The 122941-nt window shown below is 35.4% G+C and overlaps 3 protein-coding genes and 1 pseudogene across 7 annotated transcripts; all 4 read left to right on the top strand.

Annotated features, from left to right (window-relative positions):
• The first annotated feature begins 19637 nt into the window (after nucleotides 1–19637).
• Nucleotides 19638–68396, top strand: LOC145684115 (uncharacterized). 3 transcript variants are annotated; one of them, XM_081756037.1, is made up of 12 exons: nucleotides 19638–19763; nucleotides 23143–23284; nucleotides 25051–25255; nucleotides 29179–29787; nucleotides 30709–30850; nucleotides 39179–39446; nucleotides 41134–41279; nucleotides 43683–44029; nucleotides 46970–47104; nucleotides 50470–50660; nucleotides 53403–53752; nucleotides 59507–68396. In XM_081756037.1, exons 2-12 carry the CDS (start codon nucleotides 23209–23211, stop codon nucleotides 60128–60130), a joined length of 3093 nt encoding a protein of 1030 aa, XP_081612163.1. In that variant the 5' UTR covers nucleotides 19638–19763; nucleotides 23143–23208; the 3' UTR covers nucleotides 60131–68396. The 3 variants fall into 3 exon arrangements, with proteins under 3 accessions (XP_081612163.1, XP_081612165.1, XP_081612164.1); XM_081756039.1 differs by having other exon boundaries at nucleotides 59529–59738; XM_081756038.1 differs by lacking the exon at nucleotides 19638–19763 and adding an exon at nucleotides 19785–19867.
• A 6072-nt stretch (nucleotides 68397–74468) lies between these two features.
• LOC145684116 (cytosolic iron-sulfur assembly component 2A pseudogene) lies at nucleotides 74469–75831 on the top strand (annotated as a pseudogene).
• Nucleotides 75832–78204: 2373 nt separating this feature from the next.
• On the top strand, nucleotides 78205–121684 carry Uqcc1 (Ubiquinol-cytochrome c reductase complex assembly factor 1). 3 transcript variants are annotated; one of them, XM_081756040.1, is made up of 6 exons: nucleotides 78205–78346; nucleotides 81068–81265; nucleotides 86451–86523; nucleotides 110980–111146; nucleotides 116912–117106; nucleotides 121485–121684. In XM_081756040.1, the coding sequence occupies exons 1-6, from the start codon at nucleotides 78314–78316 to the stop codon at nucleotides 121563–121565; spliced, it is 747 nt and encodes a 248-aa protein (XP_081612166.1). In that variant the 5' UTR covers nucleotides 78205–78313; the 3' UTR covers nucleotides 121566–121684. The 3 variants fall into 3 exon arrangements, with proteins under 3 accessions (XP_081612166.1, XP_081612167.1, XP_081612168.1); XM_081756041.1 differs by having other exon boundaries at nucleotides 78300–78440; XM_081756042.1 differs by lacking the exon at nucleotides 78205–78346 and adding an exon at nucleotides 78753–78771.
• LOC145683527 (uncharacterized protein F54H12.2-like) lies at nucleotides 103012–106490 on the top strand. Its single transcript, XM_081754871.1, has 2 exons — nucleotides 103012–105559; nucleotides 106251–106490. The coding sequence occupies exon 1, from the start codon at nucleotides 104249–104251 to the stop codon at nucleotides 105341–105343; it is 1095 nt and encodes a 364-aa protein (XP_081610997.1). The 5' UTR covers nucleotides 103012–104248; the 3' UTR covers nucleotides 105344–105559; nucleotides 106251–106490.
• Nucleotides 121685–122941: the final 1257 nt, after the last annotated feature.

Below are 122941 nucleotides of genomic sequence, written 5' to 3' on the forward strand. Positions count from 1 at the left end.
TTTAGCTGTAGTGCGACATCTTCAAATTCGAATTTTAAGTAGCTTAGAATTTTGTCCAATTTTTGTCCATTTTTGTCCACCCAAGAAAAAATTTTGTACCATTAAAATAAACAAGGTAGGGCCATTTCAAAATTTGGGGCACTTCGATCACCTGTAGTGCGACATCTTCAAATTCGAATTTTAAGTAGCTCAGAATTTTGTCCAATTTTTGTCCATTTTTGTCCACCCAAGAAAAAATTTTGTACCATTAAAATAAACGAGGGAGGGCCATTTCAAAATTTGGCCGAACCATTTAGCTGTAGTGCGACATCTTCAAATTCGAATTTTAAGTAGCTCAGAATTTTGTCCAATTTTTGTCCATTTTTGTCCACCCAAGAAAAAAATTTGAACCATTAAAATAAACTAGGGTGGGCCATTTCAAAATTTTGGGGCACTTGACAACTCGTTTCGAAGAATTAACAATATCAGTGTCATCTACGAGTTTTGCACCCTCACAAAATGTCGATATTTCATTTTGTACCCTCACAGTTAATGAGAAATCTAAAATTCAAAACGTCGAATTACCATTAACTTGGAACACCACCAATTCGTATTAAAGAATTAAGAACATCAGCGTTTTCTACGAGTTTTGCACCCTCAGAAAATACCAATATTTCATTTTATACCCTTACAGTTAATGAGAAATTCCGAATTCAAAATTCCGAATTACCATTAACTTGGAACGCCACCAGCTCGTTTCAAAAAATTAAGAACACCAGCGTCTTCTACGAGTTTTGCACCTGCAGAAAATGTCGATATTTCATTTTGTACCCTCACAGTTAATGAAAAATTCCGAATTCAAAATGCAGAATTACCATTAACTTGGAACGCTACTATTTCGTACTGAAGAATTAAGAACACCAGCGTCTTCCACGAGTTTTGCACCCTCCGAAGATGTCTATATTTCATTTTGAACCCTCCCTGTAAATGAGAAAATTAAAATTCAAAATGCCGAATTACCATTAAATGGAAAGCCACCAATTTGTATTGAAGAATAAAGAACACCAATGTCTTCTACGAGTTTTGCACCAGCAGAAAATGTCGATATGTAGTTTTGTATCTGACAGTTAATGAGAAATTCCGAATTCTAAATGCCGAATTACAATTAACTTGGAATGCCACCAATTCGTATTAAAGAATTAAGAACAACAGCGTCTTCTACGAGTTTTTCAGCCTCAGAAAATTTCGATATTTCGTTTTGTACCCCGATAGTTAATGAGAAATTCCGTATTCAAAATGCCGAATTACCATTATTTTGGAACGCCATTAATTTGTACTGAAGAATTAAAAACACCAGCGTCTTCTACAAGTTTTGCACCCTTAGGAAATGTCGATAATTTATTTTGTACTCTCACAGTTAATGAGAAATTCAAAATTCAAAATGCCGAATTACCATTAACATGGAACGCCACCAACTCATTTTGAAGAATTAAGAACACCAGCTTATTCTACGAGTTTTGCACATCGAAATAACTTCGAGCAAACAATTGGGTGTAAAAGTGAAGGGGAACGTAAGTGGACGCCGTTACCCCGCTTCCAAAAACTATTCTTTACTTCCTAAAAAAAAAAAAATCAATTGACAAAGATAGGCAAAGGGAACAGCGAGACCTCATGTGTCCTCTTCCTTTTCAGATCCACTTTCACCTATGCTAATAATAAAATAATGTACTTTATCAGTATACTTAGTCATATTTTAACGTAATTAATTGAACTATCTTGTAACATAATATCTACGTATTAGTACAGTTTAATTAATTATTTATTACTAAACTATCCTTTTGCTAAAATATGTTGTTTTACTGTAGACAAAATGTGATTTGTGACATGTTGAATTTGAATTCCTCGTTAACTGACAAGACAAAAAACGAATTATCGGCAATTTCTGACGGAGCAGGACCCATAGGAAACGCTTATCTTATTTCTTCAAAATGAGTTCGTGCTGTTTCAAGTTAATGATAATTAGGCACTTTAAATTGAAAATTTCTCATTAACTGTAAAGGTACAAAATAAAATATTGACAGTTTCAGAGAATATAAAACTCGTAGAAGACGTAGAAGTGTTCTTAGTTCTGCAATACGAATTGGTGACATTCCAAATTAATGATTATTCGGCATTTTGAACTTTAAATTTCTCATTATCCACATTTTCTGAAAATGCTAAAACGGCAGAAGACTCTAATGTTGTTATTTCTTCGAAATGTTTTGTTGGCTTTCCAGGTTAATGTTATTTCGGCATTTTGAGTTTGGAATTTCTCATTAACTGTGAGGTTACAAAATGAAATATCGGCATTTTCTGTGCGTGCAAAACTTGTAGAAAACGCTGGTATTCTTGGTTCTTCAATACGAATTGGTGGCGTTCCAAGCTAATGGAAATTCGGCATTTTGAATTAGGAATTCTCATTAACAGCGAGGGTACATAATGAAATATCGACATTTTCGGAGGTTGCAAAACTCGTCGAAGACGCTGGTGTCCTTAATTCTTCAGTACCAAATAGTGGCGTTCCAAGTTAATAGTAATTCGGCATTTGGAATTAGGAATTTATCATTAGCAGTGAGGGTACAAAATGAAATAGCGACATTTTCTGAGGGTGCAAAACTTGTAGAAGACGCTGGTGTTCTTAATTCTTCAGTATAAAATAGTGGCGTTCCAAGTTAATGGTAATTCGGAATTTCTCATTAACGGCGAGGGTACAAAATGAAATATCGACATTTTCGGAGGGTGCAAAACTCGTAGAAGACGCCGGTGGTGTTCCAAGTTAATGGTAATTCCGCATTTTTAATTAGGAATTTCTCATTAACGGCGAGGGTACAAAATAAAATATCTACATTTTCTGAAGGTGCAAAACTCGTAGAGGACGCTGTTGTTCTTAATTCTTTAATACGAATTGGTGGCATTCCAATTTAATGGTAATTCGGCATTTTGAATTCAGAATTTGAAGATGGTCACACTACAGGTGATCTAATTGGCCAAATTTGAAATGACTCTTCCACGTTTATTTGAATTTTACAAAAGTTTTGTTGATAGTAAAAATTCACTAAGTTCTGAGCTACATAACATTCGAATATGATAGTGTTGTCAACGGCTCGAGCGGCTCGGCTCACGGCTAAGTCACTATCGAACCGAACCGAGAATTGAGCCGAGCCAACAGATCTCGAAACCGAGCCGGTCCGAGCCGATGCCTCACATGAGCTGAGCCGAGCCGAGAAAAAGAGAGATGATGGCTCACCTGAGCCGAGCCGAACTGAGCCGGTGGCTTGTCGCAACTGAGCCGGTTCGAGCTGATGACTCAATTCCGCCGAATCAAACCGAGCCCATGGCTCACGTGAGCCGAACCGACCCAAGCCGTGGCTAACCTGAGTCGAGCCGATGGGTCGCCTGAGCTGAGCCGATGGCTTATCGCAACCGAGATGGCTCCTGCCAAGCCGAACAGGTTGACATCACTATGAAGATGTCACACTACAGGTGTTCGAATAGGCCAAACTTTGAAATGACCCCTTGATGCTTATCTAAATTGTAGAAAATCTTTTACTGGTGATAGAAGAAAGCACAAAATTTAGACAAAATTGTAAGCTTGTTAAAAGCTTTAATTTAAAGATGTTGCACTACAAATAATCCATGTGGCTAAAATTTAAAAATGTCCCTAATTCGTTCTTTTAAATATTACAAAATTGTTTTTGGTTCTACAACAACGTACACGCATCGGATAAAATTATGAGTTAATTAAAATTAGGATTTAAATATTGTCGCACTACAAGACATCTACTTCGCCAAATCTTGAAATGACCCTCCGTCGTTTATTTGAATGGTACAAAGTTCTTTGTGGTAAAAGAAATGTACTTAGTTCTCACTTGTCAGTTAGTCAAAATTCGAATAAAAAGATATCGCACTACAGGTGATCGAACTGGCCACTATTTGTAATTGTCCTCCATTGTTAAATTGAATGGTACAACATTTTTTCATGGTGTTACAAAAATGAACAAAAGCTAGACTAAATTTTGAATAATTAAAATTAGAATTTGAACTTTATCACTACAAGTGATATAAGTGGAAAAAAATTTGAAACGGCACTAGAGACAAAAATTGGACAAAATTCTAAGTTAGTTAAAATTCCAATTCGAAGATGTCGCACTACAGGTGATCGAAGTGTCCCAAGTTTTGAAATGGCCCTCGCTCGTTTATTTTAATGGTACAAAATTTTTTCTTGGGTGGACAAAAATGGACAAAAATTGACAAAATTCTGAGCTACTTAAAATTCGAATTTGAAGATGTCGCACTACAGCTAAATGGTTCAGCCAAATTTTGAAATGGCCCTCCCTTGTTTATTTTAATGGTACAATTTTTTTTTCTTGGGTGGACAAAAATGGACAAAAATTGGACAAAATCCTGAGCTATTTAAAATTCGAATTTGAAGATGTCGCACTACAGCTAAATGGTTCGGCCAAATTTTGAAATGGCCCTCTCTCGTTTATTTTAATGGTACAAAATTTTTTCTTGGGTGGACAAAAATGAACAAAAATTGGACAAAATTCTGAGCTACTTAAAATTCGAATTTGAAGATGTCGCACTACAGCTAAATGGTTCGGCCAAATTTTGAAATGGCCCTCCCTCGTTTATTTTAATGGTACAAAATTTTTTCTTGGGTGGACAAAAATGGACAAAAATTGGACAAAATTCTGAGCTACTTAAAATTCGAATTTGAAGATGTCGCACTACAGGTGATCGAAGTGCCCCAAATTTTGAAATGGCCCTCCCTTGTTTATTTTAATGGTACAAAATTTTTTCTTGGGTGGACAAAAATGGACAAAAATTGGACAAAATTCTGAGCTACTTAAAATTCGAATTTGAAGATGTCGCACTACAGCTAAATGGTTCGGCCAAATTTTGAAATGGCCCTCCCTCGTTTATTTTAATGGTACAAAATTTTTTCTTGGGTGGACAAAAATGGACAAAAATTGGACAAAATTCTGAGCTACTTAAAATTCGAATTTGAAGATGTCGCACTACAGCTAAATGGTTCGGCCAAATTTTGAAATGGCCCTCCCTCGTTTATTTTAATGGTACAAAATTTTTTCTTGGGTGGACAAAAATGGACAAAAATTGGACAAAATTCTGAACTACTTAAAATTCGAATTTGAAGATGTCGCACTACAGCTAAATGGTTCGGCCAAATTTTGAAATGGCCCTTCCTCGTTTATTTTAATGGTACAAAATTTTTTCATGGGGGGACAAAAATGGACAAAATTCTGAGCTACTTAAAATTCGAATTTGAAGATGTCAAATATCGAAAATACATTTGTTGCTATGTTTTACCATTTTTGGTCCATGGAGATCGAAACTGAAGCCGGAAATGGTAATAAGTTTTTATTCTTTTTGATGTAATATAGGAATAAAGATACAGAACATATTCATACGGTATGGAATTCATAAGTTTTTAAAAAAATCTCGCTATCTATTTTCATTTTATTATTACGTGATCAGTGATGAAACCGAAAATCAGAGATTTCGGATACTTCCGTTTCGAATAGCGGAATAAAGGCCCAGACTAAACTTATTCTTGAAACACTGAATCCATATCTAAATGCCACCTATCCCTATCTCTCACGGTTTTTACTCTTTGAGAATCCATATTGAAACCCGAAGTTGCAGTTAATTCCTTCCACTTCTGGTTTTAGCAAAGAGACAAGGATGGAGGCTGAATATATCCCTAGGATACTTAATCGATTAGAGAAAACCGTATTTAGGTATTTAATATCGTTCTTCTTGTATAGTAATCAACATTAAATTCGGAAACGGTTATTCTTTATCTGTACATTATTTTTATCACTTACGTTTGAGTAGTGGATAGATAAAGGGGATAGAATCTGTTCTTGGGACTCTGAATCGATTTTCCTATCTCTAACCGTTTTCCACTCTGATATCTGTCTGACAGATAGACGAACGAATGGATTCATCCGGTCTGTAACACTTCACTTAACCCTTTCACTGTGGAAGGCGACGGAAAAAAATTTCCCTAACCTGCGAATGTCGATTATAGTCGACGTGTTAAAATTTGTCTGTATCTTGGTTTTGTCGATTGTAGTCGCCAAAGGTTTTCTGTGTGATTTCTATTGTTTATCGAAAACAATAGAACACAAACAAAAATGAACGGTACAACTTTGGCGACTACTCTCGACAAAGCCAAGATACGGACAAACAAATTTTAACACGCCGACTATAGTCGACATTCGCATGTTAAGGAAATTTGGTTCTGTCGACAAAAGTCGACTTCCTCTGTGAAAGGGTTAATTATGCATAAGCGTGTATATTTGGAGTCTAAGAGGAAAGAAAAAAAAGAGCAGCCTATGCATACCATGCACATAAAATACGTATTTAAAAGTTGCAAGTCATACATTATGATTTGAAATTGCCTAATTGAGTAATGCATGAGGCTGGACACACTAAATGATTGAAATTAAGTAATTAGCTATTCTGAAGGTCACATACTGTAGTGCATACAGACAGTCGCTCTGAAATGAATAATGTACGGTACAGTAGTAGGGGTCCCGTTATATGCAACTGAGTCAGCAAAAATTTTTGTGACGTCATAGGTCAAAGGTCAATGACCTTGGCCCGGGGTCAATGACCTAGGGGTACCTAGGACCACCCCCTCTAAATTTTGGCAGGGGTACCTTGGCCCACCCCCTAAATTTTGGCAGGGGTACATAGGACCACCACCCTTAAATTTTGGAAATTGCCAAATCTAAAAATTTGGTGTGGTAGCCTAGGACCATAGTATGTACCTCTATCAGTATTGGGTGTCTATGTCGTTCCCTTTCATGGGTAAAACATTGCCAAAAATTCAAATTTCGGGGGTTTTTGACCTAATTTATCCCCTTGGATGAGGTGTTATTACCTTATATAGTTATATGGGCGTATACAGGGGTCCATTACCTTTCATAACATATGGGTATATTAATGCACCCCTTGAAAAATTTGGGAGGGGTACCTTGGCCCACCACTTAAATTTTGGAAATTGACCAATTTAAACATTGGGTATTATAGTACAGGACCCTAATATCTATTATGATAAATTTGGGTGGTCCACCTCATTTCCTTCTAGGGGTACAAAATTGCCAAAAATATAAACGTAAGCAATACGTTATACCACGTGTTTGGTTTTTGGCTCAATTTATCCCCTTTGATGAGGTGTTATTACCTTATATGGTTATATGGTCATGTGTAGGGGTCCATTCCCTTTCATAAGATATGGGTATATTTGTGCACCCCTTGAAAAATTTGGGAGGGGGTACCTTGGCCCACCCCTTAAATTTTGGAAATTGACCAATTTAAACATTGGGTATTATAGTACAGGACCCTAATATGTATCATGATAAATTTGGGTGGTCCACCTCGTCCCCTTTTAGGGGTACAAAATTGCCAAAAATATATACGTAAGCAATACGTTATACCACGTGTTTGGTTTTCGGCCTAATTTATCTCCTTGGATGAGGTCCTATTACCTTATATAGTTATATGGGCGTATACAGGGGTCCATTCCCTTTCATAAGACATAGGTATATTAATGCACCCCTTGAAAAATTTGGGAGGGGTACCTTGACCCACCCCTTAAATTTTGGAAATTGCCAAATCTAAAAATTGGGTGTGGTAGCCTAGGACCATAGTATGTACATCTATCAGTATTGGGGGTCTATGTTGTTCCCTTTCATGGGTAAAAAATTGCCAAAAATTCAAATTTCGGGGGTTTTTGACCTAATTTATCCCCTTTGATGAGGTGTTATTACCTTATATGGTTATATGGGCGTATACAGGGGTCCATTCCCTTTCATAAGACATGGGTATATTAATGCACCCCTTGAAAAATTTGGGAGGGGTACCTTGGCCCACCCCTTAAATTTTGGAAATTGCCCATTTTCAACATTGGGTATTATAGTACAGGACTCTAATATGTATCATGATAAATTTGGGTGCTCCACCTCGTTCCCTTCTAGGGGTACAAAATTGCCAAAATATAAACGTAAGCAATACGTTATACCACGTGTTTGGTTTTTGGTCGATTTTATCCCCTTTGATGAGGTGTTATTATTCTATATAGTTATATGGTCATGTATAGGGGTCCATTCCCTTTCATAAGATATGGGTATATTTGTGCACCCCGGGAGGGGTACCTTGGCCCACCCCTTAAATTTTGGAAATTGCCTAATTTAAAACATTTGGTATTATAGTACCGGACCCTAACATGTATTATGATAAATTTGGGTGATCCACCTCGTTCCCTTTTAGGGGTACAAAATTGTCAAAATATAAACGTAAGCAATACGTTGTACCACGTGTTTGGTCTTTTGGCCCAATTTATCCTCTTGGATGAGGTTCTATTACCTTATATGGTTATATGGTTATGTATAGGGGTCTATTCCCTATTATAAGACATAGGTACATTTGTGCACCCCTTTAAAAATTTGGGAGGGGTACTTTGGCCCACCCCTTAAATTTTAGAAATTGCTCATTTTATATATTTGGTATTATAGTACTGGACCCTAACATGTATTATTATGATAAATTTGAGTGGTTCACCTCGTTCCCTTTTAGGGGTACGAAATTGCCAAATTTTACTACAACCACGTGTTTGGTATTTTGGTTCAATTTATCCCCTTGGATGAGGTCCTATTACCTTATATGATTATATGGTTATGTATATTGGACCATTCCCTATTATAAGACATGGGTATATTGATGCACCCCGGGAGGGGTACCTTGGCCCACCTCTTTATTTTGGAAATTGCCCAATTTAAACATTTGGTATAATAGTATAAGACCCTAATATATATTACTATAAATTTGGGTGGTCCATCTTGTTCCCTTTCATGGGTACGAAATTGCCAAATTTTAGTACAACCACATGTTTCGTTTTTGACCTAATTTATTCCCTTGGATGATGTCCTATTACCTAATATGATTATATGGTCTTGTATAGGGTCCATTTTCTATCATAAGACATAGGTACATTGATGCACCCCGGGAGGTGTACCACAGCCAATCCCTTAAATTTTGGAAATTTTTCAATTTAAGCATTCGCTATCATAGTGCATGACCTTAATATGTATCATGATAAATTTGGGTGGTCCACCTTGTTCCCTTTCATGAGTAAAAAAAAAATTGCCAAAATATAAAGATAAGCAATATGTTGTATCACGTGTTTGGTTTTTTGGCCCAATTTATCCCGTTTGATGCGGTCTTATTACCGTATATGTTTATATGGTCATGTATATAGGTTCATTTCATAAGACATGAGTACATTGATGCACCCTTTAAAAATTTGGGAGGGGTATCTTGACTCATCCACTCAGTTTTAGAAATTGTTTAATATAAGCATTTGGTATCTTCGTACAGGTCTTCAATATGTACCACTATAAATTTGGATGGTCCACATCGTTCTCTTTCATGGGTAAAGAACTACCAAAAATCAAATTTCGGAGGTTATTGACCCCTATTTAATACGTTATATGGTTTATTACCTCTATATGTTTATGTTCTCTTTTAAATTTGGGAATTATCAAATAACAAAATTCGGTAAACGTTTTCTAGGACCCATTGGTATTCCTCTTATGACCAAATATTCAAAATTTAAAGGTTATTGACCGGCTTTATTATTGAATAAGTACAGGATTTATTACTTTTTTCATAAGACACAGGTGTATTTGTGTACCAATCTTAAATTTTGGGAGGGGTACATTTCTTATTGTCATATCAATAATTGGTAATTGTTCTTTGGGTAAATCATTATGATCACGTGATCAGTTATTGACCTATGATGGGATTAGGAGTCCAGGACATTGGTACATTTAAACTTTGTAGGATAATTTGAGAATGCGTCATTGGTATTGATTATTACAGCCAAATATAAACGTAAGCAATACGATGTACCACGTGATTGACCTTGATGAGGTAGTGTACAGGGATACATAGCTAACCTTATTGAATCTTATGACTCATAGTCTTAAGGGAATATATGCTACAACACTGGCAAAGTTATTGTTGATGCAATTTGATTGGTTGATCACTATCTTTCGTGCAAATTGATTGGCTGATCACTATCTTTCGTGCAATCTGATTGGTTGGTGATTTTCAAATCTTTGCTGCATTCAGTTTTAAGTTTTGTTTAACATTTAAAAATCTTGGTTTCGTTCAACATTTTGCACTCACTGATAAATATGATCAAAACCGTTTATTTGTTAATCGAATAGTTAAAAACCGGATAAAGTTTGACGGTTAACCGTGAAACGTGAAATTTTTTTTAGTTTGACATTTTTTGTTTGAATTTTTTTTTAGAATTTTGTTTGAAATTTGTTTCAAAATTTTTTGTTTGAAAATTTTTTTGTTTGAAATTTTTTGTTGCAAAATTTTGTTTGAAATTTTTTTGTTTAAAATTTTTTGTTCGAAATTTTTGTTTTGAAATTTTTCGTTTCCAAAATTTTTTGTTTAAAATTTTTTTGTTTTGAATTTTTTTCGTTTCAAAATTTTGTTTGAATTTTTCGTTTCCAAATTTTTTCGTTTCAAAAATTTTGTTTCAAAGTTTGGTTTGACATTTTTAAAAGTTTGTGCACTCATTAGTAAAGAACCTGAACTGTTTAGAGCAAAAAACCTCTGGCAACATTGTGGTGCAATAGTACACGTCAGAACATGATAATGCAACGTCATCAGTTTTTCATCATATATAAGTATCGTTCGAGTTAGTATTCATGATAACATCATCATGGCTACTTGTCTGCAGTTTCTAAACACGCGTGATGTGATGAAATCATTTACCAAGATTACTGATTTACAACAGAATGTACCTTATAGAATCTTAGCTAGCCAAATGATCCCTACAAAGTTTGGATTAAGAATCGTAGTGAAGCTTGAAAATGATAAGAATATAATTTTACCAGCAAGATATTTACCCATGGAAGCATCAAAACAAGAAGAAGTGCTGCGTTTCTTAAATACTGGATCTGTATCTTTATGTTACAAAAGACTCTTCGGTCGAAGTCATCAATTTGAATTTAGTACACAGCCAGATTCGTCAGCAATTGTGATGAAATCATGAATTCAAACGTCAGCACATTCCTTTGACGTCAGACATAGTTGTATGAATTTGGTTGGTCAGCATGACGTCAGCAACTGTGATGAAATCATGAATTCAAACGTCAGCACATTCCTTACCAATGACGTCAACAATAACTATAAACCAGCAAATACAGTGTCATCCCACGAAATCATTTGAGCAAGTGCTTTTCAGGAGGAAAGATGTGTACTTCTAACGATAAAGAGTTCATCTTCGCAAGCCATTATCCAATAAATATATTTCAAACAAAACATGTGATGATTGGTATCAGTGCTAGAACATTTGAACCAGTAATTCGATTGGGCAAAGCAGAACAATTTGGTGTACAACTGACCTGTGAAGAATGGCAAATATTATGTTCACGAATCGACCAAATGAATGATTATTTTCATGATGAGCTAAATGTGACCATAGTCAAATCATTAGGCTCAAATCATGAAGTGGTGCTGCGTACAGTCCTCGAAGAGAAGATGGTGCTGTTACGTAAAAAGAGTACATTCCATGACCCTCGCAACATGGTGTATCTAACGCAAACGGAATGGAACAAATTTATAAACGTATTTCAGTGTGTTAAACGTGCAGTGGAAGTGTGCAACAAAACAAGTATATTCCTGAAAAAGTACTATTTTGAAAAATGTGTTATGTATATTGTACAACATGTATCTAGATATTGTGATGGTTGTCAACATCGTTCGTGGGTGCATACCTCTATTGATAAACAGTTTATTTGTGATCAAATGGACATTGAGTTTCCACCAATTGATATTGCAATAGACCTTAAAAGACTTCAATTGGAATTAAAATTATATGCTAAAGACAAACTAGTGCAGGAAGTTCAAAATACATTGTATCGACAATATCCAGATCATATATCTGGTATGGATGTATGTGGAGTGTAATAAAATGATCCATTTGAATGAATTGTGTTTTTTCATTTCAAGTACAACCCCAGGTTCTGACGTGTACTATTGCACCACAATGTTGCCAGAGGTTTTTTGCTCTAAACAGTTCCGGTTCTTTACTAATGAGTGCACAAACTTTTAAAAATGTCAAACCAAACTTTGAAACAAAATTTTTGAAACGAAAAAATTTGGAAACGAAAAATTCAAACAAAATTTTGAAACGAAAAAAATTCAAAACAAAAAAATTTTAAACAAAAAATTTTGGAAACGAAAAATTTCAAAACAAAAATTTCGAACAAAAAATTTTAAACAAAAAAATTTCAAACAAAATTTTGCAACAAAAAATTTCAAACAAAAAAATTTTCAAACAAAAAATTTTGAAACAAATTTCAAACAAAATTCTGAAACAAAAAAAATTCAAACAAAAAATGTCAAACTAAAAAAAATTTCACGTTTCACGGTTAACCGTCAAACTTTATCCGGTTTTTAACTATTCGATTAACAAATAAACGGTTTTGATCATATTTATCAGTGAGTGCAAAATGTTGAACGAAACCAAGATTTTTAAATGTTAAACAAAACTTAAAACTGAATGCAGCAAAGATTTGAAAATCACCAACCAATCAGATTGCACGAAAGATAGTGATCAGCCAATCAATTTGCACGAAAGATAGTGATCAACCAATCAAATTGCATCAACAATAACTTTGCCAGTGTTGTAGCATATATTCCCTTAAGACTATGAGTCATAAGATTCAATAAGGTTAGCTATGTATCCCTGTACACTACCTCATCAAGGTCAATCACGTGGTACATCGTATTGCTTACGTTTATATTTGGCTGTAATAATCAATACCAATGACGCATTCTCAAATTATCCTACAAGTTTAAATGTACCAATGTCCTGGACTCCTAATCCCATCATAGGTCAATAACTGATCACGTGATCATAATGATTTACCCAAAGAACAATTACCAATTATTGATATGACAATAAGAAATGTACCCCTCCCAAAATTTAAGATTGGTACACAAATACACCTGTGTCTTATGAAAAAAGTAATAAATCCTGTACTTATTCAATAATAAAGCCGGTCAATAACCTTTAAATTTTGAATATTTGGTCATAAGAGGAATACCAATGGGTCCTAGAAAACGTTTACCGAATTTTGTTATTTGATAATTCCCAAATTTAAAAGAGAACATAAACATATAGAGGTAATAAACCATATAACGTATTAAATAGGGGTCAATAACCTCCGAAATTTGATTTTTGGTAGTTCTTTACCCATGAAAGGGAACGATGTGGACCATCCAAATTTATAGTGGTACATATTGAAGACCTGTACGAAGATACCAAATGCTTATATTAAACAATTTCTAAAACTGAGTGGATGAGTCAAGATACCCCTCCCAAATTTTTAAAGGGTGCATCAATGTACTCATGTCTTATGAAATGAACCTATATACATGACCATATAAACATATACGGTAATAAGACCGCATCAAACGGGATAAATTGGGCCAAAAAACCAAACACGTGATACAACATATTGCTTATCTTTATATTTTGGCAATTTTTTTTTACTCATGAAAGGGAACAAGGTGGACCACCCAAATTTATCATGATACATATTAAGGTCATGCACTATGATAGCGAATGCTTAAATTGAAAAATTTCCAAAATTTAAGGGATTGGCTGTGGTACACCTCCCGGGGTGCATCAATGTACCTATGTCTTATGATAGAAAATGGACCCTATACAAGACCATATAATCATATTAGGTAATAGGACATCATCCAAGGGAATAAATTAGGTCAAAAACGAAACATGTGGTTGTACTAAAATTTGGCAATTTCGTACCCATGAAAGGGAACAAGATGGACCACCCAAATTTATAGTAATATATATTAGGGTCTTATACTATTATACCAAATGTTTAAATTGGGCAATTTCCAAAATAAAGAGGTGGGCCAAGGTACCCCTCCCGGGGTGCATCAATATACCCATGTCTTATAATAGGGAATGGTCCAATATACATAACCATATAATCATATAAGGTAATAGGACCTCATCCAAGGGGATAAATTGAACCAAAATACCAAACACGTGGTTGTAGTAAAATTTGGCAATTTCGTACCCCTAAAAGGGAACGAGGTGAACCACTCAAATTTATCATAATAATACATGTTAGGGTCCAGTACTATAATACCAAATATATAAAATGAGCAATTTCTAAAATTTAAGGGGTGGGCCAAAGTACCCCTCCCAAATTTTTAAAGGGGTGCACAAATGTACCTATGTCTTATAATAGGGAATAGACCCCTATACATAACCATATAACCATATAAGGTAATAGAACCTCATCCAAGAGGATAAATTGGGCCAAAAGACCAAACACGTGGTACAACGTATTGCTTACGTTTATATTTTGACAATTTTGTACCCCTAAAAGGGAACGAGGTGGACCACCCAAATTTATCATAATACATGTTAGGGTCCGGTACTATAATACCCAATGTTTAAATTGGTCAATTTCCAAAATTTAAGGGGTGGGCCAAGGTACCCCTCCCGGGGTGCACAAATATACCCATATCTTATGAAAGGGAATGGACCCCTATACATGACCATATAACTATATAGAATAATAACACCTCATCAAAGGGGATAAAATCGACCAAAAACCAAACACGTGGTATAACGTATTGCTTACGTTTATATTTTGGCAATTTTGTACCCCTAGAAGGGAACGAGGTGGAGCACCCAAATTTATCATGATACATATTAGAGTCCTGTACTATAATACCCAATGTTGAAAATGGGCAATTTCCAAAATTTAAGGGGTGGGCCAAGGTACCCCTCCCAAATTTTTCAAGGGGTGCATTAATATACCCATGTCTTATGAAAGGGAATGGACCCCTGTATACGCCCATATAACCATATAAGGTAATAACACCTCATCAAAGAGGATAAATTAGGTCAAAAACCCCCGAAATTTGAATTTTTGGCAATTTTTTACCCATGAAAGGGAACGACATAGACCCCCAATACTGATAGATGTACATACTATGGTCCTAGGCTACCACACCCAATTTTTAGATTTGGCAATTTCCAAAATTTAAGGGGTGGGTCAAGGTACCCCTCCCAAATTTTTCAAGGGGTGCATTAATATACCTATGTCTTATGAAAGGGAATGGACCCCTGTATACGCCCATATAACTATATAAGGTAATAGGACCTCATCCAAGGAGATAAATTAGGCCGAAAACCAAACACGTGGTATAACGTATTGCTTACGTATATATTTTTGGCAATTTTGTACCCCTAAAAGGGGACGAGGTGGACCACCCAAATTTATCATGATACATATTAGGGTCCTGTACTATAATACCTAATGTTTAAATTGGGCAATTTCCAAAATTTAAGGGGTGGGCCAAGGTACCCCCTCCCAAATTTTTCAAGGGGTGCACAAATATACCCATATCTTATGAAAGGGAATGGACCCCTACACATGACCATATAACCATATAAGGTAATAACACCTCATCAAAGGGGATAAATTGAGCCAAAAACCAAACACGTGGTATAACGTATTGCTTACGTTTATATTTTTGGCAATTTTGTACCCCTAGAAGGAAATGAGGTGGACCACCCAAATTTATCATAATAGATATTAGGGTCCTGTACTATAATACCCAATGTTTAAATTGGTCAATTTCCAAAATTTAAGTGGTGGGCCAAGGTACCCCTCCCAAATTTTTCAAGGGGTGCTTTCCAAAATTTAAGGGGGGGTGGTCCTATGTACCCCTGCCAAAATTTAGGGGGTGGGCCATCCAAAAATTTAAAGGGGTGCACAAATGTACCTATGTCTTATGAAAGGAATGGACCCCTATACATGACCATATAATCATATAAGGTAATAGGACCTCATCCAAGGAGATAAATTAGGTCGAAAACCAAACACGTGGTACAACGTATTGCTTACGTTTATATTTTGGCAATTTTGTACCCCTAGAAGGGAATGAGGTGGACCACCCAAATTTATCATGATACATATTAGGGTCCTGTACTATAATACCCAATGTTGAAATTGGTCAATTTCCAAAATTTAAGGGGTGGGCCATGGTACCCCTCCCAAATTTTTCAAGGGGTGCATTAATATACCCATGTCTTATGAAAGGTAATGAACCCCTGTATACGCCCATATAACTATATAAGGTAATAACACCTCATCCAAGGGGATAAATTAGGTCAAAAACCCCCGAAATTTGACTTTTTGGCAATTTTTTACCCATTAAAGGGAACGACATAGACCCCCAATACTGATAGAGGTACATACTATGGTCCTAGGCTACCACACCAAATTTTTAGATTTGGCAATTTCCAAAAATTAAGGGTGGGTGGTCCTATGTACCCCTGCCAAAATTTAGGGGGTGGGCCATGGTACCCCTGCCAAAATATAGAGGGGGTGGTCGTAGGTCCCCCCAGGTCATTGACCCCGGGCCAAGGTCATTGACCTTTGACCTATGACGTCACAAAAATTTTTGCTGACTCAGTTGCATATAACGGGACCCCTACTACTGGTACTGAAGTCATTTTCACTAGAATGGAATGTGTGGATATCAGAAGAGAGAGAGAGAGAGAGAGAGAGGATATTTTGAAGAAGAAAAAATAACACATAATTTTCTACGAGTCTGTTCTCTTAACATATGATGATAACGATGGATTACAGATTTTGCGGCTTTTGTTTTTCTTCTCTGTGTTAATAATTCGAATCAAGTTTTTATTTGTAATTAACAACATTACAAATTTATTTTTATATATGTATATATATCAGTTGATATAGGAAGCAAAAATAATAGAGATTCTGGTAAATTTTGCCTGTTTATTTATTAATGGACTTCGATAGGTTTATAAATTCAAGGTAACACTTACTCTTTGTTCATTCATTCTTCACGGAGGAAGAATTAGGTTTAATGACTGGTATTACATCAGTGGCGTACCCACGTGGAGGGATCATTGGATCCAGAGCCCACCAAAATTTGGTACACTTTCTTTTAAGAAAACTATACTTGTGTCACAGAGAAATTATTGGTGTAGCCTAAAGATTTTGATCTTATACTTTATTTGTACTCTTTCTTTTCTTATAAAAACAAATTCTATATTTTTTTCTCTGGGAATATAAGAAGTATTGAACAATTAATTATCGTCATTCCGGTGTAAAATAACATCCCACCCCAAACTTTGGACCCTTTCCAAGAAAGAATTCTGGGTGCTCGCCTGTTTTACATTGAAACCCTCACGTGTATGACTGGTCTTAGCACACTTCATGCATTATCGGCAAACTTCTGCCAGACATACTCTTTTCTTCTCTTTTAGGTCAAATATCAAAAAACGCTGGGTGACGTATTTAATTATTTTTAATAAAAAGTTCAAATAAAAATTTTCGTGTATATAATCTTAAGGGATTCCGAGAAATGGTCATCTTATTGTAATAATTGAACCCCATTTCTAGAATTTTCAAAGCGTCTTTCTTAATGATAGATTACATCACAGATCTTATGTACTGTCTATCTTCCAAGTAACTAGCTTAAACAGTTAGGACTAAGTGTTGATCAGTTAATCAGTATTTATTTTACATAGATATAAATTTCTCATATAGCCCACAGCTGCGAGGCCAAGGCATATTTGAACTAATAAACAACAAAAACAGAATGAGGACTGAAAGAAAGTCTATTAGAGCTTATATTTAAAGGTAATATTCCAGCATTTGCCCAGTAAAACTGAAAGAAAACTTTTAATGGACGGCCGATTCAGAATGCCATATTTTCAGATCTATATTTTCTACTTATTTAAGCTTTTTTCTTAATCAATTATGGACTATCAAGTCTTATATTGTTTCCTACCCTACTTCGTGAATTTTGCCAGCAACTTCCGTGTCTTTGAATACGTCAGCGTAAAATGTGCCTCAAAATTTATTAAATTTCAATATTTGTATCTTCAATTCTCACAACTGACACATGAAGTTAATGTCAATCAGCACTGATTATGAAAATAAGCAATAACTTACGATATAAGATTGTATATTGTTTACATTAATATCGGTATACGGTAACACAGTGGTCAGTAGTAAAACGCTTATAATTAAAATGAATGAGGACCCGTTTCCAGCTTTCACCAAGTGAATTTTGTGGAGGGACAAACTTCGTGCAAGTGAATTTTCTCGCCGTTTCTTCCCACTTCTTTCACCCCACCATTTCGCTTATTATCATTGTCACTGTCTCTCTTAACCGTGGAGCATAATTGTTAGATGTTGAAGCTTTTTTTATATATATATAAAAAGAAGAAAAAAACATCTTTATGTAATAGGTTTGATATACAGACATGTTCAAAACCAAAAGCAATTTTACTACATAAATCTACCATTTTAAAGCAGTATCAGTTTACCACACAAAATCACATAGGCTAAATCTGATGGAAATTTTAAAATTTGGATAGCAAAGTGCGATACATCTGTGATTATAATGTATTACCAAAGTAACCTTTTTTATTTTTTAAAAAAAGGATATCATCTCTTTCCATGACAGAATGATTCTTCAATGGTAAACGTTTTTCCTGTAGGTGCCCCTTAGGTTCTCAATAATGGGGCTTTTACACTTGGTCGATTTAGTCGCACGACTAAATCGACTCGCTGCATTTCCCACTAAATCGAAGCAACTAGGCCGAATCAGATCGATTGATGTGTTCAATTATTTCAACCACAGAAAATAGAACGTCTTTCAATTCAGTTGCCAGTCGATTAGTCGCCTTCGATCAACAAGCGATTAAGTTGAAGTCCCGTTTACACCGTCGATTAAGTTGAAAGTGACGTCAATTCAACTGAATCGAACGCAAATCGACTAAGTGTAAACGCCCCATAACACAAACCAATCCTCTACGGACTATATTACTGGAGATTGGCTGTAGCACTAATATAAGGACAAAGAAAAACCACGTGGAGTTCAAATATACAGCATCTGGAAATAAAGTGTCTCAATAGGCTTTACTTTGAAATTCAAGACCTCAGTTTATTTCTCAGAAGCCAGATCACTACCAAAATCGTTGTATTTAAATGTATGCGCAATCATTGGCTGCAATATTACTTGGAATACGAACATTTAAGTGAAATTAAGTTTGTGTGTGTGTATGTGTATGTGTGTGTGTGTGTGTGTGTGTCGAAAAGTTAGATTCACTTTGTGGACTAGATGATTCAATTTCCTTCTTCCTTGACTGCATTACAGTCGGCAATCCAACCATATTTTATTTTTTTAATTTTTTTTTTTAAAGTATTACTGTTGCGTTGCGATGCAATGCGCAAATTTTCCGAGATCTATTGCAAAATGTGGCCTCCATGTGTCATTTCCTACCAGCCTTCACAAAACTTTTGTTTTCAGCAACACAACGGAAAGATCGTAAAATTGTATTATAATTTCTATTCCGAATAATGCAAACTAAATCCCAAATTTTGCATGGCGTTGACAGAAACTTTACGTAAAGCTCTCATTTCATTCTTTTTCTCCTTCAATGTACTTTCATTAAAAAAAAAAACTTAGAGAATTTTATGATACAGACATTCCAATCTGGCAACATTATCAACTGAAAAAGAAGAAGATGGTTGCGAGTGATACAGGAATGGGATGTGTCTATTCATCCCTTATTAATTAGTTAAATAAATTAGTTGGTGAGTAATTTGTAAAGGGCATAATTTGTATCGACAACCCTAGGAAGATATTGTTAAATCATTGACTATTACGTAGTTTTTGAGTAGAATGTTTAAGAAAAGTGGTAAGTGATGCTGGAGAGTGTATTCATCAAATGAGCCCTTTTGTTGCAACATACATTTATTATCAGAATTTAAGTAAGAGTGGGTAGAAATCTGTATTTGCTGTACCTACACAAATTTGAAATGAAAGAGGAATACGGAAGACAGTTTCTATTTACAGTTTGAAGCGTAAAATGTTTCTGCGCAGATGAAAGTGAAATTAATGTACGTGAAAACAAAAGCAGTTTAGTTTATAATGTATTTAATGATAAAATGCGTGGTAGGGTGTTCCTTGTTATTAAGAATGGGTCTAGTTCATTAGTTGCTATCCAGAGGAGGATTGTTACGGAACTAGTTCGGTGGCGTGTAGTTAAATATTTATAATAGCAATGTTATTCAGTTCGTGTTAGAGGTTAGGGAGCTTGCACCCTCAACGTCTAAACTTTACCGTAGGCTACATTTAAGGGCATTACTGCTGTATCGCCGGATCAATTTGAGAATCGAAAAAAGTACCAAAATGTACTGCATTCGGTTATATTTGGTTGGATTACATTACGTTACGTTAGATTATGTGGCCTATGTTTAGCAGAAGGGGTCCAGCTCTTTTCTCTAAAAAATGTTACAATTTTGGTCATTTCTGTTCACATTCGGTTAGTTTAGGGTAGGGTTGGTTAGTTTAAGTTAGGTTAGGCTAGTTTAGGTTACGATAGGTTAGTTTAGTTTATGTTATATTAGTGTAGGAGTCCCGCATAATTTTCCAAAAAATGATAGAATTTCGGTTATTTCTACTAATATTACGTTAGTTTAGGTTAGTTCAGGTTAGCTTACATTAGTTTATGTTAGGTTAGCTTGGATTTGGTTACGTTATGTTACGTCTAAGTACTTGCATCACTCATTTCTCCTGTAAATTTTGTGTTTTTTACGTGCTTCTGGACCCCTTGTACTAAACATACTCCGATTATGTTATTAGGCATGCAGTTTTACTATACGGATCCATAATATAAGTAGTAGTAGTAGGAACGGGTTAGAAGTCCCGCAGGGGTAGTTGGGTTGGGTTCTGTTCTCGACATGAAATGAGCAAATTAAAGACTTACCCAAATTTTTCTTTTTTTTTCTGTGCATTTTACAGTCTATGGATCCATATAATAAAATAAGTGTACTTCTGCGAAATAGTCCATCTGCCTCCACATACAGTGCTGCTTACATCAAAAACAACCAGCAAATACGACTACTTTCTTAACTTTTACTATTCCCCTTACCTGACTTTCACTCATTCTTCCTCACAAACTTAAATCATCTCTCCAATTGTCCCGGTAAATTTCCTAAAACTGGTCCGGCGATACAGTAGTTAACCCTATTTAAGTCTTGTCTTATGTTGTCATTGATGTCTATATTGTTTCACTGGCTTCTACGTTTTGTATGTGTTTTGTTGTTTTTGAGTAAGTACACAAACATTTTAGTAAGGTCGTTCGTTAACTACTTCATGTTCAAAAAAAAAAAAGTTCTGGTGTATATTAATTGATTGTATTGTTTTGCCACACTTCACTCAGAATGTTTTTATCCCAAGATAACAGATACCGCGAGATAGTTGTTGCTGCCGTAGTTAATGATGGTTTGCTGGTGGTTGCACTCCTCTGTGATGATTCATGGTCCTGAAGCATTGTAATTGGTTGGTGTCATAATGTTCGTAATGCTATTATCCGATGCGCTTGTGCTGTTTGTGAGTGTCGTGGTGACTGGCGGTCAGGGGATACGGTTTTTCTTTTATTAGCTACTTGTCGGATATCGATGTTAGTCTGTAATTTTGTAAATCATTTTTGGGGCCGCGATGGCTCAGTGGTAGAGCGTTCACCTCTGGTGCTTGGGGTCCCGGGTTCGATCCCAGCCCCCGCCAAGTGAACTTTGTGGTGGACAAACACCGTGTGTGTGGGTTTTCTCGGGGTTCTCCCGTTTCCTCCCACTTTCTTCATTCCGTCATTTCATTCATTTCTCATCATCACCGTCTCCTTGAGCCTAACCGGCATAACAGTGGGACGTAAAACTCAAAAAATTCATTTTTGTAAATCATTTTTAATGTTTTTGTTGTTTTATTCGTAAGTGCATGAGTTAAAATTGGTTGTATGGATATTGAAATGCGATTACTCGAGCAGACGATTCTACCAAATTTTGACACATTTCTTACATTTTCATGTTAGGTTAGAGCCATGGTTGGCAAAAATCATGGTTTTATTGAAAAAAAAAAAAAACTTTTTTTTGTTTAAATAATTTGCTCTACTATGTATTCATATCATATATGGACAAAAATAGGTTTGTTTCGCCTTGGTGTTACTATGCAACAACCGGGTTATGCTGGAAGGGTCACATAAGCTTAAAGCGGAATCCAAACCGCTTCTCAGCTTACATCCGAGAGAAATTGTTCTCCATTTGAACTCGGAACTAGGACTAATTGGCTACAAATACGATACGTCCGCCTACTCACTCACGAAGGACTCCTGATAAAAATACGTTGTACTGATCTTTACATACTTGTTAATATAATTGTCAAGAGTAATTTCAGAAGGACAAAAAGATAAACAGTTGCACAAGTGAAACCATTATACAGAATTACATATGGACAATTTCAAAGTACTATAGAGTACAGAGGAACTAATTTAGTCCAAGTTAAAGAAATTCAATGTCTGTTTTTGCATATCAGTAAGAAAAGTGAATAAAGATACGAATTATTTGAGTCCACTTTGGCTCAGACTCATTTATACATAAATAGATATCAAAGGTACTTCTCATTTCACTAAATGCCTCTTGTAGGGTTTTATGACCTCCCCCCCCCACACACACACACAAAGTACGGCATTTCGATGTATTTTATCAATAGTAAATATTATTGAAACGGCACAATATTTAGAATTTTTCTCTGATTGCAATTACATAACAATAATAACAAACTATAAAAAAATCACTAAACAAACATTCATAAACTTATTAAAAAAAAGTTGCTTTTGTAGTAGTATCTTTTTGAGTAATGAATGGAGAATTTAGGTCTGACGGGAGTGAAACGTGATAACCCACAAATGTGTGTCCATCAAGATTAATCAAGAAATTTTGTTTTCTCAGTAAAGTTTACAGCAATAAACGCGAAAAATAAAACGACAACGCAACAAAAAGATAAAATACCTTTGTGTAGTTATAACGTAATTGCCTAAAACATTAAATTTTGGATATACTGCATACTGTATTATAGTGTCATAGTAATCCTTATAGTGTAGTGCTTACTAATTTCTTATTTATTTATTTCTTTAAGGTTGAGAATGAACTGAAGTCCATATGAGCAGTGACCGAACTGTTCTCCATATTTTGAGTGTTATGAATGAATATGGAGTCACAGCCACAGCAGACTCGCTTTAGATCTTTCTCAAGTAGTGCGCAGCGTGTTCAGACTCAAGGTATGTTCTTTTCTTTCGTTCATTTATTTCCATACTTAAGTGAGAGATGAGACACATTTTAAGGATGGTGTAAAGGGCCAATTTTTGCCAATAGATGTCACTACAATCTTCGTATCTCTCACATGTATTTTTTACCCTTCACGAAAATTTACAATTTCTCTTACAAATTTCAACCTAGAGACTTCAAATTTTTAGAGAAGAAACTTCATAACCTATAGAAGGCAACAATCCGTGCAAATTTTTTATTTAGAATTTTCTTCATTGTTGAAACAGTTCTGTTGTTAGAGGTTTGAATATTAATTTCAACAATCAAGCCATTTCAACAATGAAGAAAATTCTAAATAAAAAATCGGCACGGATTGTTGCCTTCGACAGGTTATGAAGTTCCTTCTCTAAAAATTTGAAGTCTGTAGGTTGAAATTTATAAGAGAAATTGTGAATTTTCGTGAAAGGTAAAAAAATACATGAGAGAGATACGGCGACTGTAGTGAAATCTATTGGCAAAACTTGTCCCTTTAAACTAACCTTAGAGAATATACGGTGGAGCGAGCAAATGCTTATTCTTTAAAATGCTCTTCACTAATCTCTAATTCCACTCTTTCGTTGCCAGTTAGCTCTAGAGCAGGAGTTCATCAATCTTTTCCTTGGCATACTACCATAGGACCCAGCAGCAGCTTGCATGCCATGGGCTGAGAAACTATGCTCTGGAACAGGCATGTGCAAGCTAAAACAGTGGATGGACCGACTACGGCAGACTTACTGGCGTCAAGAGCCATATGAAAATTGTATAACATTTCCACAAGAACTGAATAGCCATATTTAATAGAGAAACTGGTTCATTGTCCATTAACGTCACAGGAACCCAAAATTCTTTATAACGGTAACCAAAATATTTACTTACTAAAGAAAAGTAGAAAACATTGTTTACTTTGCATTTTAGTCGGGAACTTGACCCTTCATGTTCTGAACTAGTTAGTCTCAATGTTCAGTGGTACATTAGATGTTCCAACGCGAAGGATATTTTCGAGGTTGACATCCAGGAAATATTTTCAATTTAGTTTAAGAGATTACTAAGAAATACATTTTCAATAACGGGTCAGGCGGACCGGATAAAGGGATTCAATAGACTGGGACCGACCCGGAGGCCGGCTGTTGCATATGGCTGCTCTAGAAGATGGAGCTTACATTTATCATACACCTTGCTATACTTCATGGACGATAATAATTGTAGCTTACGATTTGCTGAACATTTGGTTTTTGTTCCACATCGATAGAACAACTTGGGGCTGAACTACCGATTCGGTAACCCTGTATAACACCACAAAATGGCGCATGTTCGAAAACAAATATGGCTACCACCCGAAACCTAATCACTAAAATTAAAATAATGTTTGTTTTGAACTAATAACATGTAATTAAAATTATAACATATCAAAAATCAGATTTTTTAAACAATTGTCAAGCAAGGATTTATTTCCTTCCTGGACCATTTGACATTGGTTTACCCATAGGTAACAATATGCACTGATTTATAACTATTCTTTAGTAGTTTAGAAGCTAAAATATAAGGTTGCGTTTTAGTTTGGTGTCTGATTCTTAGTGAGAACTATTTGCATTTGCTTACAGAATAGAAACGTCCATTAATGGGGTAAATTATATACGAAATAACATTTCATCAGTCAGAGAATAATGATAATAATACGGCTGTGATACATTTTCCTGCTGTTGACTTATATATTCTAATATTCCCCTCTTTTCTATTGCAGTTGGTTTCCCTCAAAGCCCAAGCGGGAGTGAGACTGACGTATCGACGTCGACTGAAAACCTTAGCAACGAGGAGAGGTTTGTTATTCACCACACGGCAAGACAAGAGCCTCAGGGTCAGGAGACTCTTAACTCAGACTGCACTGTCGAGTGTAGTTCCTATAATACACTCATTATCCACGGGAGTGATGACCAAAGAACTTCCAGGTAGCTTATCTTTTGTATTATTATTCAGTAACGTTCATAAGTGATATTCATTATGTTGAGTTTCTTTTTTTGGTGTATATATATATATATATATGTGTGTGTGTGTGTGTCAGTCAGTCAGTCAGTCATGAATGAATTGGTCACCTAAAGTACAATTTGTAAGGATATGGATTTAGCTAAACTATTTTCTATATTTACGCTGTCCGTCCGTCCAGAAGACAAAAGATATGTGTCCGTGTGGAAGGCAGAAAAATCTCAAGAACCACACAGTGGATCACCATTAAGTTTGGCCAAGATGAAGAGGGTCGGGAATAAAGTTCGATCATGAAGGTGAAAATAGCAGAAATCAAGCAGTTCCGGTTTTAATGTTAATCCCTATAAAACAAAACGATAATAGATAGCGAGTAGTGGTTTCCTACAATTAATTAAGTGTCCTAGAGATTGCTTCATTTCCACTCTAGTTTTTCTACTAAAACCGGAAGTAGTGGAAATTTCCATTTCCGGTTTCAATATTAATTTAGGAAATACTTCTATCACGCTATACAAACTAACTTCTAGTGCTCTTCGAATACAGAGCTATCGTACATAACACAGTTTCGAACAGCGCGGATTTTACTATAATGCGTTATCATTATTACATATACGAGGAAGGATCAGAAACTAAGGTTTTACTTGCCACGTTCAAATCGTCCCCAGCTGACTTCCTTTGTACTCAAGCAGAAAATTTATCCGAGTTTCATTCATAAATAGTATTCCAAACAAGCCATGAAGGGCACGAATGTGGTGTCGACGGGACGCTTTGTTGCCATCACTGAACTTATGTTAAAATTGATACATTTTGCTAATATGTATCAATAATACTAATAGTTATCACTAGTATAAAAACATTAAAGTAGTCATTTTAAAGTAAACAAACACACTAAATATCAAAATATGGAACTATAAAAAGCAAACAACGTGTTGAGCAAGCTTGTACATCGTTGTACGAGAGGGTAAAGAATGCAACACTGCTTTCGTTTTCAGTAGGTCAATAGAAAGACTATCGTCGACTAGAAGAACTTGCTGGAATATTCCTCTCGTGTAACAAAGAAACGTGTGATTACTTCAGTGGTGTTCTGCTTCGTTTGAAGCCGCCTAAGGATTGATTCGACTGCGTCGACTTTAGAAGGCAAATATTTCTGGAGTTTCCTTTGTTATGGAGGAATGAACGGTGTGCAGTAATTTTAATACATGGAGCTTGCCACTGTGCATTGTTTTAGCTATCCGCCATGTACGGCGCTAGTTGCAGGTAAACACAAGTTGCGACTCATGTGGAAAACTGGTCTCGCGAAGAAGTCTGCTCAGTTATTTGATTTCTGTGGGCGAAACATGTAACCACGGCTGAAATTCACCGGCAGCTCGTAGAGGTTTACGGGGAGACTAATGTCTTGTCAGCATGTCGCAAAATGGTGTCGAAAATTTGCAGCAGGGAGAGAAAAATGTCGGCCGAGAAGCGCAGTGGCCGATCCAGCACCGCATCAACAGATTTGAACACAGCTTGCGTGGAGGAGCTGATTCACAACAACAGGAGGATCACATTACGCTCCAAGTGACTTTCACCTGTTCCCGCACTTGGAAGGAGCACCTAGGAGGCCGTCGTGTCGCTTCAGATGACGTGCCACTTCACGACAACGTGGCTGAACACGCAAGGACAGAATTTTAAGCAGGAGGGAATCTTCAAACTCATCCCACGGTGCAAAAACTGCCTCAACCGATATGGAGAATACACCCTCCATTCCAAAAGAAACCGAACGTTTTAAAAAAACAAAAAAGCAATGTACATTTTGGAACAAATCATTTTTATTAATCAATGTATTCCCCTTCTGCATCGATACACATATTTGCACGCTCCAACAAGTTGTCAAACGACTTCTCCATGTCCTTTATTGGAATGGTCTTTAGGACGGCGGTCGTCGCCTTCTCAATGGCATCAATCGATGCGTGCCACTTTCCTTTCATCGCCAGATGCAGTTTCGGGAACATATTCGGGCCGAATACGACGAATTCTTGCCAGCAAACGCTTCATGACGCCCAAATAAAACTCTCCAGTGACTGTCTGGCCGGGCTGAACAAATTCTTTGTGGATAATTCCTTTTGAATCGTAAAAAACAAATCAGCATCACCTTAACTTTTGACTTCACCAAGCGACTTTTTTTGGGTGTTCCTTCATCCGGCGCTCTCCATTCAGCACTTTGCCGCTTTGTTTCGGGCTCATATTCAAAACACCACGTCTCGTCACCAGTTACAATCGATTTCAAGAAGTTTCGATCCTGCCGAGCACTTTTAACGATGTCTTTGCAATGCGCAATTCGATCAACTTTTTGGTCTTCGGTGAGTTTGTGTGGTACAATCCGCGGCAAAAAACCTGCAACATGAAGATGTAAGTTTATTGTGAAACTACGCCAAACAGCACAGGAAATGACATAACGTCTAAGTGGAACGAATCACGCCAGGATAAACCTCGGCCTCCTCCCGTGCACACTTATTTTGGAGCAAAGGACTTCGTCATTTCACAATAAACTTATATACTCATGTTGCAGGTTTTTTGCCGCGGATTGTACAAACCGTGAATTAACCTTCTTAAGGCCCAAAACTTCGGTCAAAATGCGGTATGCGGTTGTTTGAGGAATGCCTAATTCCATTTCAATAACTTTCACCGACGATTTTTTGTTATGTTTGATGAATTCACGCACTTTTTCGATGTTTTCTTCCGATAATCCGGTTCTGGGACGGCCTGATCTTTCGTCATCATCCAGCGTCTCTCTACCCGATTTGAATCGCCTGAACCACTCGTAAACTTGCGTACGGGATAGACACTCATCACCATATGCATTTTGTAGCATTTGGTGCGTTTCACTAAAAGTTTTACCAAGTTTAACACAAAACTCAATTGCAGCTCGTTGTTTGAAACTCATTTTCCGACCGATGTACACAACACACTGACAGTTGAAACGCAATAACTTTGTTGCCGTGCATCCAAATGTCATGACATTTATACCAGTTGTCAATGAGGGACTACGCCATCTACCGGTAAAATATTACAACAGATGGCACTAGTGGTACTATTTGTTTTCAAAAGTTCGGTTTCTTTTGGAATGGAGGGTGTATGTCAAAAAAATAACCTAATGTATGTATTATCTGTTGGCTGTATTGGTTGTATGAAATAATATATACACGTTTCACTGCAGGCGTTGTAACCTTACTTTCTGATCACTCCTCATATTTATGATATGCTATAAAGTTTGCCAGTTCATATAATTACAAATAATGTAATAAAAGCAGTAAATGCAAATACTACGTAAACGATGTTGAGTATTAGCTTGTGATATAACAGTTCATACTGACTATGAAATTCAGGGAAATTAAAATAGCGAGGGAGATACTTTAAACAATACCGGAAGTCATGGAAATTACTATACTCCACAAAGAGTCAGAGATTTTTTTTTCTAGATGGCCACAGAAGATATGAAGAACGCCTCAAAGAATCAATAAAGACTCAGAAAGAATAGGGGCTGAAAAGAGAAAATTATAATTAGAAATAAGGAAGTTTGAGGAGCACCGAAAGGTGTTGAAACTTAGCTTGTGAAAGAACAGTGGTATAATGTTATAGAAAAATAGCTTTTCTTAAACGAAGGTACTATTCGCATAAATACACAGTAGTGTTCTAAGTCCACATATGGTTCTATGCATGTTTGCCAACCACTTTGGGATTTTTCATTTGCCATTAATTTCGGACTCGAGTTAAAATCCTCGTGTACGGGGTGTAAGTTAGACAAATGTTTTCTAATGCTAAATATATATCCAATACCTTCCATACGAAAATACCTGTTTACTATATCAATTCTCTTGTATTGTATACTAATTTTGGCTATTGATTGTTGCAGGTTGTCTGGAGTAGGTGTTCATGATGCACTGGAGACTAGTCCGTCCACTTACTCAGGCGTGCATGCAGGAACAGGACTCTTTTCTTCAGGGCATAGTGGCGATGGGAAAATGTCTTCCACATGGGCGCCGCAATCTCAAAGGACTGTCAAAGACTCAGGAACACTTCGGCCTTCGTCAGAAGGTGCCGCCATAGGAGGGAAATTCGATCACAGTGATTTGAAAATCACAGATATTCCAGCTGATTATTTGGATCAGTCTCAAGTTCTGAAGCACTTGGCCAAAGAGGTGAAAGGAGGTCCTGCTGGTGATGATAATATTTCTTCCGTGTTGAGGGTTTGCGAAGATACCACTAGTCCCAATAAACTTTGTCGCAAAGACTTGCAGATTCCGGTTGGCAAGGAGAGCTCTGCAAGCAGTGTAGCGCAAAGACTAGCCTTTGAGGAACCTGTATCACCACCCGTATCCGAATATCGGAAGTGGGTGATACGACAATCGTTTGTGCCACCACTCGATAAGCATAGCTTATCTCGCTCGCAACCAGATCTGTCACGGTTAGAAGTTGGAAGAGAAGGAGAGACAACATTTAAAAAGAACGTTCTTTGTCAGAGGTAAGTATAGTGTGATTTGTGCTTTGTGTTTTTTATAATCCTATATATAAATTTTGAAACTAGTATGGATTTTGAAGCCGTACTGTTATCTTGCCACTTTGATTAAAGTAAAGGGATGGGATTCAATATTATCTAAAAAATAATGTCTTTCTCAGGAGTCCCTCAAGTTAGGGAGACGAAACTTAGTATATAAAAGTCCTCATTAAAAATAATTACACAAGTGCCCATCGTTTTCTAAAATTCCGCTTCTAGAGGAGAAAGGGGTGCATTTCAGTAATATTTTGATTTCTCATTTTGTATTCATAAAATGCCAGAAATAAGGAAATGCTTGAGCCGTTTATTTTATTTATTTATCATTTTTAAATAGTTGTCACTTGGGTCGACCTGCATTTCACCAATACAGTTTTATTGAAATGCGTTTCGTAAGGCGCAGTAGCGAGGGTTTAAATTTTTCACAAAGAATAACGGTTGCATCGTTTGAAATGAGCTTGAATATTTTCAGCACTTTAGTGGCTTTTATAATTTTATTTCATTTCGATTTAAACACGCATTGTAAGGACAGAGAGCGAAGTTGAAATATATTTTCCATAAACCTACTCATCCTGTGCTATACCGAGTACGTGAGCTAGTTTCATGTAAAGTTATATGTATGTCCATATTTTAACAAAGATAATGAGATAATATAGATAGATTAATGTAGGAAAATACACGATATAACCCATTACTAATAATGATGTGCAAATTGTAGAAACGAGTAAGTTCGTCTTTCCTTCCACTGATATAAACATCAAACTATACGAGTAAGTCTGTAATCCGGAACAAAACACACATTATGGTTTATAAAAATTGGACTATTTTTAGAGAAGGTTAGAGAAGACGATTGTTCAGTATTTTGTATATATGCTATTTTCTATTCCGCAGACCAAAAACGAAAGGACGAGAAGATTTAGAGAAGCTGAGTGAAGCATGGCCATCGGAAACAGTTCAAATGTTAATACAAGAAAACAATGCATTGAAGGAGGAATTAGAAGCCTACTACAAAAAAGTATCAAAAGCTCAGAAAGTAAGTATGCTTTTCTCAATAGTTCTTTTGTTATAATTGCTAACGGTATGATTTGATGCATATTTGTGTAATTGAAAAAGAAAGAAAAAAAAGAAAAAAAACTTACTACGTCCAAGTGTACTGTAATTGCACTAAATTATTTCAGCAGTTTCTGTCATCTGATGATTATAAATAATTATTTCGGCGTAAATAAAAGTGATGTAAAATAGGTCACGTTGTCTGTTGGGAAGTAAGTTAACTCAGTTGAGTAAGTGCAGACATGATGGTCTTTGTAGACAGTGTGTGTCTGAAGTAATTGGACTATTTGTGCATCGGGAAAATAACACTGTTCAACAACGAAAATGTAAATTGAACAAAATCAGCTAATTCTTATTGATTTTGTGGTGCTGATCACGAATTTGAAAGTTATTTTCGAATATTAGCTCTACTTATCGTTTTACAGGCATGTCTAATAATAACGCTTTAAAAATAAATATATTCACTTCGTTTGGGGAAAAATGTTACACTGATCCGGTAACACTGGAGAAACTATATGAACGCTTGGTTTCATTGTGTTCCTTATCTCAGTAGTGTTCTGCTATTGTTAGAAAAGACAGGTTTAGTGCAGTTATCAGCGTTTTGGGTGTGACGTTTGTGTAGTGCAGGACATAAAAATACAACTAAGTACGCAAAAATACTGGTATTTCGAATGTATATTTTTAAATAGTAGTCGGAACTATTTCAAGTGACATTTTGAGGATTTCAATAAACAAAAATGCCGCGAAATTGTGTAAACAGTGCGGATAGCTTCTGCTACGTGTGTGGGGAAGTGATATTTTCCTCACAAAAGCAGACTATATCACCACTAATAAGAAAAGCCTATCAATATTACTTTGGTTGTAAAATTGGAGACCAAGATAAATCTTGGGCACCCCACATTGTGTGTAACACTTGTGCCAGCAATCTAAGAAATTGGATTAATGGGAAGGGGCGCTCAATGCCTTTTGCAGTGCCCATGATTTGGAGGGAGCCAAGCGACCACATCAGAGACTGTTATTTTTGTATGGTTCCTTCCGTCAAGAAGGGAATTTCCACGAAGAAGAAGCGGGCCTTGATCTATCCTAACATTCCTTCTGCAATGCGTCCTGTTCCACATGGAGAAGGACTACCTGTTCCTGACCCACCTAAAGAATACGATCTTTTTTCTGATGATGATCAAGAAGTTGAAGCTCCTGAATCAAGTACTTCGAAGGACCCTACGTTTGTTGTAGAAGAACCTCCATGCGAACCACATAGACTTACTCAAGAGGAACTAAGTGATCTAATCATAGACTTGGACCTCTCGAAAAGCAAAGCCGAAATTTTAGCGTCACGCTTAAAGCAATGGAATTTATTGCAGGAAAAAGTAAATATTTCAGTGTATCGGAATAGGGAGAAGATGTTCACTTCATTTTTTACTATGGAAGACACACTTGTGGCATGTACAGATGTAAATGGTCTCATGAGGGCACTTAAAATTAATTACGAACCTACGGAGTGGAGGCTCTTTATAGATTCGTCCAAGGTTAGTTTAAAGGCAGTGCTTTTACATATTGGAAATGAACTTCCTTCAATTCCTGTAGGTTACGCAGTTCATAGGAAGGAATCTTATGAAAACTTGAAACGTTTACTTCAAGCCATTAAATATTACGATTTTCAGTGGCTCATTTGTGGTGACCTTAAAGTAATAGCACTGTTGCTAGGTATGCAGTTAGAGTATACAAGATATTGTTGCTTTATATGTGAATGGGACAGTAGAGATCGTGGATCTCATTACCGCAAAAGTGATTGGAGTACCAGAGAAACTCTTCAGCCGGGAGTGAAAAATGTGCAGCATGAACCACTGGTAGATCGTAACCGAATTTTGCTTCCCCCTCTACATATTAAATTAGGTCTTATGAAAAGTTTTGTTAAGAGTATGAACCAAGAGGATGAGGCCTATAAGTACCTAAGAGGACAATTCCCTCGATTAAGTGATGCCAAAATTAAAGATGGTGTTTTCATAGGGCCACAGATTAGGCAACTATTCAAAGATCACAAGTTCGACGAAATTCTCCAAGGTGAGGAGAAAGCTGCGTGGGAAAGCTTGAAGAGTGTTTGTTCACAGTTCTTGGAAAGACACCGAGCAACAAATTACAAACAACTGGTAGCAAAGTTGTTATTGTGCTACGAAAATCTTGGTTGCAATATGTCTCTGAAACTCCACTTTCTTCATTCACATCTAGACTTCTTTCCCGAAGATTGTGGAGCAGTAAGTGACGAACATGGTGAGCGTTTCCATCAAGATATTGGCCATGCAGCCATGGAGAAAAGATATGAGGGAAAGTGGAGTTCTAACATATTGGCCGACTACTGTTGGACTATTGCAAGGGATGCTCCAGACAAAAGGCAAGCCAAGCGAAGACGCTCAAAATAAAATAAACATAATCCTGTACAAGGGATCACTTGAAACTTTTGTCTACATTGCAGTGTAGTTCTTGCACAAAAAGGTATTTGTACATATTTTTCATGTTTTGATGTTAATACTGATTTTTATTACGGAATTGTTAATGTTTAAGTTGTCCACGGTTACTTTATTTTCTGTATCGCTGTGAAACTGGTATTTGCGCAATTTTGAAAAAGGAAGTACAAGGGTATAGAAAGCTATAGGTTAGGGTACTTCTTAACTCCCCAGCTTATCACATCACAGTGAAATAGATAAAAAAAAAAAAGTGAAATGTAGGTTTTTACAAGGATTTTGCTTAAATGTTCTATAAATATTAATACATTTGTATATATATACAGCTACTGTTGTACAAGGGCGTTTTTTTTCACAACCTGAGCTAAGAAAATTATTCTATTATCATTTCCTTTCATATTATGCTAAAATGAATGTAAAAATCGCAATTTCAAAGAATTTACATACTTTCGATCAAAATTTGTTGAACAGTGTAACAGTTCACGTTTACCGAATATTGTATCGAGATGTTTGTATATGTCGTTAATGAAGTTCAGTGCGTGAGATAATAAATATTACGTTGATTAACATTTTTGATTGGACTTACAAAGTCCAGTGTAGGTGATACGATCTAATATGGATTGTTTTATATTGCATCGGTGATAGCCAAATGGCGGCTCGCAAATTCTTTTAACTCTATGCGTAATAAGAAGAGTGTGGTTAACCAAACGGTATTATCTTTAATCGTTTCTTTACCAAACTAATCTTCTAATATAAGATGTGTAGGTTCAGTTTTCAGAAAAATGCAGATTTCGTAGAGCTTAGGTCCTAATTAGCCGAAACACTAAAACAAGAAGTAAGAAACGCAGAATAGAACGAAGATTCAGAAAATGTATGACTTCTACACATTCAATGAACCTGTGCCACAGAGAGCAGACAGAAGTGTATCCTGGGCTCCAAGTATAGTTCTTTCTTTGCCCTGGCACGCAGAGCATTACAAACTAGCCATCACTAGCATAATATATAGTATCGACGGTTTACTGTATAATATACATTCCCAAACTATTAAAGAGCAATCTAAACGCGTGAGACTTAACCGAAAACCCCATATAATGCAGCTGCTTCAAAGTTACACATTGTTCATCGATAGCTTCGAAACTTATATGAAAGTCTAGTCACTTCTCAGAATGTTGTTTTGCACTTTATTCGTGTGCTCAGTTGAAAAATAATGAAGCTTTAAAATACTGTTAATATAAATCCTTTGTCCTTCAACAACTCTTCTTTTGAACATCCTGCATATTGCAAACGATTTGCGTTACGGAGTATTGTATCAAGATGTTCGTATATGTCGTTAATTAAGTTCGGTGCATGAGATAATAAGTATTATGTTGATTAACTTCTTTATGTTGTATTAGGCTTACAAAGTTCGGTATAGGGACGGCGACGATGACGTACATATGTTGAAATAGTTTTGTAGAACTGTTACTTGATTTGGAATTTAATGTCCCATTAAGTACCGAGGCTATATAAGACGAGGACCTACAGCTTAACGTGTGATCCGAATCACATGAGCATCCACTCACTGGTCGCGTACGCTAATCATAACCATATAGCCATAAGAGAGTTCTTTTGGTAGAATTGTGTTAGCTATAGAAAAGCACTTGTAAAGATACTGTATCATTTTGAAGTTATCGCCCGATTATTATTATTTTTTGAATTTATTATTTTATTTTATTTTATTTTTTATTTATTTATTTATTTATTTATTTGAGAATCAGTTGTATACCGTTGTGAATATTTCGAATGTAATGTAAATTTGTACTGACTTCAGAAACAGTTTCACTGCTGAAAACATAAATATAGTTCAATGTTATTTAATTTATTTTATACACCACAAACTGTTCAATAACTTTTTGATGTGCACAAGCGTCTAATCGCTATAATAATAATAATAATAATAATAATAATAATAATAATAATAATAATAATAATAATAATAATTATTATTATTATTATTATTATTATTATTATTATTATTATTATTATTATTATTATTATTATTATTATTATTATTAGAGCTATTGGCGAAGGCAGGGCATTCATGAAACAGTTTTGTATAATAAAATTAAACTGACAGAGTAATGTTTTTTTTTTTTTTTTTCGGAAATTTATGATGATTAAATAGGAGTGATTACCTAAAATACTGTCTGTTTGAAATAAATTTTTGATTATTGTGTGTAACGTTGTTAATAATGCAGTGATAGACAAATGTAAAGTAATGTACTGTATTTTTCCATGCATAAGGTACACTCATATATAAAGTTAAGCCATATCTGCATAGAAACATAAAATTGCAGTAATATTTATGTTAATACCCAATAAAAAGATACAGGTTTCATCAGTTGCACAGGAAGTGCATATGAGAAAGAGAAATTATAACGCTATTTACCATGCACTTAATTCCGCCATGCACAGTCATGGAAAAAAGATGGTCATCCATCTCTTTGTGAAATACATTGTGTTCTCATAAAATGAATTTTCTCTGATCACTTTACTTTTCTTTATCAAGCCAATATTTTAAAATTTCTTGCATGCATTTTCGAGAATATGGCCTTGTTAGCCAGTTTTTACTTTTCTTTTTCTCTTAATCATCGTAAAATCTTTCATATGATAAAATTTTATTAAATGTACTATTTGAGCAGTTTGGGCTGTTGATTGCAGAGCGGTCGTAGGTTGGTGGGATGTCCCAAGTACAAATTTTGTAGCAAACTATCCTGACTAAAGTTTATTCATCTCCATCCCCACTCCTCATTCCATCGTGCAGTGCTGTGATAGCACTTTTGAACATAGTCCTTAACCGATTTATTCAGTTTCAGTTATCTCCCTTTCGGAAGATTTATAAAGTAAGTCCCAGCCGTAGAGCCTAGTGGACTATTTCACTAAATTTGTTTTAAAGCAAATTTGTTTGAAGTAAACATATGTATTAAAATGGCACGAGCCAAAATGGCCGAATTTGCCTGTTTGAAATATAATTGTTTTTCACACTGTTAATGTAATAATAAAGGATAAACGGCACATGAATATATTAAAATTGAAAACCAGTGTAATAAGATTGTCACTAATAGTAAAATTGTCAAAAGTAATGAATTATAAATAATAAAAATTGAGAGCAAAGCTCCTCAATACTTATTGTTTACAGCGCCATCTCTTATCCCTCCCAGCCGATTTTCATTTCATTTCGGCTTCCAATTGGACACCTTCTTCATAGGCACGACCGTTTAGATCCAGTTGCCTTCTTCCTAATTATGTGATAAATATAACTAGTAAAAATGATAGAATTAGATTTAGAGCTTCACATGAACCTTTGTACTTTAGAATTGGCGGGAATCAATGGGTTAGGTTCTGTAGATCTGACAAATTGTATTAAATAAAATTGTTAAGAGCACTAAATTGAAACAATAAATTTGATTTAGTGTAAATAGTAATTTCCCAGCTATTCTTTTTTTTCTATTTTCTTTCTCATTGTTGTTGCTTGGTAATGATTGCATTGGAAATTGTCCTGATTTCTACTTCAGTGTCCATTGTGGTTTACCTGAACAATAGGAAAGAACAATTATCACCTAAAATTTCATCATCATATTGCAAATAATAAAAATATTTTTACCTGTCTGTGCAAAATTTATTGAACATCCTTTGTAAGAAACCTTTAATTAAGTGGTTGCAGATACAGCACTGTAAAATAAGACGTAATTTAAAAAAAAAAAAATACTACAATATTATTAGCTCACAACGAGAAAATTAATGTTCGAAGAGGAGACATAACCCATCTATAGGTCTGATGAAGCTGAACAAAATGAGTGAATGTACATCTTTATCTGTAGTTGTTTCCGAGAAAATTAAGAAAACTTTTTTTTTTTTTTTTTTTTAAATTTAAAAGCTGATGCTGTACGATAATCACGTCACCTGTTAAGTTGGAACTGAAACTGAGGGGTACCCTCATCATTAACAGTAGGATTAATGAAATATAGCCTACAATTATGATTAACTTTTAAACTGTTAATTTTTGTTGAACTATAATGTCTAATTTATGAATCGACAGATTACATTAAACTCAACAAAATGACGTGCTTGAGGTTAAATCTCATGCGCAGTTTTTGAGAAAATAATTTTAGGGCGCTAAAATGTATATCGTGTCATCCATATTAACTGATAGTTTTTGCTCTGCTAGAACGGATTGTTTATCTGTGTAGTTTTTGCTGTGCTGGAACGGATTGTTTATCTGTGTGTGTAAAAAAAAAAAATGTTAACTAGCAGATTATGTTTTCTAACGGTGTCACATACTCCTACTCCTAACAGTGAGTCCTGAGTTCGATTCCCGGTGGGGACGCTCGGTCGAAAAAGTGTTTAAAGTTTTTTCAGGCCAGCCATTCTGCGGGAGGTTTTCCTGGGTTTTTCTCATTTTATTTTATGCAATAAACTTTTTTTTTTTTAAATGCTACGTTACAATGAACTCTTTATTCATGTTTAAACCTCATCCGTGAAAATTACTGCAATAACATACTCTCTTAAATCTTGCTTATACGTCAAAATAATGCTCCAGCCAAAGAAAGTACATGTACAAACGAAATAAATGAAAATTATTTTAAAATGAAGATTCCGAAATTATATTTTACGCCTGGGTTTTAGACCCGTGGGCGGGGTTTCGTCAGGGAAGGAAAAAACAACAGCATTTTGCAAGATTAAAAATAGTAAATAGCCCTGCGTTGTGCTAGTTGTTAAATTCTTCTGTTATTTTAATTTTTTTATTTTTTTTATTTTTTGCTAACCTACATTAAATAAAGTAAGTACGTAGCTGTTATAGACATCTTAAATACAATCAGTTAAACTGAAAATGCATTTAATTTAATGATTTCCTCGTTTATGTGCATAGTCCAACTAGTATAAGTTTCTTTATACTATGTTCTTAATAATAAAATCAAATTGCAAAAATGGGACCGCGGTGGCTCATTGGTAGAGCGTTCACCTCTGGTGCTTGGGGTTCCGGGTTCGATCCCAGCCCCCGCCAAGTGAACTTTGTGGTGGACAAACACCATGTGCGTGGGTTTCCTCGGGGTTCTCCCGTTTCCTTCCACTTTCTTCATTCCACCATTTCATTCATAACTCATCATCACCGTCTCCTTTAGCCTCACCGGCATATCCGTGGGACGTAAAACTCAGATTTCATTTCATTTTCAAATTGCAAAAATATATTGCTTTCAGTATAACTCCTATGGTAACAGCGTTTGTGTGCGAATAGCTTTGTATGTATTCTGGTTGTTATTAGCGAAGCTGTCAATGCATGGGCGCTGGAAGGATTCCAGGTTCCATTCCCGGGCTTGGTTATAATGTTGGTACCCTTTACCATGCGCAGTAATCATAATAATAATCCAAGATCGCTTCCTTCCTTCCTTCCTTTCCCATTCCTTTTACCTCCGTAATTCCTTGGGCAGTGCGATCGCCGAGGGATGTCATCCCTCATACATGACGGGTTAACATGGCCATAGATGCCGAAAACCAAAATATCTAATTCCTAAACCTATCCGAAAACCCAAAAATCTAATTCTTAATTCCTAAACCTAACCGAAAACCCAAAAATCTAATCCCTAATCATAGCTGAAAACTCGAATATTAATTTCTAATCCCTAAACATAGCTGAAACCCCAAAAATCTAATTCCTAAGCCTAACAGTAGCATACATACTACTTGTGAAGCTTAGTGTGAAGTATACTTGCTGCACTCTTATGCACGATCTTTTAAATATTGTAATAATGCTTTCCTCTTTCGTCAAAGGTATTTGTGATTTTAATTCGCTTTCTTTTGTGTCTTTAAAACAGTTGGAGGAAGAAATCTCGGAGGTACATCGAGCACATGAGGAGCTTGTAAAGTCTTCGGAACGAAGAGAGAAACTCGAACAAGCTGCTCGATTGAGGCTTCAGAATGAAACTCGCCGATTGCAGGAGAGAAACCGTGCGCTTCACGAACAAGTTGATCTCCTCTCATCTCAGCTTCTCTGTCGACCAGTTCAAGAGTTACCAGAAGGGGAAAGTCTACGCAAAGAACTGAATAAACGAGAAATCCTTATTGCTCAACTAATTTCCCAAAGTGAGTAATTATAGAAGAAACAATTATTGTTAGTTTCGTAAAGTGGCGATTATTTTGTATCGGTCATAAAAAGGTGAAGGATTTTATAACGTCTAATATTCCATTATAATGCTGATCGTTTGAAGAGAAATTTTATTAATAAATGCTAAAGGTACCATAATAATTTGGAAGATCAAAGTGATTAGGTTTTCAGTTTATTAAATTACTATTCTCTATTTGTGATGAGAAAATAAACCAGATTATATATGAAAATACAATTCACAAGGTTTAGGAACGATAAAGAGAATTTTTAAATTCATTGTGTAATATCATATTTAATTTAACAGTAATGAACAAATAAATCCGTTGAAAACTCATGGTGTTAAAAAATCAGTCGAAAAGGCCTTTATATTGTAATGTAATATTACACAGTTTGAAATGTACTCTTCAGAAAATCATTCTTCCAGCTTGAGTTCAATCTATAAATGTTTATAATTCCCTCTTGAAGTATGCATTTGATATTCCACATCGTGAATTATTTACAAGAATTTATCTGAAAAAAAAAAAAAAAAAAAAAACTTTCATTTTTACTCATGAACGTGGATATCACGTTCCAAAATTATAGTTACTAGTGTATCTATTCTGGAAAATAACAGTTTTAGGATCAAAATAGTAGTTTTCTGATATTCAGAGAAAGAAGAGAGAGAGAGACGACTATTCGGCAAGATTACTTAATTACTGATATTCTAATTAAAGTCCGTTTTCACTTCAGTGGATTTTTCAATAAATAGAAGTGGAGAATATGAGAAAACGAAAATCCTCTAATAATCTAGAATGGTGAAATCTATCCGCTGACAACGAATGTGTGGTTTGAGATTTGTGTAGATGGAGTGTTTGGAGTGTCATTTTTTGCAATGATGAAGGGACTATAGTTATTGTTAACGGAGAATGTTATCATCACATGATATCCAGTTGGTTGTGTTCTACCCTCGGAAATATGGAAATGATAATGCCTAGTTTCAGCAGGATGAATCGACCTACCACACTCCGAATGAGACTCTTGCTTTACTCCACGAAAAATTCTCACAAGTAATTTCTGTACAGTGACTAGGAACGGCTGACAAGGTCATGTGATCTCACACCTTTTGATTTCTTTTTAATTGTGGGTTTGTGAAATCACAGGTATATGCCAACAAACCACATACTCTTTTGAAACTGAAGGCGGAACTTACACGCGGGATTAAAGACATCAGGATAAGCATCTCCAAGATGGTTATAAATAATTTTTTGAAGCGCATAAATGCATGGAGACTCGACATATGCCTGACATTGTCTTTCATAAGTAAATCGGAGAACCATTTTCATGAAGATTGCTGTTTTATTATTGTTTTATAATTCGGAATCCTATATAGAACACCCTATATTATAGTTAACGTCATAACAAAGATTCAGACTAATAACCATAAAGAGTAGTAACGCATTTTCTTAACCATGTATTATAATCTTGTAGCATTTTCTTTAAATGCATATATAATTAATATTTCACTTTTATTTTAATATATCATCAATTCACTGTTACTTGTCCGTAGCATTAGTCATTTCTTATTTTAATGTAGAATAGCTGAGACAACTCTATTAGTTTCAAAACTGATGTATAATCTTCAGACGGTAATATTTATCTCTCTTCTTTCTTTCCTTCTTGGTGCAGATAAAGAATTAGTCGCAGCAAAAGAGAGACAGGAAATAGAATTAGCAGCACAAAGAGCAACTCTACAGGAGCAGCGAACGCATATTGACATATTGGATACAGCTTTGACTAACGCTCAAGGAAACGTTGTTCGACTGGAAGAAGAGGTAACTATGTAACAAACATTTTAAGAAATATTGATAAAATTGTAAAAGACTAGGTTGTAGGCTGAAGTTTTTCCATGTGTCCTTTGAGATAACCGGATGTTTACCAAAGACAAACTTTTCAATGCTGCAGTTCTATGTAGGTGCTGCTAGAAGTTCCTGGTTCGACCCCGTGCTATGTGAGTTTGTGATGAATAACATTGCCTACGTGAGTTCCTCGAAATCGACCCGTTTCCTCTCACATCTTCATTACACCAGTTACTTGATATTTATTTACTTTCATTAATATCCACCTGCTTTGGCCTGGGAGCTAGCTAGTTAAGAGATAGTGAACTCCAATCTAAAATGTTAAAAAATTTGATTACGGGAGATGGTATGTTGTAGACATATCAAGTAAATAATACAAGATGGAGCCTCTTCTTGGCCGACTGGCTAACGCTTAGGTTCCTATGCTCGATTCCTCATAGGAATATTTGCCTTGGATGCAAACCTGAGTCGTATCTTATTTGAACAATGTATCCCATTTCATACAACCTTGTCACTGAAAAGAGACAGTTTGACAGGTGGTTATATACGAGTAATTATGAAGTTGGGATGATGTTATATTCGTGTGGTTGGCTTTAAATGTATGTATTTAAGGAGTTAATTTATACCGATGTTAGTACGTAGTCCCGAATTGGGTTCCCGGTGAGAGTACATAATTTTCTGTTGACGCAGCTTCATAAAGCATTTCGAGAAATGCTAAAATAAGAAAATAATTAACTTCGTTGTAAAAATGTGGGTGCAAATGTACTGACCACACATCAGCCAGTGAAAAGTCGTCTAATCAAGCCATATCCCGCAACAGGCTGTAACACCAGGGAGTTCTATTATATATATATATATATATATAGTCGATAACATTGCGGTCGTATTTATAAATACGCACAGGGTATAATGAGTTGGAGTGTTTGGGGAAAGGGATTTTAGAAAGATCAATCAGATTGGAAAGATACTATAGTATGAAACTGGAGCTTCAATATATTGAATTCGGAAGTATAGGATAGCAATGCCAAGTGGATTTTTTGTTTCTGCATTGATTTCTTTTTTCTTTAAGTTGTAGAGTTAGTTTCGTTGTAAAAGAGTCGTGTTGGACGTTTTTATATCCTGTCTATGTGGGAATATATTAAAAGTGTGTCATTGATTTACTAATATGTAGTTGTTAGTTAAATATAACATGTTACTTTGTGTGCGTATATTATTTTTTTTTTCTTTCCCGATAATTTTGGCTTCTAGCGATTGAAGTCCTTCTTCAGGGTATAGATATAATAAAAAATGGTTATCTTGAACTGCTAGCTTTAGTGCGGGCGGTCCCGGCGGGGACATTCGATCTAGATAGTGTAAAAAGCTCTTTGAAGCCAGCCATCCTGAGTGAGTTTTTAAAAACAGTTTTTCTCATTGACGCCAGGCAAATGCCGGGATAGTACTTAACGTAATAATCCCGAGCCACTTCCTTTCTTCCTCCCCAATTCCCCGGGTAGTGCGATCACTAAGGCACGTCATATCTCATTCATGACGGGCTAACATGGGCATAAGTGCCAAAAGCTCAGAAATTTAATTCCTAATTTTAATCCTTGAACTGCTAATTGCACTCCCCCCCCCCCCCTTAAGCTACATATAGATGCCCTATTCTGTTGGATATTAAGGAACACCATAATGAAAACTGTTTAAATTTATAGACATCTTCTCATATTTTCACATTAGTCATCCATATTGGAATCTGATTAATATGAAGAGTTGTTAATAGTAGTCTTATAAATTTAAACAGTTTAAGTACATAAGGTAACATAACATGTTCTATTTATTTTACCGAGTATATCCAGAGTCCATAGATCACTTCGTTATGACTGAAGATACGAACCAATCGAAATACGAAGAAATTGTTGAAAATAAGTAGTTTTCAATCAATAATGGTGGAATCAACGTTTCCAGTTAAACAGGCTGATCGAACGGAACGTGCACATTGTTGGGTAAGGGCACGCAAAAGATGTCACTGGCAACGTGCACATGGTTGCATAAGGGAACCTAAAACCCCTCGAATCTGTTTATCTACAGTGCTGTATTGTTGGTATGGTGAGGTCCCAAGTAAACTGACAGCGTTACGTTTTCATTTAACAGGACACCTTATTAGTGCAGAACTCAAACGGTTGGTACGATTGGAAAAATTCTATCATTTTGGGTTGAAAATCACATATTTCCAACAACTTTTTCTTTTCTTTTTTTATCTTTACTTATAATGAAGTTAACCTATGACCCCGGACATTTGATATACTCTGTATATAAATATGCCATGTGTCTGTACAATCTAAATAAAAATATTGTCGCTGTTAATTAGGCATTCTAATCGTATTGCACTTACTCTTTCAGTGCCGAAAGAAACAGATGTACGTAGAACGAGCAGCGCAATTGCAGCGAGCGTTGTCATCATTGCAACTGGCTAGCGACCGCCGAGAACAGTCTGAGCGGAAACTTCGGCTACAATTGGAACGAGAGATCAAAGACTTGCGAGAACAAGGGAGAGGAATGGATCGACTGAATAAAGAAGGCTCTGCTACGTCTGTGGGTCGTGAAGAGCTGGCTGATCTCAAGCGAAGGCTTCGAGACCGGGAGGAGAAGATAATGACTCTGGAGGGAGAGTTAGCCAAATGGGAGCAGAAGTATTTGGAGGAGAGTGCTCTAAGGCAAGCAGCCATTGATGCAGCCAGCATTCCAAAGTAAGTGAAATGGTTTGTAAAGACTTACAAACTATGCTATGCCCAAGTGTCGATACATAAAATTCTTCCAGAGCAGCTGTATCTGTCTGTGTCTATAGACAGGTATAAGAGCAGAAACAGATATAGCGAGAAGCGTCTTTTTGGTAAAGATTCAGTGTCCTAAGAACAGGTTTCATCTCCGTTCATGATGATATATAGCTAGCGTACGCGACTTTGGCACGAAATGACCCGGATTCAAGAGTTGGTGGGAGTTCATGTGGTTCGGGTCCCACATTAAGCTGTAGGTTCACGTCTCATAACCTCGCTGCTGAAAGGGACACTGAATCCAAATCCCATCAACCAATCAAATTGAAAATGCTAGAAATATATCATTTCCGGTTTCAACATTAATCAAAATAGAGCAGAAATAGTAATAGGTAGAAAGATGCTTTTTTATGTATTTATTTATTTACTGGCAGAATACCCGTTCATCACACGGGGAGAATAAGTTTCATTTTGGACATAGAGGGGTGAATGTGGATTTGAACGGCATCGGAAGTGTCACTGTTCGTCTCAGCGACCACGAAAAGTATGGATTCAACACTAATATTGGTCAGTTTCGATTATATATATATTCCCCTCCCCCTCTTTCAAGTGGCGAGGCTGAATTTAGATTTAAACTCATCGGAAGTGTCAGTGTTCGTCTCAACGATCCTAAAAAGTATGGATTCGACACCAATGTCCGTCATTTTCGATCATTTATATATATATATCCCCCTCCCTCAAGTTGCGAGGCTCAATTTGGTGTTAAACGGCATTCGAAGTGTCACTGTTCATCTCAGTACCCCTTCCCCCTCCCCTCAGTGCCCCCTCCCCAACCGTCCCAGGACCGAACCTCATCTGTGTTGAAAATTTGGTCGAGATCGGTCGGGTGGTTCAAGAGTTACTAAGTCAAAAACACAGTGACTTTCAGTTTTATTTATATAGATTTATTTATTTATTTTATTAATGAATTCAGTGTCCCAATAATAGTTTTATCTGTGCTCTTATGTCTAATAAAAACAAGTGGTAGAAATAACTTGAACTTCCGATATGAATATTGATTTTCATAGAGCGAAAACAGTAAGAGATTGCGGGAAGTTTATTTCTGATACAGATTCATTGTCCCTAGAGCAGGTTCAGTCACCGACCTTGTCCCTCTGATATTATGTGAACAATATTGAGTCCGCATAATTTGGAAGTTTACCATAATCCGTAATGTGAAACGAAAGTAACTTGTTCATATTTTCAGAACGCATCCTTATGTTTATTTTTTAGTTTATTGCAAATTATTATCTGCTGTATTTCACAGAAAACTCGTTCCTCTCCATTGGACAGCTGCAGTTGCGTATCCCTATATTGTGTCTTTACTAATCCTTCGAAGTATATACTAAAGAAAAGTCAATTAACTTTAAAGAAACGAAACTGGTAGCGTGTAAAGTAATCAAACCAATAAACTGGCTTATTTATTGCAAATTAGTACTATTTAGGTGCATTCAGTAGCATGCACATAAACAGAAAATTTCGGGTTTTTTATATCCCTCTTAACAAAATATGAAAAAATAAACATTTACCGTTTTAAGATATGTATACAAAAACCGTGCATGTTCTGAAATATCAGCTTGGAATCTTGAACCCCATTTCATAAAATAATGTGTACGCCACTGGGTGCAGAGACGCGGGTTCGATTTCAGACGGGAGCTCGCGTCTTTCTGACCCCGCTTTAAACTGTAGGTTTACGTCTCATACAACCTTGCTGCTGAAAGAGACGCTACCAAACAGTTGTACATATAAAAAACTCATTAGTTGATCCACTACGAATTTTTATTGAATTAAATCCAATACCTGAATTTAGACAGGAATGAATATGTGAATATATGATGCTCCATTTGTTTTAATTTAACTATAAGTTACACAGTATTCAACAGTTTTAACGTTGATAAAAGTTGGCCCAATAAAGGTTGGATTAATAAACAACTTCGAGTTGGTTATCCTATATTTCCAATAATTATCGTCTACCTAGGAGATTTTCTAGTGGACTTGAATACTGAAGCGTCAAAATCACTAATAATTGTCGAGAAAAGTGGTTCAGATTTTAAAGATTGCTGTTTTGGCTCAAATAAAAAAAATGATGTTACAAAATTATAATCTTGTTAAAAATAATAAATTTTAACTATATATATATACCAGATAGTTTTGAATGTAAAACGACACCCATTTATTAACAAAGATTATAACAAAAAATCTCCAGTACATACGAAGTGTATTTTCAGATAAAACTTACACTAAAAATCAAATCAGATACAGTTTGCCTTAGTCTTCCTCATTGAAGAAGTCACACTGAATCCGCAAACGTTCAAAGCTAAAGCGGTAGACGAGGAAGAAAATTAGAGCTTAATGGAATATCGTGGTTCTGTTTAGTATAGAACTCTGCTGTGTGTGACGTGAAAGCAAGACGATTCCATATTTGTGGTCATGAAACAGCAACAGAAAACATCGTCTTGGATTCAGAAACATACGATATATATATATATATATATTTGAAAAAAAAAGTGTTTAACAACCAATAACGCAAGTAAAAGAGAATTATAAATTAATAATGCTCACTGTTTCGATTAATCTCCGTCTTGTCTTATCAATTTCGTATATGAAATGAATTATTTGCAAGAAAATAGTTAAAACATTATCACACATCACAAAAAAAAAAAAAAAAAAAAAAAATGTTTTCTGCTAATCGTTTCGTCATATAGAATGGAAAAGTAGCAAGAAAATAAGTAAAATAAGAGGGAGACGAAAATAACCCTAAAGCGTCCAGTAGCCAGCATTCAGTCTTTTTTGTATTTTCGGTAAAAATCGGTTTGGTGTTCGATTTCCGTATATAGTGTCGCAATGTTTTTCATTATGTCCGCATTGTTATTTCAGGGATGCCAAAATCGCGGCCTTGGAGAAGACTAGTCAGGAGACTGAGAAGTTAATAGCAGAAGCTCGCACAGAAAAAATTCGCCACATGGATGAACTGCATGCGGCTCAGAAGAAGGTAGCTGATCTGGAATCAAGGTAAGTTCTTAAATTTTTTTTTTTTTTTTTAAAAAGTGCGCAAAATAGAAGTAAAAAGGAGATAAGAAATTTCATTGTTATTTTGAAAAGTGAATAGATATGATTCTATACAAAACGTAATATTTTCTCTATGAATTAAGAAAGTAAACTGACGCGTGATTACATATATTCACTTGCACTAATCTTGATGTGCAGGTTCACCATTCCCAAAAGTTTTGAGTAGAGTTTCAGAATTGTTCTGTACTAGAAAGAAGGAAAGGAAGGAAGAAAAACTGCAGTTTTCTGGTACTGATAATAACGAGTTATCTGTATATACAGTAGACTCCGGACTATTCGGCTTGCGATTATCCGGGCTTTTTAATGAAACGATCTACTCGACTTGTAACGCCTTCATAAGAACGCAACTTCGACTAGGAAAAACAGTTATCTATTAAGGACTTCTCTTAAAAATAGGGCCACGGTGGCTCAGTGGTAGAGCGTTCACCTGTGGTGCATGCGGTCCTTGGTTCGATCCCAGATCGTGTGAGGTAAACTTTGTGGTTACAAACATCCTGTGCGTGTAATTTCTGGGCGTTCTCTCGTTTCCTCCCACTTTCTTCATTCTACCATTTCTTTCATTTCTCATCATTACCGTCTCCTTTAGCCTAGCCGGCATAACCATGGGAAGTAAAACTTCAAGATTTCATTTCATTTTATTTTTTCTAAAAAATAATGCTTGTAAGTTTTTGACTCTTTTAGGCCTCCTTTTCATATTTGTGTAATCATGTATTAAGGAACAGTAAATAAAGTTTTGTATTAAGGAACAGTAAATAAAGTTTAAATCATTTATTAAAGAAGTAGACCTACGTGTTACTTTTTTAAAATTGTACGTATATTCAATGTACATCATTTTATTTTTCTCTGCAATTAAGTAAGACATTATGAAATTTATCTTAAAAGTTATACAGTATTTTTATTCTTCCGTTCTCTGTAATAAATTTTTAAAACGTTCACCATTGTCCAAGCTTTGTTCTTGTAGACTTAAATTTAATTTCAACTACTCGCTAAGCAAAATATATGTTTATTATAAAAATTATTAACGAGTAAAATATTAAAATATTAACATATATTTTTTCGCTGTCTCATATATTAAATCTGTCACTACCTGTGTCTTTATAGTGGCTGATGAAACCAAAGTGGGTAGTTGACGAAACTGTTACACGTTAAAGATATACCACATTGACTTGACACCTAGTCTTCCCTTCCAAGCGCTGCTATCGGCTGAAGGAGTTCCACTCCCTTTCGCTAAGGCTCTCTCACTTAGCAACAGCCGAACCCTTATTGGCTCAACGCGTGGGTGTGTCGAGAATGTGAGCTTTAGTTCGCATTTTTGCCACACCTCAAGACATTTTGGCAGCACTATAATAATTTTTACAATAAACGTATTGTTTTGCTCAGCGAGTAGTTTAAATCAATTTTTTTAAAAATAAATAAATAAATAATAATAATAATAATAATAATAATAAACGTTCAGTACAGTATAACAAACATCAAGAATTGACCTGTACTAAGTGGTCGGAAAATATGAGTAAGAGCGAGTTTCCGTTTCCGTTTTTAGTGACATAAATAGACAAAAAGCGAGTAACTATAGAACTATGGCCTATCAGGCCTTTTCTTATCTTAGTGCCCTACCAGCACATCAGGCCGGATGGTCGAGAAAGTACTGTGTTTTTATTACCCGAAGAAATCTGAGTTGTCATTAAAAATTTCGTTAGTTACTAAATAACATTCATAAATACCAAGACAATTCGTAGTGAATTTCAGTTTTTCACCTCTTAAAAGATCTACTTGTGTTTGGGGCAGTATGTCATGAAAACTCCTTTACGTTTACTAAAATTCAGTTTCAATAACTAGGCTTGGAGAGACGAATTACTTTGTCTTCCCTGGCTACCTAGTGCTGCAAAGGAGTAACCTTATTTTTACTGAACTGTGACTTTTCCAATTTGTCACAACCATTATTCTACTCTTCTACTTGCAAGCCCTTAAGCTATTAACATCGTGGCTGTCTTGAAATATAAGACCTACAGCTTAACGTGAGATCCGAACCTTCTTGGTTATACCGGTAATCGAACCCGGGGCTGCCGCATTATGAGCACTGTTGGAGGCATGTAACACGCATAGTACGTAAAGTAATCCCTCTCTATCTTTTCTCTGTGGAAAATGTTGACGTCCCTTACACGAAGCAGTTTTCCTTAATGGCCAATCTTTCCATACATTATAATATGAATCTACCTTTCCTTCACCGAATTTCCAAGATTTCCCCATTTACTTTGGGGAATCTCATGCACAGTTCTCTCGTTGGGGGGTCCCATTTTTGAATGAGTTATTTTTGAAAACTACGGGTGACATTTTGTGTAAATTTCAAGTCACCACATTAGACATTCACATCATTATTAGTTTTTGTTCCAGAGTTTGGTTTTCCAAAATTTCTAGCGCTCGTAACTCTGAAAAGAAGCCGCTTTCGGCATTTGTGCATATAGTTTTTTGTGCATCTATTTTCCGCATCGAACATTATGATTAGGAATATCAAAACACTTTGTCTATATGGCTTAGATATAGAATATATGTAACGTCTACCTTTGGCATGGGAGACCCGGGTTCGAATCCCGGCGGGAGCTCATTTAGTTCGAATTCCACGTTAATCAGTAGGTCCCGTCTTATATAGCCTCGCTGCTAAAAGGAACGTTAAACTCAAATCAACTTAATATGTAACGTCTGGAGTAAACCTAATTAGACAAGCCTATTACAGAATAAAACATCACAAAGTTAGTCTACCTACATATTCTTCATACAAAACTCACAGTGAACTTTCTTTATTACCATCGATACGTTTCTTGGTTAGTTGTCCATTTTTCTGTAGAATGCGTGCTGTACTTGTTGTTTCTCTTCCCCCCCCCCCCTCCATTTAATAAAATTCGTATTTGTTTGTTTGTGCACTTTTCTTTCATCTTGTTTATTTTTTTTTATATGCCGTCATTGTTTACTAATCAAATGTGCCCCTCGAACTCGTGGTTATGCGCTATCGAGGCGGGAGACGTAAATTCGGTTTCCGGTAGTTCATATGATTTGGGTCCCACGTTAAGCTGTATGTAGCTCCGCGTCACATATAGCTTCGGTGGTAAAAGGGGCGATTAACGAAATCAATCAACCAACCAATTGTTTTTACTAAAAGTCCTCTTTCTTTTTTGTTACTAATGTAGTGTTACCACACTTTTTTAACATGTGTAATTATTATTATTATTATTACAGGTGAGAAATACCTTATTCTTTCTTACACACACAATTTCAGTTACCATTGTAAATAATGTTTCTTACTTTTTTCACAGAGTAAAAGATCTGGAATCGAAATTGGCGGAACGTGATGCCATGATCCGAGTGCTGCAGAAACATGCGTATGACAAAAATGTATCCTACCCAAGTTTATTAATGCGTTCGCCTCACCATACACCACATCCAAGTATGCATGGAAATTCGGATCTTGGCTTAGTGCTAGGCTCATCAAGTCATGAGGACCATAGTAAGTCATTTACTTTGTTCTTCCGTTTTTATTTGCAAGCCTAATTAATAATAGTACTACTACTAATAATAGTGATCATAAATTTACCTTTTTTCGAACATTGTTACATATACAACCTCTGTCCAGAAAAGTAGATGAATGTGTGTATATTTCGAATAGATTGTCGTCTTATCGGAAACAGCAGTCAGTTTCCTTCGACTGACTAATCCCCGTTAATGGTAATGCTCTTCTGGGAACGATTGTGCAATTCTAGAAACTTCTGGCGTACTTGTGTGTTTTGCGATGGCTTTCTGCTGGGTCATAACATTACGTTGGCTATCCGAAATGTCTGAAAATCTCTGCCCATTCAGGGATGATTTCAATTTGGGGGAAAAACAAGCCTGGGAAGTAAGATGCGTGATTGAATGACACAACTCCCCTGTTGATCAGGAATTGCTGCACCAGATAGGCACTGTGTGAACATACCCGCTTGATCCTTTGTAGCAGACATTTCAGTACTTCCATGTACATAGTGACATTTAACGTGATGCCCTCAAGGAGGAGTTCTTTATGGATGAGACCCGAAGAACACCACGAGCATTGTCTTGATGCTGAATATCTCACTTCGCATTTTCTTGAGCAGTATGATGTCATTCACCGAAGTTTCTGGACAAATGTATAATCTTTTTTGGCTGACGACAAACTTTACTGAAAGACCCAAGACCGCGACGCACTTGCTTGATTTTTTTATTAATAATAATAATATAAAATATAATAGTGAAGATTATAAACGTCTATAACGTAGTGACTACGTAGTACTGGACATTGTTGCTGCCCGTACCGTTGACTGGTACAATCTATCTCAAAATTGATTTTAACTAATTATTACAGGGTTTCTACTGGTCAGGCAAGTCAGGGAAGATCAGGAAAAAAGACTGGAAATCAGGGAATTATTTTAAAATATATTTTTTCTAACATTAATTGTCCATCAATTTCAGCTTAGCCAACCATTATGTGAGATGATGTTCAGATTTTTTATGGGAGGTAAGTGGAATGTACACTCATGTCCAAAATTATTGTCGCATATCTATAAATATGTTGTTCTAGGATTATAATTTGATAACGAATTCGCCCGGTATTTCTTATAATAATGTTAATATGTGTATAATCGGCCAACACATGTATGTGAAAAATTTCATGTCAAAAGAGTGAGAACAATAAAACGAAAATAAAATTTTGTTGTCTATTTAGCAACAGTTTGTTTTACTCATTCTAATTTTCGTATTTATACTTCTTTTCCTATGAAATTTACCACAAATATACATTTCCCGATTATACACATAGTATCAGTATTAAAAGTACCCTGCAAAATCATTATGAAATTATATTCTTACAAGAAGGCAGTTATAGATATGCGACAATAATTTTGGACATGAGTGTACGTATGAGCAATTGATTACCATTTGTCTCTATAGAATAAATGTTCTCATATATAAATATTCACCGTTATTTATTCCTTATTTATATGTCAACGCCATCTGACACCTGTAATGAAAGTCAGGGAATTTCCTGGCAAAGGTCAGGGAAATAGATTTCTGCAGATCGGTAGAAACTATATTAAAGCCTTCAAAGTCTAGAATTTCGCGGTGTGTCACGATCCACTAGTTGGAAACCACTGACTTAAAGAATTAAACTGACACATTATTACAAATGTTATCTTAATCTTTGGTATACGTTAATGTATTTATTAATTATCAGCTTTTATCCATATTGTATATTTTAAATCAATTTATTATGTGGAACGATTTGCAGATGATGTGGCGCTTATTGCAGAATCTGAAGAGAAAATGAATAAGATGTTAGAAAACTTGAGGAAGGGCTGTGAAGAATATGGGATGAAAATAAATGTTAGAAAGACAAAAGCCATGGTGATTGGAACGAAGGTATCAGTGTCAAATATAGAACTAGGTGGGAAGAAAATAGAACAAATAACCAGTTTTCAATACCTAGCTAATATTATTAGTAATTATATGAGAGTGAACGTGAAATAAAAGCAAGGATAGGAATGGCGAAAGAAGTCTTTAGAGGAAAGAGAAGACTATTTTATGGGACCTTGAATAAACAGTTGAAAAAAAGACTCATAAAATGTTTTGTATGAACTATTGAACTGTATGTATCAGAAACATGGACATTACTCAAAAATGATGAGAAACGACTCGATGCTTTTGAAATGTGGGTGTGAGAAGAAGACGCGAATTTGCTGGGTCGAGGTTGTTAGAAATGGTAGGGGAGAAAAGAATAATTTTAGATATTATTAAGAAGAGGAAAAGAAACTGGTTGGGACATTGGGTAAGAAGGAACTGTATCATGAGGGATGTGCTAGAGGCTATGGTATCAGGAAAGAGAGGGAGGGGGCGAAGGAGACTACAATTAATGGACGATATTAAAACAGAAAAATCGTACGTGAAGACGAAGAGGATAACAGAAGACCGTGGAGCATGGAAATTTCTCAGTTGCGGCAAGTGACCTGCCAATCATGGCAGAATACCTATAATGATGATGATATCATGTCGAACTTGTGGGGAAATTTCTGTACGAAAATGTCTCTTCGTCTCGTACATGTTATTTTTTAAAGTGTAATCTCCATTATAAGTGTCATTGGCATAAGATAAATCGATTGACTCCACCTCTTTGCCTATATAACAACCTCTAGAAGATCCGCTGTAAACTTTGTTACAAAACCTTTTCCTTTCTTCTTTACAGGTCCTGTAACAACGACTAGTGTGTTCTCAACGGTGAGCAGTGTTTTAAGTTCCTGTTCGTTGACGACGAGTGGTCTGTCATCGTCCACGTTCACAAGTAGTTCTTTACCAAGTTCTGCGAGTAGCAGCACAGCGCTTGGATCCTGTTCGTATACAAGCAGTGAAACGTCGAAGTCTGTTTATCCATCCGGCTCCCTGGGACTCTCCAGTAGCACTCTCGTTTCTTCGATAAAATATACCGGTGCTGGTGCAGGGAGATCCACCAACAAAAGCTTCGACGACACACAGAAGTCTTTAGATGATCAACTGAAAGAGTTGGATTCCCAGCTTGACTCTCAGTTGCTTAGTAAGGTGGGAAGATTTTCCGTCGCTCAAATTCTGTTAATTTAATTATACATACGCATATATACACATACATACATACATATTATGGTTTGTACATGTTACGAATTTTCTTTTCTTTTGAGTAAATGGTTGTTGATTTGACATGGAAATCAATGCATGCGAGAGTAGATTTTTGATACGCATGGGCGATTCAATACATAATAGTGTTTTGTAGTATTAAAGAGGATTGATATTTACGATGTAGTCATGGAAAAAGAACCATACTTGTATTGTAAGCTCAGCGAAGTTACTACCGCAAATCGGTAAGTAGACTTGCTGTAAAGATTCGTCGAAGATACCCATTTATATCTTGATTCTATGTATGGTACGCATTTGTTTTTAAATATTAAGATTGTGTTTTTACTGTGAACAAATGAAATGTTCGTGTGTATGTTGAGAAAATCAAGAACCACGATTGTTCATATTTGGCCTACGCATTTTAAGATGAATAACGAACGAATAACTTCAAATATTATTTGTGTAATCATCTTGACACATGAGCTCCTTCGTGGGTAAGCGGTTAGCGTGGGAGACCCAGGTTCGATTCCCGGCGGGAGCTCATGTGGTTGGGATTCCACGTTAAATCAGTAGGTCCCGTCTCATATAGCCTCGCTGCTGAAAGGGACGTTAAACTCTAAATCAACTCAACTCATCTTGACACATCTCTCTCGCTCTTTTTTCCCCACCATTTCATTCATTCATTCAGTTTCATTACTCCACCGATGCGCGTGAAATACGTTAGTAATAGAAATGAAGTTAATAGTACGGGTTGGTATTCAATGCATGTACATTTTAAATTTTCATAGCTTTTAATTCCGTAATGCCGGCTCCTTTAAATTTAATTGATAAGCGTGCGTGTGATTGCGAGTTCATGGAGGCATAGATTGGGAGCTCCGTGATTTAGGAGTTACCGAACTTCGGTCTAAAAAATCAAAAATAATGGTATTTGGGAACTAAAGTATTCATCCCATATCATGCAGTTTGGCAAAATGTGTAGTAATATTTGTCGTATACGTGTATTTAACGCTTTTTGTATTTACGTTGTTCTATTCTAAATGTGCTTGTCAGATAACTTGTTGACATTTGAGAAGTGATCCCAGCTTCTGCATGTATCAGGAAGATTTTATCTAGCACAATTACACGGGGATACGGTGTGTCAGTGGTAGTCACTTCTCTTCGAGGGGTCCTTGGTTCGAGCCCAGAACCATGTGAGATTGTGGTGGACAGCATCGATTTGCTGTTAGTTTTTTCATGATTTTTCCGTTTCATCTCACATTCTCACTCTATCACTCTGCCATTTCTTTCATAATCATTCGTCACTTTCAAGGTTGGGCCGTTAAATTAAAGATTTCAATTTTTGTCTAGTAGTATTACTGCGATGGTTTCTTGAAAAAGTCGATTCAGTTCTTTTTCACCAGTACTTTCCCTTATGCGTTTGTAAGTCTAGATGACATATCCTAAGTGAGATGTAACTTTTGCTACCTGTTATTACAACGAAATAAGTATATGCAAGAGCCTTCTGTGATACAGCGTGGGAAGCACAGTGGCTGACTTCGTTATCTAAGTTGCAACAATGAAAAAATCGCATCCATAGTATTTAGCGATTGCAAAAACAGTACTTTATATTGAGGTCGTACTTAATTTGTTTTCGGGAGCGATGTTTACATAGTGACAATGTTTGAATCATACAGCTTACATGTCTAATAAAAAATTCAACTCGCTCCTTCCGTAGTGACGAATTTAAGAACTTAATTATCGAATACTTAGTTACTTAAATGTTTATATATCATAGCATGGTGCATGATAAAGCATGAACACCTTTCTAAAATTGGACCTACTCAAATGTAACATTGAGTGTTGTAGATGTTCTTGTCTGTAAACTCAAAAGGGTGCTCACATAAGTAAGAAGTTGAAATTAAATCATGAAATTTAATTAGTTCAAATATTGACAATTGGTAAAAAGTTATTAAATGGTTTAAAAGTTTTATGAAGAGTTGTAACATTTGTTGAAATATACAGGATGGTGAAAAAAAAAAAAAAAAAAAAAAAGTCATTGTACTTTAAAAGAATCAAAGATGTTTCACTTCTCGTAAGATTACTTTCTTGTGCATGTTTTCAGTCATAAACGTCTCCTGCATATGACTTTCGAGAAACAGTATTAAAAAATAGTTCTGGTTTCATTGTACTGAGACACATTTTGTATTTCCGTGGAACAGATTATAATGGTTTAAATGGGGCGCTTTAGAGAGTTATTAATATTTATACGTCAGGAGCTATTGAAATTATATTTTCAAAACATCAGACTAAGCCTGTTGAGTAGACTGGAAATTACATAAATTACATGAATAGAACACTTGTATAAGATACTTCTACTAAATGTAGACGATATTGCATCACCTTTTATTTATTTATTTTTATTTTAATTTTTTTAAATTAAGTATTCTTAGCTGAACTTAAGGAGGTCAAGATCTACCGATCTACAGTTATCTCCGCAAGACCCAACATTCACAATTTATACAAAAACTTCGAAATATATTGTAACAAATATGTTCTCGTTACAGCAAAACGATCAAAGAGTAATTAAGTAAGTTCATTAATATAGATATGGAGTAGTTATTTATAACATTCACAACAGAAATTCATCACATGAAGTAAAGAAGGAAAGATGGAGTTTGAGAAAATCTGGTATACACTCTATCTGGAAACGTTTCTATAGATCTCTATTTTCATATCCTATATGAGGAGAAACTGTCCTGTCAAACACTTGTTTTATCAAAATTTAGACCATATTGAACATAAACACTTATAAAACTGCATGAAGATGATTCACTGATTGTCATTACCATTTACCATAAAAATACCATAATCGAAAGCTTCTAATGACAGAAAACAAGTAAAAGGTATAAACTACCGTACTAAATTTTTTCCGCTCCTGTTCCTTAAGACCTGACATACTAAAAATAATACAAAATTTACAATTTTTCTTTTGCTTGTTTTTCATAAGTGAAAGGAGATAATGAAATGCAACTTACCACAATCATAGATAATGTTATTCTGTAACACAAAATATGAACCTGGAGATCACTGAATGTCATTATCTATGATTGTGGTAAGTTGCATTTCATTATCTCCTTTCACCTATGAAAAACAAGCAAAAGAAAAATGGTAAATTTTGTGTTATTTTTAGTACGTCAGGCTCTAAAATAAACCAACTTCTATCTACGTATTGTAAGGCTATTAATAAAATATTTATTTATTACTCGTAAAATATGAACAAAATCTCCTTAATCATTTTTGAGAAAGTTTGTCTCTAATAAATCATCTATAAAAATAAACTACCGTTTTTGGATGTTTCCCGTAAAAATGACTGATAACATGTTACAAGGTTCTTAATGAAATATTGATTTATGAAAGAAAACAAAATCGTTAGAGCTGTTATTGATTCTCACCCTTTAGTAATCTACCTTTAGTGTTGAGGGTAGGAAGAAAATTCGCGAAGCCTCGGGAAGAATTTTGTCGGAATATAGACCTTGGGTTTAAAATTTGTTCCTGAATACGATAAACGGTATATTATTTTCTGTTCTGTAAGAATTACGGCACATCTCAAATCCAATGAAACTTTTTATCTTTTACTTTTTTTTCAATCTTTCGTCGAAACTAAATATATAACCATAACTAATTTTTGGATCTTTTTTTATTTAATTTTCTTTTCACCAACCTGTACATGAGATTTATTTAGTATTGTAGGAATAAATACTCAGATGAGTGGGAAGTCTCATAGAAATCAGCGCTGCTCTTGCTTAATTTCAAACTGATCCACCAATATTTTTCACACTTGCTTGATATAAGTACGAGGTGCATATCAAAATTACTTATCGCTTTTCCATAACTGCTGCAGCTTCGAATTTTCGAGTAATGTCTTCGTAATACTTCAAAATAAAACTCGTCCATTCCTATACCGTTTCAGTCGTATCCAACTATTAAGAGCCTCTGACAAATCTTCTGTGGGATATGTTTTAAAACACTGGAAAATGACAGTTCTGGACTCAAAAGTCTGGTTTGCGTTGAAACTTTCAGTTTTGAGAACTGCCAGAAGTTTCTTGGGCTACATCAGGATAGTAGGCCGGATGAGAGACCATTTTGATGTTATTTTTTTAAAAGGTCAGTGTTTGATGTATTACCCTATTAGAGGGAGAAACCTGACTTCAGGTCCGGCCGATATTGCTGCACTGGAAGAAGCAATCGCTTATCCAACATTTGAATAATGCATGACCTAGTGTTTATTCTTTTGGTACAAGATCAGCGAGAATTAGTCCTTTTTTGTCCCAGAATGCATCAGAGGGAGCCTTACCATTCGGAGGGATCTGCCGAAAATTTTTGGGTGGAAATAAAGAAGAGCGTTTCCGCTGTTTGGACAGCTTTTTTCGTTGAAAACAAAATTTACATGCATTGTGATCAGATATTCCAAGAATTACCTATTCGTAGCATTTTAGAAAACAAATGGCAGTAAGCCTTCTCTTCATTCAGCTGGAGGAGATAACCATTGTGAACTGTAGAAAACCTCTGGCAGTAGTCTTTCTCTTCATTGAGCTGGGGAGATACTCAGTATGAACTGCCCTTGGACAACTCCAAGTGGTTTATTAAAATCCTTCCCCACAGTGCCATAAGAGAATCCTGTAAGGTTAAAAGTATCCTCAATAGTTAGCCTTCTGTCCCATATGACCAGATCTTGGCAGATCTCCAGTTAATCCGCCTTAATTCATGCACCCAGTTCCACACAGTACAGTTAGCTCTCCTCACAAACGTTCTTCCAACTGGCAAAGGATACTAACATCCTTTCACCATGTGTAGACGAAATCTTTATCACGACACGTTGGTTGTGTACGATAAAATCCGTCATTTCAGATCAGGGGTAAAATGGCTTTCCTAGGCAGGTCAACCTGTCAAAAAAAAAAAAAAAAAAAAAAAAAAAAAAAAAAAAAAAAAAAAAAAATTGAAATTTTACATTATTAAGCCCTAAAATCTAACGTTATTTCATGTGTAATTATATTAATCTTCTTTTATTCATTTTTGAACTATGGCAAAACCTTACGTAATTTTAATATTCACCTCGTACATATTGGATCTATTTACGCTTAATTCAAAATTTCTTCAGATCTTTATGGAACAGGATTATTATGTTTATTTCTGTCAGCAATAATTAATTTATTATGACAGGTTCGTAATACGTACACAGCAAAGTGGGTACAATTTCTCTTGCGTCAGTTTTAGCGGTTTTCTCAGTGGTCAGTATAAATAAACCATTTACATGAAATTTTAAATTAGCAAAAATAAAAACAAATGTAAAATCAAAATAAAGTTCAGTATTACATTTAAAAGTAAGGAAGGACTTTCCTCTCATCTTACAGAGTGTGTTCATAAGATAAAAGCAGGAGTTCATGCATGTAATGTTTTTAATTAGCTTTGTTCAGATAAGTATATTGGGTCGTACGTACTAGACTTGGCTGAAGCGCAGAATTATTTTTTCTTATTTTATAGATTTTTTAAAATGAATTTTTGTGCGAATTGTGTTTTTGCTTTTCTGACTTTTGACCCTGAACCTTGTGCATTGATAATGATTCCTGACAACGCATGCAGTGTGTTGTGCTGTGTGCAACTAACCTAACAACCTCCTCCTAGCTCCAAACTATCCGCTACCAGCTCTGTGCTTCTTCTTTTCAGCGGGGTCTTTGCTGTTTTCCAGGATTCTCTAATCCAGGCACTTCGCCGAGAAAAGGAAAGATACCCAAACCATTACTGGCGAGTGTAGGCCAGAAACCTCTGTCTCCGCATCTTCTTGACCCTTTGCTTCAAGGACTAGTGCCCAATCGCTACAACACTACGGACAGCGGTCACTCCGAAGAGATCCTCTTACTCGAGAAGCAAGGCCGAACTTCCCAGCAGCAGCGAATGCAGGAAACGAGCCTTAGCAGTGGAGATAGCTGTTCGACTGTTGGGCACAAGCTACCACCATGTCCACGCGCACCTCAATCTCTACCGACACCCCGTCGTACTCGTCGTGTTCCTGGCGTCCGGGAGCCTCAGCGCTTGGGTGAGTACGGACGGCTGAGTGATGGGGAAAGCGGTGGCCGGAAAACACCTACTTCGTCCAAAGAAATGATGAAACCGAAGGACAGGAGTGGGGAGACTTCCCCCGTTACAAAATTTGAATCTCGTGGAGGAAAGCTGAAGTTTCAGTTTCCTGGTCCCAAAGGTAGAGGATCTCTCAAAGATGACAAAGTAGAAGAAAGATCTTGCAGTATGAAGGAGAGATTGGGTGGAAATAAGTATAAAATTCAGCTCTAAAAGTAGTCAGAGTATCCCATAAGACTGGTAATATTTTCTCCATAATGTCTCGAATGCAAAACCGCATCTAGACGTTGGAAGAGCAAATCTCAGTTGCGTAGTACTATAATAGACTTTCCATATTAGTTTTACTGTGTACATAACATATGCTACTTTCTTAAAGTAATCCTGCTTAATTGTTTCTCATCATTCTTTCTTTGCTTTTATTTTTATATCTTACACATAGAAATTTAAATTCATAAATATTTAAAGTCGAGTGTTTCGAGTAATATATACTTTGGACATGGCTGATTTGATTGTTGGTAGAGTTAGCGAGATTTAATTGGACCCACTTTTCTGCCAAGGCACATGCTAAGTTTTGCCAGAACATGTGCTTATATGGCAATCCAATAGACGCGTAACTGCTGCTGGCGTGTATGTGACGCCAGTTGATAGGAAGCAATCAAGTTCAGCGATTATCCTTTAGTGTGAGGTGTCAGTGCTTAATTCCTAAATATGTGTATATGTTTTAAAATGATCATAGGAATAGTATTGTGCTGAAGTTCGCTTACAAGGTATACACCAAAAGTACGTGCCGTTTCTTTCTAATTTCCAACAACAAGAAAGTACAGGGGACTAATCTGTATTGGTTTCTCAACTAATTCTCCCTCTTTATTGATAGACAATTGCCATTGCTCTGTCCGTTTTGTGTAGCATGTGGCATAGTCATTTTTGGAAGTATTCCAGATACTGGAAAATGGTACTTTTCAGGGATAATTTACTTTCAAAATGGTGTCCACGAAGAGAATTCTTGAGATTTGGGAACAACCGGAAGTCACTCGAGGCTAAATCTGATGAGTAGAGGGGTGAGTGTGGTCTTGTATTGTTCAAGGTGAGGATGAAATTGAAATTTACATTTGCTTTTTGTGGTTATTTCTCAGTTAATTGTGGCAAAAATTCTGTATTCAAAAGTGCGAAAATACTCGCCCATAATTGCATAACCTTTCGAAACAGGGTGGGATAACATCACTCCGTGGGAAACCCAGAAGATAGAGCACATCATCATCTCATTGCATGCTACCTGACTTTTTTTTTTTTTGGGGGGGGGGGGATCTGTGTGTTTCTGGGTTGAATAATGAAATGTGTGATTCATCCATTGTCAGAACACTTTTGAAGAAATTACGTCCGTCTCGTAAGAATGTCGAATTTGCAACACTTGATCGAATTCTTGGCCCTCTTAAATCGTCATTAAACATTTGTGGGACCCAGCAAGAAACTTTCCTTAGGCCCTGTTCGTTTGTACTTATTCTTTCTACAGTTCTCATTGTTAGCCCCAGTGTATCACAAATCTCCTGCATGGTGGCACTCCTATCTTCTATGATAAAATTTCAATATGGACATTGTTAATGTCAGTTGATGTTTTTGGACGTCCAGACCGTTGCTCATCTTTCACACTTGTTCGCCATGCTTTAAACTCACGCACCCACTTCCTAACAGATTTTTCTGCAAGAGCACTATCACCACATACATACACACACTCTAATTGGCGAAAAATATCGGCTACACAATATCCAGCTAAGGTGAGGAATTTCAGTTATCCGTTGCTCTTCCAACATATTTTACTCGTTCAGTCACTGTGATTCAACTGCTGCCCCCTAGTAAACAGAACCTGCACTAGAGACGAAGGATGGAGGTCTCCAACGCTGCAGTTGCTTTCCTGAAGTGACAAAAAATGTGAACTTTAGAACAAAATGGCACGTACTTTTGGTGTGCACCTCGTATATTCTCACCATAACAGTAACTGATAACAATGTATAGCACACAGTGGTTCTTTGTGCGCGAGCCAAGTTAATCTCGTGAAATCTAGAATGATATATTCATTTAAAAAAAAAAAGCCGTTAAAAGTTCTTACTTTTTTTGTAAAGCTGATATATCTCTATGCAAAAGTATTTTTCATATCTTTATTGATTTTAAAATGAGCGATTACTTAGATTATAGATTATACTTTTACTATTGCTTCATGATTGTTTTAATGCCTCTTGCTTTGTAAATGCGAAAGTCTTTAACGAAATATTTGCTGATAGTTGCTATAAAACTCTAGAGCTTAAATAAAGGACCATCGTACCTTTTACGTCGAATTTTTGGGGTTTACTCATGCGGTTTCAGTGTTCTGACACTTTATTTGTGGCGTTTAAAAGTTGCTAAACTGGTCCCATTGTTAAGATTCCTCCCTTCCCGTAGAACTCGCACGACAAAAAAGAAAATAAACTTACTTCTCAACCTATAGAGAAGAAATGTTTGGTTCTTAGAAAAATGTATGTTATACAGTTTTGAATAATTTTTATCACGAAATTTTGATCTTTATGTGTACTGTTAGTAATATAGTCACGAAATTCCAGATAACTGTTGATTATATTCCACTATTCAAAGGAAATAGGGTTCTTAGAAAAAGTCTGATGCACAGATTAAATGATAACCATTGAATTTTAAAATTTTGTCCTTCTTGGGCGCAGAAATTGGAATGAATTTCTAGACGATTGTAAATTCATTTTTATATTGGTTGTAGAAATTAATATACTCAAATGTATAACACTGAAACCATATGAGTAAATCACAAAAATTATACTCAAGAAATTAAAATGAATATTTATTTTCAAAACCAGGCTTCAGAATTGAATGAACATGCTTTCTGCCTTAATTTTGTGTGAGGTATCGTAGCTCTGCTAATGTGAGAGAAGTACCGTTGGTAGGGTAACTGCGGACACTAAAATATATATATATATATATATATATATATATATATATATATATATATATATAGAGAGAGAGAGAGAGAGAGGCCCAAAGTAGGTATACAGACCTGCATCGATCAAGTATGACATTTTAATTTATTAAGATTTGCTTTGTCTTGTCCCGAGCTTAAGGTATAAGTGAAAATAAATTAAGAACAGATAAGGAAGAAACTAAGTCAATACCTGTATGGATAACAATAATTAAATGATATAAAATGTCATGACCGATCAGTACGGGATTGTATACCTACTTTTGGCCATTCTGTATATATAAGTTTTTACTAGCAACACTGTGTAACAGGCTTTTAACCTTTTTACCAAGAGGGGTAACTTACTTATCCTAACGTTTGTTTTTGTGAAAACTTTGAATGAAAATATTTTATGAAAAAAGTATGTATCCATCAATAAATTATTTATTGTAGTAAAAAATGAACCTTTAAGTGACGGACAGTGGTGGAACTTGATTATTTGTCTGTAAATGAGAGTCGGCCTGTATATAGAGGTTACGCAAATTTAGATCACTGCATGTGATAATCTTATGTTGTATGAAGTAGATACGTTAGCTATAGATGTAAATGGAGGCTAATATCGAATACTATATTCAGTGTTCCAAGTACTTAGGAAAATCCCCATCTGAATAAAAAGTATCGTTTGGGGTATATGTTTGTATAGATGCATACTACAAAATATAATGCTTATATATTATTTTTTTTTTCCTAAGTACAACTTACTTGCTTGTATTAAAAGTGGTTCAGTAAAACATGTAACATTATTTAATACTGCAAATGTAGACAGAACTAACTAATTATGACAATTTATGAATTTCTTGGGAAAAAGTCTCCCATGTAATCTTGCGGCCACAAGTTTCTGATCAAATTTTGCTTGTAACTGATGGATCAGTTGAAGAAATTGAAAATTTATTTTTGAATTGCAGAAAGTGCTTTCGGTGCTAAGTACGTATGAAAAGGTTACTAGATCCTTAGGGGTGAAATAAAACTGTCCATGTGCATAAAAGAAAGATTCTTTCCCATAACGTTGCATATATTTCTACCAGGAAAAAAAAATATTTATATATATATGTTCGTATTATAAGATGTGTCCGTTAAGTTGACTTCACTATGTCATTTAGTGTATGTAGATCAAGAAGTACGTCATGGAGTAACTCAGTTACCGTGTTGGTATATTGTGCGTTATTTTTGGATAATTACGGAATATTGTTGGCATATTAAAAAGATCATATACATAAAAGGGAGAAGAGTACTGTGTGAAAACAACTAACATGAGTACGAACACTTACATAAAAACGATAGTTAAGGCTAGATTAGGTTACTTGAAACCACTGTAGTTTCCATTTCAGTAAAAATGAATGTTGGCTACTTCAGCACTTGCACGCTGCTGTAATGATTTTACGTTTGTCGTTAATTAAATACAGTACCAGAAAAAAGGACACATTTAGACAGAAAAGTATATTTATTATAAATTGCGTGAAAAATATATATGGACAGCCTGACCAGATTCTCCAACTGAAAAACCGAGATACTTCCGGAAATTCATCGAAATTCTAGTAAACTTAAAAGTTCGATCAATAATAACTCTTCTGCATGCAATAACCTTATCGTTTAGTTGGACAAATCAAATATGTCAGTCATAATAAGGAAGTTTGGTTGGAGAAATAAATCATTGAAAACGACGGAACATTTCTCTGTTGATATAAAGTAGGATTTCAAACCGCCAAACATACTTAATAACCTCTGAAGAGCAGTAAGCAAAGATATTCATCTAGTTTAGATGTGCAGCTTGAAACAAAACAAAGTTTCGCGTGTAAGTATTAGGTTTTCAAGCAAAATGACTAATTTTTAAAACCGGAACCGTTAAATATTCTCGGGATAGCTAGCGGAAAACCAGAAGTATTCCATATCCGCGTGGAACATTTCTGGTTTCCCGACCAGCTTACGTATGGGATAACCTAACTACCTCTCTTGGTAAAGCAAAGGTCAGTGTGTAGTACAGACTGATTGCGAACAAATTAAAGCCTTTTGTTAGTAAACAACTGAAATTACACACCTTGTTGTCCGAAAATTTACTCAGCGTGTTATATTTAACCTTACCTAACTGACAGTATGTTAGTTATTGCTTTGCAATGTTAAATGGAGTCTATGAAATTCCTTATCAGTGACTTTTTAACTAAGATTTCTAACAAATAGAATTTAGCGTGAATTCTGTGTAGTGTTATTGATATACAGTGAAATCTGTAAGCACGCAGAGCAATGCAATATTACTATGAGTCCAGACTTACGGGATGCTCTGTACAAGATTCCTCTCATAACCTGTTATTTTTTAAAGTGCTTTTATTTCTTGTTAGAAATGGTTCTTTGTAACGTAAGAGAAGAATTGTGTGTAATTGTAGAATGTTGCGAGAAAAAAAAATCTTAAATTTTTACACTTGTCAAATATGTTCTCTGGTCTTATGATCTTTATCTTAATATCTCGAATTGTCTTTTTTTAAATAACTTCTCAGCTACTTGTAACTAAATGGTCAGCGCTTAAAAGGAAACTGAGACAAGCTTTGTAATGCAACTGCGAAGTGGCAAATGTATCTCTGTGGATAGAATTTTCAGTTAAGAGATCCCATCACAGCAAAATTAAAATACCACTAATTTTACAGTAATTAAGTGATACCTTCAAATAGATAAAAGATAATCGAAAAGAGGAACAAGAGCTTGCTAGACAGTATTATTTTATATGAAATACGTTATCACGACCCACTTACCTGCTTGCCGTTTCCAGCCATTTAGAAAATCGACATTTATTTTCGCGTTTCTAAATGACTGCAAACGGAAAGCTACTAGGTGACTTGTGATAACAGTACCACAAACAAAATAATATTGTCTAGTGCGTTCTTGTTCCATATTCCGATTATCTTTTATCTATTTGAAGATATCACATAGTTACTGTAAAATTAGGGGTATCTTAATTTCGCAGCTATTAGGCCTCTTAAATATTCATGACTCTCAGGTTCATTTACTTAGATCTGACGTAATGTATATGATTTTTGTATGAGCATGAGTGATCTGAAATAAGATTATTAGAAATGATTACTCAAATAACAAGATTGTTCCACGTCGTTGATTGTTCGTTTATTTGTTTGTTGAAGTTTAGCGTCTCTTTTTAGCACCGAGCCCCCAGACTGTATGGGACGTGGACGTATATTTTAACGTCTCATAGTTATCCGCCGAGGCTAAACAGTAATGATGAGATGAATGATGGTGGAATGAAAAAAAATGGGAGAACCCCGAGAAAACCCATATACACGATATTAGTTGAAGACCGAACCACCGTTGTGCATTCAATGCTCTCCCACGCGGAATCGAACCCGGGACATTGTGCACCCAAGGGCACGTCCTAGCCAGTAACTAACGGGGAGAACTGTGATACACCGTGTGCTTAGAGGCTAATGCGCATACTTCCTGTGCAGACTGAAATTCTGTCTCTGGTGGAAGACTTGTTCGGATGCGAATTCGAATGGTGCTTCAGAGTCCACTATTATTGAAAAGGAACTTAAACAGCAGTTAGTAAATATTCAAATAACAACGTGATTTTTTTCGTGTAGGCCTATTTTTTTCTGTAGCAAATTCGTTAACACATTCAGAGTTTTGTTAAATTATGTATTTACTTATTGTCTTCAATAGAGAATATATTCTCCAATTATAGAAGGCCTGAACAAAATATCTTTACAGTCTGTTATAATGGATTGAAAAGAAAGAATAATAGGAATTAATTTTCTAACGAATTATTTAAAATTGGAGTAGTTGGGAAAAAGCCAATTTTAGTGCGAAACCTTTAAAGGTTAGTCGTTTATAACATTTAACTAAAATATTGTGGTCTAAGTTCTTTCTTAGATAGCTGTTATTGTAGACTTTTTTATAATATGTTTCAGTATTCGATTGTTACAGACTTTTAATAACAAACAAATAATACAAGTAATACAGGTCTGAATTCAAATTGCCTTACTGAGTGTATGATTTTCTTTCCTTTCGAGATGTGAGTGTATTGTATACAACTAGTTAGTTAGATTTATTTTTTGTTTATATTTCATTCATATTGCAAATGTATATAATGCAAAAACACATGAGACTGCAAGTAGAGAAATACATACAGAAGCAATTTATCATATCCATTTTCTTCCGGTGTTCTATGAATACTACATAGCAAGTAATATTAACGTTCATTTTAATGTTTTATTAGAATTACAATTAGAAAGAAAAAAAAAGTTGAATATTTCTTAATAATATTGTATATGGTGTGCAGATACTTTGAGCTTTCCACACTTGAAAGTGTTGTAAAATGAGTTGACGTCCGCTATTATGTTCGCAAGTATACTCAATTAAGTAATCTGACCGTATTCTATCACCAGGAAAGACTAACGAGTAGAATTCGTAATGTCCAGAGGAAGTAATATCAGTATTGTGCCTTCCAATACATAAAGACCAAATATCAGAACTAGGGAAAACCATACATACAGCTCAAACATTTAGTATTGTATGTGTAACTTCATTAGTGGAGTAGTTGTTTTTTACAGAGTACTTTTCAGACAAAATAAGCGAGATAACATTATATTCTAATTAACTGATTCAAATGGATTGGTGGGCCACAGTGGCTCAGTGGTAGAGAGTTCACCTCTGGTGCTTGGGATCCTTGGTTCGGTCCTTGTGGTGGACAAACACCATGTACGTGGGTTTTCTCGGGATTCTCCCGTTTCCTCCACTCCACCATTTCATTCATTTTTCTCCATCGTCTCCTTTAGCCTAGCCGGCATAACCGTGGGACGTAAAACTCAAAGATTTCATTTCATTTTATTTTCAAATGGCCTGGTAATTTAGTAATTATCAAAGTAATAATCACGTTTTGTGTTTTTGAGGAAGCTATTCGTCTCTCCTTCAATTTCAAGCAGAGAATTGTATCTCTAGTGTTGTTGGGTCGATTTGAAACAGCCTCGACTTTGCGTACTTTGACAGATTTAGATTTCATGTAGACATGAAATACTTGTATTTGATGTATGTTTAAAGTAAAATGTTTCAAAATAATGTCTTCCAAATAATTTCTTTGCTTCGTAGTTCTAAGGAAATACAAGTATTAAGCTTCCATGTGTATTTATTCTTGTCTGATCTGTAAAAATATCTGTGACAAGACTGATGGGATTTTTCTCATGTAGAATACTTTTCTCCATTTAACACAACTTAGAAACATATTTTTATTATTATTATTATTATTATTATTATTATTATTATTATTATTATTATTATTATTATTATTATTATAAAAGATATATATCTTAAAACTTTAAATAGTAGTGGCAAAGACCACAATATTTTTCTCTCAAAGGGTGTTTAGGTGCTCGTTTTTGGTAACATTTTACCTTCTCGTGTTAAAGATCTTCAGTACTTGTATTGTTGTGTGTCACTGTTATTTGAGTGAATCGAGTAAAAAAAAAGAAATATGAGATCTTAAAGACTTAAAAATTCAGGTGTATGAGAGGAACAATTATATTTTTATGAATTATCAGTCCAATCAATTTCTTATATGTAATATATCTATGGACATTATTTACAGTGTTTCCATTCATGAAACGGCATTTCTACTTATCGTTGATAATGTGCCTTAGTTAAAAAAACAAATTTGATAGACTGCAAGAGAAATATTTTCAATCAGGAAAGTTAAGCACTTTTGTAAGAACATATTAATAACGTTCTTCTTAATACTCGAAAAAAGTTGTATTAATATTATATTTCTAACCCACTCATATGCTTCAATATTACGTATACTTTTCTATTATTTTATTGAGGACATCTTTTTCTGATTTTTTAAAAGTTTATTTTCGCTGCTACTTTCATGAACAAAGCTAATAATATCGTGAGGGCTTTTTTAATTATTATTTTGCGTAAGAACTGTTTCAGTTGAGTTTGTAATGTCTTAATTACATGAAAGAACCGTTATTATTCGTAATGAAATTATTTTAATCTTTGTAATATTCTCTGTACTTTAATTATTTTGTATAGAGGCATTTGTCCTCCAGTTTGAAGAAAAAATCTTCTAAATATAACGTTATATATGTATATGCATCTAAATATACAAGGTCAAATGTGCTATCATCACATTCTTAGTCGAAATCGTTATAATTACTGAATGTAAACTTCTCTTTATCTTCTAATGTATAAGCGTGACTTCATGCACAAATTGTTGAGTGCCTTTAGTGAAAGTCAAGCTGTGGAAAAATAAATATTATAAAATTAGTCAATAATATATATATATATACCATAGTGCTTTGCGAATATACTGGTGAAGTCGCTCGTCATTTCGGATGTGTTGCCATTGGCATCATCAAAGTTTGTGTCGTAATCCACACAGCGGTGGTACACGATGTACAAGACTTTTCAGTGGCAGAATTATCTCCTGGGTTCTTAGTTCAAGTCAGCCAAAATTGAGCCTGTTACCAAACTGTCACAAACTAAAATTCAGTGTAGACACAAACTTCCAGAATGCCAGTAGCGGCTTCCCGGATATGACGTCGCAACTTACTAGTGAGCAACAATATATATATATATATAAATACGTATACAGCCTGAACATATACTAGTCTTTATTATACCAAATGAAATGTTAATAATATATTAAGTAAAATGAATGATGTAGATTAATGTTAAAAAGAAGAGATTATAGGTTTTAATATATAAATCAGCAGTAATGCGAAGACGCGTTGTGTTAGTTATAATGGCGTTAACGAGCAGAGGTCGTCCTGCTTTATGGAAAATATTATAGAGTTGACGTAGTGAATTAATCTCACGGTGTCTAAAACAGTGCCTTTTAAATTTGAATCCATTGTGTTGCTAAGAATTATATCCAGTTGTATATACATATACTGTAAAACGTGAAGTATTAACAGTTTTTGTATCCATTTTTGTACAAATATTTGCCATACCAGAATTCAAGCAAATTTTTAAAATGCATTGTTAAAATAAGTTTTGTACCTTTAGAAAATCAATAAACTTATTTTTTATCTTAAAAACTTTCATTTATGCATAGATTTGATAAAAAAAAACAGACGCAAAAAAATATTTTTGTTTAAAAAAGTGAGATTTTCGATATTTCTGGTTTTTATAATTTTCTTAATTCAAGTACCACCTTTTTTATCATAGTGTAGTGGATTCTACTATTTAAAATTTAAAAAAAAAAAACTATACAACATACATTGTTTGTTAATCCAATCTTCAGTCCACGACACTATCTTGATTTGTTTTCAAACGTATTGTATTGGCTGCCAGGAAGTTACGCAACCCAATTTATCGCATGCACGTTTCGGTTGCGTAACCACTCTACTAAGTTCCTGAAAGTGACATATTGTGTCATATTTTATCAAACTGACAACCAAGAAAGAAGTACTATGAGTCAAAAAAAAAAAAAAAAAAAAGATACAATTTTTTTTGGGGGGGGGGGGGGGTTATAAAACTTCATTCATATTTTGTCGTCTGTTCGGGAAACACTTTCCTTCTTCTTTTAAGCTTTTTTTTACCTGGGGTCGGCTTTTCGGATCGCTGTTCACCGGTTTCTGGCTTGTGTCGTATCCGCTGCAACATAAACATCGCACAATATCGTTAACACAATCTCCACTTCTTTGATCAGCGTTGGTCTCCTTTCCAATTCAGTTCTTTAGCATCCACTGGGTGGGCTACATATTGCAAAGATAGTCTTATATGCCCAAATCATCTCAGTCTACTTTCTTCCAGTTTTTCTACTACTGGTCTCACCTTTACTGTTCTGTTTCTCTCTTTTCATCGTGAAACATTCCACTCCGTATAATATGGCATATCTCACTACTGTTTTGTAAACTTCCTTTCAAACGTATTGATACTTTACGGCTACACGATACTCATTCTTCTTCTGTTTATTTTATTCAACCGCTGTTAATTCTACTGTTTACATCTATTCCTGCATTTTCCTGCAATATTGATACTCAAGTACATGGATTTCCTCATTACCACCTCTTCTTCGTCCAGTCTCACCATTCTTGTATTCTCGATTATATTTTTCTTCAAAGGACAATGTAAATATTCTGTCACTTTACTATGAGGTTTGGATATTTTTTTAAAAACCCTAATTTGATTTCAGTTTACAAAATTGAAGTCCTAAACGACCTTTTTGGGCTGATATTAGTTTTACACTGTCATAAAACTTTATAACAACAGATTTTTTTCTTTCTTTGCTGATATATCCTATCAATACGTATGGCACTGGAAACTTGCAGATAGAATTTTTAACATCAAATTTTAACTGTCTTAATAAATTGTATGGACAGACAGATATAAACGTCCCGTGTGTGCTGCTTCACAAAACGTCTTAAGATCTTGAAACATATTACTGACAGAAGTTTTATTTTATTAATTGTAGATTATAATTTTGTTTCATCAAATCTGATAGAACGGTTATTTCTAACATTTAATTTAAAAATAAAGTATCGCTGAACATTACTGTAATTACATTTATTTGGAACTAGAAAACCCACTGCCTCCACCGAACTGCCTTTTTTGTATCGAATGACCGACTCTATGATTCCCGATCTTTCTTCCGAGTACAGTAATTAAGTGTTTTTTCACGTTATAATGGGAAAAGGAGTTGAAATGTACTATTATTTGTTCATTAAAATTGAAATGTTTTAAAAATAAACTAACGTTTCCAAGGCAAAAATGTGGAACGAACTGGGTTTTTCTCCAGAAAGCCATTTAAAAATGTATTTTTCTCGAAACCTCGTATCTCTAATAAAAGGCAGTGGTAACACTGCTATTACGTAAGTAGTGTGAATCAATATGGGCACGGTTATTCGGTAAGTGGTAACAGAAGATTAGGAAAACAAGTATGGCAAGTAGAAACTTCTGTAGAGTAGTATATAATCATCCTTCATACAGAAAAAAGCTGCTTCAAGAAATATTGAAGCTCTGGAACTTTCACAAATACGATATTTTTCTTTGATATCGCCACGTTTCTTATAAACACACACTACACAATTGATTTCGAATGGATTTATGTTTTGGGATGGCTTTTCTGGAGATGTAATATCTGTTCGATTTTTTTTTTCCCTTTCCTGCTCACTATTATCAAGTCCATCATAATCATCTTTTCCTTCTCCAATTAAACTTTTCGAAAAATTCAGCAATGTCTGCTTTAAAATGTACTGTTTGTACATGTATTAGTGCCATGATAAATATACTCTATTCCTGGTCGCAGAATTCCTGCAGAAATTCTTTGATAAACTACATCGTTCCTTATTTCAGCAGCATGAAGAATATTTTTCCTTCCAACGACTGATATACAAGTTTTTTCTTTCGTAGCTTGTGGAGAGAGAATACATTTGTTAATGTCAATACGGATACTAGTCTTTCATTCTTTCTGCTGCCAATTTAATTCCAACTAATGATTGAGATGAATATGATTTTGATGCCATGGTACAGAAAGTTTCTGATCGTTACAATTTTAATACTTCGTATAGCCTGAAACAAAGAAAAATAGAATTATTGGAATATTTCGTCCCTCTTGAGACAAAGGGACGTATCTTATTTTCTTGACTTTTCCAGGAAACAAGTTTAAACATTTTCTTATTATTTATTCTATCATCCTTGTTTAAAATTTAGTGTGGTGTCGTAATTTATATGTCTGAAGGAAGAATATCAAACTAAATTTTAAAAGAAGACGATAGAATAAATAATAAGAAAAGGTTTAAACTTTTGTCTCCTGGAAAATTTAAGAAAATAAGATACGCCCTTTTGTCTCGAGAGGGACGATATATTAACTGAATAAATAATATTAAAAATAAATTGCGCCTCTCGCCATCATCCTGAAAGTGCAAATAATACTTTGTAAATATCAAAAGAAATTCCTAACTCCAGTAGCAATAATATTAATATAGACCTGAAAGAATGTAAGTAATTAGTTTATGCCAAATATCGTCTGATTTTACAGAAAATAATGATAGTTATGTCAGACTTCTGAATAAGTTATGGGTACGGTATGTTTTGGAGCCTTTTTTTTTTTTTTTTTTTTTTTTTTTTTTAGTTAGCCAAAATTCTAAGGTAACTAAGGGAAAAAACTTTTAGAAAGGTTCGAAATGATTAGTATTTTAATAATCTCTAACCCAACCTAATTTTTGATTTTCGAGTTTTACGGCTTAGTTTAAAGCTATCCTCAACCTAACCTATCCAATCTTACTTCTCGTTTACAAGGCAAATCTATTTTTAAACACTTCTGTAAACGTTACTTCGGTATTTTCAGCTCTGGCACAGAAAGTTCACGACGAAGACATCTATGAATACAATTTTAATAATTCGAACTTACTGAAAAAATTTTACCTTGTAAAATTGAATATCTCCGTTATTAATTGAGATACATCAATGATTCTGGTCGCGTTTGAAAGCTATTGACATGCCCCATAACGTTTGTTTCAGGACGTTTTTCCTTAAACATAGCCATTTCAAAGTTATTTGCCATAAAAGTTTAAAAAAGTGTTTCTCTAGTGTGAGCGGCCATATTTTAAAATGGCGGCAATAGAAGACAAACTTTTATAATTACAATAAAAGGCCAATATATTATCTGATAAATGAAAGGAGAACGAAGTTTTTATTTTGAATAGTAAGGAAGTTATAAAATCTTGAATTTGGTAAGTCGAAATTCGCTGGTGGCCATATTGATGCCGTTATAGAAAAGAACTTCCCGGAATTCAGAATGTGTACCCAAGTTTTTTTGTTTTAACTTGTTTTTGATTGTAGATACCAGATCCGGAGAGAACGGCTGTCAGACATGCCATTCCTACGGGACCTATGGCCAGGGACTGGACTAATAGATTAAGATGGTTGATACAGTTTATTACTGAAGTATTTGGAGCCTTCATCTTTTGTCCCTCTCAATAAGGCGACGACGCTTACTGACAAGAACTCTCATCATAGTGCCAATTGTCAAATAGCTAATGCTGTGCAAGACTACTGCGTGATTGGCAGTGGGACCTACTCGAACATCCACCGTATTCCACGAATATCAGCCTATGCCATTTTGATACCATGAGAAGCATTCTGCAAGAGTTATTAGATCAGAAAAAACAGAATTGAGTCATAGGATGGTTTAGAGATACCGACGAAGTTGCGACGTGAATGAGGCTTATGATGTCCTCCATAATTGTAGCAGAAGGTCGTAGTGAGTGACGGGCGATCATATTGGAGCAATGTGCTATTGCTTTTCATTTGATTCTTCAAAAAAAAAAAATCAAGGACATATATCCTACGAGGTCCCCCGAACTTATCTGATGGGTTCAGACACATTTCGCCTTATGCAGAGTCATTTTGACGTATGATTAGCATCATACCAAAGGCCTAACTACTGCAGGAAACATATGCTAGTCCAACTCTTTAGTATGACACTAATGACGTGTCAGAACAACTCTGCATAAGGCCCATTCGATCTAAATCAAGCTTGGCTTGATGGTAGTCCTTGACGTCCTGTAGAAGCATGTGAAATATTATTGTAACGAAGTTTGTGTAAATGGGAAAGAGTGAAATAATGTATTTTGTGTAACTTATTTCACAAAGTATAAATATTTAAAAATTAACGTAAAATGCTTTCTAGGACGAATAAAAATTATTATTAGGAAAAATGTTTCTGTCTTTCTTTAAGAAATCTTTGAGTGGTTCCTCTCCAACAGAATCAAAATCAGCTGTTTCCGGAGCTTCTCAAGAAGTAGAGGTAGCAAAGGAAATTACAGAATCTGAAGACAGTTCACCGAAAGCAGAAGAACTCAAAGAAGTAATATACGATTACATAAGAACCATACGAGATCCTGAGAAACCTGCCACATTAGAAGATTTGCAAGTAGTAAACGAGGATTGCATTCAGGTGAATTCCAAAGATGATGACAATAATTTTCTTATCAGGATTGAATTTAATCCAACCGTTCCTCACTGCTCCCTGGCCACTTTAATTGGATTGTGTATTCGAATTAAACTACAGAGAACATTAAGTGAGAAGTACAAGTTGGACATATACATCAAAAAGGGAACTCATGCAACAGAGGAGGAAATTAACAAGCAAATAAACGACAAGGAAAGAATAGCAGCTGCTATGGAGAATCCAAACTTAAAAGAGTTGGTAGAATCCTGTATTGAAGAACAAGACTGATCTGACTTCATGTCCAAACTGTTATCACAACTGACTTTTATATATAAGTTAATGTAACATGTCAGAGGTAAGAAATATTGTCGTACATGAATATGCCATCTGCTTTCTATTTTTGTCGGATGATAGAAAAGTAACTAGTATTATCTGTATATGAGTTGTGTGTGTATATATATAATGTTATTTTTATTTTCTTTTGTTTACCTAGTAAGAAGTATTTAATTTACGTATGTAACTACTTAAATCATTGAACAACATTTCTTTATTGGTAAAGAATTATTTAGTTTGGATCCTACTTTACTTTGTACCTTCTAAATAGTCATGTTTGTTGCATCGATAGTTATACTAACACTATGTATAATTTCCTTGAAAGATATGTTCTGATCTATTTATTATTCGATAATTGTTTGTTGATACATTCTGTATATATGCTTCTTTTTTTTCCAAGTCTTGGATTTGTATATGAACTTATAATTTAAGCATTATATGTTTAAAGGTAATGATGGGTTGTTGAGACAGCGAAAGTTATTTTTACTGTATCTGTAGTATAAATGTAAATAGCCTTATTACATTTCAAGAGAAATATGAAGACTTTTTTGAAAAAACGCATAGATGTATATAAGGAAGTTTCAGTGTAATTACATATTAATAATATTATTTGTATAATAATGTATTAATATCCTGAAATTAGGAAAGTTATAATAAATTAATTGATAGTAAAAAAAAAAAAAAAAAAAAAGTGGTCTAGCGTAACATGCTAGTAACGAAAGTGTTTTTGGCGAGGGTTCGAATCCTGCCTACGGACAGTTTTTTTTACTACTTTTAAAAATGTTTATAACACTTCTTTCGTTAAAATAAGATTAAAAATAATATTCAAAAAGTGATTTAACGATCATTGTTTTAAAATTTTCATTAAACTTCTTTCATTAAAATAAGTTTGCCCTTGTACTATATAGATCCACAGCTAATGTTGTAGTAGTAGTAGGAACGGGTTAGAAGCCCCGCAGGGGTTGTTTGGATTATGTTCTCGACATCAAATTGGCAAGAATGCTGAAACGTTTGGGATTCGCAAAAATGCGAGTAGATCATGTCTTGTGATATCGCATCTGTATCGACCAATCAGATCAGAGAATATGCTGAAACGTTTGGGATCCGCAAATATGCGAGCGGGTCGTGGTTGAATTTGGTTTTCTTTCTTTCTTTTCTTTTCTTTTTCTTTTTCTTTTCTTTTTTTTTACATGCGAAAAGGTGACGCAAAATTTGACTGTACATAACTCAGGTATCGAAACTGTGCACAACATAATATTTCACACACTTATAACAGGTCAGTGTTCACCATCATGCCAAACTTGATCTCGAACGGATGAATTCGTCGTATTTTTTTCTTATTTCGAAAACGTGACGACCGCTTTTAACTCGAGAACCAAACGCTACACCCACTTAACACAATATTTCAACACTTGTATAGCAGGTCAAGGTGTACTACGATGCTAAGTTTGACCTCGATCCGAGGAGTTCAGTGTATTTCTTTTATTCTTTACGAAAATCTAATGCAAAATTCAATTGCCCATGATTCAGGAGCCGAAAGCGTGCGTAACATAATATTTCACACTTGTTGCAGGTCAGTGTTTACCACGATGCCATGTTTGATCCCGAATTCGGAGAGTAGTTTCCTATTTCGGTGGGGACGAAAGTCTGCACAAAATAACACTTCATACTCTTATATAGCAGACCAAAGTCTACCATCATGCCAAATTTGAATTCGATCGAATGAGTTCATTGTATGTTTTTCTATTTCCGGAAATAAGAAGATCGATCTTAACTCGAGAACCAAATACAGACATAAAATATTTCAGATTCATATTGTGAAGTCGTTCTCTTGTTTTCTTTTAATATTTTCGTAATAAAGGTGTGTTTTCATCTTAATTACTGGGGGCCGCGGTGGCTCAGTGGTAGAGCGTTCACCTCTGGTGCTTGGGGTCCCGGGTTCGATCCCAGCCCTCGCCAAGTGGACTTTGTGGTGGACAAACACCGTGTGCGTGGGTTTTCTCGGGGTTCTCCCGTTTCCTCCCACTTTCTTCATTCCACCATTTCATTCATCACTCATCATCACCGTCTCCTTTAGCCTAACCGGCATAAGCGTGGGGCGTAAAATTCAAAGATTTCATTTCATTTTTCATCTTAATTACTTATGTTACCTCTAAATAGAAGTGTTTTTCTTCTAATTAAAGCTTTAAATGCTAAATGTTAGTTTAACAAAACTATGCTAATACAAAAGGAAGACTACACTCAGTAGTAAAATATATCACTTTAATGTAATACGATTATGCCCTTGAGGCTAATGGGGCGTTTACACTTAGTCGATTTGCGTTCGATTCAGTTGAATTGACGTCACTTTCAACTTAATCGACCGTGTAAACAGGACTTCAACTTAATCGCTTGTTGATCGAAGGCGACTAATCGACTGGCAACTGAATTAAAAGACGTTCTATTTTCTGTGGTTGAAATAATTGAACACATCCATCAATCTGATTCGGCCTAATTGCTTCGATTTAGTGGCAAATGCAGCGAGTCGATTTAGTCGTGCGACTAAATTGACTAAGTGTAAACGCACGGATGATTAAGGCAAGTGAATGATCGCAATGCAATGCAAGTGAATGATCGCAATGCAACGAAAAAAAAATACAATAAGCAATTATAACTGCCATCCCAATTATCACAAACTAAAAGCAAATTTTGCATTGTGTTGACTCAAATAATGTCATCAGTTATCCTAAAGTTTGCGTATAGCAACTCACCACAAAAATTCAACAGTCAAACATAGCAGGGATGGATCCAGGACGGACTTCTGGGGAGCGGTGGGTTGTAATACTGCTACTTAGAGCTACTTTTAAGAGCTACAAACTCTGGAATGTGTTTTATTTATATATAAAACCCAAAATATCCTCTTCTAGAGGCGATCTCCCCCTGGATCCGCCCCTAAATAATAGCTGTAATGATGATTACAGCAAACCAAAACGCAAATTATGTGTAGCGCTATTTTAACCGCTACAGAATGAGGCACTTTGTATATGTGAAAGAAAATGATTCGTTTAAAATTTCTGGAGCCGTTCATTTGTAATGAATCATTCTTGATCAACCGAGAACCGACTCACCAGTCAAGCATTGGGGAAGAACACAGGACGAGGAACTGTATCTTTAGGGAATGTTTACTTCGAAAGTTCTGCAACCGTTGAAGGTATTTCTTGCTAAAGAAATAGGTGCTGTATCATTTTATGGGACTATGAATTTGTAAAATCTACGGAAGAAATATTTACTTTATTTCATAATAGGTTTGTAAAATAAATTAAATGTATCGAGATCATATCTTTCACATGTATAATGAGGTAGAAATATGAAATGGAAATCTGTTGTTACCATGCTGTACTCCATAAGGAAGTAAGATGTGCTATGTGAAAGCAGTGTACAGAGTGGTTAAAGAAATATCGCGAAGCTGTATCATACCATAGTCACTGCCACTGAAGTGTTTTTCCACTACCCTTGTTTGTACATACTTGATTGTCGCTGACGCGCGTGCTTCATACGGATGCACGGCACCTCACCCCGGCTCCGCTCCTTACCAGACGCAATTCCTGATTTTTAGTGGGCACCTAGTACGAGTTGGTTTGTAGTTTTAAATTGACTCGTGTATTATTGTATTATGAAGTTATATTTGTGTTATCTATACACTCATCCTTCCTAAATTCATTCTACACTCATTTATGCAATTCTTAAGGAGCGCAAATGCCTACAGCAAGAGTCCATTTCATGCTAAGTTCATTTATCGGTGCAGATTTATTGTAAGAACCCATTCTGTACGTTAATTTATTGCATACATACATTTTTTTTCTGTAAATTGATTCACTGTATCCTAATCTTTTGCCCATATTTGGGTGTGAACTTGCATTTTCCTGTGCAGATTCATTACAGGCGGGTTTCAGTGTACGTGTACAATAACTTTTGTGAAAACACTAATCAACTTGTGCTAGGTGGCCACAAAAAGGGGCGAATGGCAGGGGGACCCGAGTGTTAGGATCTTAGGAACATAACGTATGTATGTTTTAAGAACTTACTTATGCAGGCAAAGAACACAAGAGTTATCTGGGCACGTTACATATGTGAAAATACCTCCAAGCAGCGATAAAAAGTAGGATTCATTACTGAGTAACTGTAATGCAGAGGTCGTATGTAGTAACCTCGTAGCATTCTTCTTGTCTTCTTTTATGTGCATTCCTATCGTGGTTGGCTCGCCTGATCCGTATGGGTGCATCCTCGCAGTGCTACACGGGCCCTTCTGCTTATTTCTACCCTGAATGGCCATACATAAAATGATTATAGTGACCACCTAACACAAGTCGGGGTGTAGGCAAAGCTAAGAAAATAAGGGTTTAGAAGGCATTAGGAGGTAATTAGTGTAATACTTATAATTTTTGGTCAATTGTTACTTGTGGCGCCCCTCAGCTTTACCTGTTTCAGATTGGGAATCTTCGTGTGCCAAGAAAAAAGAGCGTAGAATAAATTTCCACTTGTTATAAAACGTATAATACCACCCTCAGTACCCGATACCTTCCCTATCTTCACGGTACTGTATCAGGTGTTCCAAGTACGTCATTATTCGCAGGTCCTTGCGGACGCCTATAAGGTTTTTCCGACATATACTGAGCACAAACTTGACGAAATTTTAGTTTGACATGCAGCACATCATACAGTATGTCCGGGAAGTCCGTATACTCCTATACCTTACTAGTTCGTTATTAGCGTATCATACTATATCTATTAGTAATATTAGCATCACGCCCATAGCTCCACGTAGTCCTGCCCTGAAAACACCCGCATCCGATAACACGTTACGGAATATTATCAAGATGCTTGTTACCGAGCGTCGATACAGAACCAACGATGAACTACAACAATCAGTACGGATACCTTTGGTACGATCATATCTGCAGTCTTGGATGAAATATCACAAAGAACCTGAAGATACATTCAGTCATATAGTCAACGTGATAGAGCACATACCGTTACCTTTGGATAACTAACCGTAAGTTTCTTACTAAACTATTCTAATAAGAAACTAGTAAAGTATAGGGGTATATGGACTTCCTGGACATACTGTACATTCGAAGATGGATTTGCCAGTCATTATGAACTGCCTCTTCAATGGCTATAACATTATGCTCAGTTGATTTTGTTGCTGGACACCCAGCATGTGGCAAATCCGCACTACTCACGTGCCTCTTCAAAGAATATGCGCCACTTGGAAAAAATTAAGTCTTTCAGTTTAACGTCCCACGATTTTGCCTGTTACTGGTGGAATTAGAATGTGGGAGGAAACGGGAGAACTCACTGACACTATGTTGTCCACCAGAAACTTTCTTGGCCGAGCATCGAAACAGAGACCCCACGCACCAGAAGTAAGCGCTCTACCAATGAGCCATCATCTCTGTGCGCCACCTGGTGATGTCCTTTTGCCAGCAAAAGACGAACTCGATTTCTCTACTCCTCACAAGTAGACGACTGTAACACAAGGTTCATCTTTGCTCAGTAGTTGACGCCTCTGCTGTTAGTGGGTACAATTGATCAAACAACTTACGACTACAGGGTGAACTTCAGAATTCTTCTCTTTTAATTTTCATTTTCCAGTGTAGTACAATATCAAGTGAAAATTTGTTGTGCATTGCTTATTGATACACCTCTTAAATACTAATACAATTGTTTCATATTGTTTAGATAATTCCTAATGGAAGGTAAGGAAAGTATATTCATTTATGCAACAATACTTTGAAGTCAGTATTCAGACATAAATTGTTTTAATCATTTAATGGTTCTATTGTAAGATTTTTTTTTTCAAGTCCCATATGATTTGTTATCAACGATTTTCGATTTTATAATATGTGTAATGTTTATTTATTTCTTGTAGGCAATCCCAAATCGCGCGTTTGTGTCTGGTGGAAAATACTTGCGACAGGTTACAACAGAAAGTCCAAAATGTATCGTTGTTACTCGTTCCATTTCTCTGTGCGCTGTACACAAAGCATTTTTCACGGTAGAGCAGACAAAGCCTGGTTTTATGAAGAGTATCATGAAGAAAGTTGGATGGCTTGATACGTCTCGCAGTGTAAGTTGCTTAAGATACTTATAGTGCTCTATCTTGCAGTTTTCAGTGTACGACACAATGAGGGGGGGGGGGGCGAATCGTAATTTGATTCTCGAATACATTAGCTCATTACTTATTATGGTAAACCTACATAGTTAACGTAGATAAGAATTATACTGATTAATGTAGTAAATAAGAATTATAGTGATATGCATCTCATGGATTAGTTTAGCTCTCTTCTGGGTTCTCGTCTTTAACATATGTGTCCTTCTTTGATCCATTGTGGGAATTCCTATGCTTTCCATCTCACTTTCGGATCACACTAAGAAATTAGAAACACTTAGAAAATACAGGGTGATCCAGTAAAATATCTCCCTTTTTAAAATAAAAATGTGTTGTGGATATAAACTTTTTTTATTCAGAAATATAAAATTGTAGTGAAAGTAGTTTGTAAATTACATTTTTCTGATTTAAATTACTCTGTTCTATCGTATCTTGAAATGGCACAACAATTGATAATACATTTATTTATTTATTTATTGGTCACTCATTACAGGAAAAGAACATTCCCACTTTGCAGTAGGCTTACATAATTTCAAGCTTTATAAATACTAAGACACATAACAACACAAAAGAAAGAATGTTAAAAATAAAAATTAGAAAAATACAATTAATAATACAAGCATGAGAAACACAAATAAAAGATATATCTGTAGTAATTCCATCAATAATATATGCAAATATACAAATAGAAGCTTATCAAGGCTATAAACCCAGCCATTCACGGCAGAAATGAAAAACAACAAATAGAATATTACAAGAATTCAAATATCCAAAATGTGAATGTTTAAATAAGATTGTTAATAATACACAATCATGGCGCAAAATTTCAGCCAGACGCATTCGCCAATCCAAAAATGATGGTCGCCAGTATCTCTCACGTATAAATTATGAGAATCCTCCCCCCCCCCCCTCTTGACCACCACCACCACTGCCTTTGGTTTGACAAAGAAAGAGGTTACATCAGGGCATAAAATTTCAAAACCAGACAATTTAGGATAATCAATTTTGAATTGGACAATTCAATTTTCGTGTGAAAAATTTTCGTGGCTACCTGGCGACCGAAAATTTTGCGCCCTGTACAAGAAAACCTCCCACTTTTTGATCGGCTATTGCATGAAGGGGCAAAAGAAGTGATGGTCATTGCTTCATCTCACTACTGTCCTGCCGTTTGTCAGGCGCTCATCGCGCGTACGCAATCAAAATTTTTGAAAAGTAGCAGTTCTGTGATTATAGTGTAAAGAGTTTTTGCTTAAAGTTTCCATTCTACGTAATGAAAATGTTCCTGATGGAAAAACTATCTTCCAGTGGGTCGAGAATTTCTGAACAGCGGGTTCAGCGCTGAAACAAGAAAGAAAAAAAATCATCTGGCCGACCTAAAACTGCTCGTACACCTGAGAATATTGAGACTATAAGACAGTCTGTTTTACAATCCCTAAACCATTTTGCAAGGAAGTATGCTGCGGCTGTTGGGCTTGCTGAGTAGAGGAAAAGAAGAATTTTACGAAAAGACATGCAGTAATTACAAATTGTTTTCAATGTTATTTTATACCTTTTAATAAACAAGTTTCCATCTGTAGTACTTTTTGTTTGTAGTTCCCTTACTTTAAAATGTGGAGTGTTTTATTGGGCCACCCTGTACATGTCGGTATGTAGCCTGCTTATTAGGCATTTCAAGTGAATGGTGAGTTGAAAAAGCATATAATTTTATACGTTTATAATCACAAAAGCAACTTTTTCAAGTGTTTTTCAATGGTGAACACAATTGTACAAAATTGATTCTACATTATGTATGTTGTTACATAAGAAGTTCTAGTGCAAAGTGTTTGCAGTAGTAGATCGTTCAAAAGAAGGGTTGTTCGGGTACAAGGAATTTACATTAACAAGAATTGAAACCTTATTATTTTTTAATTGCGCACATGAAGCAAATGCATAGTGAAATTTTGAGAAGTGAAAATGTGAGTTTCCTAGTTCTACTGACGAAAGCAATCCTGTATCTTGAGGACTTGAAGTGGACAGCACCCGTCTCTGTGGTTTTCACGAAGTGCTTTCATTTTCTTATTCCTCCCATTCGTGTTGAAATATGTCAGTGCAATTATGAATCAATCTGCGAGCATTAACTACGTAAGACTTAACACACGGAAGGCTGTTCAATGCTTCCTCTCTTGAATTAACAGAGTATTGGCAGTGTTGTAGAACACGCCTACCGGTACCAACATAATGTTTAGGAAAAACAGTTTCTTACCTTGTTCATACTGCAAGTACTGGATTTGTGAATTTTATCTGCGTAAATCCCTCTACTACCACTAGCAGTATTGTCTTCCGTAAAAACTGTCCCAATGGAGAAGTGGTTTGTAGCGATCCTCTTTCGTCTTGGAGAGTTCCCTTACTTTAAACAGATGAAGTCTTGTGCACAGGTTTTATTCGTATTTTCACATACGTGTCTTCTACCCAGTACATCCTCTTCCAACGTAAGTCCATGTTTTAACACAGCTACATTAATAGTACCTAACTTCATACGAAGAAACAGCGTCTTTTGCTCAATACCACGAGACAACACGAATGAGTTCGTGTAGTGTTGGAACCGAAGACCCCTATTCTCACACTGATTGAACTAAAAGTGGAATTAGCACAAAAATAGCATATAACGCTGTCATTAGATATTGAAAATGTAGACAGTCACTAATCATAACGGTTTATGAGTTTCTTCGGGAAAAAGACTACAATGATTGCCGTGTACATCCTGCAGACACTAGCTTCTGATCGAAAGAGTATTGTAACGGATGAATTTAAAGTTTAATTTTCAAATTGCAGACAGTATTTTCTGTGCTAAATATATGTGATTTAAAAGTAATCGTCCATTATGAAGAACCTGTTTAAACATGTGGGAAGAGAAGAAGAAGGCTATCGATCATCCTGTGATCCTGCGTAGCATGGTCGCTAACGCTCTCGCCTTCGGTGCGAGCGGTCCCGGGTTCGATTCCCGGTGGGGGCACTCGGTTGGAAAAGTGTAAAACGCTTTTTCAGGCCAGCCACCCTGAATGAGGTTTTCCTGGGTTTTCCTCATTCACACCAGGCAAATTCCGGGGTGGTACCTAATTTATAGGTCCCAGGCCGCTTTCTTCCTTCCCTTTCCCCGGATAGTGTGCTCGCCGAGAGACGTCATCCCTCAAAACGTGATGGGCTAAATGGCCGTAGATGCCGAGAGCCCAGAAATCTAAATCCTAAATCCCTAAAAATCATCCTGACCGTAATAATATATATACTTTTGCCAGGACAGAAAAATCTATCGGTATTAAGGAGGTGTCTTCTCTTAAGGCCGGTTCCAGTGTATTAATATTTATTTTCATTCTAACAACTTTCTTTGTAATATATATATATATATATATATATATATATTTGTGTGTGTGTGTGTGTGTGCGCGTTTATATGTTCTTTCCGAAGACTGGTTCTAGTCCAGTTTTCTATCAAAACTAGATGGAAATATTAGTCCAGTATAGCAAGGGTAAGATGGACATGTCCTTTCCATGTGGCTAACAGTGTATGAACAACTATAAACTAGAAAGCTAGATGCTCTCCCTGCTGGTCTAGTGGTTAGCGTGTGCTCCTGCGGTGCACGGAGTCTTGGGTTCGATTCGTGGTGGGAGTGCATTGAAAAATTTGAACGGATTACAGTGTTGTGGATTCTATCTTAATCTGTAAGTCCACATCTTATGTATCCTAGGTGCTGAAAGGGGCACAAAATACTAATCCAATTAGCTAAATGGACAGGATAGTATACAAGAATTGATTAAGCGTTCATTGTTTAGATATTCGTGCATGGGTCGAATAATCTTTCTCCTATAAAAAAAGGCTTTCGATGACATTTTATAGTCAGGAAGCCAAATCCTTAACAGAAATAGAGATTATTTTAATTTAATTTTGTCTATTAATTATAATAGTAATTTGTCACAATCTTAAAGTCTCATGATATACTTGTAGAGATTATCTTCAAGATATTCATGATCTCCAATTAAACTTCCTTTTTTGAGGGGTATGATAGAAAATTATTATTCAGTATTCTGTTAAATACATGGACTATAGTTATTTACTTTGGTGTGCTAGTCTAGCTTAATTTATTTTAATGATAGTATAGGGACATTGTTTCATTCTGAAATTTCCTCACTGTACAAAAATGTGATTATTTTATGACAAAATTTGCTGTAGCTTCTAGTTAATGATCATTTTACGTACTTGCAAGTTCTAATTTCTGAAAATACTCTTACACGCTTCGGCTCTTCCCTAGAGCCAGGAGGCCGCGGTGGCTTAGTGATAGAGCGTTCACCTCTGGTGCGTGGGGTCCCTAGTTCGATCCCAATTTGCGCCAAGTGAGCTGTGTGGTGAAAAAAATTGCATGCATAGGTCTTCTCGGGGTTCTCCTGTTTCCTTCAACTTTCTTTATTCCACCATTTCATTCATTTCTTATCACTGTCTCCTCTAGCCTACACGGTATAAACGTGGGACGTAAAATTGAAAGTTTTCATTATCTTCTATGCAGCCTTGTTGAAGGAGGAAAAGTAAGAAGATATCAGGGAAATAAAAAGAAAGGACTCTTCGGAGTAGAGCATTTTAAAAACATTTTGTCGGTTGTTGTCGGCTACATGCGAAGAAAATGTTTGTGTAGTTAAAAAGTCAAGTCTTGATTCACGTATATCATGATGGTCGACTACACCCTTTGTATTATGCATAAAGTTGATAAAACGAACGTAGCTTACTTTTTCGCGGGATGGATGAACAGGTTTGGTGGGACCATGAATATATTAGGGGGGAAGGGGAGGTAAGTCATTAAAAATGCTCATATAAATGTCTAAATTGTGTTTTTTTTTTTATTATTATTATTGAAAGGACCACGAAAAGTTTAGGGTGCCAGGCCTTCCCTAGCCCCCCTCTGGTAGCGGGCCTGTGGATGAAACATCCTCGCTTTAAATCATTAGACACGTAAAGTACTTAGGTTGCTGAAAAGTATGTTTTATTTCGTTATGTGATCTCATTATAGATGTTTAATGCAGTAAAGAATAAGCTTGATCTTTATTTTGTGATATATGCACCCTATTAAATTTGTATGAATTATGAATTAAATTATATTGGTGTGTTCAATTATTTGCAGATCCTTAGAACTGGAGCATATCTCTTGTATGAAACTGTTCCTGATAAGATCAACTATGTTGAATTCTTCAAGGGTAAGTTATCTTATTTTGTGAAAATTGTTGTTTCGGAAACCATTGAAAGTGTACGTTTATTGTGTTAATTACTTGAGAAAAACTAAACTGGTATATGATTACAAATAATAACTTGGCTCACCTTTTTGTAATCAATATGTAGGGTGCGTATGAGAAGTCCGAAGTCATGAGCAGTGTTGCCAGATCTGAAGATTACGAAGTAGCGAGTGCGTGCTCCAAAAGTAGTACTATTTAGGTTTTGAACTATTTGTAACCCAAACATAAAAATGAATTATATATATACACAGTGCGTTCCACGAATAACACTAAGATCCGTCTCCTGAAGAAACCAAGGCAGATAAAAGCATAAAACCTCTTGTAACCTTCAAGCAACACAAAAGACAACATTGTGCTGACAAGGAAAATCCCCTATGCAAGGGACCTAAGGGGCTTACGAGGGGTAACTACAAATACTTCGACAGTACTTACGGATGGCCGCCATGATGGTTAGAGACACGATAGCAACAAGCAGTTTCCAGAACTGTTATCTACACATCATTAACTTTCAAACAAGGTACCACACGATGGGTGTTGCAATTTAAAATTTTATAGTTACCCCCCGTAACCCCCTTAAGCGCACCTCATGGGGGGTTCTCCATATCAGCATAATGTTGTCTTTTATGTCTCTTGAAGGGTGCGAAAGATTTCTTGTTTCTATCTGCGTTGGTTTCTTCAGGAGATTTGCCTTAGTGTTATGCGTGGAACGTACTTCGACCGTATTTTACGAATGGCTGCCATATTGGATAGGGACATGCTAGCGACATGTAGTTTCCAAAAGTGGTCTCTACACGTGATTACCTTTCAAAAGAGATCCACATAGTGGGGGTTGCTATTTAAAATGTTGTAGTTACCCCCCGTAACCCCTTTGAGCGCACCTCATAGAGGGTTCTCCATATCAACATAATGATGTCTTTTGTCTCTTGGTTACAAAAGATTTCATGTTTCTATCTGCCTTGGTTTGTTCAGCAGACGGGCCTTAGTGTTATTTGTGGAACGCACTATATATCAATCATGTCCACTATATATATATATATATATATATATCAATTTACTGGAGATACCTGGAGTTGGAAATACGTCAGATGTCTGGGTTGGCAACGATCAGGTGGTGACCGTAGTTTTGGGACTGTTAGTGGTGTTGTGTTAGGGCAAACTCCATAATACATCAAGAGTAGAGAACTGTAGTGTGGAATGAACTGGGTAGACGGTGATAGTATATAATGAGCGACCTTTCTGGTTTTCAAGGAGACAAGTTTTCGTAAGTCAGGTTTGTAGGTTCTTAAATACACTGTACAGCGTTTATAGTATGATTTTTCACTGACATTCCTTATTTCTTTAATTCATTTACTAAATCTTTTAACTGGGATACATGAATTTTGGAAGTTTTTATTGTAGCTCCACATACTCATTATGTTAATATGGGTAATACAGTAACATAATTAAATTTGCTATTTTCATGATTACTCAGCTCCGTACAATTACTAGGCCTAGGAATTAACTGAAACATCAACACGGTCAATGATACTGCAATAGCACAAACTCAACAAAAGTCTAGTGTTGTCGGATCTGGACATTAAAAAAAAAAAAGTACTAAAGCAAGAATTAAACTAGCATCGAACATGTTAGTCTTAGTAAAACTGTTGTTCATGGTGAATAGAATACTCAACGAGCAAACCTTTATTGTATTATGTAAAACTAAGAATTTGTGATTTCATATATGGAAATAAGAAAGTTATAGTTTGCAGATAATTACAAGTAGTCCAAAAAGTACCATGTCGCCCAATTTGAAATTTTGGTAGCGAGAGTACTTAAAAAATTACCAATTCGCTACTTGTAGCCCAATTTGGCAACAGTGATTATGAGTAAAGATACGAAAAAATGGAAAGAGAAAGATGTTGAAAATATGTCGTTTTCAGTCTAAAATGGTGGATTTTTTTCCAGTCGCACTAGTCATTTAGGCACACACGGCTAGGGGACTCTATGCTAAAAGAAAAAGCAACGTTACTACATCAGGCAGTTCTCTTTGGGGCCTTACTATACATACAATACAGAATTGATGGGAAAAGGATTTCGGGTGTTGTAGGTGCATGTTCTCTGTGTTATTTTTCCATGGCCTTATGTTCCGTTGGGACAACCCGCTGAACTAGAAACATTGCTCATTTATTTAATATGGGGCACCTTTTCAGTGGAGTCCAAACAGTTAGTACCATTGAAAAAATTCCGTCCTGTTGGTCTATTAATATCAAATCCATCGTTTTCGAAGTCCCTAAATTGATTGCCGGCATTCCTTATACCAGCGTTTCCCAACCGGTGTGCCGTGAATGAGCCGTTGGTGTGCCGCGAGGAAATCGAAATAAAATTATTAATTCTATAGCAATCAAATTGCAAGACATAGAGAAAAATGAATATTTGTATTTAATATTACTATAAACCTCTGCTACGAATCTGCAATTTTAAGTTTCAGACCTTCTTACTTTTCTGTACATTTTTAATGTTGAAAAAAGTATTTAAAAAAAAAAATCATTTTATGACCATTATTGCTTCTTTATTGTTGCAGACTATTTCGTAACTTGAAATTTAAAAATATTATTCAACCCTTTCGAACCAAATATGCATATAAATTACCTACATTTGTGTTTTAAAAGAACAAGAGATTTGTTCGTTCGTTATTTAGTGATCTTCCTTCTTAGTTAAAGGTTGGATACAGTTTTCGAAAAAGAAAGCACATGTTTAAAAACCTGAGTCGAACATTACATTGCAATTGTTTTCTATTTTTAAATTACAATAAAAAAATAAGCATAATGAATCGACCTTTTCTCTATGAGAAAGAAATCAGTAATCACAGAAAAAATACCACGGTATTTTATAATTACAAATACGTAATAATATCTATGAGTGTGCCGCGAGGATTCAAGTTATAGCCGTAGTGTGCCGCAAGTTGAAAAAGGTTGGGAAACGCTGCCCAATACCGTTTAAGTCCCATTAGCATCCGTAGTGCAGTAGGAACTGGTTGACTTGTAAAATAATCGAGAATGATCTATACTGGTGTAGAATCTATAGTTCTCAATGTCACTGAGATCAATAATTACAATCCCGATAGGGTTAAAGTACAAGTTTAGCCTCCTCGACATGAGGGTGAGAAGAGCTGAAAGATAAAGTGTCTTAAATGACTGAGATTAGTGTCAAATCCATAGTTTTGGTTCGTCAAGCTAGTAGTTCACCAAAAATTTTACAACCTAGCTTGCAGAGAAAATTACTTTTGGTTGGCAGGTTTTACGCCACTAAGTATGAAAGTTGTGAACGTTTTCCTCTTCTATTATCATATAATTTTGCATTATCAACCGACAAATTAGGCAAACGCTTACGGTAGCCAGATGTACTCAGTTCGGAGCAGAACGGGTTTCTGACCTAGTAATTTTAGTGCTGAGTGGAAATTTTACATTCTTATATAGAAATAACCTCTCATCTAGCTATTCAATTGCGAGAGTAGAAAGAAGAGGAAGAAAAAGAACTGACACTTCTAATGGATTCCAATTCCAGTGGATTCAATATAACACATTCAAATATTTGTTTCTTGAGTTAAGAGATATGGTCAACATAATACTTGATTTACTTTCGTAGTTAACCACACACCGATAACAAATTATTTTATTTTATGTATTAAACGTAAAAGTGCCAAGTATTGTTTAATCAATTTAATTTGTCGTAACAATTAGTTGGTGTTGAATGTTACAATTTCATGTGTGTGAGGAAAGTGTTTATGCTCTATTCTTTTTGCTAATGTACAAGGTGTAACATAAATGTATGCCCAAAAGTGACGAGGTGATTGCGGACATCCAGATAAGTAAAAATGTTTCTGTAAACATGGGTTCGATGCCACTGCGTTTTCGAAAGACAAGGCGTCCACGTGTGAAGTCAATTAAAGGCTCACAATAGTCAACAACGGGTCATAGATCATAACTATTGCATGTTTAAAAGATAGGTGATTGAGAAAGGTATTCGAAAACGAAATAGAATCTGCCCATGGGCGTTTCTGACGGGGGGATGGGGGGACGCGTCCCCCCCAATATTTTGAAGTACAAAATGTTCAATATTCTATTTAATTTATTTACTAACGACAGAATAACATATAAACAATACTTATTATATTTATTTGGAATATAATATTCAGGCTATGAAACGATTATAACAAAGAGAGTCCGTGAAGGTAAGTAAAAGGTTACAAATGGAATCACAGATAAATAAACAAGTTGGGCTAGGTACTACTATTTAAATCACTTTCTTTGATGTCCCCCAGTAGAATAGAGGCACTCCAGCTGAAATTTGATCCCTCCCGTTCTTAGAATTCGGTATCATTTCCTGGAATTGGTAGGCAAGTTTCGACAAGTCTTTAGTTGCTATGTTCATAGAAGCCCGTGGGAAAATTTTGGTTTATTTGACCCCCCGTCACCCCCTACTCCTCCTGGAAAGCCAAAGAGCATAAGCGATTTAGCCCCTTGGTCCTATTCCCACGAGATGACTGTAGATTATGAACTGAAAGGATGAGATTCAAATGATCGAAGCTTCTCAGCAGATTGTATGAAATTGGTCTTAGTTGCTAAGGTAAATATTATATGTCATGATTTTTTTTAAAAGCGTGAGATTAGACACACTATATGAGTCTCAGAACGAAACACATACCCATGCAAAATCGTGTTTATTAGCCCCTTGGCCCTATTCTCACAAAGTGTCTGTAGAAGACGTGATAGTCAAATGATCAAAGCTTCTCACGAAATTGACTTAGTTGCTAAGGTAAATATTGTATTTCACAATTTTTTTAAAGACGTGAGACAAGGAACCGTATATGAATCTCATAACGAAACACATACCTATACACTCCTCCCCCCAGACCTCCTGCGAATGGATTCTAATAACGGTAGCTTCTCATAGCATATCATATTGTTTAAATCGTAGAATGTGAAATGTGTTATATGAATATTCACATGATGATGTCTGTTATGACAAGTAATTAAAATCATTTATGTAGAGAAATTAAAGATCAGATTATGCCAAATGAATTTGCTGCTAAGTCGTGACGAGAAATTGCAATATAATATATTCCCATAGCAGAAAAAACTACGTCAACGAAATTTAGAATTGAAATACAGTCCCATATAGATACCTGTGTAAACAAAATGAAACATGACTTTCTCAAGTCTTGATGTGAAAGATATTATCTTATGTATTGAAATCGTAACGAGATATGTTTTCGATTATGGTCGGCATGATCGAACTTGTTGAAACATGTTTCTCTAAGACAAACACGTGTATATATATATATATATATATATATATATATATATATATATATATATATATATATATATATATATACAGAGAACATTTGTGATTCAGAGTTAGAAGAGTAAAGTGTGTGTCGATCCTCTTCCGCGTAAAAACTTTCACTTCATATTTGTAATAGTGAGTGAGTGTGTGTGTGTGTCTTTGTACGTGGTTGATCCGTTGGATGCCTAAAGCTGAGAATAATGTTATCATCAGACGATTTTATTAAAATAGGTAAGTAAAAAAATATATTATTAAAAATATTACGGTCTATGATTATTCCTGAAAGAATAAAACAATATGTTAGGTTTTCATTTAACTATAAATGTACTTCAGACAATGTATTTACTTCGCGTTTGCCGTGTTCGATAGAGAAAGCGAGTTTGTATGATACTGAACGTTGATTTCTGAGAAAAAGATAAGATGAAATTCTTGAATGTTTTCTGACGCACATTGCAATTAGATAGCAGTTGACGACATATATGTGAATGTCTGTTTTGCTAGTCTCTTTCTTTCTCTGTTTGTTAGTACATTGAACTACATCTTAAAATGGTTTAGTTTCAAGAGCAACAGATAAGATGCCATTGTCAAATGTTTTGATGATTCGTATTGCAACGAGATAACAAGACTGACCTAGTTAAAAACACATATCTATAAGTGAACTTGTATGATACTTCTCTTCGCTGTACGTTTTTTCTAAGAAAATGATAAGATGGAATTCTTGAATGTTTTCTGGCTCGCATTGCAATTGACGCAAGAAGTGTCTGTAGACTTGGTGTTTTAATTTTGATAATATGATGTATACCTGTCTGTCTTTCTGTCTGTAAATGAAATCTTTTGAACAATGAAGAGTTTTACGTCCAACAATAAAGCCAACAAGGTCTGTCTGTCTTTCTATGTCGGCTATGCTAATGGAAGCGATGGTGATGAGTTGATTTTAGTTTAGCGTCCCTTTCAGCAGCGAGGCTATATGAGACGTGTACCAACTGATTAACGTGGAATCCGAATCACATGAGCTCCCGCCGGGACGTTGGTGATGAGAAATGAATGAATGAAATGTTGGATTAAATTCACGTACACGGTGTTTGTCCACCGAGTTTTACGTTCTGCGGTTACGTCTACTAGGCTAATGAAGGAGAGGTGATAATGAAAAAATGAATGAAATGATGTAATGAAGAAAGTGGAAGGAAACTGGTGAACTCCGAAGGGAAATCCACGCATACGATGTTTGTCCACCACAAAGTTCATAGGGCACGAACTGGGATCGAATCAGGGACCCAAGCACTTGAGGTGAACGCTCGACCACTGAGCCACCGTGCCCTCTGGAACGTAAAAATGAAATGATAAGGACGGTTTTCCGGGGGCAGTCAATAGCATCTTTTCGTTAAGTTGTAAAGGAAGCAGGGAATTTGTGGTCGCTAAAATTAATGACAAGTATATAGAAAAAAGACATGTGATTTGAACACGGGACCTCATGCACCAGAGGTGAACACTCTACCTGAAGTTAATTTCATAATTTTCTAATGTTAATAAGAGTGAAATCTAACGTTAAAAACACATACATAAGTCAACGAACTGAGAGAGTTTCTGTATCTGCACTGTCTACTTGGAAAGAGCAGAAAAATAAGATAACAGAACATGTTTTGTATTTCAATGTTGTTCTCCAGCTGTCGCGTCAACATTATCTTAGGTCATGGTTTCAGACAACACGAAGCGAAGATATGTATGTGTGTGTATGTGTTTTAGGTAATATTAAAACAGTGTTTGAGATCTAAAACTTGACAAAACTAGTGTTGCCTATTCATCTCGGATGTCGTTACCTATGTACACATGACGTTGATTGATTTTTGAGTTTAACGTTCCGTATGTGTTCCGTATATGTACAGTTTTCTCCATATTATAGTCTAAGCTGTATGTGATATTACTTTAAAAGGACGAAAGTAGTTAAAATATTCCCTATTATTATCATCAATTTCTTTTAAAATGCTCAGAATCCCGTCATAGAATTCGTATACTAGCTATGTACACAGGCGTGCATCAAGAAATTTTTTGTTGGGAGAGGTCCAAGCTTTGGGCGACGGGGCTCAAACACTACAAGCCTCTGTGTAGTATTGAACGCGTATTATTCTGCACTCGAAAAGACAATAAGTACTTGTAAAATACTTTCATCTATATTGTCATAAAAAATGATAGTATTAGATTGTTTTTATAAGAAAGAGTACACATGCAGTGTTATATGTTTTGAGGATACAGATGACGTGAAAAACGTCTCGACTGGACATAATGAACAGAATGTATTTCTAATCTATTACGAAGAGGTATTTTATGTATTACGTCCAACGGTTGAGGAAACGGGAGAACTCCGAAAAAACTCACGCACGTGATGTTTGTCCAACACAAAAAGTTCACTTGACGGGTGAGCAGGGTGTTTGAATCCAGGGCCCCCAAGCACCGGAGGTGAACGCTCTACCACTGAACCACCGTACACTCGAAAAGTGGAAGGAAACGGAAGAACTCCCAAGGAAATCCACGCATACGGTGTTTGTTTACCACAAAATTCATTTGTTGGAAGCAAATGTTGAACACGAGGAAGAGGACTTCATGCCCAACTCGGAACCTATGCACAAAAGATGAACGCTATACCACTAAATCACCAAGGTCCCCTATCGCATCACAAGTGAACGCTTTACCATTGATTCACCGAGTCCCCTTAGATCAAAGTACAGTACTCATGTAATAATATTATCTAACATGAAGTTCACTTGACGAGGGGCTCCCGGGGGGTAAAATTCATACACGTAAGATATTTTAAAATAAACAACATTAGTTTCGAATCCATAGTTTCTCAGAACGTATTCAATAATGGCACTTTAAAAACAGTAACATGACATCTAAGGGGCACTAAAGATGAACGCTGTATCACGTAAGAAAAAGAGATGAAATCTTTTAGTTTAAAATGTCTTCCCTCCCTCATTCACACGTTAAGGGGAGCATATGAATAAGACAAGTAAGACACATGTAGGAACGGTTTTCCGGGGAAAGTCAGTAGCATCTTTTCGTTAAGTTGTAAAGAAGATAGCATTGAATTTGTGGTCGCTAAAATTAATGACAGTATAAAAGAAAGACGTGTAGAGAGGAGGAGGAAATACGGATTTCGCGTTCACTAAAATTAACGATAAAATTCTAAAACATAATAAGTATAAAAGGCCGTGTAATCTACATATCTTCATTAGTCAATACATTTGAAAGAGACTGTGAGTATACATTTGTTTCACTCCTCATCCCGTGGAATAGGAAGAAAAGTTAAAAATATTTAAAAGGTATGATGAGAGATTATTTCATTATCATCATAAAGTTCTGTCTTATATAGTATATATTTATATATCTAATATATATTGATTTATAAGTAACAAAATTCATTTCTTTTTTATTTTAGGTTGCATACAAATAAAGATAAGTGTAATCCTTTTCCCTATTCCTGTTGATATTATTATTATTCCTTTTTAATTACTTATATATCACATTTTTACTTATTCGTATATTCTTTTAAACGCTTATATATCCTTTCAAAATATTTATATACATATATATTCCATTTAAATAAGATTTATATATCCTATTACATATACTATTATATATCATATTCATATACTATTACATATACCATTTACATATATTGCATTACGTATATACATCTGAGGAAAAAAATGGCAAAAGAGAGTACGCAAGATTTACTGAAGGAGATTACGGTCTTCATTAATGACATTGAAGAAGAAGAAGAGGTAATGGACGTAAATAACAAAACGCAGGTTCTTTTAAGTGAAATAAATGCCATAATCGGGATAGAAGAAGAAGAAGAAGAAGAAATGCAAGAAGAAGAAGAAGACGCAAAAGAAGAAATGGAAATAGATCATCATGAAAAATGCAAGAAGAAGAAGACGGAGAAGAAAAAATGAAAATAGAAGAAAGAATAGAAGAAGCAGCAACAGCATCAGCAACAGAAGAAGAAGAAGACGAAGAAAGAGAAACTATTGAAATTCAAATTCCAATAGAAAAAGAAGAATATGATGAACTATTACAAATATTAAACAGTGCTAGCAATAGAACGATAACAGAAGAAACATCAGGCCGTATTAAAGAAATTATAAAGTGGTTACAAGAAGGAACAGAAAAAGACGTCGAAGAAAGGAGAAATGAAGAAGAGCTGCTAAATCTCACGTTTTCCCAAATAATAGGAGAGGATTACAATAAGGAAGAGATGAAGATAGAAGAAGATGATAAGTTTTACAAGAATGAACTAGAAAATTGGATTAACAATTTGTTTCCCGATCCCAGAAAAGAAGAAGAAGAAGTAATATATCCCTCAATTATGGAAATATTAGCAGGCTAGTACAGATCACGAAGAAATGGAAGTCGACTTAGATGACATAGAAAAAAGAATGGACGAATTGCTAATCGTATTTCAAGCACAACGAAATTCAAATATAGAAGTAGGATTCGGAAATAACAACCGTAATGATGGACACAATAGATTTCATATAATAGAAGAACGAAGAAGACAATACAGAAGATACAATATGGAGGGTAGAATGCTACGATTCCGTCTAGCCCCCGTGCGTGCAGATGAAAACCCTTTTACGGCAATTGAAGCAAGTCTACGGGCACTAATAGATTATTTACTACGTAATGTGGACCAGCATGATTACGTAGGAATAACAATTACAAATGAGAGAGAAGGACACCGCCCTTTTTGGTTATCGTTCAGAGAAGCAAGAAATCTCTCAGCAGAAGTTCTATGGACAAGTTATGAGAAAGTACTGCAAAGTAATGCGGCTTTTCTTATAAATGAAGATTGCATCGTGAATTTTCATCATGTACGTATGCCAAGAGGACAAGGTCGTTTGAAACAACATGTTATGAATACCGACGATTATGTAAAGGCAAAAAGTGGTATTATCACAATTAAGAACAAAGGAACAAAATGTTTAGCGCATGCAATCGTCGTTGCCATAGGACTGAAAAAATACAAGGGAAGAAATCAAACTGAATATAATAGATATGTAAAAAATCAAAGTAAATATATAATAGAAAAAGAAGTAGAAGATCTGTGTGAAGCTGCCGATGTAGATCTCAGTCATGGTGGTGGAATTCCTGAAATTCGTAAATTTCAGGAATATTTAAAGGATTATAAAATCACAGTGTATAGGGGATTTTCAGGAAGTGATGTTATGTTTGAAGCTCCACCAAGTGATAATGAGAGAACTGCTTTAAATTTACTGTTTATAGATAACCACTACAACGTCATTGAAAGCTTGACAGCATGTTTTAGCTGTAGTTATTATTGTGAAAGCTGTCATAAGAAATATGAAAAAAAACATGATCATTTGAAACATTGTACAGCTGTATGTTATCGTTATCATCAGAAGCCTCCATGTCACTTTAAAGATACCCATATTACTTGCAATGATTGTAATCGAGAATTTTATGGCCAGGCATGCTTCGATTATCACAGCATGAATGAATGAAAGAAGAAAATCGAAAAAAGCCAATGAAAAAATCATCATGGAGAAGAAAGCTATGATTCTGTTTTATGATATTGAATGCACACAAGATACGAAAATAGAAGACGAGGACGCAAACATATATGAACACATACCTAATGTCTTAGTCAACATGTATGTTACCAATGTTATGAAGATAACAACATCAAGAATGATTGTGTCATTTGTGGAAAGCGAGAAAATATTTTTGACGGAGAAAATGTAATAGAAGATTTTCTAAAACATCTTCAACAACGTCGACCAAACATTAAATCAGTAACCTGTGTTGCCCATAATTCAAAGGGATATGACGCACATTTCATCATTAAGACCATGGTTGAGAAGATGAATTGGACGCCAGAAGTAATCATGAATGGAGCAAAAATTCTCTCTCTTAAAATAGGAAACGTAACCTTCATCGATTCACTAAGCTTTCTTCCTATGCCCTTAAGTAAATTAAGTGGTGCATTTGGGCTTCAATCGTGCAAAGGATATTTCCCACACTTCTTTAATCGACGTGAGAACGAAACCTATGAAGGGCCGCTTCCAGACATTAAATATTATGGAGTAGATACTATGAAAGTAGACAAAAGACGCAAGTTTCTCGAATGGTATACCGAACATCAAAACGACACCTTTAAAATGAAAGAAGAACTCATCAAGTATTGTGTACAGGATGTCGAAGTATTACGTCAAGCCTGTATTTCCTTTATGAATACATTTGAATCTGAAACTAATGGCAATCCCTTACTTGAATGTATTACAATTGCCAGTGCATGTAATTTAGTGTATCGTAGAAATTTCTTAAAGGAAAATACAATTGGTATCATACCAAAGAACGGATATCGATGGAGAGATGTACAATCAATTGAAGCAGTACAATGGATAGCTTGGGAAGAAAAAAACAGAAACATCCAAATTACGAATGCTGCACGTAGTAAGGAAAAACGAATAGCATCAATGAAAGTAGATGGTGTATGGACAGAACCCAATACAGGAAAAATACACGTGTGGGAGTATGAGGGATGCTGGACGCATGCTTGTATCAAGTGTTACCCTAACGACAGAGATAAACCCATCTATAACAATGCTACAGATACCATGGAATTTCGATATGAAGCAACAAAGAAGAAAATCCAAAAATTAAAAGATTTTGGCTGTGAAGTGCATGAAATATGGGGTTGTGAATTTAAAAAACAATTGGCAGGAAATGAAGAGATGAAGAAGTATGTTAGTAATCATCCGTATACAAAGAAAACACCATTAAATCCTCGTGACGCTTTTTATGGAGGACGTGTGAATGCCATACGTTTGTATCATAAAGCACAAGAATCTGAAGGAGAAACCATAAAATACAAAGATGTTATTTCACTTTATCCATTTATCTCTAAGACTAAGAAGTTTCTAATTCGTCATCCTACTATCTATCTGCCTGGAGATTCAAATATTCCCACCATTGAAGAAGTAGAAGGATTAGTTAAGCTCAGTATTTTGCCTCCAAAACAAATGTTTCATCCTGTCCTCCCTTATAAATCAAATGATAGATTGATGTTTCCACTCTGCCGTACATGTTGTGATGAATTAAACCAAGCACCTTGTAATCACAACGATGAAGACCGAGTTCTACATGGAACATGGGTAGCAGATGAAGTAAGAAAGGCATTAGAAAAAGGATACAAATTAATAGATATTCATGAAATATGGGCATATGACGTTGTTCAATTTGATGAAAAAAACAAAAAGCGGCGGCTTATTTGCAGAATACATAAACACCTTCCTGAAAGCAAAAACAGAAGCTAGTGGATGGCCATCATGGTGTGAAACAGATGAATTAAAGAAGTACATTCAGCAATTTTATGAAAAGGAAGGAATACATCTAGATGAGAACAAAATTAAACATAATCCAGCACTTAGAAGTTTAGCTAAATTAATGCTAAATTCAATTTGGGGAAAATTTGGTCAACGTGAGAACATGGGTCATGTCAGCATTATTAATGAACCCAAGGATTTATGAGAAATTAACATCTCATGATATAGATGTTCATCAAATATTTCCAGTAAATGATGACATGTTATATGTATATTGGCAATACACCGATGACGTTCCTGTTTCACTACCAACAGTAAATGTTGTCATAGCCGCATACACAACAGCACAAGCAAGATTAGAATTGTACAAATATTTAGATCAACTACAAGAAAGAGTATTATATTTTGATACTGATTCCGTCATTTATACGCAAAAACCTGGTGAAAGTACAATTCCAACTGGTGACTTTTTAGGCGATTTAACAAATGAAGTCCTCGAATATGGTAAAGAAGCTTATATTTCAGAATATGTATCGGCGGGCCCGAAGAATTACAGCTTACGTATTTTTGATCCCAGTACAAAGAAGTTTCAAGTATGCAAGATACGAGGCTTTTCATTAAACTATGAATCTTCAAAACACCTAAATTTTGATGTAATGAAGAAAATGATAGTAGATAGTGAAGAGGATGCAGAAGAAGAAGAATAATCTCGTCCCACGGAAGTCAAAATTACTAATAAGAAAAAAATTTGCCGCAGGAAAGACCATACTATCGTCAGCATGCCCGAAACAAAAATTTATAAATTATAAATTATATTAAACGACGTAGAATACCAAATTCATATGATACTCTTCCATATGGCTACACTACTTCCAACAAAAGAAGAGAAATGTAATAAGGCCCTTTATAAATATACGTATAAGGAAAGAATGATCATACTCTTTAACATGGACACGACGTGGAAACATCCCTTTTCATGTATTGTTGCCGGACCAAGTGGATGTGGAAAAACTTCCTTTGTAATACGATTCCTGTCCAATTTATCACGTATGGGTTAATACATCGTTTCGTCATATTTATTGGTACTATACAGAATGGCAACAGAATGCATACAGAGAAATTTCGACAAAAGTACAATTTATTGAAGGACTACCTCGAACAAAAGACTTTTTACCTGAAACTGGACCACATCTTATTATTATTGATGATCAAATGTGTGAAGTGAACCGCAATATAGTTGATTTCTTTACAAAGGGTTCTCATCATAGAAATCTTAGTGTACTATTTATTACACAAAACATATTTCATCAGGGAAAAGGAAGCAGAGATATGAGCTTGAATTGTTCTTATCTCGTATTATTTAAAAATCCAAGAGATAAATCACAAATTAAACATTTAAGTTATCAACTAACTCCTGAGAATCCAAAATTTCTTCAAGAAAGTTTCAACGACGCAACAAAGTTACCATATGGATATTTCTTTATTGATTTAAAACAGGATACGCCAGATGAACTTCGTTTTCAAACAAATATCTTTCCTGATATTTATCATTACGTTTATGTTCCATCGAAATAGAAGAAGATGTGTTTATAATGTTTGTTTTAAACTGTGTTTCTTCATTCTGACAATATGACTCCAAGAGTAAAACACGGAGATCTTCTTCGTACGTTGAGCAAAGCAAATCCTAAATTACGTAAAGCTATACTGGCCAATGCAGACTCTTCAGTGATTCGAAGTATTTGCGAATGTTGTTATAATGTATTAAAAGGGAATGTACCTCTTACAAAGACACAGAAAGCAAGATTAAAGCGATACAAGAGGACGCTTCGATATCTTGTGAAGAAAGGAAACTCCATCCAAAAGAAGAAGAAGCATTTATTAGTGCAGCAGCAGGGTGGATTCCTACCGGCATTATTAGCTCCTATTTTAACTGGTGCATTATCAAGTTTACTATTCCGTTAGTACAATGGAACACGCAAAGATGATTTTAGTTCCACCTGAAGTTCTGAATCGTATACAAACACCAGCATCATCATCATCATCAGCCCTGGAGAAACGTGAATCTAATTTGGATCAAGAAATGCAAGAGATTTTAGTTATCATCGCTTAGTGATGAAGAAAAGTGGAATCAGTATAATAATATTCTTCAAAAATATTTACATTTAATACGAAAACAAGAAGAACCTGTGACACTTTCAATTACGTCAACTAAATCAGAGAAGCCTGAAGTAGAAGAAATATTATTATCTATACCCAAAATGTTTCGTAAAAGAGCTGAATTACTACTACATAGAATGAAACATGATGATAATATCACGTGGGATAATAAAGGAACTGTTTACATCAGAGGTGATAAACTAGAAGGATCTCACATTGTAGATTTAATTTCTGATGTGTCGCGACCCCGGAAACACACAAATCCACCGGGATGGGAGAAATTTTGTAATTATTTATCTTCTAATAACACACCTCAAGAACTTATTGGAAATCCAAAACGTTTGTCATATATTTTACGACGAACTAAAGCATCACCAACAGCATCATCGTCAAGGGAAAAAGTACCTCTGAAATCGTTTCCAGAAGACGACGAAGAAGCAGAAGAAGAAGAAGAAAAGGAAAAAGTAATATCTCCTATAAGGAAAAGGAAACGTGCCTGTAAACGTCCAGTATGGTCAAGATGGAAACCGTAAACAAACAGTTAAGCAAAATTTACTACAACCCTTCACATGCTGCCTCGTTTTCAACTGTTAAAAAATTGTGGATAGCTACAAAGAAGAAAATTCCTATACATTGTATAAGAAGATGGTTACTGCAACAAACAACATATACGTTACACAACCCTGTACGTCGTCGTTCTAAAAGAGATTTCTATGTAGTGAATAACATTGATGATGAGTGGGAAAGTGATATTAATGATCTTCAATCTTCATAAATTTAATGATGGATATCGTTATATTCTTACAGTGATAGATGTGTTCAGTCGATATGCATGGGCTGTGCCATTAAAATCTAAAAGTACAAATGATGTCTTAAAAGCATTGCAAACTGTGTTCAAACACAGAAAACCAATTACATTCCGAACAGATAAAGGAAGTGAGTTTACTAATAAAACAATACAAAAGTACTTAGAGGACAACAAAATAAAACATATTACAACTAAAAATCCTGATATAAAAGCTAGTATTGTAGAACGTTTTAACAGAACTCTAAAAGAAAAAATGTGGAAGTATTTTACAAAGTATCAAACGTATAATTATTTAAATGTATTACCTCTTCTTGTGAAATCATACAATGAAGGTTATCATTCAAGCATAAAGATGTCACCTGCAAATGTTTCTCAAAATAACCTATTACAAGTATGGCATAATCAATATGATAATAAAATAAAGAAGAAGAATCCAAATTTCTCAAAACATCTTAAGATTGGTGATACAGTACGAATTAGTAAAACTAAACGTACATTTGATAAAGGATATATGCAAAATTGGACTTGGGAAATATTTAAAGTGAAGAAGATAATACCAAGAGATCCACCTGTTTATGAAATTGAAGATTTAAACAAGGAACCACTGGATGGATTATTTTACAGAGAGGAATTACAACCTGTGACGTTATCAAAGACATTTTACATAGATAAAATCATACGTACAAGAAGAAAAGGCAGCAGAAAAGAATATCTTGTTCATTGGAAAGGATATCCTTCTTCTTTCGATTCCTGGATACCTGCATCATCCGTAAAGAAGATCGAGAAGTACAATGGAACCTGATGGAGATTTTTACGTTACGCTTCCCAGTAATAGTTCTATGGAATATTTTCCTGACAACACCTTAACATCATACACTACGAAACTTCATCAAAGAATGGAATTCCATGAAAAGTGGGAAGTGAGGAAAATTCATTATCCTCATTCAATATTAAATATTAATGACGAAAATAATAAAATTTTTTACAAACCTGCAAAAAGTGATGAATGGAAATTTATAACTATTCCTGTACGTTATTACACTGACATATCAGAATTGATAAAGATAATAAATACGTACAACAGATTCACAAATTTACATATTTCTTATACTCGTGAGAGTAATACCTGTTTTATACGACGTCTTCATAAAGGCATAGATGTAGACGTTGCATTATCACCAAGTGTTAGTGCGATGTTGGGGTTTGATCCAAGCGTTGATTTAAAGGATATGCAACAAGGCCAAAGCATTCCAAATTTACGTTTAGGACTTCCATCTACAATGTATGTGTATTGTGATATAATTCAATCTGTATTTGTTGGAGATACAGTAGCACCATTATTTCGTATCATAAATATGAATCCTGTGAATCATACATTTGGAAGTAGTGTTATAGAAATTTTTAATCCTCCACATTATGTGCCTATAGAGAAGATGCATTTTGAACACATCAAAATAGATATAAGAGATAGTACAGGCTCTCCACTGGCATTCACTTTCGGAACTGTATGCGTTAAACTACATTTTCGACCAGTACGTCAACATCGACAAATATGAATAATCCATATTTACAATATTATCAAAAACAAGCTCTTTCTGGAACTGGAAACGTTTATGTTGGCTCCCCTTATCAAGTTGGACATGGTATTGGAAGTTTCCTTGGAGGATTATTTCGTTCTGTCATGCCACTAGTAAAACAAGGAGCTAAAACAGTAGGAAAGGAATTATTAAAATCTGGAGCAAACGTTATTACTGATGTCATCATCGACAATCAACCTATTAACGAATCCTTTCATCAACGAATGGGTGAAGCGAGATCCGTCTTGCAAGACAAAGCAAAAAATAAACTGAAATCTATGCTAGGATCTGGATATCAACGAAGGAAAAGAAGAATTACACATCATTCCATCTTTAACCCTTCACCATTACACATCATCAAGCGCAAGAAGAAGAAGAAGGGCAAGAGGAAACGTACACAGAAAACAAAGAAAAATCAGTCTTATAAGAAGAGGAAGTTATCACACGATATCTTTGATTAAATCATCACCATTATGGCTTTCTTACATCATCAATCCTGCGAGTGTGTAAAAAGTGAACTAGATATTTTTTCTACAAAACCAACGCAAACCAGTATATTGGATAATCATGTTGTTACATACAAACCAATCAGTTCACTAGCTGATAATGCTCCTATAGAGTTTGTCATCCCAGGAACAAGCGATGAATACATAGATCTACCACATACTCTTCTTTACATCGAAGCTCAAATCGTTAAGCCTAATGGATCAGCATTTGGTGAAAGTGATAAAGCTGTGGCTCCTATTAATGACTTTTTAAATTCTATGTTCAGTGAAGTGGAAGTGTATTTAAATAAAAAACTGATTTCATTTCCATCTCATAATCATCCATATCGATCATACATTGAAAAACTGTTAAATTATGATGATTCTGCTAAAAATACTCATCTTCAATGTGCATTCTGGTTTCAAGATACTGCTGGACATATGGATGCAACATCTAGTGGTAATAAAGGATTTCAACAACGTTATGAATTAACAAAAAAAAGTGCAGAATTCGACATGCTTGTACATCTTCATTGTGATATTTTTAATCAAGATAAATTTTTAATCCAAGGAGTAGAATTACGTCTCAAGTTAATTCCTGCAAAGCCAAACTTTTGTCTCATCGCTAGTGATGCGTCTGTTGAGGCTAAAGTGAACATTTTAGACGCTGCTTTACATATTAAAAAGATTAATCTTAGTCCTACAATAAAACTAGCACATAACAAGCTTCTACAATCAACAACAGCCAAATATCCTCTCACAAGAGTGCAAATGAAGTCATTCGTCATTCCAAAGGATCTTCAATCAAAAACAATTGATAATTTATTTATGGGAGTATTACCAACTCGAGTGATTGTGGCGTTTACACAAAATGATGCCTATACAGGAACAATAACTTCAAATCCATTTCATTTCAAACATTTTGACATCAATTTCTTCTCTATATACATTGATGGAAAACCTGTACCTTCAAAACCATTACAACCAATTTTCGAAAACAACCTCTGTTTCCTCATATCATACCTTATTCTGTGGATCAGGCATTCACTTTTCCAATCATGGCAACAATATTCCTCGCCTTGACTTTCCTCAAGGATACACTATCTTTGTTTTCGACATTACTCAAGATGGAGAAGCCAGCGCTGTGCAGCATTGGAATCTAATACGTCATGGCTGTGTTCGTCTGGAAGTTCATTTTACGAAGCCTCTACCAGCACCTATCTCCTGCATTGTGTATGGAGAATTCCAATCTCTCTTAGAAGTGGATCATCAGAGGAACATCATCATGGATTTTTAAAGGTACGTTATTTAAATATCATATATATGTACATGTCTGCATTTTTATACATGATGTCCTCTACACTAGATTTATTGAATGCTTTGCAAACAAATTCTTTATTTCACAATCATTTCGTTGGCGTATATGCAGCCAATGAATTACCAGCACATGTTCCACTACCTGCAGCTATCATCATAAATACAGATCCCTCGAACAAACTTGGCACACATTGGATTTCCGTATATATTCATACTGACGGACGTGCCCACTACTTCGACACATTTGGATTTCCTCCATATGTAATGCAACATATTCAATTTCTACGTAGAAATTCCACTTCTTATACATTTAATAATAAACAAATTCAAAGTGTGAAATCGTCCCTATGTGGGCATTATTCATATCTTTTCCTGTGCTTCAAAGCTAAAGGAAAGTCCTTAAATGAATTTCATTACACTTTCTCATCAACTCCAGAAAAAAAATGATCGTCGCTTGCTGTATTTACTTTTACAGGTAATCATGTCTTCATTCTTCTTCTTCGTTTGTTTTGATTACTTTCTTTTCATATTATTGCAGGTAGTCATTTCTTCTTCTTCTTCTTCTTCTTTATTATAATGTGTTTGTATGTATTATTATTATTTGTTGTTTTATTTGTTCATGATTATAGATAAAATAAATTTTAAGTTTGTTTTTCATTTTTTTTCATTTCAGAGAGTAAAAGATCGTCATCGTGTGTATGGACATCATCTTCATTCTACAGATTGACTTCTATCTACGTTTCATCACCAACATCAACAGCAGTAGTATCATCAGTGAACAATATATGGCAGTTGTGATGTTATCAACACATGAACAATGAAAACAAAATCTAACGTTCTTTTAAAATGTACTATACTTACCGTCGTTTTTATTGTGTAAATAGTTTTCATCAGCAATAAACACTTTGTATTATTTTTTCTCTTTGAAAACAAATGTTTTATTTCTTATTTTCTCCGTTTCCTAATAAATAAATATGTTTTATGATCAGTTATGTAATTAAATACACATATCATAAAACATATTTTTAAGTCATTGAATTAAAGAATTTCATAGTGATTTAAAAAAAAAAGATTCTAAAACTGATTTTTAATTCAATGATGTAATCATATAACTACATAATAATAATGAATTCAAATACTTAATCAGTTATTCTTTCGTAAATTAAATCAAGTATGTGAATTCAATATTATTATTATGATAGGACTTTTGTTTTTAAAATTTTAATATTAATTATTTTAGTTCCTTTTTTAAAAAAATAAAAAAAACGTCCTATCATACTTAAGACAAAGTTGTATAATAATAATAATAATAATAATAATAATAATAATAATTTTTATTTTAACATTCATTTCAAGAATTTGAATTCATTATGATTATTATTATTATACGTATCACTTATAATATACGAGGAAAAAAAATATGTTAGGATTTTTTTCTTATAAATAGCTTAAAAATCCTATCATATTGAGGTGTATGAAACGAACACAAAACACACACAAATAAAACATTTCACTTTTCACTATATATATATGTTTATTACATTTGATATTACGTTGTTTAGCATACACGAAAAAACAAATCAATTTTCTCCTTCTTTATGAAGAGTCGTTCACTTCATTGATACCCTCCGAAGGTTGAGTATCGGTTTTCCCCCACCATGGCTGTGTCGATACACTATCAAATAAATCAGCCATAATTGAATCTATAAGTTTTTGTTTGCAAAATACTTTCATTTCCAATTTTAATCGTTCACCATCAATGTTCACATCACTGTTCTTATCAAGAGAGACACTTGGAAAACTAATGTTCATACCATTAATAATACTCTGTTCATCTACACAGGTATGGATTCCGGCAAGTCCTCTGCATGTAAGACACTGCAATTGTACATGATTACGAATAGTATCTGTACACAAGTCAAAATATTCACGTAGCACAACACTACAAACTTTACTGTTTTTCACAGCATGTTCAGTACACGGTAATATTTCCAAGAAATAAAGCCAATCACTTGAAGTTAAGTACACAGTGTTTCGAGGAGCATGAAGTGTTCCTTTCTTCTCTAACATCACTAATTTTTCACCCATTAGTTTTCGCACCACCAGTTCGTTTTTTCGACCAAGAGATTTTATAAATGTAATTTCCACTTGAGAATTTAAATTATCCGTAACAAATGGGGTTAAATGTACAAGTTTCTCCCACTCTGCCAAATTTAATTCCACTCCAAACACAAGTCCTTTGCCAACACGAATCACTGGTTCAAATGTATCACTATCCAGTCCGTTACAAATTAATTTGGTTTTCATTGAATTAAGTCCATATTCAACATTTAACAAGTACTCTTTCTTGGTATCCATAGTTGACGCACAAGCACTCAAAGACATGTTACTCCAGTCGCTGGTCAGCACAGAATAACGACACTATGCATACAGATTACTGCGCATGCATGAAGAGGAGGGACGAAGAGGAAAATTCATGTTTCATCTTGTTTGTACATGTCACCATACACTTACGATGAGTAAACCAGTTCAGTAAATTCAAGATCGTGCATGTTACGTCCAGATACATTAATCTTCATTCCTTTATATATTAAACAGACATTCCCACTTTGTAAATACGTTAATAATGCACCATTATCTGCTTCCAATTTTTCAGTACAACGTCCAGGTAAAATCACTTTTTCACCTCCTTCAAATGTCACACATGCCTTCCTACCATATACCGTTGTAATTATCTCACAGTTTACAATACGAAATGGTACACCAATCTCCAACTCTCGCATTTTTGTAAAGGGTACCATTGATGGCTTATTAAGCTTATCTAATAAACTCATTGACGATGACATCTTTAAAATTTTTGACGTTTCTTCCTTTGCAACAGCTGCTAACAGAATGATCTACACAAGCACATACGTTCCGCTTACGCTCTTTGCAGGAGGGGTGGGAGGGTTTGGGGATTCAAATTATTAGCCAATAAACGACAAGAACACGAAAAGGCATGTTTTATCTTGTTTTTTACATCTGGTAGACGTCCAAGACTATGAGCATAGCAACAGCAAACCAACATTTTCCCACGGGGCTTCTGTGGTAACCGTAAAAGGCTATGAACATAGCAACTAAAGAGGAGTAGGGGGTGACGGGGGGTCAAATAAACCAAAATTTTCCCACGGGCTTCTGTGGTAGCCGTAAAAGGCTATGAACATAGCAACTAAAGACTTGTCGAAACTTGCCTACCAATTCCAGGAAATGATACCGAATTCTAAGAACGGGAGGGATCAAATTTCAGCTGGAGTGCCTCTATTCTACTACTCCCCCCACCCCCACCCCCAAAGTTTACATGCCAGAGACGCCAGTGAATCTGCCCCATGTTTAGGAACGTTTTGATGTCAGCAATCATATACTAACATGTGGACGTCTAGTGCTATTTAAAGACACAATACTTTGTACCAGATTGGCATCACTGACAACCCAATAACCTCAAATGTTGATTAGTTTCATTCTCTATGTTAATGTAAATGTAATTGCACAGGCGTAATTCCACTTGATTGTATTATTCATGTAATATTGAACATTTCCATTCAATTTCCCATAGTGAGCCATTGGAAAGACTCGATATTTGAACACACTGTATCTCGGAAACGAAGCGGCATCGGATCCATGTTTATAGGGACATTTTTACTTATTTGGATGTCCGCAATCACCTCGTCACTTTTGGTCATGCATTTATGTTACACCCTGTATATATCTGTTGTATTTCGAGAATAAGAATAAGATTGTATGCGTATATATGTTTCAGTAAATATTACCTTAAGTTTTTTTGTTTTTTTTTTTTTTAATTTAGCGTCCCTTTTCTTCGAAGTTATACATGAGACGTGGGCCTACAGTTGAAGGTAGCACGAATCCGAATCACCGTAATGCATTAAAAAATTTTAATGCTCTTCCACGTGCACCAAACCGCACGCGACCGATGGGGAGGGCTATATAAGCATGATGGTCACTGCATTATTCTTCGAGATCGTAAGTTTTCAAAATCATCAATTTCAATTGTATTAATTAAAAATTAACAACACAATAATAATAGTATAATGGATTGTGCTACCTGTTTTTCACTTCAAGAATCCTGATGATTGTGGATCTCTTCTTTCTTATAATTCTCGAATTGCTTTATGTTGGTATGCAGAAGTTATAGCCTCTTGCAGATCGTCACATACCGCCCACAATTGGTTACAGCCAGCCAGGCATTTTCAATAACTAAGGTTGTATGTACCCATCGGGAATCGAACTTGGGAACACATGCACTAAGGGAACACTTATCCACAGGAATACCGACCCTTCATAATATACTTTGTAATAATCTAGAATTATTGGACTCGTTGGATGTACCATCTGGTATATACGCGTGTAAATTTCAATAGGAAACGGTGGTTTTGATTGGAGTAGGAAGGTCAAAACAATAATGTGTGCCCTGTGTTTTAAATTGCCATAAAAACTTCGTTAACATACCTGTGTTTCTACTATTTTAATAAATCAGTTTGATATCTGTTTCTTCAAAACTACTTACTATTAAAATGTTTAGATATCTTACTTCATGCTGTCAATTTACTTAACTAAATTGAAGAAAATTTTGGAACGTATTACCCAGTTTTAAACTTGGTCATGCACTCATGTGGATGAGAATCTATTGGTTGTGAGAATACTTGGATATGTCAATCCAAAGTTAAGACAAAATTTGGTATAAAAGATTGGTATTCAGAGTATTTATTTTTTGATGTTTGTCCCTCACACATAATAGTCTGTGTTGAAGGTCACACAAGTGTTTCACAATCAAATTCACAATGTGCTTATCTATACTCCTATACTTGATGAGAGCTGATGCATGACAGTTGTTTCTAGAGCATTTCACACTCGCATGTGTGAATTTTGCTCTTATAAGAGCTGCTTATCTATGGCGCGTCTTAGTTGTTCGTTGTTACTTATAAAGCTTCACATATTAATTAAATAAACGCTGGTGTATGTAAGAGTCGCAGAGAAAAATCCAGCTTGCTATGAACATTATCCCTATCAGATGTCATGAGTGAATTGCTTTTTATAGAAATCTTCCTGGATGTGCAAGAGGAAAGCTAAAATTCTCGTCGTCTTAGCGTGTTATTCATATGCCTTTTGCATATGTTTATATTACGTTACAGTACAAATATTATTTTTTTTTTAAATTTTGTGCTCCCTCATGGATAAGCGGTTAGCGTACGCGCCTTTGGCGTGACAGAGCCGGGTTTGATTACCGCCGGGAGCTCATGTGATTTGGACCCCATGTTAAGGTATTTATCCACGTCTAATATAGCTTCACTGCTGAAAGGGATGCTACACTCAAAATCAGTTCAAAATATTATTATTATTATTTTCAGAATGTGATCTGCCAGATACATTTTTCTCGTGGTTCCTTGTGACAGAACTCCACGTGTGGATGCTGATGGTGCGTGCCATGAGAGAAGGTGAGGAAGGACGGTTTTCTCGTAATATTTTGGTGGAAGCAATGTGGCAGGATTGTAATACCAGGATGAAGAAAATAGGGGTAAGCACAATAGCGACTTTTATTCGTTTATTTCATATTTCATAAATAAATGTCGTATTAAAGAGCCTACAATACGGTATAAATATTTTTTATTAGAAAATTCACAAGGGGTAATCTACTCTTTGCGGTGGATTTTTCCCGGACGATTTTCTCAAAAACGACCGAGGCAAAATACTTCATATTTCATAAATAAGTGTTCCATTAATTTATCTACATTATGGTATAAATCATTTTTCATTTTAAAAATTCACAACGGGTGGTTTTAGTGTTGGGGTGAGTTCTTTTTCGGACAATTTGCTCAAAAATTGTTTATTTGATTTGGTCTTCTTTTGTTAATGAATACCTAATTTACAATTCTATAATAGGCGTAAATTATTTTGTATGAAAAAGTTCAGGTGATAGTGTACTTTTGGAAGTGCTTTTAACGGACGATTTTCTCACGAACGACCTAAACAAATTATTCATATTTTATAAATGAATGTTGCATTATAAAGCCCACGGTATACGATTTTGTAATGATGATTTTGTTCATATTTCGTAAATAAGCGGTTATTGTAATAACTACAGCATGATGTAATTCAATTTAAGAAGTGAGAGCAAGAGAGTTTAGTGCGATGGCCCGTACCCATTATTCAATAATGTGGCTTCTTTGTGCTGCGAAACGTGTGACATGTTGGTGGGAATTTTTCTTTTGTAAAATATCATGCTTCGAATAAAATACCTTTTAAAATGAAAATCAGAATGTAGTTCTTTCCACGCTACCAACTTATGAAGGTCGAAGTCGCTAAAAATATATATATTCAACACATTTTACAGGTTTTTGCAGCGTGAGTTGGCACATGGTGCAACATCTACGACTGATTCGCTTACAGTTCATGTCTCTTCCTATGTACATCTCTCAAACCTAGATTACTGGTGTTAGAATTTCCTGAAAGAGTTTCTTGTGTCCTGTCTGTCTCCTTGATACAAATTCATGGTGCAAGTGTCTTTCCACTCAAAGAAACAATCATATTCACCTTGAAGTTTGACCGACTCATTTCTATTTTTTTGGGTTGAGGAGACCCTTTTCCAACTCCCTGCGAAGACTGCCTCATCATTTCACCCTCACGTCTCATCTGTTATGATATTCTGGAGAACGGTTTCATCATAATTTGATTTGACAAGGAGTTTCTGACTGATTCCGACTCGAATCTTTTGTTGTTCGTTCGTTAACGAACACGAAATGAGCATTTGAAGTGTCTCAATTAAGATATGATGTCAGAGTCACTTATGGTCAGCTTGACAGAGTTAAAGAAGATTTCCACAAATTACAATCCGAACTCTTCCAACAAGTTGGTCGTTTGCTGACATAGAATGTCGTCCAGTCCTTGAATCTTCAGAAACTGAAGTCTTGAAACTCTTAAAGCACGTAAACCAATCCCAGCATTCTTTATGGCCTATCCAGTCATCATGTGTACTTAAGCATTTCGATGTTTTTTCCAGTCATACGCAAAATTTCTCAAATGCACGTTGTTCTTCTAACTCCTTCAATGTTGCTTTGTGACTAATTCAGCGAACGGTTTCAATACGAACTCATTTTAACGACTATAACTCGGGGTCGATGTGGATCAATGATAGAACGCTCACCTCTGGTGCCTGGAATTCTTGGTTCAATCCCAGCTCGCACGAAGTAGATTTTGTGGTGGTCAAACACCGTTGGCGTAGTTTTTCTTGAGGTTCTCCCTCTTTCCATTCCACCATTTTATTCATTATCATCATCAACATCTATCGTAGTCTTTGTTCAAATCGTGGGACGTAAAATTAAAAAAAAAAAAGACTAGACAAATAGCATATAAATTGGAACGTAGGATAAGGCGACCTCATTTTAAGATATGCACCATAGCGGCAACAATGGAACATTGTTGCGCTATTTACAAAGTATAGTCTTTATTTTTGAACAGACTTCGTACATAATTATGGCACACAAAGCACATTTCATTACTTCCCTTTCTTCAGAGTAGTTGCAGTTCAAGGGAATGATGTCATAGATATCTCGGAGATGACCGCTTGCCTATTAAATTATTGAGGTATATCTTTTAATGTTCAATAATCTCTTCCTTTTATCAATACTGCTCCAGAGCTTGTTCTTACCTCGTATGATATGTCCCACAAAGCATTGTACTTAGTGTCACCTTGTTTGCTGTCGCTGTGAACAGTGTTCTGTCGCAAATCCAGACTCATGTCTATGAACTGCTGTATGTTAACGGCCTTCTTATTTACACCGCATTACACAACAACTTCAGCTGACTCTACATCGTCTTGTTCTATGGTCGAACGACATAGGATTTCGATTTTCCGCCGAGAAATCTTGATGTCCTACTTCTGCCGCAACGCACTTGCATTATTAACTCAGACTTATATTTCGATGGCACTTGTTTGTCATTCATTAATACGGTCCGTTTTCTGAGTCTGACCTTTGACCGTTGATGGGCATGAGCACCACATATTCTTCATATCTTAAATACTCTTCGTACTCTGAATCTCCTTCATGTCCTCTCTCACCGCACTTGGGGTGATGATTGTACTGTTCTGCTACGCTTCTACCATGGTCTAATCCGATCCAAGTTAGACTATGACTTTAAGACTCCGTCATGGCTATAAAATTAGCGTTCCCTTGTACAGTGCTGGGGACTGAACTTCAACTTTTGTTGGAACTAACATTAAGCTGGAAATACACGTCTTATATAGCCTTGATGCTAGAAAGGGTTGTTAAATTCTACATATAAAGGAAAGAAAAGCTATCAATTGATAGAGGAATACTAGAAACTAAATACAGTAATGATAAAGAATTTCCGTTTTGATAGTACGCACTCGTATATAAGCATATAATAAAATAAAAAAAGTTTATTTACCTTGTGTGGATTTATTTCTTACCCTACAAAAAAATACTACTTCGAAAGATACGGAAGTCTTCTTCTAGGTTGAATATATTAGAAGAGATCCTTGACTCCTAACTAGAATCACATATATTGGTGTTCTTCTTAAACTGTTTTGTTCTAGATCTGTGCAGTTTATGAATTATACTGATTTTTTTTTTTTCTTGTATGTCCTAAAGATAGTACTTAACGTAAAACTATGTATAAGGCTTCTTCTTCAACAAAAAATGAAGACAAGAAATACTTACAAATTGTATTTCTTTCTTTACGACTTCTTAGATAAGTGATATGACTAGGTATGGATCGTAATTTCATTAGAACTAAGGAACCGAAATTAAACCAAAGTAGAGGAAATCTGGACAAACAGTAGGATTATATAATAAACTATCGGGAAAAAAAAAAAACGAAATATTTAAGGGTATCGAACTTCAACGTAAATCTCATTATAGGGAATTTCCTATACGTTCAAAGTAACTGATAAGTCATGAGAATTAGCAACATTTTTTCCAGTATGATGGTGAAATTGTTAGTAGTGTTTCTAAACTCTAATATTGATGTATAGTGCTTTTTAATACCCAATAGATGAAAGAAATGCAAGAGAAAGTATGTTTCTTCGGTCTGATTCATAAACTTGACAAAACATAGTCTAAGAACACCAAGATATGTTCAAGATATTCTTTTAGTAACTTGAATCATAAAGATGATTTCAATACCATTCGAAGCCGAAATTATAGGTTAAAAAAAATAATAAACGCAAGCGCTCATTTTTTTTTTAATTATATAAATGAAATTAACTTTTTTTTTTTTCGAAAACTTCACCTGAAAAATAACTCACCTAAGAGTAAACTACCCCGTATAGATATGATCATAGAAGTGATTTACGCAGCATTATCCATGTCGGTCCCAGCGTCCCCCCACAAGGGACACAAAATATGACGAAATTATTATTTCTTTACAACTTCAAAATCAGACTGACAATATTGAAAACTGTTTACAGGAGATGATCATAGATGGATCATCCCCTGTAAACAATTTTCAATGTTGCCAATCTGATTTTAAAGTTGTAAAAATAATAATTTCGTCATATTTTGTCCCCCCTGTGGGGGACGCCGGGACCAACATGGTAATAGGATTATTAATGAAATATGTACTTATAAAATATAAACATAATCACCTGTTTGATTTTTGAGAATCGTCCTTAAAATAAATAAATAAATAAATAAATAAAATAAATAAATAAATAAATAGAAAGAAAATTCACCCCAAGAATTAACGAGCCATCATGAGCTTTTTCAGGAGAAATAAGTTATACCACATTGTTAGGTTATTAGTGAAATATTTATTTATAAAATACAAACAATATACGAACCTAACAAGTGTGTCGTTTTTGAGGAAATCATTTGAAAACATTAACCTTCTAGAATAAACTGCCCTCTTAGATATCTACAGAACAGTTGAGTTATGCCATATTATTAGGTTATTAATGAAATATTTATGTATGAAATATGAACAAAAGTGCGTGAGTCATTTATGAGAAAATTGTCCGAAAAGAATTTACCCCAAGAGTAAATTACTCCTTGTAGTTTTTTCCAGAAAAATGACCATGTAGAGTTATTAGTTAAATATATGAAATATAAACAAAATCGTTGCTGTCGTTTTAGGGAAAAACACATTTTTTTTTTTTTTAATTTTTAATTTTATCCCTTCTGTAAACGAGGATAGAAAAAAAATAAAAATTAAAACCTTGGGAAATCATATTATAGACTTTAAGTTTAGAATTTAGTGCGGATACGTTGAACGATATGGCCTCTAGATGAGTAAACACTTCTATATTGAGACGAAGGAACGGACAGACAGGTAGCAAAGAATAAGTTTTTCGTATGTAGGTGTTTTGAAACGTGTAGATTCATTGAATTCTCGAATTCGATTTCTTTTACGATCGCCATACAGGGTGGACATAAAGTCTCTCCCTGATAACAAACATTAATAACAAGAAAACTACGAATGATAAAAGCGTGCGGTTTACGGCAAATAATAGGATTTTTTTTTTTAACAGATTTAGAGAATTTCCACATGTGCTCCATTAGTTGCCCGTGTGATGTCACATGCGAAACGTGCGCGTCGGGGACGGTCTTCTTGTGCTAACTCATGAACAATCTGCACCTTATATGCGTATAACTTCAAGCCTTTGTGTAAAACTTTTTAACACAGTTTACTTCGGGATATCCAGTTTACGTGATGCGCAACGCAAGGATTGTCGTGGGCTTCGGGTTAAAGCAACACGAACAGCTTCCTCACGTTCCTCATTAACACTTGGTCTACGCGCTTCTATTACGATCTAAAACACTTTCTGTTGTAATAAACTTGCTATTCCATTCCTTTATTGCTTTTAACATCTCTGGTGGCTGTTGTCCATACACTTTCTTGAATATTCGATGAACTGTGACGGGAGATTTTGTTTCGTGATATCACAACACACACTTCGCTTTCTGCTATACTGATACCATTTTTAAACAAATGACTGTCGCGGTAGATGGCAGCACAGGCTGTGGCAAAATCTTGAAGTATCGTACAAGACCGCATGCTTTATTATTATTATTATTATTATTAATGTTTATTATCAGGGAGAGATTTTATGTCCTATCGTCGTTCGAAAGTTTAAAATATATATATATATATATATATCAAATTGTATTTGTTGTTTATCTTCTATCTTTACTTCTAACTATTACACGTATAGTATTAGCGGTAATTCAGCGGAGTAATAACCAATATTTCAGTTATTACTTAAGAAATACCCTTTTCGTAATCCTTGTCATATTAAAGAAATTATTGCCCTTTCGTTAACAGGATTTACCGTCAAGTTTGATCCGGGAACAGCTGGAAGACCTCGGCGAACAGTTTCAGAGTGCTATTGTCATATACGATGAAGGACTTCAAAGCGATGATAAAACTCTCGCCAGTGCCTTGTGGTTACATCTATTTCAAAAAGATTGCCGGAATCCTCTTGCGCTGGAAATGATGGTATCATATGTGCGCCGACAGGTTTGTATTATTACTATATACACTCAGACTCACAAATTAATGGTAATTTCAGAAAACTGGAGAAAAGCTATTGAAACAGTTCGTCCAAAGAAAACAACATATCTAAATGTACACTGTATTGCAAAAAGGGACAAAAACAACAAAATTGTACATGTGGCACATGTACAGGGTGTAGACAAAATATTGGTCCAGAGTATACGAACACACAAATGACGTCGGTTAAGAATATGATCCCTACAAACATCAAAACAACGTTCTGGCATACCCTGCATCAGGATATTGAGCAGCTGCTAAGATATGGCATCCCATTCTTGCGCCTATTGAAGCTCTGGAAGACGGGTATCAATATGTCGACCGAGAACATCCCATGCTTGCTCAATCGGATTGACGTCTGGTATTCTCGCAGGTCATGATATTAGCCGAATATTTTGTGATTCCAGGTGGTCCGCCATGAGACAGCTTGTCATGGCCTGGCACTGTCATTCATCAGGATAAAAGCGCGACCCAACAGTCTCAAAAAGGCGGACATATTCTTGCAGAGTGATATCCCGATACAACTAATCTGTTACCGTTTCGCTGTCCAAGACATGAATAAGTGTACATACACCAATGCAAATTCGACCCCACATCAAAGTCATATCTTCCTTCAGAGATCAAGATCATACTTTTCATCCAGTCAACTCTGGATGCCATATTTCAACACAACAACGCCCCTTCACATGCATCCCGTAATCTGCAAGCCTTCTCCGAGGAACTGCAGATAGCGGTACTTCCTTGGCCGGCACGATCACCTGACATATCATCCATAGAATATATCGTCTTCATCTTGTTCGTGATTAATCTTCAGCAGACATTGTCAATGTTTTATTTGCTCGCAAACAAGCAGCGTGAATTCGATTCCTCAGGAGCACATTGTTGAGTTTAAATAGTACGAAGAATAGAGAAATGAACATTGAGTCACAAATGTTAATGAATAGGATAACTTTGTAGCTACTGATCATAAAACAGATAATTGACCAATTATATTTATTTAGTGTAAACTCTTATCGCCTTTGCGATTTCACAAGCGCACCCGACAGAACAAATTTTATTACTGTTCACAGTATTACAGTTTCTGACATCGCTTCTTAGAAGGTTATTATTTTTCTATTTAAACAATAATCTTATTCACTGTGGTCACTCTGCATAATACTCTTAATACATACAGAGATTGTTCAATCTACATTTGGCCAATTTCGACTTACCTAAAAATTTAGAAGAATCGATGGCGCCAGGTCCGTAAGTGCTCGATGTGTTTCACTTGGTTCCTAACAATAGCCCGACAGCGTAATTTCCACTGTAATAGGCTTCTCTGAAGAGCTGCGATGGGAATCTTGTCCCATTTCCTTTGCACAGCTTTCCAAAGTCCTTCCATAATTGTCACACGCAGTTTTCCCAAAGCCCGCTTCAGCAATTCAAATCCACAATAGTCCATAGAACTTGCATCTGGAGATTTAACAGGTACCCCATTGAAAGGTATCACCTGTATACCACTTGCCTTCTCCATCTCCCTGTAGAATGCGAGGGACGATCGTGAGGTATGTGATAAAGACTTGTCCATGTGAATGCGCACCAGATTGGCGTCATTTCCGTACATTGTTGGAATCTTATGCTCCTGAAAATACTGCGAATTTATTTTGCGGTTCTTCGCCACCCTACGAATCTTAAGTTTACCTCGATAACAGTAGCCAGTAACGACCATAAACCCTTTTGGGAAGGATCCTTTACAGACACGGACCCACCTTGTGAAGTTCTTAGCGCCTTTCTCTCGGTACATGATGGCTCTCGGTTTGCCGCAGTCGGAAAGGTAAATCCATGCTGCATAGAGCGTTACGACGTACATCCACCTTTGTTCTGCCAGATGCCGTTCGTACAGCTTCCGGGCGTTACACTTCCTTTCCTTTTGGAGGGCATCCGTGAGAAGATGGCCGCGAGCTTTCATGACTTTTTCCAGCTTGAGTTGATGGTGTAAGGTCTGGCTCACAGTCCCCAAAGAAACGTCAAGACGACTAGCCATACACCGGCTTAGTTTGGGCGGCATTTTGGTCACAGATCGGACACCCACACACTTGGAAACAAATTTAACACAACACTCACAACAATGGTCCTGTTTGTGCGTTATTATTGTCCGCGCGGATAAACAACTCCGTTCCCAGGAAGCCACTGTACAACACTGCAGGACGCCACGAGCCAGGTCGGATGAGCTCATTCTGCCCGGGAGGGAGAAGGAGCGAAATCGGCCAAACGTAGGCTGAACAACCTCTGTAAAATACACATCCAATGCCTGCTTGATTCCAGGACGCTGCTACCTATAGAAGCTGATTCCAGCACGTGAATGTTTCACGCCATCCTCATTCATCACAGAGTTGTTGTACAGTTCTGAAAATGTAATTTTCATGTATACCCATCTTTCTTGTTTTGCAACTTTTATAAACAGCAGAGTATTTTCTATATTGTTAATATTTCATTAAGTTATTCATTATTGTACCAATTTATGTAATCTAACCTACAACTGTTTGAAACAATTTTATTATTTTATTTTATTTTATTTCATTCTTTCGTTCTCGATAATGACTGCAAAGTAATGAGTCGAAATTATTAGGAGCAACTTTTCATTTTTTTCATGGCACTTGTAAGTACTGGGTAGCAATGGAAATCCACTACATGCGCTCGAAAACCATAAGATGGCGCTCTTTAGTGCCGCCAACAGATGGCGCCTGTATGCAGAAGGTGATGGCAGGGATCAGTCGAAAAATACGTACCTACGATTTCATTGCTTGATCAGGCTTTAATACAAAGTACGATAATATATATGGAACGGTACATATGTAACAAGCAGCATTTGTACGTACACCATTTATGTAACAAGCTGCAAACACCCTTAAAATAATTCCTACGTCTTTGCCAGTGAGAGTGTTGACGGGTGGTGCACATTGATCGATCACACTGCACCAATAATGTTCGATGCCTTGATCCCAGCTCCCGCAAAGTGGGCTTTCTAATGGACAAACACCATATGTGTGGGTTTTTTCGGAGTTCTCCTAGTTCCATCATTCCACTATTTGTGTTAAAGCTTGATCAAGCAATGAATTGGTTGGTATGTATCCTTCGATTACCCCGCCTGTATACAGACGCCTTCGAATGCATGTAGTGGATTTTCTTTGCTGCACCGTTGTTGGTTGTGGCACCATGGTTGTTTGTTGTTCCCATGAGTTTCGATATGACCCTCGTATATGTAGGAATACGGGAACTTTTCGGACACTGTGCACCTACTTTGTAATTTGTCACATTCAGATCAACAATTTTTATATAGATAAATACAAAACTTCTAGTTACAATCATTAATCTGGCAACATTATTTTTATTGTCGTTATGCTGTATGCTATGAACATCAAAAATTACTAAATTTAATTTTTCTTTTCGTCCTTCGTTACATGTTTCCTGAGAAATCAAGGGCTGTATATATCGTACTAGTTCAACCAAACTTATCTAATTAGGATCAAACTTGGCATAGTGATAGACCTTCAGGTCTTTGATTCCCGAAATGTGAGCGAGGACATTTTTAATCAGCTTTTCGAAAAAAAAAAAAAAAAAAAAAAAAAAAACTTACGCAATCAGGGTCAAACTTGGTTGGTGGTAGACCTTGAACTGATGTAGGGTAGTGTGAAACCTTATAGTGTCTGCAGGTTTTGGTACCTAATTTATGCAGAATCAAATCCCTAAATCAGTTCATTAAGCATAAATATATACTGTTTAAATAGCAAGTAAAGATCATTTTTGGCAGAAAAAAGAATCAAATAAAGGCCTTTTTGTTTTTCTACAACTATGTGTATTTCACTTGTCAGTCATATTCTCTCTCACCTTTTATAACTTAATTCAACCAAATCTCTTGACTCTAATTGTGTAAGCTTTATTAAATAAAATTAATGCCAGTCGAATAAACATGATAATAAGAAATATTCGGAAATAACCAATTTTAGACACTTTTGGAAGGCAAACTCACATCAAATTAAGAAAAAAAAGAATGAGGAAAAAAAATAAACTTGGGAAATGTCATTGCAAAAAATAGGAAATTTACCAAAATAGGAATTGTTAAATTCGTAGTTTTTTGCGTCAGGACTACGTAATCAATAAACACATTAAATATTCCATGAAACCAGTTTATACTAGGGGACATTTATTGATGTTAGTTATATTTTCAATCCAAAATTGGAAAATTTCAATATTCAAAGTTAATGATAGAAATTTGGCATTTTTAATAGAAATTTTGTTTATTAATATCGAACTTTTGTAATAGGAAGATATGCAATTTTTTTTTTTGTTTCTTGTTTATTTACAGATAAAAGCGTTGGATGACTTGAGTAGGAAAGATGTTTTGGAAAAAGCTAAGATCGAATGGCTGCCTCTCAAACACAGATGACAATGATCCAAGTGAATTAGATATTAACATAATAGTTTGTATATAATTATAAATAGTTTGTAGTAATCTATACACATGTAAATAAACATCAATAAATAAATTATAATCTCGTAAAATTATTTTTTGTTGTATTTTTATTGCAATACCACGAAACAGCACGGAAACACACAGTTCGAGATATTTACATTTTCTATTGGTACTAACGACATCTTACTATCCAAGCCGGTTTCTAGTCCATCGATAGTTTATTTCTCCGTGACAATAAGTTCGAGGGTTCGAGATAACAAGATGGTGTGAAGGTTGAATTTGTGAAGTGTATGCGGTTTTGTAGTATTTTTATATAGTTTCTGATAACTACTTTTTTTTTTTTTTTTAAATCGAATATTAACATAAATAATCTCGGTAACAATCAACATTAGGGTCTTCAACAGTTACCTAATACAACCGAAACGCATATAATTTAATCACGCTCAACTCTAGCTATAGGAACTAAATACACGGTTCTCATTGGTCGGAGTTGTCCGTTTCTCGCCACGTAGCTTACATATAGCAGAAAGCAAACGCCAGATGCTGTCGGCCCTCGTAGCCGAGCGGGCTGTAATGAAAATCGCTTTTGCCGTGAGTTCAAACTTGACCCAAGGAAAGTTTTTTTTTAATTTTTATAACTTTTTCATTAAAATAAGATGAAAATAATATCTATTTTCGCTTGTACACTCATGTCCAAAATGATTGTCGCATATCTATAACTGTCTTCTTGTAAGAATATAATTTGATAATTTTGCAGGGTACTTTTAATACTGATACTATGTGTATAGTCAGGAAATGTATATTTGCGGTAAATTTCATAGGAAAGAAATTATAAATACGAAAATTAGAATGAGTAAAACAAAATGTTGCTAAATGGACAAGAAAGTTTTATTTTCGTTTTATTGTTTTTATTTACTGCTCTTTTGACATGAAATTTTGCCACATACATGTCTTTGCCGATTATACACATACTAACATTATAAGAAATATCGGGCGAATTTGTTATCAAATTATATACCTACAACATATTTATAGACATGCGACAATAATTTTGGACATGAGTGTACATAATATGTAATGCATAAATTTTGCACACACAACTATATTGATAAAAAAGATTTACTTACGTTTCGAAACATAGCTGAGCGATCATCAGCAAACGAAGGAGGTTAGAAACCCCGCAGAGTTCGTTTGTTCCATCTTGACCCCTATGATAATATGTCACACTCGGCTGGTCCAACTTCAATGTAGATCTTACCTCACCTGCTTCCTTGTGACCAACTTAAAACAGGTAGCTAGGATGGAGCGCGAAAAGAAAATTTGCAACCGAAACACAAGAAATGTATTGC

Source organism: Thermobia domestica, chromosome 4, assembly GCF_964235325.1.
Source record: "Thermobia domestica chromosome 4, izTheDome1.hap1.1, whole genome shotgun sequence".
Classification (NCBI taxonomy): Eukaryota; Metazoa; Arthropoda; class Insecta; order Zygentoma; family Lepismatidae; genus Thermobia; species Thermobia domestica.

Bases quoted from the DNA above. Each gene is read 5' to 3' on its own strand.
- LOC145684115 (XM_081756037.1), top strand. From the start codon at position 23,209: ATGAATATGGAGTCACAGCCACAGCAGACTCGCTTTAGATCTTTCTCA. The intron at 23,285-25,050 runs GTATGTTCTTTT...TTTCTATTGCAG, and splicing joins GCAGCGTGTTCAGACTCAAG to TTGGTTTCCCTCAAAGCCCA. The intron at 47,105-50,469 runs GTAAGTTCTTAA...CTTTTTTCACAG, and splicing joins GTAGCTGATCTGGAATCAAG to AGTAAAAGATCTGGAATCGA.
- Uqcc1 (XM_081756040.1), top strand. From the start codon at position 78,314: ATGTTTACTTCGAAAGTTCTGCAACCGTTGAAG. The intron at 81,266-86,450 runs GTAAGTTGCTTA...AATTATTTGCAG, and splicing joins GGCTTGATACGTCTCGCAGT to ATCCTTAGAACTGGAGCATA. The intron at 86,524-110,979 runs GTAAGTTATCTT...TATTATTTTCAG, and splicing joins CTATGTTGAATTCTTCAAGG to AATGTGATCTGCCAGATACA.
- LOC145683527 (XM_081754871.1), top strand. From the start codon at position 104,249: ATGGCTTTCTTACATCATCAATCCTGCGAGTGTGTAAAAAGTGAACTA.